Source organism: Lissotriton vulgaris, chromosome 11, assembly GCF_964263255.1.
Source record: "Lissotriton vulgaris chromosome 11, aLisVul1.2, whole genome shotgun sequence".
Taxonomy (NCBI): domain Eukaryota; kingdom Metazoa; phylum Chordata; class Amphibia; order Caudata; family Salamandridae; genus Lissotriton; species Lissotriton vulgaris.
Window position 1 is genome coordinate 385,098,494 of NC_141699.1, and position 144,179 is coordinate 385,242,672.

A 144,179-nucleotide genomic window follows, 5' to 3' on the forward strand; every position below is an offset into this window, starting at 1 on the left:
CCCTTCTTGGTGGACCCTGAGGAGAAATATTGCCTGTCAAATCAGCATGAACATAGTTTCCACCAGCCTTCCTGGAAGAGGTTGGTATCCTGTAACAGGTAAATATCGCATTTCAAACCTCTAAGCAGAGCCAGAACAGCTAGTGGGTTGGCCAGGCCTTTAAGGCCTTGAACATTGAGGCTAATCAACGACACCACCACGTGGAAATCTTCGAGGAAGCTTGTATTCCTTCTGCAGCTACCCGCATACTTCAACCCACACCCCTTCAAAGATTAAGGCTAAGGAAAAACCTCCTCTGACGAAGAAAATGGAATGAGGAAAGCGAGATGTGGAGAAGAAGAAATAGCAATATCAACACAATGAACTTCCCCCACTGGGGGGCTGTTGAAGAGTCATAATGAGATGGGTCCATGTCAAAGGCAAATGCAGTCACCAACGAATGTCTGGCAGGTTGGAGCTCCGCTGGACACAATGCTCCTTGCCCGGCAAGGGAGGCCTACATATCAGACAAACAGGAGCCCCTGGAGAGAAACACATCACATTTCTTGCCACTGAAGATGGTGGAGTAACCTCGAGTGTTGCTCTCTGCTGTCTGCTTCCGTAGGTTTGTCCACGATCTTCTTCACACATCTAGTTGAGCGATGGGAGCCAGCTTTCCCCTCTCTAAAGCTCGCACCGTGCGATCTAAACGTTCCTGCGCCGCCCAGCTTCGGGATCTCCAGCAGGTTGCGGGGCTCGTCCAGAGTACGGATCACTTGGACTTCACCTCAGCAGACGAATTGGAGGCGGAAAGGGTGACCCCATTTGTACATGAAGCTGCACAAAGTCTGTGATGGGTTTGAGGGATTTGTGTCTCTGAAGTGTACTTGGGGAAAGACCTTGAAACGGCCAAATCCGGAGGCCCTCAAATTCAATATCTTTCAAATCTCGTGCTGCCATCATTAGGGCCTTCTTCTGTCAGTAATAGTGGAGGCAAAGTGAGCATGTCTTGTGGCTAGCCCAGTCCGAAGCCAGTCTTCCCGTGTGATGAGTGCGGTCAAGGATGATATCCTGGCCCTGCAGCAATGGTGCGACGTGCTTGAAGAGGCGGACCACAAAGTCCTCTAGGTTACCTGTAACTGCTTGTTGAGGAACTCCCTTAATATGAAAATTGGGGCGCTGAGATCTGTTCTCCAAGTCTTCCAGCTGGATCTTTTGTAGAGGTCTTGGTGAATATATCCTTTACCAACATGTCCTTCATAGTGGTCCGATGGGTCGACATGGCCGCACACCGGTCAAAATTATAATCTCTCATGGCCGTTGGTCGCTAAAGCACTGGTCCCTTCCGCTGCTGCCTTACAGCGCAACCATGCACAGCACCTCCTCTTTAGAAACCGTGGTCTCACCTCAAGATTGATGGGAGATCTCTAAGGCCACACCCAGAGCCTGGGACAGCAAACAAGACTCTCAGGGACGGAATGGTTCTCTTCTCCCCAGACCGCAGAAGGCTGCTGTTGCAAGCCCTCGTCCCCTAGGAGGCACTACACCTGCAGCAGCCGTAGCTCATCACCCCAGCAATCATTCCGGTGTCACCGCCCCTAACACAGGGACCTCCACTGGCTCATCAACAGGCCCAGAGAACAACAGTGTCGATACGGGCTTCAGAAATTGGGGGGAGGGGAGCCCCTCCAGTCATCCAGTGATAGACCTGGCATTTGCTGGCAATCTCCACAACTGCCTCCGGACAACCCAGTCTGTGGTAGGGCCCACATGTAGCTTCACGGGGACTGGCCGGCCCGCTCACTCTGGACAGTATATATATATATATATATATATATATATATATATATATATATATATATATATATATATATATATATATATATATATATATATATATATATATATATAATGCACAGAAATCCAAGTATGACGCACGCTCAGGGATATGCCAAACCCAGTTTATTCTTGGTAAACTTTGTTTGGCATATCCCGGAGCGTGCCTTATACTTGGACTTCTGTGCATCAAAAAATCCCTTACGCTGGCTCCGCCGCCCCACGCACCACTTGCCATCGGCGCCAGGATTCCAGAAGGAGCAACCTTGGCGTAATAATATATATATCTTCACCGGAAGATCCACAGATTTTTCAGAGATTGTTTTATAAAAGCGCAGGCTCTCACACTTCTCCTTTATTTTGTCCCCAGGTGGGACAGGTCCCAGGGGGCTTTGAGGGCTGAATAAGGAGGGGGACACACTGGGAACCCTCCTAGGGCTTATGGTAGCCCCGTGGACTTTAACCTCCCCAGGGCAAAGTTGTTAAATTAATACGGGGGCGTACAGTCCGTCTGCATCCCCGGAGCCACCACCTCCCCCGGTAAAATTATACTAAAATAATATGGGGGTGCCCATGTTCCCTCCATTGCCCCAGGGACCACCACCTCCCCAGGACAGTTAAAAAATGTATGTGCATGGGCCCACTTGGCCTGCCCATGCCCCAGGGGCATTCACTGGTAGTCTGTATGAAGGAATTATGATAATGTGAAACCAATGCCTGCATCATAGCTCTACCTTTCACAAGCATCTGTCCTTCCAAGTATCTAATATCCATAAAGGGAACAAAACACGTAGTCTGTCCAATTGCTGATCTTCCAAACGTATAACAAATGAGAAAACCATAAAGTGAAGTGTTCTTGAGTTCAACCGGAATAAATAAAATGTAAAGCAGCAGACCTGCATCAAATATGCTACACCTGGTGTTTTTATACAACACCAGGCACTTTTCCTTATTCCCCAAAAAAACATTCGACCACATCTTTCACAGAAACATGATATGTGGCGACGCAGGGACAATAAACTCAAACATGGCCAATGTGCCGAATACGGATGTGAGCGGAAGAATGGAGTGGATGCGTCACACTCTCATCTTTCTCCACAGCGGTTCTTGTGAGCACCTTGTGGCATGTAGTGAGTCAAGTGTGTGGAAATCACCTGTGTGCATGTATATGCCTTCTAAAGCGCGAGCCTGGCTGCAAACCAATGGAGCACTGTAAAAGAGCAAGGGTTATAAAAGAACAAAGGGTTCAGCGTAGACGGGGCATACGAGAAAGGGATTGGATATGTACAGGGGAATGAGATACTTACATATTAGCATGGTAAGAAGGGACAGCAGAGCATTGCAGGTATCGAAGGATGGATTGTAAACATATACTGCCAACACAGTAAGGTAAAGCGTGATACCAAAACTGTATTAGCGTGGGAAAAAGGGATAACAAAGCAGTCCACGCATTGACAGAAAGGCTCGCAAAGTAAATGCATACATGAGGTTGTGCTGGTGTTTGACAGGGACATAGCAAGCCAATAAACATAGAAGGGAGAGGTACAGGGGTGTGATACTGCTTGACAGGGAAATAACAAGGCAATTAACAATTACTTTATTAACCTTCCTGCTTTCTCAAATTTCTTGAAAATGTTCCATTGTCCACTCTGTTTTAAAAATTTACTCGGTGGGAGATGCCCCCCGAAACCCCCGTGGGTTGTTCGGGCTCTCTCGCTATGGTCGCTCGCCGCAGGACAGTACAACATTATTTTGCGCCTCACCACTTTCAAATGTCACCACTGGATCTCACTCCCTAGACATCTGTGCACACCCATCTACAGGGGAGCTTACTGGATGGGCTACAGGAGTGGGAATGGTCTGGGACAGGCAGCTTACTCTTTGAGCTGTGCATGACCAGAAGAGGAGCACTGGGTGATTGATCTGGGTAACCTTCTGGAATCAAATGGGCAAGGGACTTGATGGAATTATTACAGGAGTAGAGGAGCATTACACTCTGGTGTTTGGATGGTCTGCTAACCTCACTGCAAAGTTCTTGAATTGAAGAGAATAACTTTGCGTGCTGAGTCCTATTGGATTGTGAAGCCTGACTCATCTTATTTGCTGTGTTAGGACGGTTATGTGATGGACTGGTGCTAAGTATTTTCTTTGTGGTGCATCAGGAAAGAAGCCACAATGAGAGCTGCAGCCGCCCTACCTGCAGAGCTGGTAGCACCGCTCCAGCCTGTAGTTGTTCAGAAGGTCCTCTTGGATGGCAAGGAGACCACTGCTTCCCCACCTCATCATGTGCTATGTGCTCTAACTGACCCTGCCCTACCCTAAAAGATTTGTGAGGAGGGGTGGGTAACCCAATATACCCTTGCGGGCTCGGGCAAACAATATGTATAGATAAAGGTACTAGCAAGGGTTTTATTTTTGTTGAATAATTACAGCGACAAAGATCTATATTATTAAGAAGTAGCAGGAGTTGAAAGCCTTGGCTACCACTTGGTGGTGTCTTCACATCAATCACTGGCGGGCATTTTATTATATAGACCCCGGGGCCCCGCCAGCAGGTTCCATGCGTCCATTATTGATGCTGTCTCACCCTTTGTTATGAAATACAAACACTGTATGGTGTTAGGCAATTTTAATATTCACATGAACAAACCGGATGACCAAGACTCTATCAGATTACAGGAGTCCCTGGAGATGTTAGAGTTGGCCCCTTACGTACATTACCCTACCCATGAAAAGGGACACATTCTAGATCAGATCTTCTCTACGACAAAAATGGAAACTGGCCAACCCCTTCCTTTTGTGTGGTCTGATCACTTCCTTCTTGATTTCATAATCAGGAAGGAATCAAATCATCCCAATTCTTCTGGGCAGTCCAGCATAAGTAGTTTCAGACCTTTCCATCATATTACACCTGACGCTTTGAGCTCTGTCATCAACTATCATCCGATTCCCTTTAGGGGAGATCTTGAGGTTGATGCTGCTGGTTTGGATAACTGGCTCAAGCTCCATGCAAAGGAGCTTGCTCGCCCTGCCTTGCGTTCTGCGAAGACTGTTCGGTCTTCTGTCCCATGGTTCACGACATCCCTCAAGAAAAGTTAGAGCACCTGTAAACACCTGGAGAGGATCTGGCAGAAGCATTTTGATCGTAATGATAAAATGACTTACAAACAGTCATGGAAGGCTCATTACAAACAAGTTTATGAGGAGAAAAAACTTTTCTTCTCCTCTAAAATTAAATCAGCAGCAAACAAAAAGAAGGACATTTTTTAAATAGGAAATTTTCTTCCCCTGTAGCGACAGTCAGAGGCATGGACATGCCGTATGGTCTCCTACTTCTATGATAAAATTTAAAATATTTAGGATACTTTTCCTACAGTGCCCTTTGTGCACAAAGACAGTACAGAGCGCGAGCCTCCTTCAATTCCAGAAAGAGAACTATCTATCACACAGTTTCCCCTTGTCTTCATGGTTAAATCTTTGGAAATCATGAAAGGCCGCAAATCAGGCTCCCCCTCCAACCTGTGCCCAGCCACTGTGCTGGCATCAGTAGCAGAGATTATTAATCTGGCGGTAAATCGGATTCTTAACCTCTCCATGCAGAAGGGGCTGTTCCTTGACAGGTGGATGAGGGCGAGAATCCTCCCCTTATAAAAAAAAGCCGGCATCGGATCCAGCGATAGCCTCAAATTACAGGCCAACATCTCTGCTTCCCTTTTTTTCCAAAGCCCTGGAAAAATGTGTGCATCTTGTTGAATCTAATCAAGTACTCCACCGGAGCCAGTCTGGGTTCAGGACAAATTTCAGCACAGAAAGGGTGCTCTTGGAAGTTTGGGAGGCCATAAAGGATGCTTTGAACAAGGGATCCTTGATTACTATTATTATTGATATTACTGGACTTATCTGTGGCCTTTGATACGTCCCCCATGACCGACTCCTGTTGAGACTCCAGGAGTGCGTTTTGGGGGAAAGGTATTCAACTTATTTGCTTCCTTGGATCGCCAGCAAATAGTCTGATCCCTGCCTTTTGCCGCCCCTATCTGCCCTCTGGAGGTGGGAGTTCCTCAGGGTTCAATTCTGAGCCCAACACTTTTTAATATATATATGGCCCACGGAGCAAAAATAGTATTGTATGCAGACAACATGCAGATGCTCTTTACCTGCGACAAAGACTCGGATTTTAAAGGAGATGTGATTTATTCCTGTTTATCAGAGGTGTTCTCCTGGTTCCAATAAAATCAACTTAAATGTAACTTTGAAAGATCGGAGATCATCTTTTTTGGCCTCCCCCCAGCAACGTGTGGTGAAACTGCTGGCCAGTGGACAAGTCCCCTCTCACAACCTCTGTGAAGACAGTTACAAATGTAATAATCTTTCCATGCAGACCCAGATTCAGGCAGTTGTTGGATCATGTTATGGCATGTTGAAAATGCTAAACCTGTTCTTGCCCCTTCTGCCTGTTACACACAGGAACATGGTGGTCCAGGCACTGATTGTCTTCAGGTTGGACTACGTTAATGTCCTGTACCTAGGGCTATAGGAATATCTATTGGCACAGCTGCAAGTGACTCAGAACGCAGCAGCCAGAGCAATACTGATGCTTGACCTGAGATCAATTATGTCTCCCAATCTAAAATCCCTACATTGGCTGCCAGTCTGCAAGAGGATTCGTTTAAAGCAAGGGTCCTGGCTTTTAAGGCGCTCCATGGCATAGGTGCCGTGTACATCAGGAAGAGAGTCCAGTTCTATTGCCCGCACGAACACTGAGGTCCTCAACGCTACAGTAGCACACACTCCTAAATATCACCGAGCACGGATGGAGGACGCTCCTTCCAGGTGCAGGTGGCTCAAGTCTGGAACACCCTGCCACTGGAACTGAGACAGATGTAGGACCTACTTGCTTTTAGGAAGTCATTGAAAACCTGGTTATTCCAGCAATAGTACTCGACCAGGTTCTGAGAGCACACGGCCAGTTCTGTCACAAGGTTCTCAGCACTGGGACACTATTGAGTAGCTGTGCACTTTATAAATACTTACTTAACATAACATAACTCCATTAAAAGACTACATTTTGTCTTGAGTTGCACTCTCCTCATGCATCCATCACCAGGGTGGAGTACCTTGAAAAAACTCCAGTGGAGGCCTTATTCTTCCTATGCCTCTATAGCGAGAGTTAATGTGCACTATCCTGCAATGGACAATAGGTGTCCCCTGATTAGAAGGGGATCATGAGTATATCTTGTCTACATGTGGTATGTAGGAAACCTAAGTCTGCTCCACCAGCGTAAACACCCTGCAATCCACTGATGAGAATGGCATTGTAAGGGACACCCCATATCACCTGCTAAAAATATCTAATAATAAATAATGTTTACAAAAGAATTGACCCACTTGGGTTGATAATAGAAAATGCACACTCAATTAGAATATATTTTTGTAAACAATATTTAAAACACAATATTTATGTCAGCCAATACTTTTATAAACAGTAATATGACATCCGGCCCGTCAATGTCTTCTGACAGCATTTTCTGTGGTGGGCCCAGCTGTTAAAACCATAAAAATCTTGGGTAGGTGCTGGGAGAAAATTCCCAGTGCAAGGTGGAAATGTCCTCATTTTCTATACAAAAACTCTCTCTTTGAGGATTGCATTATGAAAATTAAAAATGCCAGTGTGCTTGTTATTCCTATTTTTGACAAATGTGCCCCCATTATATGGGCAGCAGCACTTTCAGGAAAAATACTTGAAAAACTGCTGCAGAGGTCTAAATAGGGCGGCCAACTGCATTACCTCCATCTCCATAACGGCTTCATGCATGGCCTAATCCCCCTGAGTGTTGAAGTGGGAACTATGTAAATATTGACGGTGAGTGTGTACCTGTAAAGTCGTGGCGAGTTAATTTGCCCTGACTGAACGTGATGAGTGTGTGGCCTCTTAATATGACAAGTTTGTGTGCAGGATATCTTGTTGCTCCTCTGATACCCAGGTCTAAGCAAACACTCTTGGTGGTCATAGTCAAGAAAGTATGCTTCTTTAGCTATGGCACCAAAATTTGGAGAATTTTCACATAACAAACAATTTTTTAATCTGTCCTTAGTCTAGGAAGGTTATTGTGAGACCATATCGAAGGTTGAAAAAAATGCAACATTGCACAAGGAGATCTAAGCAGAGAATTCGGAATTCCACCATCTGTGATGCTATATTACACTTTGTCACAATAATAATTTATTGGGCCAATTACAATTTAGCCATTGTTCAGGGAATTAGGTAGTGACACGTGGTATGAATCAGAATGGTACTTTATTAGACAAAGGATGTTTCAGGATTAAACAATCAGTGTGGGTCCAGTCCATAAGAAGTCACAGATTTGCCAGGACCTAAGTAGGCCGAAACCTGTTAATGGTTGAATATGTTAACTTCTGGAGGGGACCTGGCCTGGCAGTACAGGTTGGACTTCTCCCACTGGAGCAGGTTTAAGACTAGTGTGTGGGCGTGGCTACGGCACAGCGCAAGATGACTGCCTAGGGAGTTTCTCCGCCGCGCCGGACCTTCTCACGGAGCCTCCGCTGCATTTCTTTGGAGCTCTGCCACATGGAAATATCCCCAAAATGAATGGGAACAAGTGCTGCTTTGGATGAGATCTTTGGCAAATTGTCCCGCCTCACGGTTTCTGTGTTATCGGCGCTGCTGCATATCCTCTCATAGCGCCTGCCATTTTGAAAAGCGCACGCTCCTTCTCTCACAGAGCTTTGCTTTTCCTCAGCCTTTCATAATCGCACATTTGAATGAGTGCCTACTGTTTTGTGGTGCAGCATAGTCTAATTTCGTCGCTGTAGAGGTGCAGCATTTAACTTTGACTAGAGTGATGCTTTCCCTCATGCAAAGGTGCCTGTCTGCTATTTACACCTCTCTCTGTGATACATTATCATGGAAAAGGTCTCAATTAAAGTCACACCACGCACTGACCTCATGAACTGTTGGCAATTAAATACTACCAGTGGTGTGCATGTATACCCACAAATGCTATCTCTGTGGAAATGTTGCAAGTTGTGCTTTTGACTAGGAATGCCCTCCAATAAATTTACACCTTAGCAGTTTCACCCTAATAATGCAGCGCTATCATTCCTGTACTATATATGCTCAGAAACAGGATATTATATAGTGTTCTCTGACGTCTTTGTTTCATTGAGCTGTTTGCTGTTTGCCACACCAGTTTTTCAACATAAAGGTTTCCTACTCTCATCACTAAGTGGAAGTACTTAATTTCTATGTGCAAATTGCACAAACCAACATTTGTTTTTGTACCTTCTAAGAGTGTTCAGGTGGCAGGTTCCTCATCCTCCCCAGGCTCAGGTTCTTCTACTCCTACCAACCAAATGGCTGGAGTCACACCTATTCGCTCTTCCTCAACGCAGCCCATATCGAACAAGACATCTCCTCCTACTACTTCGACTAAACGCTTGAAGCACGATCTTCCATCTCCAGACAAGTCGCCATCTCCTATTTCTATGGATTTAATTTTAGAAGAGATACTCGCTTTACGTCAGTGTGTAGAGGAAATTAACAACAGAATACAATTTCTTGAGGAAAAATGGTCAACTATGGACAATAGGGTGACATCTGTGGAACAACAGGTTTCGGAAATACAAACTAATTCCCAGCTTATCTCCTCTCTGGAAAAGCCGGTCCTTGCTCTTCAACAACACACTGAGGACAGGAATAGGAGGAATAACCTTTGTATTTACGGTTTACCGGAATCCTTGGAAGGTGACGATCCTGTTTCATTCTTTACCTCTTTCCTTCTGAAACTTCTGGACATGCCAGCTACTACTTCTCTCAGTATCCAAAGGGCACATAGACTTGGTCCACGTTCATCTGCTTCAGCGAAGCCACGAGATGTCATAAATTTCTTCTTAAAATTCACATATCTTCTCTCAGTCCTTTCTGCAGCTAGATCCAAATGGCAAGTTTCCTGGCTGGGTCAGAGAGTGTTCCTCTCTCAAGATGTTTCCAATTCTACGGCGTCAAGAAGAAAAGAGTTTCTGAACCTTCGTGCTCCTCTACGATCTCTTGGTGCTCGATATGGCTTGTTTCACCCATGTATTTTTAAAGTCACTCACCAAAATCGAACATGGACTTTTTAAGATCCTGGAGAACTTAAGAACTAAATTCACATTCAATGTAATAGTGGCATGGATACTTCCACTTCTCCTAATGGCTGATAGATTATTTATTGTATTAATCTTATTCTTCTTTCTTACTGCAATTCTGATGGTGTTCTACATTCAGGTTTAGTATCAACAAAGAGAGGTACGCAGTTCCCTTAGAGAGGTGTATTCAAAGAGTGAGACTAGAAGAGACCAGGTATCGACATAAGAAAGGAAAGTGAAAGGAGGATGGGGATCCTCCCTTTCGGGACTAAAACCCTCACACACCCAGCAAGCTAGGTGTCATGCTTCATCATATGGGTTTTGCTCTTCGTCAAACTGGCGGTGCAATGTCTGACGGGCACCCAGATGGGGCTCTTTATCGGAGATCTTTTGCCCCTGCCAGTTGGTGCATGTGGGTATGAGGGCCTAGTGGGAAGGGTGTAGATGTGTGAAAGTGATGGTGGTGATAGTTAAAAAAGGGTTAGGTAGTCCACAAAGTGTTTTAATGGCGTGGCTATCTACCTTAGTAAAAACAGTGTGGAGAGATGGACTTCCTGGTGTGAGGATACAGGGAAGTATACTCTACCAAGTGGTCGGTTAGTGGTTGGTCAACATGTTTCATGCAGTTGTTCTGGAGGATACAGCGCAATTCATCAGGACCTAAAAACTATATACACTATCTACACATTGTGGATGGTTGCGGAATTACCTACTCCACATGGAGTTCGAAGGTAGGCCGTAGGTCCTACCATATCTTAGTGGAACCTGGGGAAGAAAAAGCAAAGGTACGTATGAACGTGGAGAACTGGACCTGAAGACAAGTCCAAGATTAACAGTTCACTCAGAGATACACATCTAGAAAAAGGAGTGAGAAGTTCACCCTGTTGAAATACATAGTAGCTAGCTATGGAAAACGTCTAAAAACAAGGCACAGAGGGAACAACAATAGAGTAATCATGTAGTGGCATGTTAATGTCTTAAGAAAAAAAACGGGGGGAAAAATAAGCATGTATGTCCTCACCCTAATGTGTGCTGTGTGCGGCTTCAGCGGTCTCCTCCAGTAAAAAAAGACACTTCAAGTATTGTGTCCTGGTGGAGGAAGCGGTAGATAAGGATAGAAAATAATAATCAGGGTTAAAGGCAGCCAACCGAGGCATGCTTGGGAATGGTGGCAAGCCTACTTTAACTGGTCAGGGCGCCAGCTCCAATGGTAACAATACATAAGCTAATCCGCGCCAGTGTTAGCAAAGTTACGGTGCTTTTGAAATAACTGATTCCAGTGCTAGGCGGGAGCAAACAATTATCGGGGGGACAACAGAGGACGCGATTCAACACCCAGCAGCACTGCGGCGGCTGCAAAGTCATGGCGGTTGGTGTGTGGCCCGGGGCGAAGGGTTTCCACAGCCCCATTGTCAAACATGTCGTGGCATCAACCATGTCCCCCAGACAAGGGATTCACAAACCCAAAGGTCTAGCACATGAAATACAGTATCCAGGCGCACCCACATAAGTTACCCGTATGGTGGGGAGTATCAGATGGTACGCCGGGGCGGGGGTCTGCCAAGACAAAGAGAGTGTGCCAGAGGGACACCGAGGCGGCGTTTGCACTTACCTAGTCTCGCCGCATGTTGCAACAGTCAACCTACCCTTGAGGACTACTGGGTGAAGGAGCCGGAGGACTGTCAACGCATTGGTTGCCGTCTTAAATATTGTTACAGACCGAGACCGGGACCTCCACTTCCGCGTCTACGCAGGGACTGTGTGACTGCGCATGCACGGGCTAATGGGAGAGGTGGGCCGTCGGGTCAGGTGGGATGTGAATGTCAGTATGGTTACTAAAAGGGCACCATCTCAGAAGGTCTCGGAGGGTAATGAGAGGCACCAGAACATCATGGCTAGCGATATATTCAAGGTTGCTAGTGCCGTGGCCGGGCAGTGTTGGTGATTAAAAAATGGACATTATAAAGAAATCATATTATTGGCTTTACAAATCCTGATGTCAGTTTAAAAATGACTAGGACTTAAAGACAATTGCGAAGTATGGGAAGGGTCAAGATATATAGCACTATACCACAGATGTGTCCTCTCCGTGTGATGCACAAGGGGAAAGTAGGTACACCGTGAGTCTTGTTAATGTAGGATGGTTACTCGAACACAGTGTCATGGGCTAAGTGTAAATAGGTATGGGAAGGGTCGAAATCCATTAGCCTATCCTACAGCGGTATCCTCTCTGCATGATGCAGGAGTGGGGAGGTGGTGCACATTGCGTCCTGGTTGTTACAGTGTAGCCACTCGAACACAAAATCAAGGGTCAGGAGGAGAGTGATCAATGGAAGGAATATATTCAATTGGTTAGTGACACCCACGGGATATTATCATTCAGTCTTGTGACATCAGTTTCTAGACGATGTACCCAACTCTTTTCAATGTTGAAGAGGGCCTGTTGTGTTATGTGGGAATGGGATTCCAATATAGGTGAAACTTTCCGCAGAGTGTTGCATATCTTTGTAGTGACTATACAGCCTAGTGTGGGTTTTGGAGCACCTGATGTTACTCTTATGTTCAGTAATGCGTAGTTTTTCCTGCCTCATAGTCATGCCCACGTATTGTTTCTCACAGGGACATGTGAGTAGGTAAATGCATCTCTGTGTGTTACAATTTGAGTGTCTTTTAAGCTGCCAGGTGAAGGATTCAAGTAATTTGATTTCTTTGTGAACACTGGTTTGATTGCAGACTGCACAGCCCCCACATGTATAGTGCCCGGTGACTTTGGGGAGATCCCACAGAGTTCTCTGAGTGTTCTATTCTTTCTTTCTTTGTTTCGTAAGCACCAATTTGTCCTTCAGGTTTGCAGTACGTTTAAACGCGAACCTTGCACCTGGGAGGGAGAGACCACCGGAGTTGACTATGCTCCAGTGCTTCATGCTCGTTTGTTTGATCAGGAATGAGTTTTTTTGTAAATGTGGTGACACATGTCAGTGTATCAGTGGATTCCTTTGTCTTGGGTTCTAGCAATGCATCCCTACGGTTGTTCATGGGCATGGTCCTCTTATGGGAGTTGCGGATATGTTTGGTGGGGTAGCCTCAATCCTGAAATTTGCATTGTAGTTGTTGTGCCTCTCTTTTGTAATCTGTCAGGTCAGAGCAGTTCCTCCGAATCCTTAGGAACTGCCCGACAGGCTGGTTGTCTCTCAGGGATTTAGGGTGGTGGCTTCCATAGAGGAGGAGGCTATTCCTGTCGGTTGTCTTGGTGTGGAGGTTGGTACTAAGACCAGCCCCGTTCAGCCTTATCCTCAGGTCTAGGAAGGCAATCTCTGTATTGGACAGGGTGCTTGTAAACCTAAGGAAGGGGTTTCGTTCATTCAACCAAGTGCAGAAGGCATTACAGGTCTCAGTGTCTCCTTTCCAGAGAATCAGGATATCGTCTATATACCCAAGCCACATAATGAGGTTATCTTTGAAGGGGTTAGTGGGTTGGTAGACAACTGTCTCTTCAAAGTGTGCATGTATATACAAGCCAGGCTGGGAGCAAACGTACTACCCATAGAGGTACCCTGTATTTGATGGAAATGGTCAGTCTTATATTGAAAGAAAGTCTCTGAAAGTGCGATCTTTTGTCCCTGCCAGTTGGTGCAAGTGGGTATGAGGGCCTAGTGGGAAGGGTGTAGATGTGTGAAAGTGATGGTGGTGATAGTTAAAAAAGGTCAGACATTGCACCGCCAGTTTGACGAGGAGCAAAACCCATATGATGAAGCATGACACCTAGCTTGCTGGGTGTGTGAGGGTTTTAGTCCCGAAAGGGAGGATCCCCATCCCCATCCCCCTTTCACTTTCTTTTCTTATGTCAATACCTGGTCTCTTCTAGTCTCACTCTTTGAATACACCTCTCTGAGGGTACTGCGTACCTCTCTTTGTTGATACTTTCCTGGGAACGTACGGTGGACCCTTTAGAAAATAGCCCTACCTGTCCTTCATTTTGATAACACTACATTCAGGTTTACCTTTAGATAGCTTCTAATAAGTTTTAATATAGATTCTTTCATTGTTGATTCTTCGTTTACTGTTTATTCTTTTTTGTTATTGCAGTTTTCTCAAGATCTCACTATGTCTTCACATGGTTCGTTGGTTTGTTTGTACAGATCCTAATGTATATCCCTATTGGTATTTACCTTTTTATATCCTTAGGTAGATCTGTGGTATACCTCCCCTCAACCCATGTGGCTCTCTTCCTTTGTTTTCTGTCCTGGTGCGTTTTGGACTCCCACGTCACGGGCGGTCCGTCTTGTTGAGTGTCGCCATTGCCCCACTACTCTCTTGTTTGTCCCCCTCAGGTACGTTATTCTCAGTCATCCTTTTAGATATGTACTGCCTCTTCTTTTAATTTCTTCCTTTCTCTCTTCCCCTTCCTTCCTTTTCCCTTCTTCTTACTCCTTATTTTTTCTCGCTTTTCTTTTCCCTTTGTTCTTTCCTCCACTCTCACATTTGTACAAACTCCTTTCCTTTACTTTATCCTGACCCTTTTTTCGACGTTGTCTACTATATTCACCTCTTCTTTCTCCTTCTTTTGGCTGTATTTTGTATATAAATATTATTGTACTTTTTGCTTCTATTGCTTTTATGCTATTTGTAAATTCAAAGTTGTCTCCTGGAATGTAAAAGGTTTCATTAGTCCCATTAAATGGCAGAGAGTCCTCTCTCATCTAGCTTCCTATAACCCTGACATAGTTCTTTTGCGAGAGACCCACCTTAGGAAGCTGAATCCCTTAAATTAAAGAGGAGCTGGGTGGGTACGGTCTTATTTTCACCTTCTAACAAAAAAAAGAATGGAGTTGCCATTTTATGTCACAAGAAATTAAAATGTAAGGTTTTGTTGCAAGAAAATTATACTGATGGTAGATGGATACTCACTAAGTTACTAATTAATTCTTTACTTTTAACAGTTTTTAATGTCTATGGCCCTACACATCCTGATTGTTCTTTCTGGCCTTTAATCACAAAAAATGTTATTGAACATAAGGATGAATTATTTATTTTAGGTGGAGATTGTAACCAGATTGTTGATCCATTCCTTGATCGTAAATCCACAGTTCGCTTCATTCCTCACAAGACGCACAAACAATTTCTTGACACTATCTTGCAGTCACGTTTTATTGATTCTTGGTGACTCTCTCCTGCCTACTCCTGTTTCTCTTCTCCTCACACATCTTTTTCTTGTCTTGACTATATTTTTCTCTCTCAACCTCTATCTCAAAACTTATTGTCTTCTTCCATTGAACCTATAGTAATCTCGAACCATGCCCCTATTGTAACAGACCTTGATTTGCTTTTGCCACACCCCAAGTCCTCTTGTTGGCGCTTTAATAGCACCCTTCTCACTGATCCTAACTTCTCCTCCTCTTTTTGTTCCTTTACTAAGGACTTTTTCTTGTTTAATTGCGACCCTAGCATTCCTCCCCACATCCTCTGGGACTCCTTTAAAGCCACTGCAAGAGGATTCATGATTGATTTTGTCTCTAGGAAAAAGAAGCAATATCTTCAAAAGCGGAAAAAGTCACTGGCACATATAAAATTTTTGGAACATAAATTTTATACCTCATCAGATAAATCTATGTCACCAGATCTTTTACGAGCAAAATTGGAGTTTAACAAGTATAGTACTGATAACGCATCTTCGATACTTCTTCGTAGTAGTGCTCGTTACTATGGAGGGCGTAATAAGTCAGGAAAACTCTTAGCTAACTACTTTAAATCACGTGAAGAACGTACTCTTTTAGATTCTATTTACTCTTCTGATAACATCTCCTACATACAGATAAAGAAATACTTGATCAATTCCAATTGTTTTACCAAAATCTTTATATCCCAGAATCTCCTCCTTCTCCTTCTCTTAACCTCATAGATGCTATTAAACATCTCTCCCCAGTGCTGCGCTGTCCATTGGAACTAGTGCTGAATGGACGTCCAATGGTCGTGCGCAGCACTGGGGAGGTAGTGCTGCCGTCGGCCAATGCACCGAGGCAGCACTTAAGGGGTTAATCAGGCCTATTTTGATAAACGTCCTAAACCCTCTACTTCGCATCTCAATTTTCCAGACCTTGAACTTGACCTCTCATTACATGAACTTTCCGTGTCTCTGAAATCCCTCACTAAAGGTAAAACACCTGGCCCTGATGGTTTTCCAGTTGAATTTTTATTTGCATTTTTCTGATATCTTACTGCTCAAACTTTCAATGCTCTTTCGAGCATTTTACGTATCTGGTAAGGCGGAAGGTACTTTTCAGGATGCTACCATTTGTCTCATCCCAAAAGATGATCGGGCCCTCAATTATGTAAAAGTTACTGTCCAATTTCTTTAGTCAATGTGGACTATAAGTTATTTGCTAAACTACTTGTGTTGTGCTTAGACCCCTTTATGCCCCATCTCATTGGTAAGGAGCAATGTGGCTTTGTTAAAGGCAGACTTACTTCTGATAACTCTCGTCTTTTTCTCAAGGTCTTGAATAAAGCATCGCCTCTTTCAATTCCTTTATCTGCTATCACTATTGACGCAGAAAAATATTTTGACAGGGTTGATTGGTCTTTTTTGTTTGCTTCATTACGTTGGCACGGCTTTAGTTCCAAATTCATATCCCTTATCTCTCTGTTATACTCTGCGCCCAAGGCCTCGGTGCTTGTGAATGGTCAGGTCTCCTCGTCCTTTACTCTACAACGAGGTGTTCGTCAAGGTTGTCCCTTATCCCCACTTCTTTTTGTCCTGGCACTTGAACCATTTTTGTCCTCCATCCATAACAATTACTTATTTTGTGGCTTCCCTTATGGTAATAATCAATTGAAACTTTCGTCATATGCAGATGATATTCTCTTATTTATTTCTAACCCAGAAGTATCTGTTCCCCCTTTATTATCTGAATTCAACTAATTTTCACTGGTTTCAGGGTATAAGAACAATTCAGATAGGACTGAAATCCTCCCTCTAACTAAAACCTGTCTTCCTCACTGTTTCTCTTCTAGGTGCTTTGCATGGAGTAGTTCCAAAATTAAATATCTTGGTATTTGGTTCTCTAACTCTATTTCTTCCTCAATTAAGTTAAATATGTCCGCAGTTTCACCCGAACTGAAAAATCGTTCCCCACCTGGAATCCTCTTTTTCTTTCCTTGTGGGGTCGATTAGACTCCATTAAGATGATGATAGCCCCTATTCTAATATACATCTTTTCCATGTTACCCGTTCATATTCCTGCAATTTACTTTAAATGTATCGACTCATCCCTTTCAAAATATCTTTGGAAGAATAAAAAATCTAGAATTTCTCTTGCAGCTTTTCGTAAGTCCAAATCTAATGGTGGTGTTAACTTTCCGGATTTCCGTCTTAATCACAAATCCTTCTCATTAATCCAGGCCTCGAGATGACTTTCATCAGACCTTTCCCCTTTTACTCCTATTTGGCTTTTTATTGAACAAACATTATTATTACCCTTTGCCTTTGATGAAGTGGTGCGCTTCTCTGCCAAGGCTCCCTATACTTTACTTCCCTTATTCAAACATACTTTTTCTCTTTTAAAACCCCTGGTTTACCCTATTACCATCACATTTGAATCCTTTTTAAATACTCCCATTCAGTATAATTCACTTATTCTTTTAAAGAAAAGACCAATTTTTTGGAACGCTTGGAGACTAATGGGTGTCATGTGGGTTAACCAACTCTTTAATGGATTACTACCTTGCTCCTTTCCCCAATTTCAACACTCATTCCGCTGCCCCGATCCTTTTTACAGAAATGTACTACTCTCATGGCAATCAATCTTGACCGTTATTACTCTCTTCCCTCTTCCTCAACACTAGCGCCTCAATCTCGTCTTCTTTAAATTCTCACTACCCTCTCTAAAGCGTCTCTTATTTATAAATGTTTCTCCTCTCCTAATTCAGAACGCGCTAAAACTAAATTGAAACTTGCTTGTGAAGCGGACTTCAATTGCACTTGGTCTGTTGCTCTTTGGGATAAACTTTGGTCCAGATCCTTAAAGGCCTCTCGTTCTGCTTCTCTTACTCAATCTTTATTGTATCTATATCACAGACTTTATCTTTCTTCTCTCTCTTTGTCACGTTTCTTAAACTCTTCTGATTCTAAATGTTGGACTTGTGGTACTCCTAATGCTGAACTCCTTCATCTCTTCTTTTTCTGTCCTGTTGTCTCTAAATTCTGGGAAAACATTTGGTTATACCTTACTCGCATCTTTTCAATTCTGTTCCTTACTCTACAACTCTTCTCTTTTTGAGGAGTCTTTCTGAATCTTTAGACCTCCCTACACACTCACATGGTCTTTTTGATCTTATGCTTGCTCTCTTACAAACATCTCCGTACAAGGTCAGTGGAACACTTTATGTCATTTTCACAGACTTGATATTGCCTTTGCCTCCTCCTGCAAACCAATCTGTAACACTGATCTCTTCTGGTTGCCTTTCACTTTATACCTGGATCGACTGGTCCTTAAGAAATCTCCACATATCAACTCAGAACATTTTAAACCTCCTAGAAGGATTTCAACTCTCTCCTTCTTGTCATCTTTTACAAGTTTCTCATGTGAGCATTCTTGTATTGTTCATTTATACCATTTGTTTACTGCCGTAATTAGTCTTCTCCTTCTTTCCCCTTTTCCGCATCTTTAAATACCCATAAAATGCTTTTTTGTCTTTTTACTATTGATATTAGCACTGTTGATGGTCTATATGATGATTGAACTTATTTTCTATTTCTGCTGATATCTTCACATGTTAACAATTTCTTTAATAAAGCTTTTCAAACACAAAAAGACTACTGTGTGGCACGTTTCTCTCCATAGTGGCATAGTGGGTAAACAATGGTGAACTGGGATGCGGCCGGATCAATGGCCTGTTTCTACGATTAATTCAAACATCCCATCTATCACTTTGTTTGTGATTCAGTGGATGCCCTAAGTGCAACAGATATGATTAGACATGGGTTTCATGCGTACTGTGCCGAGGGATTCAAGCTACACACACCTTACTAATGAGTCCTAAGTAGGTTGAAACCAGTCTGCGGTTGCCTGTGTACCTGTGCTGAAAGGACATGGTCTGGCAGTTCGGGCTGTACCTCTCCTATTGGAGCAGGGTCAAGACTGATTTGCATATGACGACCTCTTTCTAGAGTGTCATTTTGTGTGAATAAATGAGGACTGGGTTGCGGCCATGTGTGACTTCCAAGACTGAGACAATTCAAGCATCCCATCCATCACTTTGTTGTTCTTTCAGGCACCTGTATTCATGCTGCAGTCACTTTGGCTCCATTTCAAAATGGTGTGCTTTCTTATTCCTAGTTTAACTTCCGGTAGGGTAGACCTGCCCGATTTTATGCACTGACAAGAGGCCAGTACCAAAGTGGTTGTAGTCGTTCCTGGACCATTGACTTACTGTGGCCGTCCTGTGGTGTATCTAGAGTTCATTCACCACTTCATATACAAACTACTTATCATTCTCAATCTTACTTTCTATCTAATTAATATAGCTCTCTTCCCTATGTATTCACCATGCTACATATTTCCAATGCACAAGTACACTACACACCACATAATTCTACCCCTCACAATTCCACAACTTACAATTCCAATTCAATCCACATCATTCCACCACAAACAACATACATCTACTCCACTAAATAAAAAACATAAGTAAAAAACAATATAATTTACAACGCAAATAGCTCTAACTTTCGCCAATTGCTGGACAGATTGCAATGCAAATTCTTGTTTATTATTTTCTCCAAGGCTGTGCCGCACCTGGATTAATTGACATCTTGTTCCTTTATTCAGGAAGATCTACATATCCTAAGTTGCCATTCTCCACCATTATCCACGGCCTGAGTTGATTGTACTCGGTCAGGTTCGGGGATTCTTTCACTTCCACAGCCGGAATTCAGAAATCGCCTCTAGTAGTTGTGGCATGTTCCACAGCTCCAAGCTGCCGGCCCTCTCACCCTTGTGGGTACATAGGTAGTAACCCGGATGCAGCACGGACTCAAACTTGCTCCAGTTCTTTTCGATACTGTGCCAGAAGATGATACGTTTTCCGGAATCGTCACCCACATAGCCAGGAGCTTCTGCATGCATCTGATGAGGAGGGTGGAGAGCAAGAGAGACTTAACTATGCAGAATTTGCATCCCATAGACATATATTTAGCAAGAAACAGTAGTCTATTAACCTTATTACCCAACCCCATTGTACTCGCGTACCCTTAACTCCCATCCCCACTATCCCTGTATGAAGGAGCATAATGTATATGAATGAGATATAGAGGAGCCATGTTGATGAATGCTCAAGAGTTTCTATCACTGGGCAGCTAAGTAGCTATAATGATAGTGAATTTAAATAGTGATGCCACGATTGTTTCTTTATGTGTGAAAATATAGTCATTGCTAGCTTTTAGGATATTATTGATCGGCTGTTGTTATGGTCACAAGGTCTTATTGAAGGTTTTGAGCTTCTTCTATGCCATTATTTGATGCGTACACTATGATGGCTTTAGGAGTTTTTGTTGTAGAATATGTAAATTTTCTATGATATGCATATTTATGTATATATTTTTAATGTTCTATATTGTGTAATGTGGTGCTGTGACAGTACCTTTACTTTTTTGAATTTCATGTTATCCTAGATTATGCAGCAGTCACTATTGACACCCCGGGTTAGCCTGACCTTCTCTTTAATTTCTCTTTAACTCTAGATTATTCAGAGAATGTTATGTTTTTTTAGACTCATACTTTTGAAGATCAGCATGAGAATGCAGACAACTACCTCGGCCAAATTGTGCCAGGACAGCTGTGCGTGGTTCTGGAAATCCTTCACCTTATATTTTGGACTATGAAGGGGGGCCTTGGAAAGCTAAACGCTGGACCTGAGTCCCCTTAGTGATTGCAGCTAGGGCACTGGGGCAGCTATCAGCAGTCTGAAGAAGGACTGGGGAGCTGAGAACTTCCTCCACATCAACTGTAACACAGAGAAAGTGACCTAGTTTATCAATTCACCTTATGGCCTATGATATGTACACATGCCAACCAGAAATGTTCAAATCCGATAAAGGAGAATACAAAAGTATAATACGCCACCACAGCCAGGGGCGTAACACAGGCCCCTGCAGCCCCTGCAGCCTGCGCGGTGGAGCTCTAGATTGAGTCCGGAGGGGGCCCCTTCACGTACCCGGCAGGGGGGCCCCTCAAGGTTCGTTACGCCACTAACCACAGCTCAATTATTAAAATGCCTGGACGCCATCTTGAAATGGGACATAATGAGCATGACCTCAAATGAATCACACTATAAAAGCTTCAACTCACTCCTGATCCAAGCTCCACGACCGTGAGATGATTCACCAGAGAATAACAATGGGGTTTCAAACTCAGATCACATCTTGCTGGGTTGAAAGATGACATTGCATGGATTGAGTAAACATCCTTCTGAAGTAGGTCCACTTTTATCCACTCCTTAAATGAGCTGATCTCGCTTTATATGTATAAATCTTCTTCACATGACTATAATGATGCAACATTTTCCACACATTGCTTAAAATTATGATTTTATGATCAGTGCATTCATATAGCATTTACATTTATCTGAAAAGACAAGAGGTTGACCTATTATTTCATTCTGGTTCTTCAAACAATATCTTTTTTTGAGAAAGATTCATCTGGATAATATTTTTGCTGAGTGTCTGATGCAGTTATCATTTTTAAACTGACATTCAACTATACATGCTATAACAGCTCTGTTTTATTCACCCTCAATGGTAGGCAAACCTTCTAGTGGTTTTTATAAGCATACTTCATGACACTTGCGAACAGGGTCAGACTCTATAAGGTACCTGCGTTCATGGTACCCACATAAGCTCTCATTAGCAGGTGAACTAATTTGTTGAATTGTAAAGGCGTACATTATGCCGTGGATGTGCAATGTCACAAGCCACCGTTGTTCACAACTCAGCAAATGAGCAGGCTAAACTTTTTAGATATTGTACACATGAGGTGATTAAGAGCAGCAAGCGAAGATTTATCGATGCTCTTGCCACAAATGCCCAGGAAGCAGCAAGCCATGGAAACTTAAAAGAACTCTACAACAAAATAAGGAAACTCTCCAGTAGATATAGCAGGCCAGAAAGACCTGTTCAAGGCAAAGCTTGGGAGACAATCATGGGTAACGGAGGCCAACAATGAAGGTAGGAGGAGCGCTTTGAAGGGCTGCCTAATCAGCTCATACTGTAGTCTCAGCCAGACATACAGCCAGCTGACAAGAACTTGCCAATCAATGCAGCTGACCCCCAAGGAAGAACTACTGAAAACCATCAAACATATGAAAAAGGGGTAGGCAGCAGGACCTAACAACATTCCTGCGTACATGTGAATGTGCCCCTGGGACCATGAATTTAGATACATCTTTCAAGACCTAGGCTTAAATTAATTACCTAGCACATGTACGCTATTATATAGATTCCAGCCTCTGGTGTCCTTAACAGGATCAATCCCCTTCCCCCAAACAAACATTCCTGCAGAGGCACTGACAGTAGAAATTGAAACATCAGCAGACATGCTCTACTCCATGTTTGGAAGGATCTGGGAGGAGGAAAAGGAGCTATCACGTCGGAAGGAGGGATATTCTGTCAAGATCCCCAAGAAAGGTGCCCTGAATAATTATGCAAACTACAGAGGGATAACCTTCTACTAATTTTCACAACAAAATATACCTGGGGGTCAAAAAAAGGGGAGTCAAACAGAGTGGATCACAACACCAATACTACACAAAAGACACCAGTGAGGACATCATCCATGTTAGTGAATACAGGCCAGGTAGAGGCTCAAGAGCATATGGAGAAATAGTTCCCATCAGAAGCCACACTGTACCGCCCTCTTTTTCATCATTTGGGTTCTCCTTACCCAGGAGACAGAACGGCCGGTCAGATGTTACCGTGACCGATAGATGTGATAAGGGGTGGTGTATTGAGTACAAAAATTGACGTGGCTACTGAAAAAGCAGTGTTAAGGTGGTAGGAGTGTTAAAGTGAGGGAAAGTAGAATAAAATTAGATGATCGGGTGGACAAACAACATTTATTAGTGTCTCCCAATCCCTAAAGTTTAAAAAGCAAGTGTAAGTGCGGGTTTTAAATAATCACCGTACTTAATAGTGGTCTGTATAAAAACACTGCTGCTTATAATGATGAAAAATTAAGAACAATATCACCTGAGCTTCAGGTACATACTCAACCGTATACCATACATGATGGTTGAGAGGCCAGTTGACTGCCAGGAGACACCGACGGACAGAGCGGTGCTCCTCATACCTGCGCTGTAGCCAGGTGGGGTGAAGCCTCTCAACCATCATATATGGTATACGGTTGAGTATGTACCTGAAGCTCAGGTGATATTGTTCTTAATTTTTCATCATTATAAGCAGCAGTGTTTTTATACAGACCACTATTAAGTACGGTGATTATTTAAAACCCGCACTCACACTTGCTTTTTAAACTTTAGGGATTGGGAGACACTAATAAATGTTGTTTGTCCACCCGATCATCTAATTTTATTCTACTTTCCCTCACTTTAACACTCCTACCACCTTAACACTGCTTTTTCAGTAGCCACGTCAATTTTTGTACTCAATACACCACCCCTTATCACATCTATCGGTCACGGTAACATCTGACCGGCCGTTCTGTCTCCTGGGTAAGGAGAACCCAAATGATGAAAAAGAGGGCGGTACAGTGTGGCTTCTGATGGGAACTATTTCTCCATATGCTCTTGAGCCTCTACCTGGCCTGCATTCACTAACATGAATGATGTCCTCACTGGTGTCTTTTGTGTAGTATTGGTGTTGTGATCCACTCTGTTTGACTCCCCTTTTTTTGACCCCCAGGTATATTTTGTTGTGAAAATATTGTATTTTGGGGCATGTACCTGGTTGGTCGGTAAACTCGCCCTTAGACCCTCCTCCCATTGTTTGTTGTGTGCATAACCTTCTACTAACCCAAGGCAAAGTGCTCAACAGAGTCATCCTGAACAGATTGAGAACCAAGACGAACTCAGTTACAACTTACAAGACCAGTAGGCTGGCTTCTGCAAAGATAGATCCTGTACTGACTAGATTGCAACACTGTGCATATTCATTGAGCAATCGGTGGAATGGAACTCCGCCCTCTATTCAACTTCATCGACTATGAGAAGGCATTCAAGAGGCTGGAAAGATAGACCCTTTTGAAACTCTTTTGGCATTATGGTATGCCAGATAAACCTGTATGACTCACTAGGAACTCTTACGTGGCAATGACTTGCAAGATAGTCCATGGAGGATAACTCACAGAAGCCTTACAAGTGAGGACCAGAGTCTGCCAGGGTTGTTTGCTCTTGCCTTTTCAAGAGCATTCATTCCCCATTGTGGTCAGCATCAAATTGCTCCTAGTTTCCGGTCTACCATGAGCACTGACTTTCATTTTCACTTTATGCTTCTTGACGCTATTCCTACTTAAAACTTAAAAAATCATATTTCTAGTTCCTTCATTGGATTTCTTCCATTTTGGTGTCATTTTGTTAATTCCATTTTACTCTATTTTTCTAATTTAGTTTGGGAATTTTATTTTTTGCATTTCGACTTTATAACCAAAAATGCTAATCCATTTTCTACATTAATGATCATGGTTTACCATCTTCTATCAACCAATGTGCCTGTTGTGATTACATTGTGGGATATGAAATTGAACTGTTTTTAACAATAGGGTTATCTCACAAAGTACATTTATCCTATATTGGTCAGATCATTCATTAATAAGTGAAGATTTTCTTAACAGTATTTTTTGCTGGTTAGAGTCCAGACATTAGACATGAGTTGTTCTACAGTTAAAACAGTTTAATGCGGAGGTGCATATGTTACCCCCCAGAAAAAGAAAAGGAAATAAACTTACTTGATCGCCGCCACCGCAGTCCTCTCCGTCCTGCTCTTCCTGATTCTGGGACAGGCCTCCAGACTGCACTGGGCCAATCATGACACTACAGGAAAGTAGCCTCCTGATTGGTCTGAGTGCTTCAACATTGTGATCCCAGGCAGGCTGGGAGCCTCTGCCTACTTTCTCCAGCCCCAGCAACGCAGCTGGGGCTGGAGAAGCTACACTACACATGAGGTGTTTGACCGTCCCAAAATGGCTGGCCAAACACCTTATGCGCAGTGCACTCCCACACACAGTCTTATCCACCCTCGACCCGCTCCCAAGACTCATCAGAGTTCTGGAGGCGGGTCCAGGGGGATTAAAAAAACGATAATAAAACGGGTTAGAAACCCTTTTTATAATTGTTTTATTTGCAGCTGGTGGTGATGGGCGGCCCTCCTCTGCCCTAATGGTGTGGTCGCCGCTGGTCGGTATTTCCTGAACTCAGTAAGACGGTGGAAAAACAATTTTGGCTCTAAGAGCTTCTATATTGGAGTGCATCCTGATTTTCTAACAAACATCTGCCATAAGGAGGAGACCCTATGATAAAGCATGCCACTTCGAAGGGTGAGAGCCTCACCCTCCTTAAAGAATAGGTGATTGTGTTCCGTGTACTTTTTAATTTATAGAACTTCTTCCAGTGCCATGTTTGTTATTGCAACAAGTGTGCTGGTCATCAGTTATCACCTTTTTTTGAGGGTGAAGAAGGAATGGGCACAGTGTGAGGACAATAGAGACCTTAAGCAACCCTGTCTAGGGCAAATTATTTCATTGATGCCAGCCATCTGCTGCGGAGTTTAGGAACCTTGAGCCCCCAAAAGCTTGCGTGAGGACTGAGAATGTTTCTTTTATTCTGTCTTGTCCAAGGGCACATAGGGTGCTCACCTCACCCCAAGAATATCCAGGGCATCTATCAGCTGCCCTTGAGCCCTGTTTACAGTTGTGAATAGGACACCAGAGCAGGCAGCTGTCATCTGCCGCAAACCTCCCTTCGCTCTTATTTTTTCAAGGAATGAAGGTGGCCACCTGAATACAATCACATGTAATGTTCTCAATCATTGCAATGTTTTGACAAATGGGTGTCGATCGCGCTCATTTTTAGATCGAGCCTGGGCAGCACATGCGCTGCCCTGCGAGGCATGCTGTATTCAGGTAGGGACTTGAAGCTCCGTCCCACTCTCCACACACATTTTTCATTGGCTTGTGTCAATGTCCACTGTAAACTGTGGCTGTTCATTTGTCAATAGGCTTAGTAGTCCCTCCTTACTACCATCTTATCTAATTTTGCAGTCATCCCATGGTGACAGTCCCTATTGTTGTTACTCTGTAGAGTTCAATTACAGCCTCCGAGCACTATTTTCTCAAACCGCTATGTCCTGCCTGCTGTTGCAGACAAGACACGGTCTCTCATAATGCTTTTTAAAATTTTTTACAGTACAAACACATTTGCAATGTAATAGGTCTCGCATTTCCAAGAGTTTAAGCTATCCCATCCATTAGTTCACCCTCTGTAAGGCTCAGCCAATGAGAGGAAGACATGGGGACCAGGAGGATTGGTAGATCTTCCATCAGAGCTCAAGGGCAGACTCTTTATCAGCATGAGTCATGGAAATCAGTTGTGGCAGAAGTTATGTGACACCCTCACTTTTGACACACACACAATACAACATATAGCACTGTACAAGCAAGTCGAGGGCACTATGGAAGGAACTCTGGATGCACAATGTATGTACTACTGTGTGGTGCACCTACAGTCAGACACAACGACAGGAGGGTAGCAGAGCAGACTGCTGAGCTCCTCTTCTTTCTCCCTCCGAGCTGGTGGAAATCTGCCCCATATGGCCCAGCCCTCCCTGGGGCCGATCAGTGCTGGATAACAACTGCAAGGAAATCCTATATTTTCTACTGAAAGAAGGGAATAACTGTAGGGGAAATAACAAAAAAAAACCTGAGCACTACCGACATATAAATGGGGTACAACTCAAATGAGGAGTTAATAGGCCAGATGTACAATGACATTTTGCAAACGCAAACCCTGCTATTTGCAAAATCACTGGGTTTGCGACTTGAAAAAGGCGTTTTTCTATTTACTCAACTAATTTTGCAGGTTGGAAAAGCCTTGCCGACACACAAAATGGGCTTTATGATTCATTCCGAATTGCAATTAGAGAGGGCGTGAATGGGGGCTCCGCCTATCTCCAAGTCACAATGGAATGTATCAATGTCTTTTGATTGCAACTGCAGTCAGAAATAATTGATGAGTTAGTGACCTCTCAAAGGAGGTGGTGTCTCCTTGTACCACCTTTCTCTTTGTGAATGCTGTTCATAGCCTTGGGGGAAGCAGGTAGTACTCAATGGAGCCCCGGTTTCTTTCAGGAACAAGAGCTGCCTTGAAGAATCCTGATGCATTTTCGCTCTTAGAATATTGTATCCCTGCTTCCAACCTCTATCGTTCCAACTGCTGGTTAACTGCTAAATTATATGATGTATATCACTCATTTGTTTTGTTTTGTTTGATATATGGGTGACCTTTACTTTACTGCAGGCTTAAGAGGAGGAGAGCCTTTAATTTTCCATACAGAATAATGCTTCTCTCCGCTCACGTTATGCACTAGAAATAGAACCCCCACCACTACCACTTACCTCCAAAGTCAACGAGGGTGGGGTCCCTGCCCCGCATGCCAGGTAGCTGTCTGTCCCTGACAAATTCAGAGCAACTCCAATCCTGTTCACCCTGCCCAGTAAGTTCTTCGGGCTGGAGGGTGATTCTAAGGCGGGGCGAAGTTCGTGTAGATCCTCTCCATCAGATGCGTACATGTGGATGTCCAGGGTATCTGTGAAAAAGGAGATCAACACAGAGTGTCACTACTCCACCTCTGTGGGGGCTGCAGGCTAGCATACAGGAACCCTCTTTTGGGGTGCGGATCTGGCAGATGGGAGCCAGGGAAAAACAAATGACCTGTGGGGTAATATGAGTGACGGTCTTTCAGACAAGCCTCTCATTGGGCAATTATACTGTGACGTTAAACTATGGGGAACACCATGCCTTGGGACCCCCTGGGTCTACTGAGAGACCATTTCCATCACCAGGGAGGTGAAATTCCCTATCCTCCTGAAGACTATCATCCCACGCCACCTCACGAGCTGTTATGGAAGGAAGAGGCATTCATTTCACTGCATTAGCATGTCTCAGACATTATTTCCCAGTACGTTTATCACATTTAAATGTTAAAATAATGTTTTGGGAAACATTGTGCTTTTCTCTCTTTTCCCCTTATCTGTGTGTGCTGCAAATACCCGACATCATGTCAGTCTTGGCCCATGGAGAGTAAGAATTTCTGGTCTACTCTTCTAGGCGCCTAACTATTAAGACAACGCTATTTATATTTGGAACGGTTTGCACTGCACATTTTAACCTGGTCTTATTTTCAGCACTTTGAAATCTGAGACGTTTTATCTGGTTTACATATCAGGGGGAATCGACCCAAACAATAATGAAAGTACCCACGTAGGAAATCAAGCGCAGAGCTTGTCTTTAAAAAAGAGATACGGATCTTAATCACAACATAACTTACTATGGTACATACAGAATAATTAAATATGCAGGGATGCCCTCGAGTCTCGGGGTTCTCTACAGAAAGACAACTTTGAAATATACCTAGAATGCATCCTTCTCAACACCCGCTCGGTCCACAGACACGCCATTGACCTTTGGAACCTACTAGACACCATCTCTCCTGACGTCGCCTTCCTAACGGAAACATGGATGAACGCCTCCTCCGCCCCAGACATCGCCATCGCTATCCCTGACGACTATAAGATCACACGCAAGGACCGCACGGACCATACAGGAGGCGGAATCGCTATCGTCCATAAGAAAACAATCCGCATCTCGACCAGCTCTGACGCCAACCTCGCTAACTCCGAACACCTTCACTTCCAGATCCACATCGACCCCAAGACCACTCTCAGAGGCACCCTCCTCTACAGACCACCAGGACCCCGCGCAAAATTCAGTGAAGACATCACGGACTTCATCACCCCACACGCGCTCCCCTCTAAAGACTACATCCTTCTGGGAGACCTCAACTTCCACCTTGAAAATAGCAAAGACCGCAACACCACCACCCTCTTGGACAACCTAGCCAACCTCGGACTTAAACAACTGGTCACTTCCCCCACCCACATCGCAGGCCACACACTCGACCCCATCTTCACCTCCAGCAACCATGTCTCCTTCAGCCACACTACGAATCTCCTCTGGACTGACCACACCTGCGTTCACTTCACCTACAACAAACCGAAACCCATCGCCCACCTCCAACCAACTCTACAAAGAAACTGGAACAAAATCACCACGGAGCAGATCTCCACATCGCTCCTTCAAACCTCCCCAGCCCTCTCTTCTAACGCCAACGAAGCCGCATCTAACCTCACCCTCTGGCTTTCCAACACCGCCAACACCCTAGCACCAATGAAAAAACGTCAACACAAACTTGGTATCAAGAAGGCCTCATGGTTCAACGATGACCTCAAGAAGTCCAAGAAACTGTGCCGCTCCCTTGAAAAGGCCTGGAAAAAAGACCCATCCACCAGCAACAAGGACGCCTTCAAAAGCGCCATCCGCACTCACCACCAACTGATCCGAAAAGCCAAGAAAACAGCATTCAAAGATCGACTTGACAACAACGCCCACAATAGCAAGGAACTTTTCAACATCGTCAAGGAATTTTCCAACCCCTCGGCCAACTCCAACGACATCTCCCCCTCTCAAACCCTCTGCGATTCCCTAGCCTCTTTCTTCCACAACAAGATTGCTGACATCCACAACAGCTTTGACAACCAACCCGGAAACCAACCCACCCTACCATCAGCCGACCATCTTCCCCCCGTTAACACCCTTAACGCCTGGAACCCCATCTCCACGGAGGACACCATCCGCCTGATGAATTCCATCCACTCCGGATCCCCCACAGACCCATGCCCTCACCACATCTTCAACAAAGCAGACTTCGTCATAGCTCCGCACCTCCGAGACGTCATCAACTGCTCCTTCAATTCCGCTACCTTCCCAGAAGATTGGAAACACGCTGAACTCACCGCCCTTCTGAAAAAACCAACAGCAGACCCCACCGAACTCAAAAACTACCGCCCCATCTCGCTTCTTCCATTCCCGGCCAAAGTCATCGAGAAAGCTGTCAACAACCAACTCGCCGCCTTCCTCGAAGCCAACAATTCACTCGACCCCTCACAATCTGGATTCCGAGCCAAACACAGCACTGAGACCGCCCTCATCGCAGCAACAGACGACATCCGTACTCTACTGGACAATGGAGACACAGTCGCCCTCATCCTCCTCGATCTTTCTGCAGCCTTCGACACAGTCTGCCACAGCACCCTTTTACATCGCCTCAGAAACATCGGAATCCAAGGAAAGGCACTGGAATGGATCACCTCGTTCCTCACCGGAAGAACCCAGAGAGTCCGCCTCCCACCATTCAATTCAGAGGCCTCTGAAATCACCTGCGGCGTACCACAAGGATCCTCACTCAGTCCCACCCTCTTCAACGTATACATGAGCCCCCTCGCGGCCATCGCCCGCCAACACAACCTCAACATCATCTCCTACGCGGACGACACTCAACTGATCCTATCTCTCACCAAAGACCCCAGCACCGCCAAAACTAACCTTCACGAAGGAATGAAAGAAGTCGCCGAATGGATGAAACAAAGCCGACTGAAACTGAACTCAGACAAAACAGAAGTCCTCATCTTAGGTAAATCCCCCTCTGCTTGGGACGACTCCTGGTGGCCGGAAGCCCTCGGAAATGCACCCATCCCGACAGACCACGCACGAAACCTTGGCGTCATCCTGGATTCCTCACTATCAATGAACAGACAAGTCAGCGCCGTATCCTCCTCCTGCTTCAACATTCTTCGCATGCTCAGAAAAACATTTCGCTGGATCCCCACCGAAACAAGGAAAACAGTCACCCACGCTCTGGTCACGAGCCGACTGGACTACGGAAACACCCTCTACGCAGGCACCACCGCCAAACTCCAGAAGAAACTACAACGAATCCAAAACGCCTCAGCCAGGCTCATATTAGACATCCCACGCAACGAACACATCTCTGGTCACCTTAAAGATCTCCACTGGCTACCCGTCAATAAGAGGATTACTTTCCGACTGCTCACCCACGCACACAAATCACTCTACGACATCGGACCAGACTGCCTCAACTCCCGACTGTCCTTCTACTCCCCCCCCGCCTACTTCGCTCCTCCAACCAAGCCTTCGCCACTGTACCCCACATCAACAAGACCACCATGGGAGGCAGATCCTTCTCTTACCTGGCTGCCAAAACATGGAACTCACTCCCCGCTTACCTTCGCCTCACCCAGAATCACCTAGCGTTCAGAAAGCAGCTTAAAACGTGGATATTTGACATATAATCCTCCTCCCCTTCCTAAGCGCCTTGAAACCCTCTGGGTATGTAGTGCGCTATATAATTTGTATGACTTGACTTGACTTGACAAGGGTGAGCTGTCACACCAGGGCTCCCTTGGGCAACCCTGCCTCCTAAAGCTGGCCAGCTGCCTCAGCAGCAACTTCACAAAGAGACCTCCAGCAGTTGGCTCTAGAGATCACGGTGGAAGGATTTCCTCCTTCGAACCAGGGCACTAGTGTGATCGCTGAAGTCAGCATTGGACATCTGCGTCTTTTTCAATGGCTTTCTCTACATCGGGCAGCCTTACTTTGCAGTTCACACTGGCAAGTTAGACACAACGGTCCAGATTTAGTAATGCTTAGCATAGGGTTTGCATTGGTTTTGTAAAACAAACCTGATGCAGTTGAAGTTCTGAAACAAACTTGGATTTACATTGGATAGTATCGGAAAGTAAGGCAAAGTTGCGCAATGCACAGATTCGAATTACTTAGCATCATTTGGGCGTTCCATGGGTGGTACATAGGCGTTTTCATGCAAATACAAATGGGATTAATGCAAATTCCTTTCTAAAATGCATTGTACACAGGGATTTGCACACTCAATTCAAGGTTATTACTCATCAAGGCAGGTGTAAAGAGGAGAAATATTTTAATTTCTCCTTTTTTTACCGTTGCATGTGTGCTGCACTATATAGTAAAAGAAAACGTTTTCCCTTCAGTCTAAATCTATATGAAGGCCAATAGCGCCTCCAAAGTAAGTCCACATGCAACATACCTTTCATACCATTCCAAGCATATTAAAGCACTTACAAAGAAAAATGTATGCAAAAGACTGTGTTTATCACTAATTAAAAACAAATATCATGACACAATATTTCATAATATTTTCTAAAACCATTACATAAAAACACATACGTAAAGGAAAATCATATCATCTGGCTACAACAGTCCTCCAGGAGAAAAGACATAGACAACAAACTATGTCTTGTAAGTGTTAATTTGGATCCTATTTAGACAATAGAGGGCATAGATCTTAGTTCCCTGTCACCAAAACACTGTTGAACCTTCCAAATGTAACAGAAAAGTAGAGCGTCAATGCATTTCAGTGGTATATTTTCAATAAAACCACCTTCATCAGGACAAACGTAATTTGTTTCTCCTTAAAACGGTTTTTGTCTCACCTAATATGAGATAAAGCCAAAACATTCTTTTTTAATCACTATCATTTTCGCAAAGTATTTTTGAACAGAGCTGAATACTAATTTAAATTCATGAAGCAATAAACAACAAAATGATTAATAAACACAATAGTCAATGACATAATCAATTCACAGTCCATACATCAAAACATTAAAAAGAACACCACTTAATAATCATAAAAAGATATTAAATACTATATTTATATACGTTCTATCACAACCATGTAGATATGTTCTTTGTAAGTGCTCCGCTATATAGCCTTAAAACCTATTTTTTATACTGGAAGAGACAACCTCTATTACAAAACCTATGCTTTGGTGAAAGCGACCATCCTTGGACCATGGCGCAAAGGTGTGTGCCTTGGTAAATGGCTGACAAAAGAGCGCCAGTGCACAGAGAGTGGGCACCAGCGCCCCATCCTAGAAGACATGGCGCTGTCCTGTTCTCCCTTTCTTGCAATGCAGCGTAGCAAGTTTAGTTGCTGTACTGCACTACGTTACGTTTTAGCAAATCTGGCACAACATCTCCTTAGTAGGAATTGACTCTGCCAGGCTGCCCCGGGCCACCGAAGGGGGCCACCTAAGAGGGCGGCCACCCTTAGTGCCACAGGATGGCCCAGACCCCTTCCAGCGGTCTAGGGTGGGGACCAGTAGTCCCCAGTGGCGTATTTCCGGTGAGGGAGGGGCTTGTTCCTCAGCTATATGGACTGGGGTCACGGGCCTGGCGCCCTCTTTGCCCCTGATCGGCCACACGAACAGGACCTCTCCCCCGGGACAGACGGTCGCTGCTGCCCGTTTTCATGTTTTAAGATAGGTGCGTGGGGTTTGTGGGTGGGGCGGAGTTACTGGGCGATCCAATGCTGGAAGGTATAGAAGGGTACCCTCTACAGGAGTACAGGAAAGGTGCGAGAGCCAATTATCCCCAGGGAGTTCCCCGGTCGGATCCTGGAGGAGTGACGGCGCCCCGTTACTCCTTCGGGCGGTTGTGGACCTGAGCAACCGAGGGTTGCCTGCAACGCTCCGCCCCTCTCTAGGGGGAGGGGCGTGAGTAAGGGGTGGACTGGAGGTCCGCCGGTGGGAGGGGCTAGTCCTTCCCCCAATTGACAACACCCCCGCGGTTAACACCACAGGGGGTTTATGTCTCATCAGGTGGGCAGGTTGCGAGAGGCAACCTGACCCTGGATCGCCCGTAAGATAACCCAACATGTTGGCATAATGTTTATGCAAATAAAACTGCAACAACTTTCTCCAACAAAGAAAATTGTGTGGTGTCTGTTATTTGGGAAGTTGTTGTAAGCGGTCTGGGGTATGGGCTGATGTTGGCACTATGGATTCGAGCGGGCAGACCATGGGAACCCGAGCACTTCACTGGTTTCCTCAGTACTCTCCCTTGTTTCCTCTGCCCCTCCTGGGCTGCTCCTCACACCAGGTAGGCAGACTCTTGCGGGACAAGCATATCTTGCCTAGCAGACTTTCAGATCATGCACCAGAGTAAGTGTTGTTAGCAGGGGCCTGTTGTCCCATGAGGCATATAGCGCTTCAATGTGTGGATGCCGAAAGATCAGGTCCTATCTGACTGACTGTAGGATACAGTGGAGGAATATTTTGAGGTTTATGTCCCATCACTGACATCACCCTCCACCCCGTGAGAGGCGCTCAAAACTGTGCTTAGAGGGAAACCCTTATCCTATGTTAGGGGGAAGGATAGGGACCAAGAGAAAGCGATGACAGGTTGTGAGGCTTGGATACTATCACTTGAACAAACTGCAGTTGGGGGGGTCACACAGACAGGAGACAGACATCTAGGGAATCTTAGACACGTACAAAAATCTATGGATAAGTCTAAAATGACCTGGAAAGTATCCAGATACATACGTTATGAGCAGGGAAATAAGACAGTTGAACTGTTCTACTGCCTGTCCCAAAAAGACCAAGCTGCTGTTATTTCAGCCACTCTAAACACGGATGGCCACGGGATCATAGACTAGCTAGAGATAGAAGAGGTCTTTGCAACCTATCACAGAGAGCTGATCCGGAAAACAGCCCCTACATTCACAGAGGGATTGGAACTCATAGCAAGTGATATATCGTCAAGGTGCTTACATGGAGGACCACAAGTAGCTCAATCAATCAATCAATCAATCAATCAATCATAGCATTTGTAAAGCGTACTACATACCCATCAGGGTCTTAAGGCGCTGGGGGGTGGGGGGGGGTATACTGCTACTGTTCAAAGATCCAGGTCTTGAGGAGTCTCCTGAAGGTTAGGAGGTCTTCAGTCTGCTGTATGCTGATGGGTAGGGTTTTCCACGTCTTAGTGGTGAGGTGGGAGAATGATCTGCCACCGGTGGTAACTCTTCGGATGCGGGGGACGGTGGCGAGGGTGCGGTCTGCGTAGCAGAGCTGGCCGGCGGGGTGTAGAGGCTGAGTCGGCTGTTGAGGTATGCAGGTCCGGTGTTGTGGAGTGCCTTCAGTGCGTGGGTGAGGAGCTTGAAGGTTATCCTCTTGTTGATGGGGGCCAAACAATTTTATTAGGGGAAGTCCAAAAGACTACAAAGGACACCTCCTGGGGTTAAATTCTGGGTCCAGATGGCCTGCCTGTAGAACTGATAAAAAAATGTTCATCTTTACTTTCCCCCACCTACTGAGCTTCTTTGAGGAAGCAGGACAGACCGCCTCACTTCCGGGGGACCTTCCTGGGCAACAATGGTCACCATCCTTAAGCCACATGGAGATAAGAAGAATGTGGGTGGCACAGACCTATTTCCTTGCTTACTATTGAGAATAACTATCTGGCAAAGATTCTAGCTATGAGACTGGGTCAGGTGATGCTCACGTTGGTATATAACAATAATAATAATAATAATAATAATAATAATAATAACCTTGAAATTGTAAAGCGCACAGCTACCTCCGAAGTGGTTTCCTGGCACTGGGGACCTGGGGAAGATTAAGCGAGCTATTGCCCAGAGTCACATGGTGCTGGACTGACCTGCTGCTGGCGCCGGGGATCGAACCGTGCTCCGGAGTCAGACACCCTGGCCACGGCTCCACACCCGAGGACTAAAACTATTTAATGCCTGAGCCCCCACACTGCCTGCACAGGATTCAGGTGGTATTTATCAGTTACCCCAAAAGCAAGGTACTGCAAACATGCTATTGGTAGACTACAAGAAGGCCTTCAATACTGGTCATTGGGCCTTCTTATTTCATATTCCTGAGAAAATTAACATTTGCCCCCACTTTTTGCCTTGTGGGTGCACTTTATGATGCTCCTTCTGTGCAGGAAAGGGTCAATGAGGCACTGTCCACCCTCTTCTCTATAGAGTCTGGTACCAGGCAGGGATGCCAGCTCTCTTTGCTCCTGTTTGCCTTGGCTATTGAGCCATTAGCAGAGTGGATCAGAAGAGATGCACAGGTAGAAAGGCCCTCCTGGCCGAGTGGACGTGAGAATAAGATATCCCTGTCTGTGGACGATGTTATTCTTTTATTACACAGCCCACAGTCCTCCCTCAAGCGCCTGGCCAGAATTGTTTTGGTACATAGGGAGGGGTCAAGACTAAAGGTAAACTGGAATAAATCAACATACATTCAATACATCCAGAAAATCAGGCAGAAACCAGAGCGTAACACACTAAGGATTAGTCCGAAAAGTTAGTACTCCGTTGCTCCTCTTCCCAATATTCTGCTGCCATGGGCACTACTTCAGCCTTGTGCAGATAAAGTTCATCAATCCGGTTCGAAGGGAGCACACTCCAAAGGTTAATAAAAAAAGAGTTTCAATGTCCAACAAGAATCCTGCTTTTTTGTCATCCAATTCTTAGAATAAATAAGGAAAATAGCCAAAAGAGCCAGAGTGTTTCGTTCCTTAAACATATATTGGAACTTCTTCAGGGCACAACATTATAATTGTTTTGTTCTAACATTCAACAGCCATTCCATATTTTGATTTCACAGTAGTTTTGTGAAGCTCCCGCAAGAAAGCAGGGCAGAGCAGACAAAATAAAGACCCTTCTGCACACACATAGAAAAAGACCTGATGGGGATTACTGGGGTGCTGGCTCCCCATGAAACACTGCATGCTGACGGAGGCGATCACCAAGTAAGCAGGTGCCCAAATATCTGTTAATGCACCAGCACAGAGCCAACCTATTTCTGTATATAGATTCTTCATCTTCTAGATCGCCTAGGTAATGGATGTTAACTTTGTGCTGAAAGATAGCCACTTCTGGCCCAGTCCAACTCCACAGTGATTAGGACCCCTGTAAGTGCTCTTTAACCGATTCTCAATATGCGGACTCACCCTGGTTCTTTGTCAACACAAATCCAGAACTCGTTGGCTTGGTCTTCACCCAATAAACTAACATATGCTGCTTACTGACAAACAGATCCCTAAGGGCAATCCCACCTGCTCCTTCCTGATGCTACAGAATTCCATTTTTAGCCTGTTTCTCTAGCCTGTGCCATAGCATAGCACACACCAGGCACTCTTTTAATCTTTACCCACATCCATTCATCCATACACTCACCTTGTAAAGGAAAACCTCTGCAATAGAATTCCACTTGATCATTTTGCATTCCAAGAGTCCACTTATATTTTCCAGTTAGGTCTTTTGAGACACCAAACATGCAGCTGGCACTGCTCCACCCCACCAACCTTTTAAATGAAACTTGCTACTCTTCGCTGACTTACCTTGCCAGCTGTTGTCTATGTTTACAGATGAAAACAAGTTTTCCCTTCATTTTCAATTACACTTTATGTTAATTTCTTAGGAAAAGTTTAAAGTTTTACCTTATTAGAAATGGTGTAAATTACAGCACAGCATATATTCCAGCCGGTGCTAAAATGAGCACTGGCATTGCAGAATTGGTCTGTGTCCAATAGTGGTCCTCAGATAGCAGAGTCACCCACTTGTATGACCCCAAAAGGTAAGGAATGAGAGCGTTGTAGCATTACCTAGCATTAGCTGCATCCCTAAAACTTCAAGTCCTCATTTTCATTCACCTGTGTACCACAGTTGTAGGCCCTCTCAAGGCAATGGAAAGAAGTGACTCCCGCTGAATTGTTTGTAGCACACCCTTTGATTTTTCACTCAGTAAACTTCACAATCCATAGCATTTTGGAGGAGTCCTATGTTCTGCTGACATGTTCTAGCACATCACTAGACTCTGCTATCCTGCAGATGCACCATAAGTGAGCACTGCCCCCTCATATAACGGTACAAAGAGTTTAGTGGTTAGTGGAAGCTGATTCTAGGTTCAGGTGTACCTCTAGCCCTGGAGGAGGGAAGACCTGCTTCACTCAGTCCATACTTGCCTCGGTGTGTGTACTATGTCTGTGTTTGTTTCTGCGTGTGTTGGACCTGCAATGGGCAAGCCCAGCAAAAAGGGGGTAGCTTGGCTCAAGTGTCAAGGCAAGTGTAGGCTATCGTGTTAAGCCGGCTCTGACCCAATAACATCTCCTTGTACAACCACTAAAAAGAAGGACACCACACCACTGTTGTAGAAAAATACGATTCCTTTATGTAAAAGTTCTCTGTTGTGAATAGGGATCAATTAGGGAAGCACATATACATTTCTTTTGGCCACAATCTGCTGGGTTTCGATTTTGGAATAAATACAAGAAATAAGCTCAGGAATAAATATCATCAATAAATAGAATAAATATCAGGAATAAATACCATCAATAAATAGAATAAATATCACTTTTGTTTAGCAGAATAAATACTGGTTCAGTTAAATAAACATTCACAGGTTCATTCTGGTATCGCTGCCACCAATTAAATACTTCAAGAACACTACATTTGCAAATACATTTCAGGTTGGAAAGATAACTCTTACAGTTTATGACGATTTCGCCAATAATGTACACAGGTTTCTCTGGGCACAAAAGGAGTGTTGGGACTCTTTAAGAACCACACGGGGGTTATGCGCGTGTATCTAAAAGGCAAGGAAAGACAGAGAACACTTCATTGACACTCGGCTGCCACCGGGTTGAGATCTCTGTTTGCCGGTGGGGGTCTAAGCGCGCCTAGGGGCTTTACCACTGCTAGCACTCAGGCGGCACCAGTTCAAAGTCTTTAGACTGACGAACGGGGCTGCCGAAGAGGTCACACAATCTTCGCGCTCAGTCAAATAGATGCCGGTTCACAGTTCCTTTACAACGCCGCTCCCCACCTGAAGAAACGGGCCCACCTCACATCGGCTGCAATCGGAAAGCGATTCAGTCGGGGTCAGCACTTCTCTCGCCAGCGACGGGTTCTCAGGGGCTCCACGGACCTCCCTCCGACTTCCTCAAACAGGGATGGTTCCCGCCCACAGCTACAGCCGCCGATTCACTGGGGAGGGGCAGAGACAGTAGTCCCACCCAACGAAGGCCGGCATTTCCCCGCCCCGGCGAACCACCTCAACTCAGTCTGCGCAGGAAGCACTCTTCGCCGGTGGGGCTCAGAAACGTCCGAGCTCCTCGCTGGAGGCGCCTGTCACAAAGGGGGCACAGTAGACGCTCGCGGTCGCGGCGAACTCGCTCTCGCCTCGCGACCCGAGTCTGTCGTAATTCACCACCGGGGGGGGTGTGGGGAGGCACACAAACACGGCCACAGTCTCTTGGGAACAACGAGGCACTCGCTGGGCAGGCGCTGTAGGCACGAGGTCACCGTACACACAGCTGACTGGAACGCCAGTCAGGATCCACGCCAGTGACCCTTTCTTGCTCTACTGCCCGCACTACCAGCCGCCTCAGGGGTCAACAGGGCAGGTGTCAATCTGGTGTCAAGTCTGGAATCTCCTTCTTCACCTAGATCTGGAACATCATTATCCTATCTAGTCTTCTGGTCATCTAAAATGGCCGCCAGGGACTGGACCGTATATAGCCAGTGCCCTGAGGTGCTGGCTCGTGCCAGTAGGTTCTAGAACCTTCTTTGGGCTAGGCCAATGACATGGCACTTCTGAGAGGTATTTGGGACCCTAACAGCCACCATACTGGGGTTCTAGAGCAGCCATTTTGTGTACCTGAGGGAAATAAAGAAATTCCTGTCAGGAATGTGCGCCAAGTAAAAGGGCGCCAAAACCTTGAAAGGTCAAGGTTCATGGAGGCTCCAAGGGGAGTCACTCACATGAGGAAAAGGGATGGCCACCATTTTGAGGCCACTCATACAGGTTGCCAATCCCAGTCTATAATGTCACAGGTTTCGCCAGGTGCCTTGTAAATAGGTGCCAAAAACCTTGTGAACAACCGGGCGTCAAGGAACATCTAGCCCTATGAAACAGCACATAAAAAGTCCTGGTAGACAAAGAGAAGCGACAAATTTTGGGAGGTACAGGGGAACAAAAGAAATCATAGTGGTGAGGGGACTCTAAGAAGCAGACGGGTCTAACAGTGTGTCTATGTGTAATGTTACACATGTGCTGGGTGGATGGGAGGCCATGTGTAGTGTAAATCGTTCCCTTCAAAGGGTATTGTGATTGTTGCACAACATGGTGGGGTCACTTCAGGTTGTCTCTGCACCCCAGAATCCTCATGATTTCCAGGTATAATGGGGAACTTCCATCCAAATCCTTTGAACCTCATGAAGTCTGCCCAGCAACATCACATGATCTGCCCTTGCCTGGTGTGTTTGGATGTATGACGTTACAACGCATGCTTTTACCACGCATGCCTTTACAACGCGGTTTTTACAACGCATGCCTTTACAACGCATAGTGCTTTTGGGCGCTGGATAGTGAATAGTTTAATTTACTATTCCAACTCCAGTCCCCGTGGATAGTAGGGAAGGTGTTGGATAGTACATTAAACCAATTCCCTATCCTAGAGCGCCCCCCAGCGCAATGCGTTGTAATGGTTTGCGTTGTAAAAGTTGCGTCGTAAAGGCACTGCGTGGTAAAATTTGCGTTGTAAAGGATGTTCCCCGGTGTGTTCTGCTGGGTGTCGCTTTGCAATCGTGGGATCTGCTCTTGAAAATGTAACTGAACTTGTGAATATCAGAAATGTTTTATCAGTTTGGCCTGCTTCTTCCCTTTAATAAAAAATGATCAAATGCAAGCATTCAAAGATGCGATCCGCCCAAGGTGGAAAAGGGTTTCAATTTTAAAGTAAGCTTGTTTATCGGTTTTCTTGGCTTCTCATCAGTGCCTCCAACTTAGTATTATAACTTGTCTAGAACTCAAGGAGAAACTCTGCCGAAGTAGCACAGAGGACATTTTTCAGGAACTGAGCCATCTATGGGCCAGATGTATCAAAGGGTTCTACGCATTCTGTGTCTATGGGAAAATGTGTTCATACATATGGGCCTATTCTTTTCTTCAAGACTAAGACAATACTTAGGACTATACTGGCGGATTGACCTATCCAAGTAGAAGAAGAGAATGCTGTATTGCCCAAAGTGTGGAGATGATGCTAGCCTCTGGCAAAAATGGCAAGAGCAAAGCCCACCAAACTGAATCATTCATGGAGATCACTTCATGGACATGAGAAGACGACGAGGCTCGAGGATCTTGCAGATATTTTGATTCAACCAAAGACACTGCATTTACTGCAAGAGGATCGCAGATGTTCCCGGACTTTGAGTGTGATTTGTATTGTGTGATGTTATGGTTTATTTAAATCGAATAATGCTTATTTGACTGACAGTGTGTGATGCGTCTCCATGTGCCCCGACCTTTGTAGAAGTTGGTGTCATCCTATATCCGGTCCCAGACGGACACTGATTTTCCCACTTCACCCTGGATATTAGAATAGCATCATGTTGACTGAAGTTGATCACCTTTATTCTGTTACCAATGGTTCCTGCACTACAGCCCTTTTGGTTTTAAAGATTTCGGGGTTCACGTGTGTGAATAGATCCTAACATTAAACGTCAGTATCCAATCTCCGACTATGAAAGGGCAGGTCCAATGGTGTTGGCACCAACCAAAAATCTCAACCAATGCTCGCCATCTTTTTTATCTAAGCCCATGCAGGTTGGTGCTTCCTAGACAACTGCTTTGTTGGCTACTTTCAGTTCCAGCACTACCAAAGTATATGTTGATGTGACTGGCTTTGTAACAGGATCTCTGATTAGTCTCATGAACTGAGTTGGTACATCTGAAGCCCTCAAATGGACCCCCAGCGATAGAGATAATTGGGCACTTCAAGAACATTGACCTTGTGGCTCTTTGAAAACATCTCTGTTACAAACCAATAGCAAAGTCCAAGATGGTTGGGGGTCCCAGGTCACCTGGAGCAGGTGTTTAGGCATTTCTGGTAGATTCTGGGATGAAACCATCTTAATCGTAGGGGCGAACTGAGGGCCTTTGAGAAAGTGGGGTGAAGGGCGGGCTGACCAATTAAAACAACAGGGATGCTTTGTATAGTTTTTACATGCCCTTTTAGCCCACTGAATTTCCACTTTAAACAAATTATAGAATACCAGAGACCCCGAAAGTGTGTGAGGCTTTCAAATATTCTAACATAGGCAACCGAAATCTACGGTATTTGTAATGCTGCACCTGACTGTGAGACCACTCAGTTTCTATATGGAGGGTAACAATCACAACTTGGGTCCAGAACACCAAAGGATCTTCTAGTTTTCGATTTGTAGCTACTCTTATTTCCTGTGATTTAATGAAAGACCTATTCCTTGTAAAAAACGTTACTTTTAAAGGACGCCAAATAGTTGTGGCCCACCAACAAGATTACCGACCACGGATAGTGAACTCCAACCCTGAAGATTCAGGACCCAGATAAAATGTCCCATAGTGCAGCTATGCTGTTGATGTCACCAGGGTGTTAGCACTTACAGAGCTGGATTACCAAATAGGCAAAGTAGGGACCAGCCTATGGGCCCCACTAATTTTAGGTGCCCGCCAGCATCGCAATTGTACAAACTCATTTTTGAAAATAGAGTGCAATCAATGTTCCCAAATGTTATGAGCAGGGGCTGCTCCTCCACTAAGATGGAGGAGCATCGACCCATAGCTCTCAGAGGGAACACAACCTTCACAACTTGGTCCATAGACCATGATACCTTTACAATTCGGTCTTTACAACAACCGTGTTGTTAGAACGCAATGCCATTACTACGCAAGTCATTGCATCGACTTGCAGTAGATGGTGCTCTAACATAAGGAATAGTTTAATTTACTATTCCAACACCGTTGTTAGAAATGGGGTCTCTAGTTGGCAGTGGCTGGCCACAGTCCAAGTAGGGACCCTTCTTCCTAAGTCAGAGTAAGGGGGCTACACCCTGTGATAACCCCTGCTCAATCCTGTGGTAACGTAGCACAAGCAGCTAGGCTTATCTCAGAGGCTGTGTGTAAAGCATTGATGATCATATACAGTAACACAGTGAAGAACACTACAAAGGGACACCACACAAATAGTTATAAAAAATAAGTATCTTTATATATAGACTTAACACAAGACCAATAATGGTAAAAAGCCACAATACTGAACAAGCATTTGCAATGCAATAGGTCTCGCATTTACGCGAGTTTGTGCTATTGACATTGCAAATAACAATGCCTTTTATTTTTGTTTTGTTTTTAAAACAAATAAAAGGCATTGTCATTTACAATTGCGTAAATGCAAGACCTATTGCATTGCAAATGCTTGTTTTTTTTGGTAGGAACGAGGAGATTAAGTGATTTGCCCAGAATAAAAGGATGTGGACGCGACCCAAGGCTTGAACCTTGGTTTCCAGCACCAAAGTCGGCAGCTCTAGCCGTCAGACCACATGCTCTCCCCTGCTTTCTTCTTTTGACTCACTCCCGACATCGTCTTTGCTCTGTGGAAGTTTTTGCAGAGGTAAATATGAAAAAAGGGACAAAAATCATGTCATGCTGGCGCAAAGTCGCTATTGTTGGACAATATTTTAAAAGCTTGCCCAAGTTACACCCGATTTGCAGAGATAAACAGATGCACGCTTTAGAAAGTATTATCATAAAGGAAATGTAACTAAACAAATAATGCTTCTGTTGATTTGCACATGCAAAGCAATCCCGAGCATACAAAACATTTGCCAACTTTGCAAGGTGCAGAACAGAGCATAAGGGCTGACTCCGAGAGGGCACCATGGCAACATGGGTATGTGAATTTACCTGCAGATAAAGCGCCATTGAAAACCACAACCCTTGGCGCCGGAGCCAATAACATGCGGGCTAAACCCGAGTCCAGCAGAGACATTCTTAAGGCCATAGCAGAGGGGATGCAGAGAAGCATTTCAATGGATCGCCCAAGCTCACTCGAACCACTGGGTTTGTTTTACCTGCGTCTGTGTACTGGCCTCTAGCAGCCCGCGGCACCCTTGTCTTCCTGCTGGAGGGACCTGCTTCAGCGCTTCCAACTTGATCAGGAGCATTTTCTCTAGCTCCATAACCAGGCTTTCGTTGACAACCGACACGCTCTTCAAACAAGAAACAGTGGTAAACTCACACTTATGTGGCTTCCTCACAGCAAGAAGTGGACACCCGGTGCGAGAGAGGAAGGTGGTCGGGCAGAGCAGCGGTGCAAGACAAGGACTGAAGCATTGTTGCCAGCCATTATGAATCCGAAAGCACGCATGCAGCCCTGAAAACAAAACAAGCTGTCGCCATTGTACAAAGGCAGCCACCTGTTTATATTTGCATTGTGCTTTCACTTTACAATAGCTGTCGCCCCAACCCGCAAGTGCTGTGTGGGGCGGCAGCTATTGTAAAGTGAAAGCGCAATGCAAATATAAACACGCAGCCGACCTTGCCAAAATAGGGCCACCGACTAATGAAGTAGAATAACGCCACAAGTAAAAGATCCAGTCCTGATTGGCTGTCACAAAAGGAGACAGGGCAGTAACAAGGAGGGTCTAACAAGCCTCATTATCAAGCGGAAGGCAGCATTTACCATGGACGATGACGCCAGCCAATGAAAAATATGGGCGGGGCTTCAACACCACTTCTTAAACATACCCTACTACAATATGCCTCGCAAAGCACATGCGCTGTATCGCTTGGCGAGACCTAAAAGTGACACGCACAGCAGGCATCCCTAAAGCAGGCTCAGATGTCAGGTAACCAGGTAAATAAAGGGAAGTGCTACGCTCACCTGGAGACTTCAGTCACTAATACCTGGTACCGTACTTGATCTGTCCAGAGTCAATTCCCAACATTACAGATATCAACAGATTATGACTTTAAATGAAATAAATGTAAATTAACATTTAAAAAGGTGTTTTGTGCCAAATGGAAACACTGAGAAATGCAAGTCTAAGAATGTCACCATTCAAGACGTTACATAGGAAAGGAAGACTGTTGTAACATTAAAGGCGAGATAGATGGAAGTGTGCGTAAAAGATTAAATGTTGGATGCCTCTGAAGGCTCGAGCCTGGTTCGAGTCAGATGTCCAGCTCGGGCTCAACCAGACCCACGGGCCAAAAATAATCCAAGCTGATAGGTTCTACCTACTCTGCACCCCTTCGTGCACAGTCAGTTTATTCTCCAAAGCCTCCGGTGTGCACCACAAGAGGGGCTGGCCAGGGTCGCTAATTATTGACATTTCCACAATCAAAATGCAAAAGTACACAACAGCCTGTCTGCGATGAGTGGCGTGACAGTGCATGAGAGGGGTGGAAGGAGAGAGGGAGTGGTGTCCGAGGAGAGACAGTGAAAGAAAGAGAGAGAGGATGGAAGAGAAAGCCTGGTAAAGGGAGGAACAGCGGAGGGACTTATCATAAAGAGACAGAGGAGGGAGGAGACAAAAAGGGAAGAGGGTCACATGGATTAACGGATAGGCAGACTAAAAGCGGATGAGGAAAACGAGGCAGACGGAGAATGAGGTAAAGTGAGAGTGGTCACATGACAATTTGTTTGCCAGCTGGACCGTGTTTAGGCTCCTGGCTCGGACCGCTCCATGAATACTCTGGCTAAATGTAGGGTGGGACCTTAAGATAAGTAGCAGAGATTCGACCAATGGGGGTAGAATGATCGCGAAACTAAAGAAGACACTGATAAATATTCGGCTTCACATTATTATTGTTTTGCAGCAATCGGAGATAAGCGGTTTCCACGCGCAACATTAAAATACATAGATAAGAGTCAGGTTGCCAAGGAAACCACAGAAACGAAGTAGGCAACACGTAAAACATTTAAACGTATAAATCAGCCTGGACAGCTCGCTAACCATCCCGGAAAATCAGTGAAACTAACTGAAGCATTCGCGAGATCACCTCAGACAGTCAAGTTTTAATTCCGATAACATACAGTTGAAACTTGAAAAACAATCAACTGGCCTTAAGAATTTGCGGAATATATAGAGCGGGGAGAGTGACTATATGCAGAAAGCGAAAAAGGACTGCCTCGTCGGCTAGAGCGCTCTAAAGAAATAATGTCTGGGCGAGTCAGGGAGATCATTCAGGCCTCACTTCGCGCTGCAAGCTTCTGGCACTCTGTGATGAGCCCGGTAATGAAGTGTCTTTTTTCCCGCCCTGGCCGACAACGCTATCTCCGATGGCTGGCCCGTTCCTAATGAGGCCGTTGGAGATGCACTATACTGCCTCCATGTTGGAAGGGGGCCGCGCGAAAAGACGCAAATGAAAGGGGCACAATGTGTGGATAGACAAGATAACAAGTAATTTGCCCGCAATCCCAAGTTACCGGTGCACGCTTTCAGGAAGCAGAGTTGCTGGCGGGGGCGAAACCAGGAAGTCAGGCATCCTTGCCCGTGACATGGGCGCGGCCGGAAGAGGCCGGTGTTGCGCGTTGATGCTGGCTCCCATCATGGAGGGAGAGCGCCGAGGTAGCGTGAAGATCCACAGAAGTGTGGAGAAAAGGAGCTCAGCGAGGCGACTCGAGCACGGTGAGTGGAGGGGGGATATGTGTGTGTGTGTGTGCGCGCGCGCGTGCGTGTGTGTGCGTGTGAGCCCCGTGAGGAGTGGTGGTGGTGGTGGTGGTGGGGGAGGGGGGTGCGTGTGTGTGTGTGTGTGCGCGTGCCTGCCTGCCTGCCTGCCTGCCTGTGTGTATGCCTGAGGGGGGAGGGGGGTGAGTGTGTGCGTGTGGGAATGTCTGAGCGCATGCGTGACTGTGTGTGATTGAGTCTGTGTATGCGCATGCGTGTGTGGTGCCGTGCGCGCCACCGAGGAGGAATCTGAGACTGCGACGCTCGTGCTTGAGCTCCGTCTCAGATTCCTTCTAACACGCCAGCAACAGTTGTCTTCGCAGACAAAGCAGGCTCCGCCTGCTTTTTAGGTCTGCTCGCCCTAAAAAGGGGGGAACTCTTGAATAGCTGGACAAAGAGTTCAAAGTGTTCAAAATAGGGGTGCAGTTCAAAGCAGTGGTCTCTGCGACCATTTTACTTACAAAGTACCTGGATTTCGTAGTGCGGGAATGAGATTTTGATACCCTTTTTGATCACTTAGATACTTATCTCATTCATCTATTTGGATCGATTATTTTCTGTCATTGAGTAAAAGACAAACCCCGCATAGGTTAAATTAACCCCATAAACTGACGCAACTCTGAAGAACCACTTACGACTGATGAAGTTTTAAAAGTTTAATATAAAATCAAAATTAAGTGCATATACAATCCTCTCAGGATAAGATTCAACAAGTATACAGGAACTAAAAGGAACATAAATTCCCTAAAGAACCTCAATCTACAAAAGAATACAATCAAAGTCAATTCCAAAATCAGCAGATTAAAAAGCATAGACACAAAGTGGTTCCGTTGCGTCATCTATAAAAAGAATAAACAAGTTAATTCTGTCCCTACTCTGTACTAGGTGACATCCCTACTTCGCAAGTTCCTTACCTAAAAAAGGTGTCAGCAGTTTGACTTCCAAAGAAGTTCAAACTCTCTTAGCCTCTAATGGTAACTTATGTCGAGAAGCAGTACCCTCTCTGCCTACCCATCCGCTCTCTAAGGGTCCTCGGCCTACTGCTCTCTTGCGCTCTGTTCTCTCTGCGCTCGCTCCTAACTTGCTCTCAGGCCATCTGCTCTTAACTTCTCCCCAGTGTGCTGTCCCTAAATACACAATCACAGTATGGGTGGAACGCCCCTTTACGCCCACCACGTACTCCTTCACATGAGGTCATTTCTGGCTCTTTCCATAGCTTCATCTCTTCGCGTCGTCCGTTAAGTTGACCTTGCTTCGTAGGCACCATCTTCATCTTCTTGCTGGTGACTTCATTGACATTCCAATTGACACTTTCGGAGCAAAGTCTATCACCTCAACAGACCTTTATTCTTTACGACTATATTCTTAACCTCATTTGGTCCTGTGAACGGTCATTTCTAAACAAGACCCAAATTCCAAGCGTCTCTTATCTCACTTAGGCCATAAACTTCGTCCAACATTGTCACCTTAAATCTAGCAAGACCTTTGACTCTTGTCTCGCACATTCAGATCAAGGCTATCCACAATCCCTGTGAGCCCACTAAATTACATACAGCGGACTACACTCCTGCGAACTCTTGGTCAGTTAGGTTAAAATCACACATGACCAAACCCTTCTAACATTCCTACAAGCTCTTCTACACAGTATAACCTTTAACACACATTTATATATAATCGAATTTAGTAAAGCAATGATTATACGCGAATGCATTCTACATAGAATACAACATTTATTCTCGTGCTTACATCGTTATACATCTCTGCACATTTCTTCTCTTTACATTTTCGCCTTCTTTCTCCGTTTAATAATTACACACGTATATTCAGTTTTGCACGTTCTACTGTTCGTAAGCATTTCTATACATTTCTATATTAGCCCACTATGTATACGGGCTTCTCTAATTCTAATACACTATAGAATAGATACAGATACATTTCCTATTACATTGGTTACATCGGCTAATTTTACACTATAAGTGTTAACTTCCTGTTATAGTTTCTACGTTTATACGATATGCTTGTGAATATGGTACATACATATTTTTTATTCAAATTGCGCTCTCTCAGTCCCCCCCTTTGATGACCTCTAGGAGTCATCACTAAATGCAATTTGAATAACACCTTACACAGAACTAGTTACAAGATTCCCTCTTTTTATTGTTTCGAGAGCTCTTAAACTTTTGTACTGTTGGACTTGTAAAGCAGCTAATCTCCTTTCTTGCTCTCTCATGGACCTTTGTAACCGGTTCGACCTATACCATTTATACAGTTTCACTAATCCTAACAATGTGATTATGCAAATCAATATTATCAATACAGGTTTTAATATATACCACACAACGCTTTTACCAAGGTTGGCAAACCAACTTCCAACCTTTCCTACTCCATGACCTACTTTCTCCCAAACATTTACTTTTGTTAAATCTTCGATTTCTTTATGTATCTGTGTAATGTTTTGTATGACTTTCTCAAGTGGTTTTGAATTGTCTGGAATGTAAGTACAGCATTCCTGGACCTTCAAAGCCTTGCAGACTCCGCCCTCTTTTGCTAGCAATACATCTAAAGCAAGACGGTTCTGAAGAACCATTGCTCTAATCGACTGCATCTCTCCTTCTACTAGCATCAATGACCTTGCAGTACTTGCAGATAATCTATCTACAACTGTAGCTAGTCTCCTGATCTTAACATCGTTAAGTATTAAACCTAACATAGGAAACATCGCTCCAAAAATGTCTCCAACTACTTCAGCATCTCCTATTTCCCTTTTCGTTCTTGTCGAAGCCTTTCCTTCTATGATCGCTAAATCCTTTGCATGATATATTTTGGGGAAGACAATTGCCAAGTAACACGAACCATACCAATTGTCAGGCAGTTTTACATAGGCATTTCTTCCACATACAAAATATACATAAGGAATCGCTTGCATCCCTTTCATAAAATCTTTCGTATAGTACTCTAACCTAAAAGCATGTTCGCAATTTACTTCACCTACAAATACACTCTCATAATACGTCTTGCTTCGAGTTAAACATAACTTTCCTTTCTGCGTTCTATCCAAAGCTATTGGACCATTGCTACCCTTCTTCTTGTGTGCTTTTTCTTCTTCGGTCCAATCAGTTTTCCACTGTCCTGACATTTTTAGAATCTTCTGCCTTCTGTATCGGTCACCTACTTGTCCTATGAACTTTTTCTCAACTTCTGACACCTTGCAAGTCAGATTATTTCGGCGTGCATATGAAGTATCTAGTGTATCCCAAGGAAGAAAGAACTTTGTCAACCTGTCTTCCTTTTTGTAATAGTCCCACTTATTCATTTGTTTATAATTCGGGACTTCAGGCAGTACCGAATCATAATTTGAAAAGTAGTACTCGAACCCTTCTCTACCATAAAATATACTGAGCAATAAACTACATGTTATCCCATAAGTCAGTGGGAGATGATGATATCTGATGCCTTCGTCTACGGAAGCCGGCAATTGCATACATACATAACATTCCTTGGCCTCCATGGCATCGATATACTCATACAATAGCTTGGCATATGCATTTGACCTAAAATTTCCCTGTGACTCGTCTACGTGTAACCTACGAGCTTCATTTGCCAGTAACGTCTTTTCACGGATGACATTGCTCTCCTCCTTCTTCCCAACAAGAGCAGGTTTCAAAGTCGTTACAGGCTTTACATCTGTTGTCTCTTTTTCACTTGCATGTCCTACCATGTATGATGTGGTAACTACTGTAATAATAAGAAAAATTACTACCGCTATTAGTGTACCTATTATGCATTTGGCTTTTCGGTTTGGGTTGCCATTCTCCATGTTATCAAAAACAGCGTAGCTCTTTCCTTTACGAAGAAAAGTTTTCTTCTTTTCAAGTCTTTGTTTGCCTTGTTTGCTTTCTCAGTCTGTAAAGTGCTCTTAATCAACAAAAGTCTCTTTTCACAACAATGTCTTTTTATCTTCAGCAATAGACAACCCTAACCCTTCTCCGTCCTCTAAATGTAATCCCTAATTTTATTCTTCTTTCCACTCGGCGCTAGGTTATCTTCTTCTTTATAGCTTAAACACAAAAGTCTTTATGCATCTACAATGATTCTTGTACCTGCAGCTTTAATAACATGTTCCAATAATTCCAAACGAATGACTTTTTCTTCTTGTTCTGGTATTTGATGACCAAAAGTCGGAAACTCTAATCGATTTAGTACTAGATCCTTGATCCGACTCAGGTAAGGGGGTATGGGAAGTGTGAAAGTCAGTAACCCCTCAGTCTCGAGTCCAGGCGTCAACATCCATATCTCCACTGCCACAAATGGATCGAGATTGATCACTTTCACTTCTTTCACTCTCCCAGATTTCTGTCCCCAAGACATCTGCTAGATAAGTCCACTCTGGGGTGGCGTATCTTCTGCAGGGCACACGTACCCTTCTTGATCTTCTCGGACTCTCAGAGCCTGAATCTGTAGTTTCTTCTTCTTGATCCGACTCTCCAGAGATCGGGACAAGGGTTCTTTCTTGATTTGATTTTAAGCTTGGCCTTCTCCTTCTCTCCGGCCAACTAGCTTCGTCACTCCTTGTCCTCCTGCTCCTTGTCCTTGGACTTGTCTCTTGATCGCTTACAGCTTGTTCGTTATCTGACTCGAACTCCCAGGTACTCTCTTCTTCTGAGACGACTTCGGTCTCTCTGGTGTCCTGACCGTCGTCAGCCTGCTCCGACACAGGCTCAGCCTCTTTGATCACCTCTACAGCTTGGCTTTCCCTCTCTGTGGCTTCTCCGCTTTCCGCTGGATTCTCATCCGAGAGAGGAGCTGTTTCTTCCAGAGGTGCTGGCACTCTTCGGGTGTGTGAGGCGTGTATCCAGTTGGGCAAGCCTCCACACTTTACTGCAGTGTTCGTAACTAGTATGACTTGGAACGGTCCTCGCCAGCGCACGTCTAGACAGTTCTTCCTGACGTGCTTCTTCACCAGGACCCAGTCCCCCGGACACAAGTCATGGCACAAGTCTTGTGCTGATGGAACCTCTGCAGCCTGGACCTGGAGGGACACAGAATGAATGGCATCAGATAGTCCCTTGCAGTAGTCCAAGATCAAATCGTCTGTGATGTTCAACAACGCTGCAGTCGGAACCGATGGCAATCTCATAGCTCTTCCCATTAGCACCTTGTGTGGAGAGAGACCTGTTCTTCTATCTGGTGTGCTACGTATGCTCATAAGAACCAATGGAAGTGCATCAGGCCAACTCAGAGATGTCGATGAACAAACTTTGGCAAGTCTGGATTTAATTGTGCTGTTGATTTGCTCTACGATCCCTGAAGCTTCTGGTCGATAACTGCAATGGAGCTTCTGGTCAATACTCAAGGCTGAACATAGCATCTTCACTATTTCGCTGTTGAAATGAGTTCCTCTGTCCGATTCCAAAGAGGATGGCACCCCGAACCTCGGTATCAACTCTCTAAGCAACAATTTTGCTACTGTAAGTGTATCGCACCTACGTGTCGGGTAAGCTTCAACCCATCTAGAAAATATACAGACAATCACTAAGACATATCTGAGTCGATTGCACTTGGGCATTTCAATAAAATCCAGCTGCATTCTATTGAAAGGCCCCCCAGACCTCCCTATGTGACTCAAGGTAACTGGTGTTCTCTTTCCTACGTTTAGTTGCTGACAGATCGCACAACGCTGACATACTGCTTCTGCCGCTACTCTAAACTTCGGATTAAACCACGTTTGTCTGAATACTCTCACCATAGCATCTCTACCTATGTGTGCTGATCCATGCAATTTCCTTGCCATTGGACTAACAAGTTCGTTTGGTAAAACTGCTCTCCCATCTGCAGAAATCCAAAAATTCATTTCACTTTTTGTACATCCAGCTGTTTCCCAGCTCTTTTTCTCATCATCTGGTGCATTTTCCTGAACACACTTTAACTCGTCCCACGTATCTACAGTGTCTAACAACATAGTCAATTCAGTTCTTTCCTGTATTCCCCCCACTTCTACATTGGTGTGAGAATAACCTTGTTCTGCACAGTAACGTGCTACTTCATCGGCATACCTGTTGCCTTGCGACACAAAGTCGGTATTCTTCGTGTGCGCGGCGCATTTGACAACCGCTATGGCTGTCGGACCTTGTAATGCCTCTAACAATAATCTCACGAATTCTCCATTCCTAATAGGAGAACCCGAGGAGGTCATGTAACCTCTTTGAGACCATAACTGCCCATAGTCGTGAACTACCCCGAAACCATACTGGCTATCGGTGTATATGGTGACTCGAATTTTGTTACCTGCTAAACAGGCACGGGTCAAAGCAATAATTTCAGCTACCTGAGCGGAATGTACTCCTTCCAGGCAAGCGGCTTCCACAACTCAGGTAATTGTACAAACTGCATAAGCTGCTCTCAGCTGACCAATATCGTCTCTTACGCATGAACCATCAACAAAGAATATTTCATCGGGGTCAGTCAATGGCTCGTCTACGATATCTGGTCTCGGTTTGGTGCATAGTTCAGTCACATCAAGGCAGTCATGATCTGTACAGATTTCATCATCAATATCATTTGGAAGTGGCATCAAAGTAGCAGGATTCAAGACAGAGCATCTCTTTAGGGTCACATTCTCAGCAGCCAATATGACTTGCTCGTAGCGTGTGAGCCTACTATTCGTCAAATGCTGAGTCTTAGTCCTGGTCATTAACAATTCCACAGAATGCGGTACGTACACCACTAACTGATGTCCCATTACCACACTTTCACATCTTTCAATGCTGACACCCGTTGCAGCTACGGATTTGAGACATCCGGGCAACGCTGCGGCTACTGGGTCTAATGTAGCCGAAAAGTAAGCAACTGGCCTACGCGCATTGCCGTGTATCTGGGCCAAAACTGCTAAAGCGCAACCTTCTCTTTCGCAGCAGTAAAGCAAGAATGGTTTTTCGTAATCAGGCATTCCCAAAGCCGGGGCACGACACAAGTCCTCCCTCAGCTGCAAAAATGCCATCAAACAATCTTTGTCCCATGGTACCGGATCACTTACTCCTTTGTGCGTCAGTTGTAGTAAAGGTTTTGCCTTCAGTGAAAAGTTGGCTATCCACTGCCGACAATAACCGACCATGCCTAGAAACATCCTAACTTCTCTTTGTGTTTTAGGCGCGCTCATTTTCATGATCGCCTCTATTCTGTCTGGAGACACCTTCCGTTTTCCCTTTTCAATCCTGTGGCCCAAGTATTGCACTTCAGTGAGACAGTACTGCAATTTACTTGGAGACACCTTGTGTCCGTTCTCGGCCAAGTGATTTAATAAGGTAATGGTGTCTACCTTGCAAGCTTCCTCAGTTTCTGACGCCACTAGGAGGTCATCTATGTACTGGACTAGAACCGAGTTCTTGGGCAGTACTAGACTTTCAAGATTTTTCTTCAGCAGCTGGTTAAAAATCGATGGGCTTTCTGTATACCCCTGGGGAATACAACACCATGTTAAAACACGATTTTCCAGCTTAAAAGCGAAAAGATACTGTCTCTCCTCATCTAAAGGAATCGAAAAGAAAGCCTGGCATAAGTCTATCACTGTGAACCATTCAGCTTGGAACGGTATCTGAAACAATATCACTGATGGATTCGGTACCACTGGACAACATGAAACAACGATATTATTAATCTTTCGTAGATCCTGCACTATTCTGTATTTTCCACTAGGCTTCTGCAAACCCATAATCGGGGAGTTACATGGACTTCCCACGATCTCTTTCAGTATTCCCTGTTTAATCATGGATTCGATCACAGGCTTTATTCCTGCAATTGTCTCCGGTGTCAACTTATATTGTGGTGTTCTTGGATACTCAGCATTGGGTTTTACCATGATCTTTACCGGTTCTACCCCTTTAATCAGTCCTATTTCTTCTCCAGTGAAATCCCACACCTCAGCTGACACTGTCTCCTTCAAGTCCTGTGGAAGCTCCTCCACCGTTAGGGTAGGATATAGTTCCACACATTCCTGCGAGTTTACAACCTTAAAATCGGCATCCTCATCGTTCGTCTGCACTTCTACTCCTTCAGGTGTGCAATGTATGGTGCAATTCAGTTTACACAACAGATCTCTTCCTAACAGACACACAGGGCTAGAATCACAGATCACAAACTGATGTTCATCACTGTAATTTCCTATCTTCACTGACACTGGCTCAGTTAGAGGATTCGTCATTCTCCTGTTTGCGACTCCTACCACCTGAATCGTCTCTCCCGACATTGGCAAACCTGGGACTACCGCCGATCTCAAAGTGGATCGAGTGGCCCCCGTGTCTACCAAAAAGGTCGTAGGACATCCAGCCACCTCAGCTTCTACGTATGGTCCTCTCTGGTCTACTTCCAGGGCTGCTCCTAGAGTACAGTCTTCTTCCCTATTCACTCGTTGCCCTGTAAGAGGATCAACGTAGTAGCATTCTTCTCCCCCTACGAACAGTGGCAGTTGTCTATAGGTTTTTCCTCCATTTGCAATGCGAGGCGGTTGAGGGAACGGTGCTCGAGGAGTCTGAGTCCCCCCTTTGATAAACTTTCCCTTCGGGACTGCTGTTCCCTTTACCATGCTGGTTTGAACCTCATCCTCCTCCTGTTCTAATTCCCCCGTCTCGACATTATAGGGATACTCGCGTCTCCAATGTCCCACCTCGTTACACTGATGGCACCTCGTTGTCTTTTTCAGTGTTGCGATATCTACCCTCGGTCTCGGTCTTTCTTCCTCATCTCTGCTCTGATTATTCTGTTTCTTTACTGGTGTTCCTGTTCCCTGTTGCCGCTGTCCACCCTTTCCAGCTGATTGCATCTGCACCAACATCAGCTTTTCCTTAAGTTTCTTTGCTTTTGAGTCTATTTCATCGCTACAGTACCTCGCATACCTCAGAATCTCATCTAAAGGTTTGTTCTGCCAACAAATCAAATGCTGTTGAATCATTAGGCTTATGTCTGGCCTCAATCCTAGGACAAACTTCGACACAAACTGTCCTATGTCTTTGGGGTCCATTACATCCAACCCACTGTACTGTTTGAATGCTTTCAGCAATCTCTCATAGAACTCGTGAACGGTCTCTTTAGGCTCCTGAGTTGTTCGATCTATCTTAACCCAGTCTATGTCTTGCACTGGTACTTTCTCTTTTAACCATGCAATTACTCTCTCGTACTTTTCCATTACTCTCTCTGATGGACCGTTTGTCCGAGCATCCCTCGGGGGTTCACAAGCGGGCCATTCGACACTAAGTTTGCATGCCGTCCACAAATCACCGGGTACTACGATATCAAACAGAGTGTTCAAATCGATCCACAGTACCTTAGAGATCTTCACAAACCTCTCTACCTGCTTGTACCACTCGACGGGATTCTCTCTGAGTTTTAGAAAGGAATTGGTAAATGCCGCTAAATCTCCCCTACTCCAGGGTACATGCACGTAGTTTCCATTCGCGATTTCTCGTAAAGGAAAAGCTTCCATGCGCATTAGCTCTCCATCTTGGGACCTCGCAAGTGTACTCCTTCTGACGGATCCCCTCTTAGACCATCTTTCCTCCCATTTATCCAAATCCCTCCATACTCTGATACTCAAGATCAGTTCCTTTATGTGTACTTTCAGCCCAATCGTCCTGCGATCATCCAGATCTTGATCCGTGCAATTTAGCCTATGGTTACCCTGTAACGCTTTAGTTCGTGACATGTCTATCATATACCTGTCTGCTAACTCAGATAATTTTTCATGAACAGACCTCGCTTTCCGAGTAACGTCTTTAGACATAAACAGTATTTCATCATGATCATACAGCTCTATCCTTTCCATTGGCAATGTGCCGTCTATTATTTCATCCAAGTCTGATTTTAAACTCCTTACATCGAGCCGTTTTGCCTTTATCTCAGCTTTCAGTACCTCTGTCCTAGGTGGTTCGCTTACATCCCTCTCACCCCCACTATGAGCCCTACGTCTCGGTGCAGGTGAGTTATGAGGAGTTCTTCTTGCTTCTCTTTGTTCCCACCTCTCTAGATCCCAAGCTCTCCCATCCTCCCTTGGGGTATGGTGGAACAAAGTTCTATCCCCCATTACTGCGTTCTGTCTTTTCGGCTTGATCTCTCTAGATGTGAGATAAGATCCTCCGTTCTGTTCTACATCACTGCAACTCCCTTGCTGTCTGGTGTCACTTAATAAATGGAAAGGTCCTTCACAGTCCTCCATGTTCCTGCGATCCCGTCCGTGATCACTGGATGTATGGCGAGACCTTTCGCGACTCTCTATATTCTCGTGACTCCAATGTCGCACGTTTTCTCTCGGGGCATGGTGAGTGCACCTGAAACTATCTCGGTACTCCCGCGTCTTTCGTTCTCCCTCACTAAGGATGACGCGAGGTACTCCCCCACACCCTGCACTCCTGTCGTCGCACATTTGTCTAGTGCCGCTAGTGGTATGGCAAGTATCTCCCTTGCTTCCTTGACTCCCTCTCTCCCACTCTGGGCTGCTTTCGCCAGCTCCGCAGTGAGAGAGGATCCTGTTATCCTGATCTCTCCATTCTGCTTCTGTTTCTAACTTTTTATTCTGAGTCTCTTTGGCAGCATCCCATTCTTTCAAATACTCACTTAATTCCCTAAAGGATTTCGGTTTCGGTCCCCTCAGATCCATTTGTCCTCTCTCCCTCTGTTCTATCCAGGGACCCGTTGCTGAATCTAATGGGGTACTCCGACTCCTTGGTCCTAGCAACTGCCTTTGGGAATTGATCGTATTATTCCTACTCTCCATCTCTGCCCTTTCCCTGTCCCATCGTGCCTGTTCCTCCTGCTGGACTCCCTCTGGGTTGTAGATTGACACTATAGGACCTATGGTAACAGGTACTTGTAGAGCATCTGGCAATTGATACGACCTTACATGCTGTGTTTCTGGCACCTTCTGGACCACGAATCTTCCTACTACTCTCTGTACGGGACTAGATTGAGGTACTTCCTCACCTTTCTTGGGATCCCACTCTGATACTGGGAGCGGTTTATATTCCCCCCATCTAGCTCCGTCCCCTTGCTGTAGTTCGGGACTTTCGGCTTCTCTGTTGTACGGAGGTGGTCTATCTAATAGTAGCCTCTCTATCAGATCCTCATCCGGCTCGCTATCCTCATCTTCTTCTAGAGGTTTCTTTTCTCCCGTAACCTCAAGCATTGGGTACAATTTGTCTGCTTCTATCTTCTGCACCCTCCACTTTTTAGCTTCATCGTCCCATTTAGCATCCTGCACTGCTTTTACCGATCGTCTCACTCTTTCTTGACGCCTATTCGAGCTCTTTTCGTGTGCCGTTCTAAACCATGCACTAAGGGCTTCGAACTGTGTTGGCCTCGGTAGAGGTCTCTTTGCAAGCATTACCGCTTTCAGTTGGTTCAATACTTCTAGCTTGAACGTCCCGTATCTCGGGAACGTCAGTTCCTTATTCCCTTCTGTTAGCTTGTTCCACTCGGAGATCCATAGTATCGAGTGTAAGCCTACATTTACTGCCATATGGTAAGCTGGTGTGCCTTCTGGTGGAGCTTCTTCTCCTGCATACAAGTTTCCTCTATCTCTCTTAAAGATTGCCCTTAAACGTTTAAAACACTTCATTTTCGATAATCTACGATTTTCCTTATTCTCTTCCTTGTTTACGTCCTGATGACAAACAACCAATCCCTACGCAGCTCTCGCTAACCAGCCTATCCCAGCGCGGTTCTACGCTGACCGACCAATCTCAGCGCGGCTCTACGCTGACGTCACTCGTCCCCTCTGCAGCAGTTCCCCTCCTTTCTCAACTTGTCTCACGATCTTGCATGCGTTTTCATTCATACGCCGAAAAATGACTACTTCCGTCCAAGCGATCACTTTTCTCTGACTGTACGGCCACAGTCTAACTGTAATTGTCACCTCAACTGACGAGACGTCTTTCCTCTCACGGTCAGACGCTCGCCTTAACTGATAGGTTACTTACACACAGTAAACGTCCGACCAGCGTCCGTTACTCATACACTCACTCTATCACTCCCCCTATCATCGGTCCTTCGGGCGATCAATGGTACCTCATGACCCCCTTTCAATGGTAGACAATTACTCTGGGTGTTCGATACACCCGAACCACTTAAGCTCTCCTTGAACTTAAGATTTTATCCGGTTGCGCGCGCTCACAACCTTCCCTCAATCACACTACAGGCATTCAACTCCGCTTGACATTACAACACAGGTACAACACAAAACACCGCAATCTGGCAACGCATGACCCTTATACTCACTCTCGACCGACTCTGCTGCTTTTCTCTCGACGCACCGTCAGCACCTTCTTCGGCAGGGATTCTTCTTCTGGTCGCCGATGACTAGGGACCTTGGGGTAATCTAGACCTGACCTAGGTTGTCTTCCTCAAGAAGAAAACCATCCTCTGCTACCAACTGCGGGGAATGAGATTTTGATACCCTTTTTGATCACTTAGATACTTATCTCATTCATCTATTTGGATCGATTATTTTCTGTCATTGAGTAAAAGACAAACCCCGCATAGGTTAAATTAACCCCATAAACTGACGCAACTCTGAAGAACCACTTACGACTGATGAAGTTTTAAAAGTTTAATATAAAATCAAAATTAAGTGCATATACAATCCTCTCAGGATAAGATTCAACAAGTATACAGGAACTAAAAGGAACATAAATTCCCTAAAGAACCTCAATCTACAAAAGAATACAATCAAAGTCAATTCCAAAATCAGCAGATTAAAAAGCATAGACACAAAGTGGTTCCGTTGCGTCATCTATAAAAAGAATAAACAAGTTAATTCTGTCCCTACTCTGTACTAGGTGACATCCCTACTTCGCAAGTTCCTTACCAAAAAAAGGTGTCAGCAGTTTGACTTCCAAAGAAGTTCAAACTCTCTTAGCCTCTAATGGTAACTTATGTCGAGAAGCAGTACCCTCTCTGCCTACCCATCCGCTCTCTAAGGGTCCTCGGCCTACTGCTCTCTTGCGCTCTGTTCTCTCTGCGCTCGCTCCTAACTTGCTCTCAGGCCATCTGCTCTTAACTTCTCCCCAGTGTGCTGTCCCTAAATACACAATCACAGTATGGGTGGAACGCCCCTTTACGCCCACCACGTACTCCTTCACATGAGGTCATTTCTGGCTCTTTCCATAGCTTCATCTCTTCGCGTCGTCCGTTAAGTTGACCTTGCTTCGTAGGCACCATCTTCGTCTTCTTGCTGGTGACTTCATTGACATTCCAATTGACACTTTCGGAGCAAAGTCTATCACCTCAACAGACCTTTATTCTTTACGACTATATTCTTAACCTCAGTTGGTCCTGTGAACGGTCATTTCTAAACAAGACCCAAATTCCAAGCGTCTCTTATCTCACTTAGGCCATAAACTTCGTCCAACATTGTCACCTTAAATCTAGCAAGACCTTTGACTCTTGTCTCGCACATTCAGATCAAGGCTATCCACAATCCCTGTGAGCCCACTAAATTACATACAGCGGACTACACTCCTGCGAACTCTTGGTCAGTTAGGTTAAAATCACACATGACCAAACCCTTCTAACATTCCTACAAGCTCTTCTACACAGTATAACCTTTAACACACATTTATATATAATCGAATTTAGTAAAGCAATGATTATACGCGAATGCATTCTACATAGAATACAACATTTATTCTCGTGCTTACATCGTTATACATCTCTGCACATTTCTTCTCTTTACATTTTCGCCTTCTTTCTCCGTTTAATAATTACACACGTATATTCAGTTTTGCACGTTCTACTGTTCGTAAGCATTTCTATACATTTCTATATTAGCCCACTATGTATACGGGCTTCTCTAATTCTAATACACTATAGAATAGATACAGATACATTTCCTATTACATTGGTTACATCGGCTAATTTTACACTATAAGTGTTAACTTCATGTTATAGTTTCTACGTTTATACGATATGCTTGTGAATATGGTACATGCATATTTTTTATTCAAATTGCGCTCTCTCAGTTGCAAAACCAGCAAAATGTCGCAAAGGAGCTGTAGCAATGATTTTCCTCATGCAAGGCCGGTGATGCGTTGAATCCTGGCCGCAAGGGAGGATGATGCACCGGTCTGCAAGTGTGTGTGGGACAAAGCGACAAACTTCTTCACGCTAGGCCAGCGATGCGTCGAATCCCTGCCGCAAGGGGGGATGATGCACTGATCCTGTTGCGTGTGCGATGAAAGAAAATGTCAGCACGCGAGGGAGCGACAATCCGGGTGGGATGCAAGGAAGATGCCGGACGCACGGCGCCCGCTCTGCGATGTCGTGATGTGATGATCTCGATGCGATGATCTGGGATTAGCGAGCCTTCGAAAAGCCTGCAAACATTCTATGCGATGATCTCCGGGGATAGCGAGCCTTCGAAAAGCCCGCAAACGTGCGGTGCGATGACTTTAGGGTTGCAAGCGCTCGGCGGCAGCAGAGTGTGGATTTTTCTTATGCTCTTCAGGTGCGGCGGCTCGCAAACTGCGTTAGCGACGATTTTCAGCTCTCTCTTCTCTGTAGTAGAACTAGAGGCCCTGGAACTCACTGGGGCCTCGCCTGCAGATAGAAATCTTTGCTGGGAGGAATCAGGAGGCAGGTGGGGGAGTCAGGTGTGCCTGTGACCCCAGCAGGAGGCTAGCTCTCTTCTAGCCCTTGGTTGATTTCTTAGCAAAATGAAAAACTCTCAAAAGTCCTTTCCCCTCTTCTTCCAAGTCCAAGGGGAAATACTGAAGGTCAATCCAAGAAACAGCACACAAGCACAAGGACAGTCCTCTCCTGCAGATTCCCTCAGTAACACAGACAGAGGTTCCTCTTGACATCCAGGAGCAACACAAAAATCAGGGGTTTGGGCACAGATATTTATACCCCAAATGTCTTTGTTCTCAAAAGTCTCTAGTCACTGAACCCAGCCAGAACCAGTTCTGCTCAGGCCTGGAGCACTTTGTTCACCAGGCTGCATCCTTTCTTTCAGAAAGTGGGGGTCTGCCATCAGACGCACAGTAGGAGGTGGAGCCAGCATTCACCCTGCCAGGCACAGCCCTATTCAGGTCAAGGAGCTACCCCTCCCCAGTACTCAATGCAGATTTCTCTATGCAACCCAGGTCTGACTCAGCCTGCCTTGCCCCTCTAAACCCAGACAGTCAATACACATAACAGCAGAGCACACTGGAAGACTTAGGCAAGAAAATACCTACTTTCTAAAAGTAGTATTTTCAAACACAGAATATTAAAACCAACTTTGCTAAAAGATGTATTTTATTATTCTGAGCTCAGGCATACCAAACTCGAATTTTTACCATGTTCCCTGAGTCAGATAGGGCTATAAGTTGTAATAGCCAGTCTGTCCATTCTAGCCTATGGAGAACAGATTGCCTTCCAACTGTGAAAAACAAAATGAAGGGTAATTCACTACCAGGACATGCTACACGTATCAAGCGATGTCCTGCCTTACACACACAATGCACCTACCCTAGGGGATGACTGACATGATGCTAAGGGAAGGTTCAGGGGCTGGGAAGTGTGGGCACCTCACAGCCAAGATGGCAGTCCTAGACTGCACACAGACACTGCAGTGGCAGGTCTGAGGTACACTTTACAAGCTGCTTCTGTGGGTGGTGCAAACCAGCGCTGCAGGCCCACCAGCAGCATTTGGGTTACCAGCCCTTGCCACACACAGGCCCTACTACTAGGGAGTAACAGGTTACCCAAATATGCCAATTATGGATATACCAATTCACAGTCATATTTACACAGGGAGCATTTGTGCCGTGGCACTGAATGGCCGTGGCACAGAGCCCAGAGCATCTAATACCAGCAAAAACAGAGGAGATAACAGCGAAAAATGGAAGGGAGACCCACGCCAATGGTGCCAGATCTAACAACCGTCCTTACTGTTGCAGAGGCTGGAGTTGGAATAGTAAATTAAACTATTCTGAATGTTAGAGCGCCATCTACTGCAAGACGATGTAATGACTTGCATTGTAATGGCATCGCGTTCTAACAACGCTGTCGTTGTAACAACTGCGTCGTTAAGGAACGCGATGATATGGGATGCGTTGTAGCATGCTATATTCCTCTCAGAGTAGTAGAAAAGGCAAAATAAAATGATAATAACCAGGTTATTATCATTTTATTTCTGTGCGGCTGGGTTAGGGCGGGGCGGAGCAGGTGGCTCAGGGAGGAAGAGTAGACTGTGCACACTAAAGGGCTCATTTACAAGCTCCTTACACTGCCAGTATGTCACTTTTTCCCATATTAAAAGTGACGCACCGGCGGCTCAAGGGGCTTGTGAATAAAACCCTAAGTGTGCAGGACTGCTTGGCCGGCCGGCCGTCTCGGGACGGCCAAACAGTCCTGCGTACTTTCCATGTTCCCCACCCAGGCTGCATTACAGCTTGGGTAGGGAATATGCACACGCTCCCTCTCCCAGTCTGAGCGCCGAACTACGGCGCTCAGACCAATCGCAATGCTGCATTGAAGCGTTGTGATTGGCTCAGGGGAGCTTGTGTGCTTCCGGACTCTTCAGCAATGAGGGAGAAGAGACAGAGGCGGCCGTGGCGTAAAGAGGTAAGAGTTTTCTTTTTTTCTCAATATTTTGTCCCCCTCTCGCTGCTTTTTCCCGCCCATGTTCCCGGCCAGCCACCACTGGTTATGATAGCATTAAGACTGTATAGGTGGGGGGCTTGGCTACGCGGTGGACCAAGATGACAGCTTGATAGAGTACCTCCGTAGCCCACCGATCCCAATCCATATATCCACCACACTAATCCGTGCTACAGGTGCAGATCTACACACCCTAAGGCGAGCGGTGCCCAACGCTGTCGCTGCGGACGAAAACGGACACCGGAGGGCCGATTTTTCTGATCTTTCATCCTGCGGCCTTCTGGGTCTGAAGGCCGGGGTCTGGAGTTGCAGAGCCTGCCGCATAGTGTGCTGATGGTGCCGGCGTGCCCCCTAGCCCACCCCCGTACCTCCATCTAATCACTGAGTGTCTTGCATCCTTGCTGCCTACCTTGGACCCTGCAGGGACGGGGATGGACTCTGGCTGCCGGATTGTGCCACTGTGAGGACTGCGTGCATTGCGGGGCAGAGACTTGCTGTGGAGCGGCAAAATCGGTTGTGACCGCGAAAGTGCTGGAGCGGCCCGCTTCCCTCCTACTGTGAGTACTGGCGCTGTGCCTCACTGGCGTTGCGGCGGGGACGCCGACTGCAACGGGAGAGGGCTAGGGGTTCTGGGCTGGACGAGAGGAACGCCCGGTGAGGGGTCTGGCCACGAATCATGGCCCCTGATCCGGCAGCTCGTGAGCCCTCGCCCCCCCCCCCCTTCCTCCCAGAAGATAATCCTGGCTTACGGGGGCAGCGGACTTACATGGTCGCCCACATGTGGTTAAGCGGCCCTGGTGCTCTCCCATTTTCATCATCCATATAGCCTCACCTTGGCTGCCTTTGGCTGATTTACTCCCGGGGGTTGGGGGAGCCACCACAGTGTACAAGAGGGAGGAAATTGTGAAGACAGGTACCAAAGGAGTGCAAGACTGGAACCCTAGCAACCGTGCCCGATACATCGAGGGCCCGCTCTGAAGTACCTGTTCGCCACTGCCTTGTGTCAACATCGGTATAGCGTATCCCAAGCACGCTTGCCAGTCTGTGCCTCCCCCGCCTTGTGATCTCATTCACCCTCGCCATGTCCAAAGCAAAGGTCGCAAAGGCTTCCCAACAGAGCAGAACGATATGCTTGCCCCAGGGCCGAACTCCCTGACAGGAAGGGACCTGGTGACAAACAAACTGGTAGTACGGAGCCGGAATCCCCGGAACCCTCAATGAAAAACCTAATGGCAGCAATAACTGGGGTTCGCATGTCTATTGATACCCTTTCAATTGAGGTGACACTGATCAGGGCGGACCTTGCCAAAAATCGTGAAAAGGTTAAACAGCTGGAACTCACCACCGACAGCCTGCTGGAAGATACCTCACAACTACAAACGGAAGTTAAAGAGCTCCAAGAGTTCCAACGCTTTGCTGGAGACAAGCTGGATGATTATGAGAGGCGCCTGCGACGCAATAACAATAACATCCGCGTTCTTGGTGTGCCAGAGATCGCAGAGGGACCTGCCGCCGACCTATTCATAGAAAATCTGATTACCACGAAACTGCAACCTAAGGGACTGTCCACCCTGTTCATGATTGAACAGGCTCACAGGGTACCGGGGGGCCGCCCGAAGCCAGGTGCCCCACCTCGTCCAATCCTGGCCAGACTGCTTAGTTATAGAGACAGGGACACCATCCTCCAGGCGGCCACGGTTGCTTCAACGATCCAGCTAGACAACTCCGAAATTTCCTTTTTTCCAGATTTCACTTGCGCAGTACAAAAACGCTGACGCTCCTTCTTGGATGTCAAGAGATGACTGCGCGAAAAGGGGCTCAAGTATGCTATGCTCTTCCCTACCCGTTTGCGTGTGGAGATAAATGGCAAAACCAGGTTCTTCGATTTGCCAGAGGTCGCGTCTGACTGGCTGGACACCCTGAAGACATCATCTGAATGAGGCTGCTGGGCTCTTAAATGGAAGTACCCTATGACCAATGTGTCTCTGGCGGTTCCAGCCCCCACTTTCATATTTTGTCACTTCCATGCTCGCAGACCTCTGACTTTGATAACTTTGAACTGAGCACCCGCCCTTATTGGTGGCCTATGTTACTCCTACTGTATTATTCTGTTAACATGCACCTAAATCCATGATGATGAGTGGAGAGGACAAATAGGGCAGTAGGGCCTTCCCCCCCATGTTCTTCTTTAAGTCACACAGTTGGGCGACAGGCACTCTGCATTTTTATATATGGGCAGTTCTGAGCCCAGAGTGCAGGGAAGCAGTGTGGGGGGAGGGGTTTCTGTTTGTTGTATTATGTTTATCTCGATGGTACAGCTTTTGCTCACAATGTAAGCTGTTACATGTTACATGTTACATACGATCCTATGGGGATGCAGCATAACAAGGAACTCAAAGTCCTAAGCTGGAATGTCAATGGGCTGGGGGACAGAATCAAAAGATCAGTAGTACTACAATATGTTAAGAGGTTTTCGCCAGGCATTGTGCTCCTCTAAGAAACCCACCTTATAGGCAATGTATGTAAGGCAATGCATAGATATGGATATCACATGGTAGCACATGCTGGGTTCGCCTCTGGCTCAAGAGGAGTGGGCATATAGAGGAAATAATTCCCCTTATCTGTCACGTCCACACATCTAGATGACCAGGGGAGATATGCGGGAATCAGAGGCACTTGGGAGGGCGTCACCTTTACTCTCCTCTCCATATACGCACCACCAGGACTACAAGCCGCAACCTTTGGGGACCTTAGCACCCTATTGTTGACGTTACCAGAGGGACACCTGGGGTTGGGCGGCGACTTTAATTCAGTCCTATCAGGCTCGCTCGACAGGCAACCTCCTAGCACACTACCCAAAGCCGCTCACTCCTTTCCCAGATTTTTAGAGGCGATGGGTTTAGTGGAGAAGTGTGGCTCACTGGTTAGAGGAGGCAGACCTGGAAGCAGAAGTCAGCCTGGGACCAGGGTTCAATTCCCGGCTCGGCGGGGTCTTGAGTCCTAAAATGTCCATGGACTCAACAATTCTCGCTCCGGTGCCTACTCGATTCATGGGTTCACACTCTGGGACTCTGGGCAATAGCTTGCTTAATCTCCTCAACGGCCCCTCGCGGCGGGATGCCTGGCTTTCACCTTGCGGATACCCTGCCGGGGTTATCTCACAGGGGAATACCAGGACGGGTTCCCTAAGCAAGCGCTTAGAAACCGCTTGGTGATTTGCGCTATATAAATTCCTGTACATTTACATTTACATTTACATTTACTGTTGGAGAACCTACAATCCAGACAAGCTACAGCACACTTTCTACTCAGGGGCTCATAACAGCGTTTCACGCCTTGACTACATAATTGTCCCTGCCATGCAGATCTCCACCATTCACGAGATACGACACTTGACCAGAGGAATATCAGATCACTCCCCTCTATGGGTCCACATTGTTCTTGATCACACACAAGTAGGACGTGTTGCACCTATCAATCCTTGGTACCTCAAAAACCCCAAAATTCGTAAAGACCTCAATAAATCAATAGACAACTATTTCCTGGAAAATGAGGGCACAGTGGAATCTCCTCAGACGTTGTGGGAGGCCTTCAAAACCACGGTTCGGGGCCAGGCCCTTTCCTTAATAGCGGGAACTAAAAAAGACAGGCTTAAAGACATTTCAGAGACCGAGCACAAGATCTATAGCCTTGAGCAAGAAATACACATGGACGCCACCGCGGAAGCCGTTCACTTACTTCGTCTGTATCAAGACGAATATCGGTCTTTAGCCACAGACCGGGCAAAACTAATGGGGTAAGATAGACTGGGACGTATTTACGACTGGGGAGATAAGGCCGGGAAACTAATCGCCTGGCTAGACAAGAGAGACCATTCTAGCAGGCTCGTCCTGGAACTTAGAAACGATGACGGTTCCCTCATTACAGACCCTCAGTCCATAGCCAACCACTTCGCCACCCACTTCCACTCCATCTACAGCTCGGTGACACCCTACACAGAGTCAGACTCCTTGGCTTTCTTCAGCGATATCTCACTCCCAACTCTTTCTAAAATCGACCGTACTTTCATGGATAGCGCCCTCACAACAGACGAAATTGCACTCGCAATCCGATCACTCCAACCGGGCAAGGCCCTTGGCCCAAACGGAATTCCAATCGAGCTTTACAAGCTCCGGCCCAACAAATTGGCCCCTCATCTGAAACTTATGTATGAATCTAGTCTTGATAAAGGCACATTGCCCCCTGACCAGAGACTCGCCACTATAGTTGTTATCCATATAGACGGAAACCAAAAACAGACTGCTCCTCCTACCGCCCTATATCCCTTCTCAACGCAGAACCCAACATTTTAGCCAAGATTCTCGCTAACAGATTGATTAAAGCAATTGGGGAATAGGTGCACTCTGACGAATCAGGCTTTATGCCGCTAAGGGACACGGGCCTGAATTTGCGCAGACTGCACGGTGTGCTGGGCAGTGCCACAACCATAAGGGAGTATGCGGTCATAGCCTCTTTGGATGCCACTATGGCATTTGACACAATTGAGTGGCCTTATCTCTTCGCAGTGCTTGGGAAAATGGGATTCGGTCCGGTCTTCTGTCAGTGGGTGCGCCTACTGCATAGCAGACCTATGGCTCAAATCGTTGTTAATAACAGGAAGTCTGACACATTCGAGCCTAGCCGGGGTACCCGTCAGGGATGCCCCCTCTACCCGTTGCTATTCGCCCTGGCCCTTGAACCCCTTGCTGCATGGATCCGAAAGTAGGTCAAGATCCGAGGGATGTGATGGTCGGCGGACTGAGAAGACCGTATCTCCTTGTACGACATTCTTCTTTATCTGACATCCCCCAAAAGATCCCTCATTGCCGTATTCGATTTCCTTGCTGCCTTCGGCAGGTATTCCGGATTCCGCGCGAACTGGCAGAAATCCCTCTATGTTCTTCACGGGGTTCCTCCTCTGCTACCCCATAACTGCCATATATCCATTGTCTCTGGCGGCTTTAAATACCTGTGTATATACATCTCTCTAGACCCGCTGGTCAGACATGACCGTAACCTTGCCCCCCCCGCAATGACTTGGAAGCGACATTGCACATTGGAAGACACTCCCACTCTCTCTTTTGGGTAAGGTGGCACTTTTTTAAATGATGTACCTCCCTCGGTTTTTCTATGCCCTCCAAAACTCCGCTGATCCTGGCCCTAATGCATATTTCAAAGAAATCGAAGGACTCCATAGAGACCTTCTGTGGGCAAGGCGACCGCGCATAGCCATGAAAAAACGTACACTCAGCTGGTATGACGGCGGTATTGGATTGCCAGACATCAGGAAGTATTACTGGGCAGCACACCTCACAGCTATCAACCATTGCACCTACTGTCGCCCAGACGATACCCGTTTTAATATGGATCCTCCCAAAAGATCTTTTCTAGTGCATTATACTCCAAGCCAGGTAGGTTCCCACTTACCGGCCCTACGCGGCCCACAGTTAAAATTTGGCATGCTGCAACCAAATCTCTTGGCTGGAATGACAGGTTGACTCTTGCCACTCCGTTGTGGGACTCTCAAAAACTGTGAGACTTGCGACAAACCAAGGGTTTCGACAAATGGGACCTAATTGGTATCTCCCACATCAAAGACCTTTGGAATGCCGAGGGCGTGAAATCATTTGCCATACTGCAGAATCAATACTCCCTCTCGAATTCGGAGTGCTTCGGCTACCTCCAAGTCCGACACGCACTAACCACAACACTGCCCCGTGGTACAATCCCTCTGGAAAGCTCTCCTTTAGAAGACAGACTCTTAGATGGACATCTGCCCGAGAAAGCCATCTCCCTTACCTATCGTAAACTAATAAACAATATGGATGACCCCCTACTGGCACTCCGTGAGAAATGGACTAATGACGGAATCGAACTGGATGATGAGGACTGGCAGACGACAGTCTCATCTCCCAGGACGGTGCTATTCCGGCGCGACTCCGCCTAGTGCAATTACAAATCACAGAGGTACCTTTATGCACATCCTCTGTCAATGTGATCCAATCCAAGAATACTGGCGTGCAATCCATGTGGTCATGAGCGAAACATTGGGTGTCGAAATCAAACCGCTAGCATCCCAGTGCCTCCTCAATATCTGGGAGCCTACCGATCTCAACACATATGCAACACAATAGGTTACTCTCGCTTGCATGCTCGCCAAGAGAAAAATAGCTCAACTCTGGGGGGGCCGCACATGCGCCTACTGTAACTGACTGGGAAAAAGAACTTGATTGCAGTATGTTGCAGGAAAAAATAGTATATGTCGCTAGGGGGTGCCCCCGGAAATGGTCTAAAATATGGGCCCATTGGAATGCTTAACAAGGAAATATTTGTTCCCCCTCTCAAGAACTAGACAGCAAAGATTCTCCCTCCCCGTGATTTCCACCAAACTCGTTTACTGTGATTATACACTATTTCCTTTGTATCTTGCTGTACCCTGTCTACTAATCATTGTGACTATGTACCATCATGTTGAGATTGTTTAATAAAAAGATTTATAAAAATAAAAAAAACGAATTTATAGGTGTATCATGAACATCAGCACTACGGATGAACAAACCTTTTTGAAGGTAAAGCTACTGAAAAATTGTCATCGATCTTCAATGACACAAGAACGACTAAACTCACTTGTCATTATGCCCACTGAATACAACGCCTTGCAAAAGGTAGACTTTCAAGAAATCCTGAAAGATTTCACATCAAACAAATTGAGGAAAATGAATATTTAAAGTTTTGTAAAAAAAAAATTTGTTTAACAACATTAATAATTGTTGATATTTAGTTTTGTGCAATAAAATTGGTTTATTAAAATTAATTGTTAATGTTTAGTTTTGTGCAATAAAATTGGTTTATAAAAATTGTTGGTTGGTAAAATTAAAAGCATGGGGGCATATTATCTAGGAAGTGGCGGTGAGCGGCGTTAGCATCCTTGGCTTAACGCCCCTCATTGGCACTTCGGAAGCGCCAAGCTGCACCATATGTCTGCTGCTTCATGCAGGACACATGCAAGTTACAAAATGGCATTTAAAACAAGCATTTGCAATGCAATAGGGCTCGCATTAGTAAAGTTTGAGGGATTATTATTGTAAATGACAAAGTTGTTTTATTTTTTTATTTTAACTTGTGGAAAATTTTAACTTTGGCATTTACAATGCTAATAGTGTTAATTAGTGGAAATGTGACACTTATAGCTTTTGTAATGCAAAATGTGTTGTCTTTACATGACTTTGATGTATTAATATTACAATTAATTTTTTTCCCCCCAATATTTAATAGTTAAAGTCATGAATTTGTAATATATAATGGCAATAGCGTAAACTTTATCAATTTTTTTTGATGATTAAGTTTATTGTTTTTGAGATGAAAATACAAGAACAGAAGTGAAAGATTAAAATTTTGAATTTTTTATTAAAATTATGAAAATTGAGAGAACATATTTTAATATGTTGATGAATTGTTGCACATATTGCATGGGTGAGTGGCGTTGCGTGGGTGATTTGCGTTAACTGGCTGGGCGTTGCGTGGGTGAGTGGACTTGCGTGGGTGTGATTTGCGCTGCGTAGGTGAGAATTGGGCTGCATGGGTGAGAGTTGCGCTGTATGAGTTGCATTGCGTGAGTGGCATTTTGTGAATGAGTGGCGTTGCGTGGCTGAGTGGCGTTGCGTGGGTGAGTGGCGCTGCATGGGTGAGAGTGAAGCTGCATGGGTGAGTAGCACTTCATGGGTGAGTGTGGCGCTGCGTGGGTGAGTAGAGCTGCGTGGGTGAGATTGGCGTTGCATGGATGAGTGGCGTTGCGTGGGTGGACTTGCGTGGGTGTGAATTGCACTGCGTAGGTGAGAATTAGGCTGCGTGGGTGAGAGTTGCGCTGTATGAGTTGAGTTGCGTGAGTGAGTGGTGTTTTGTGAATGAGTGGCGTTGCGTGGGTGAGTGGCGTTGTGTGTGTGAGTGGCGTTGCATGGGTGAGTGGGGTTGCAAATTTGCATGTGTGTGTGATTGATAAAGAGTACACTGATATGCTGGGGTGCAGCTGGAGGAAGTACACAGACATGCTTGTGGTTAAGAGTGGCACTGCGTGGCTGAGTGGTGTTGCGTGGGTGAGTGGCGTTGCGTGGGTGAGAGTGAAGTTGCATGGGTAAGTAGCGCTTCATGGGTGAGTGTGGCACTGCGTGGGTGAGTAGAGCTGCGTGGGTGAGTTTGACGTTGCGTGGCTGAGTGGCGTTGCGTGGGTGATGGGACTTACGTGGGTGTGATTTGCGCTGCGTAGGTGAGAATTGTGCTGCGTGGCTGAGAGTTGTGCTGTATGAGTTGCATTGCGTGAGTGAGTGGCGTTTTGTGAATGAGTGGCGTTGCGTGGCTGAGTGGCGTTGCGTGGGTGAGTGGGGTTGCAAATTTGCATGTGTGTGTGATTGTTAAAGAGTACACAGATATGCTGGGGTCCAGCTGGAGGGAGTACACAGACATGCTTGTGGTTAAGAGTAGCACTGCGTGGCTGAGTGGCGCTGCATGGGTGAGTAGAGCTGCACGGGTGAGATTGGCGTTGCGTGGCAGAGTGGCGTTGCGTGGCTGAGTGGCGTTGCGTGGGTGAGTGGACTTGTGTGGGTGTGATTTGCGCTGTGTAGGTGAGAATTGTGCTGCGTGGGTGAGAGTTGCGCTGTATGAGTTGGGTTGTGTGAGTGAGTGGCGTTTTGTGAATGAGTGGCGTTGCGTGGCTGAGTGGGGTTGCGTGGGTGAGAGTGAAGCTGCATGGGTGAGTAGCGCTTCATGGGTGAGTGTGGCGCTGCGTGGGTGAGTAGAGCTGTGTGGGTGAGATTGGCGTTGCATGGCTGAGTGGCGTTTGTTCATATTAGCCGTTTTTGAACAAGAAATACTTTATTTAGGTTCTTGAAGCAAATGGAGGACAAAGAACTAACTGTGACTCTCGAGGGGCATTTTATTAGTGCGCACTGTGGTTACAGCAGAGCCGGGAAGCGAGGCAGGGCCTGCGGCCCTGAATAAGTGACGGGAGTCCAGTAGCATGTGGTTACAGCAGAGCCGGGAAGCGAGGCAATAAAAGGGTGCACAGATTAAGCGAGGCAGGGCCTGCGGCCCTGAATAAGTGACGGGAGTCCAGTAGCATGTGGTTACAGCAGAGCCGGGAAGCGAGGCAGGGCCTGCGGCCCTGAATAAGTGACGGCGGGAGGCGGGGCAGCGGAAGCCTTTGATCGTAGCTTCAATTGTGGATGTGGCAGCGAAGGCTTTGATGTGCCAAATGCTGCTGGCAGGGGGAAGGATCGTGCAAGCTCGTCCACGAGGAGCTTGTCACGTGATTCTATTTCTCGTGAACTGTTGGGAATCCGGCTTGAAGAGAGCCAATCAGCTGCCTGAATAGAGCCTTTGGGGAAAGAAGCGTGGGTGAGTGGACTTGCGTGGGTGTGATTTGCGCTGCGCAGGTGAGAATTGTGCTGCGTGGGTGAGAGTTGCGCTGTATGAGTTGGGTTGTGTGACTGAGTGGCGTTTTGTGAATGAGTGGTGTTGCGTGGCTGAGTGGGGTTGCGTGGTTAAGGGTGAAGCTGCATGGGTGAGTAGCGCTTCATGGGTGAGTGTGGCACTGCGTGGGTGAGTAGAGCTGCGTGGGTGAGATTGGCGTTGCATGGCTGAGTGGCGTTTGTTCATATTAGCTGTTTTTGAACAAGAAATACTTTATTTAGGTGCTTGAAGCAAATGGAGGACAAAGAACTAACTGTGACTCTCGAGGTGCATTTCATTAGTGCGCACTGTGGTTACAGCAGAGCCGGGAAGTGAGGCAGGGCCTGCGGCCCTGAATAAGTGACAGGAGTCCAGTAGCATGTGGTTACAGCAGAGCCGGGAAGCGAGGCAATAAAAGGGTGCACAGATTAAGCGAGGCAGGGCCTGCGGCCCTGAATAAGTGACGGGAGTCCAGTAGCATGTGGTTACAGCAGAGCCAGGAAGCGAGCCAGGGCCTGTGGGACTGAATAAGTGACGGCGGGGGGCGGGGCAGCGGAAGCCTTTGATCGTAGCTTCAATTGTGGATGTGGCAGCGAAGCCTTTGATGTGTCAAATGCTGCTGGCAGGGGGAAGGATCGTGCAACTCGTCCACGAGGAGCTTGTCACATGATTCTTTTTCTCGTGAACTGTTGGGAATCCGGCTTGAAGAGAGCCAATCAGCTGCCTGAATAGAGCCTTTGGGGAAAGAAGCAGATCAGCGACATAAGGGCTCACCCCTGTTTTCTATTTCTGCGAAATAGAAAAGGGGCGAGCCCTAAAAAAGGTTTGTTTATGTACAGGAAGGGATACCTTCCTGTACATGTACAAACCTAAGCAATTTGCTTTTTTCATTTGTGCTGCACAAGTCAGCACACACGGAAAAAGCAAAAAAAATTCGCCAATTTAAGACCAGGATTTTCCTGGTCTTAAGTTCCGAGCTGCCACCTATTATCGCCTCTATTGTTAATAGGTGGCAGCGTCGAAGTGAATGGGTGTTGTGATGGAACGCCCACTGCATGTCACTTTCACGGTAATTTTAGTGTGAAAGGGGGCCTATTGTGAAGGCAGCATTAAGCCACTTAACTTGGCTTTTAACCACGTTATGTAGCTTAACGCTGCCTTGGTACTAGGGCGCTGACCCAATCGCCACCATAACGTCACAAAAAGTGACATATGCCCCCTATTAGGAGACAATTTGTGAGGAGGTCAAGAAATTTTGACTGCTTATTGACTTCCACAGGGTTTAATTCGGCCCTGAGCATTACTTTGATTGCTAGCTGGTCTCACAAGGGGCGTTTTCATTTTTGCTCCGTACTGCAATTGGAGGATTTGGGGTAGGGACCTGACAGTCTTCTTACCTTTGTTAGGGTTCAGTGGCTTACCTATAATCGTAGAATCTCCCACTTGGAGCTGTTTGCCCATTTTGTCGGTCACTTTGGCTTTGTATTTCGTATAATGTTGGAATGTCACTGTAGCTCCTTCACGGTTAGATGACTCCTCGTCATTGTCTTCTGTATTTCTCACGCGTTCTGCAAAAATGCGGAAGAGAACACACTGCTGTGAGTGAGGATAGGTTGCACAAACAATAAGCTACCATGGAGGTCCTTTCATTGTTTAGTGAGGGAATAATGGCGTGGAACTGGGCAAACGGAGGTGCAGAGGGACCCAGAGTCAAACCGAGCTTCAGCAACAAAGCCAGAGCTGGGCGAGGACACAAAGGGAAGAGACAGGTGACTGCAGTGGACGGTCGGAAGGGAATGAGTGGTCACAGATCACATGGAGAGTCTGTGCAGGAGTAGTGGTTTAAGCCTTCAGGCCAATTATTTCAAGACTGTCCCAGAAGTGCAAGGTTCTTACTTCCACAATTGTGTTACACATTACACATAGCCCGACCATTTGCAGTCAGTCCTTTGTTTGCTCTTCAAAAAGCCCAGGAAGAAAAAGATATTCATTTTCTCTAAATGCAGGTGGTGGAGAGTTGTAAGTTTTCAAGAAACCGACGACTTCTGCTAGATATACAAGGGTAACATGGACCCTAACCCAAACAGGGAAAATTGACTGTGGCACACCCGGTGGAGTTGCAAACAAGCACTGGCAAAACTAACAGGCCTCTGCAATGCGAGAGTGATTGGCTTTCTCAATGCCTTTTGACCATGTTGTATAGCAGCCCTGCTGCGGTTCAGCATGTCTAAAAGTCATGGGAAAAAGCACTATGACGCGGCCAGTGTTCCTGCATCATAGCGCTCTATTGTAGTTGCAGGCGGGGCAGGATAGGCAACACATATGGGGGGACAAGCAACACAACAGGGTCGGGAGGAGGGCGATTGGGAGAAGGTAGAAAAGGATTGTGACATGCCCAGCGTGTCTGCATCATAATAGCACTTTTTTTTTTATGGTGGTTTGGACAATGGGAGTGAGGGGCAGCACACGGAAAACTGGTGGGAGGGAAGAACCCAACATGACACGGGGGCATCAGACGGATAGGGGCTAGGCCAAACCAGCAGCGGCTCCTCTGCTATGGCAGAGGAGCAGTGCACCCTCCTTCCAGCAGTGTAAACAAAAAGAAAAAGAAAACAATACAAAACTGTGGTTTACTATCATTTTATTTTGTTTCCCAGAGTCTTGGGAGCTGGGCCAGGGTAATAACAGGCCTCCACGAGAAGTGGTGTGCACTGTTTTCTCTGTACATGAGAGCTTGGTCAGCTGTCTCAGGCCTGCCAAACAGTCATGTACACTGAAGCTCTCTCCAACCCAGCTGTGTTGCCGGTTTGGAGACAACAAGCACAAACTTCCAGTCTGCCTAGGAGCACATATTATCAGCGCTCAGGCCAATCCTGAAGCTGCTCTCATGAATAAGAGCAACTTCAGGATTGACCGCAGGGGAGTCTGAGAGCCTGTGCCTGAAGTGGAGCCACGGGAGATGCAGATGACCGGCGATGAGGAGGCTGCAGGTAAGTTCTTCTTTACTTTAAAACCTTTTTTCATTGTCGTGTCACCCACCTGCCCTGCTACTCTCCTCTGACATTGGCCGCTACTGGTGGGTGCGGGGAGATGGTAGAAAAGAAACCGACAGGTGCAGGTTGATGGGAGGGTAAAGAATCAGCACAGGTGGGGGGCGAGTGGAAGGCAGAAGAAGCAACACGCATGGGCGAGCGGGTGGGAGGAAAAAGGAGCAACATTGATGGGGATATGGGAGACGGCTTCAAATCACAAGCACTCATATGGAGTTATGAACCCAAAAAAAGATGAGGACATGACACATGCATGCTAGGAGAAATGGGAACGATGCAAATGAGAGCTACACTGAAGCTAAGTAAGCTATGGAGGAGCTATAAGCCCACTGTGCGTAAAGAAAATGTCTCCAAGAGACAGTGCATGCGGTGTATGACGAGAGACCTAATGATGGAGCATGAATGCTACCCAGAAAAATATGCAGCTTCCATGGAAAAAGTTTCACTAATGTGGTTTTTCTTGGCGGGGGAGTGATCCGGTGAGGTGTGAGTCTAGAACTTTGGGTTGTGTTCTGGGAATACCTTTGGAGTTTTAATAGGATGAGGAATGTGCTCTTGCCATGGGTGGACCGTGGGCATTGGGTGGACCATAAGCATTGGATGGTTGGCTTCTATAAGGGCACTGATGAGCTGTAAAGAAGGGAATGGAATGCTTTCCAGAGGACTTCACAGTGTCTAAGAAGTGTTAGAGAAAGTATTTCTATCCATCATTTTTGGGGCACTCACCAAAGGCTTGGTGCTACCTGCCACCATGAGAAGAGATAGTGGGGACCAGGAGGATCAGGGGAGAGGAGCAGAGGGGCAAATTATGGACAATAAGTGAAAACTAAAACAACCCCAAAAAAACATGACGAGGCTCTTCTTTACATCCTATCTTCAAAAAAGGAGATAACACAGACCCAAACAATTATAGATTAATTGCCCTTTTAGATGTTGAAGGAAAAGCCTATGCCAGCACCTTATTGAATGAATTAAATAGTTGGATCAAAGAGAATGAAATCCTCCCCTCCTACCAGACCAGATACCGCAAAGGCTGCTCCACAATTGACAACATCGTGGCCATGTCATATTTGAATCAGCACGCTAACTACAAAAATAATAAACCAATCTTTGCATGCTTCGTTGACTACTCAGCGGCCTTTGACGGAGTGCCTCGACACAAGCTTTAGAATAAGTTGCGCAACTGGCATATTCCAGTAGGTCTTCTTAGCGCCATCATTTCATTGTACAGTAACACCTGGATCAAAGTGAAGCTAGCAGATAATACCACAACGAAGAAGTGTCAGACAAACTGTGGCCTAAAACAGGGATGCGTTCTTGCCCCCACGCTGTTTAATTTATATACGGCTGACCGGGGGAAGAAGCTTCAAAATGCTAGTCTTGTAACTCCGAAAATTGGAACCAACAAACTGCAAATATTACAGTATGCAGATGACTTGGTGGTAATGGACCACACAAAAATCGGGCTACAAAGGGACCTAGATGAGATGCCCTCAATAACTACAATGAAAGAAATGAACTTATAATAAATGCTCAAAAAACGAAAGTAGTTATTTTTGGACACTACCCAAATAAGGCTCTTTTGAAATGGTATGTGGGCAAAGAAATCATCGTCACAGCAAAATCCTATAATTACCTAGGTTGCTGGCTAAGTGAAACCGGTAAAGCAACAATACATCTACAGAAAATAAAGGCGAAAGCACATTAAACAACTTATGCCTTATGCAAACTAAATGAGATCATGCAAAGCCCAACAACTGTTCCGATTAGGAAAGTAATACAAGCAAAAATCAGGGCAATTGCTGGTTACGCACAGCAAGCATTCCCGGGTAAAATGGAATTAATGTTAGACAAAGCACAATGACAGGCCTACAAACGCATTTTCAAACTGCCCAAACACACACGCAACAGCTTAGTTCGTCTAGAATTTGGTCTGAAGCAACAAAGTAAAGAATGCCTGGGAACGCATGCGAAATACTACTACCAAGTCCTAACAGATCCAGCTGGAACCCCAAAGAGCATGCTGAAGCCAATTTATGGGGATTCAATTAACCCGTGGCATCGTTACACAGAGGAAGCAGTGGAAACACTGGGATTAGCAACGGAAAATTGGGATCAGGGAACGGTAAACTACCTGGCCATCAAAAATTCGATCAATAAACAATGTTATCAACTGTCGCACCAAAATTGATCTAGCAGAGCATGCAACAGGAAGAGGCTCACCTTGGCTGAAAAAATCATTTGCCGGGAGTAAAATCCAGCCATATCTGAAGCAAGCTCTGGGAAGGAAAGCACTAAAAAACATTGTATGGGCCAGACTGGTGCCCCTCCCCATTAAGGAATTAAATCCCGGGTGGAGATCCCTTGAACATAGAATCAGATGCAGAATATGTGATTATCAATTTGAATCCCTGCTACACTTGATTTGTTGTTGTCCTGGTATGTCGCAGCCCCGTAGGATCCTTTTAAAACAAATATGGGTCCGCAACGGGGTACGGACAGTGAAAGAAGCAACTCCGGTTCTCTTTTCCTGTGCTACACAGGACTTGGCCAGATACGGGAGATACATGTCCGAGCTGCGTTTAAGGCTTATGGAATAAGAGGGGCCAGGGATTATAAAAGGCAACTAGGCCCGTTAAACCAGTATTTTCCAGCATGGCCAAACCGACAACGAATTGACAATCATTCCCAGACTTTTTAAATGTATATAATATATCTTCTTACTCAGTATTTACATGGTTGCAAGTAAACCCAATGTCCTTTTATTTTATAAGAATGTATTTTTTTAAAACAATTGTTTCAATTTGTTTTTGAAATCACATGAAGTTATATTGCAGATGGTTTTAAGTAATTGTGCAATACAAAATAAAATAAATACAAAATACAAAAAAAACACAAAAAAACATAATTTTCACTTGCAGCAGAATTTCACTGTACTTATTGCAATAACTGTGGCAAAGTTGTTGCCTCTGAAAAGGGCTCATTTCTGTCAACTATGGATCTTGTTGGCTCCAAGTCGACCTGCAGTCATGCAGGAGCAGTGGAACACAAGCATCGGAAAAGACAACAGGTCTCACTTTAAAGACTATTGCCTCTGTCATTGCCTTTTGTTCCAGCTGTACAGCATGGGCATTGTCAACTTTGGGAGTGATTTGTAGCCATGACTAAAAATAATAATAGAAACGAACTATGATGCATCCAGCGCTAATGCACTTTTAATTTTGGAGTGGAGTGGCATTGTGTGTAGTGGAGTAGAGTGACTGTGTGGCATGGAGTGGAGTGGAAATGTGTGGAATTATGTGGCATGATGTGGAAATATGTGGTGTGGATACGAATTATGTGTACAGTGTGGAATTGTGTGGCATGGAATTGTGCGAGATGGAATTGTGTAGTGTGAAATGGAGTGGAATTATGTGGAGTAGAATTATGTGGCATGGAGTTGAATTATGTGGTGTGGAATTTTGTTACATGGATTGAAATTGTGTGGCATGGTATTGTGAGATTGTGTTGCATGGAGTGCAATTCTGTGGGGTTGAATTATGTGGTGTGGGGTGGAATTATGTTAGGAAGGCTGGAATTGTGTAGTGTGGTGTGGAATTGTGATAAATTGAGTGGAGTGGAATTATGTGGCAGGCAGTGGAGTGGAAATATGTGGTGCGGAGTGGAATTATTTGGCGCACAGTGGATTGGAAATATGTGGAGTGGGATTATGTGGCTTGGAGTGGAATTGTGCGATGACTTGAATTATGTGGTGTGGTGTGGACTTGTGTAGTGTTGAGTAAAGTGAAATTATCTGTCGTGGAGTGGAATTCTGTGGGATGGAGTGGGATTATGTGGCAGAGCAAAATTACGTACAGCAAAATGAAATTATGTGGAGTGGATTTTGTGTAGTGGATTTGAATATTAGGACATTGGATTATGTGCCGTGGAGTGTAATTATGTGGCAAGGTGTCAAATTATTTTGCATTGAATTGTATGGAGTGGAAATGTGTGGTTTAGAGTAGAATTGTGTGATGTGGAGTACAATTATTAGGAGTGGAATTATGAGACATGGATTTTAATTGTGTGACGCGGTATGGAATAAGTGGTGTGGTATGGAATTATGTGGTATGGTGTGGAATTATGTGACATGGAGTTGAATCAGTTGGTGTGGAATTGTGTGGCGCGGGGCATGAAATTGTGTCGCAGGATATGGAATTGTGTGTTGAGGAATTTTGCTAAGTTAAAAGGAATAGAATAATGTTGAGTGAAATTATGTGGCATGGAGTGGAATTATGTGGCATGGAATTATGTGGCATGGCATGGAATTATGTGATGTGGCACAGAGTGGAAATATGTGGTGTGTAATTGTGTGGTATGGGCTTGTGTGGTTTTTATTGGAGTGGAACTATGTTGCGTGGAATAATGCAGCATGGAATTATGTGGTGGGGAATAGTGTGATATGGAATTGTGTGGCATTGATTGGAGTGGAATTATGTGTCATAGAGTGGAATTATGTGATGTGGAGTGAATTGGAAATATATGAAGTGGAATTATGTGGCAAGAAATTGTGTGCTGTGGCATGGAATAATGTGGCGTGGAATTATGTTGCAGTGAGTTGGCTTGTGTGGAGTGCAGTGGAGTGTTGATATGTGGCATGGAGTGGAATTATGTGGTGTTGACTGGATTAGAAATATGTGGAGTTGAATTGTGTGGTGTGGAGTTAAATTATGTGGTGTGGAATGGTATGGCACAGAATTAAATTATATGTCATGGAATAGTGTTGCGTGGCATGGAATAGTGTGCGTACAGTGCAATTGTGTGACATGGAGTGCAATTGTGTAATGTAGAGGGGAGTAGAATTGTGGTGCATGGATTGAATGGCATTGAGTGGAGTGGGATTATGTGGCATGGAGCAGATTAGATATATTTAAAGTTGAAATATGTGGTGCAGATTGGAATTATGTGGCATGAAATGTTGGTGTGTTGCATGGAATTTTGGTGTGTTGCTTGGGATTGTGAGACGTTGATTTTTGTCAGGTGGAGTGCAATTGTGTGATATGGAGTGCAATTTTGTAATGTGGAGACACATTGTGTGCTGTGGAATGCCATTTTATGGAGTGGTATTATGACGTATGGAGTGGAATTATGTGATTTGGTGTGAAATATTGGGCCAGATGTAGGTAGCCCTTTACCGATCGGAATCGGCCGAAAATACCGATTTTCGTCCGTTTCCGATCGGTAAAGGGCTATTGAGATGTAGGGGCACATTTTCGGTAATTTTACCGAATTGGTATCATTACCGAATCGGTAAATTTACCGATTCGGTAATATGTACCGAATCGGTAAAATAATTACCGATTCGGTAATATTTACCGATTCGGTAAAATTACCGAAAATGCAATGTAGGTAGGCAATGTACCTTCTGCACATGGCTTACAGAATCGGTATTTTACCATGGAATACAAATCCATGGTAAAATACCGATTCCGGTGTGCATGCACATGTGTGCATGCACACCTATGTCATGTGACAGGCAGACCTGCCCTTAGGGCAGGTATGCCTGCCACATGGCACCTGTGCCTGTTTTGGGGGTGCCAGAGGGTGTCAAAGTGACACCCCCTGCACCCTTGTGAATTCTTTAATTACCGATTCGGTAAATACCGAATCGGTAATGCCTAATCATTCCTATGGGCTTCAAAGCCCATAGGAATGAATGGGCATTACCGATTCGGTATTTACCGAATCGGTAAATACCGAATTCATCCGATTCGGTATTCCAGCACATCAGGAATACCTACATATCGGACCCATAGATTTACCGAATTTAAATTACCGAATCGGTAAAATTCGGTAATTTAAATTCGGTAAATCTTTTCTACCTACATCTAGCCCATTGTGTTGCGTGACGTGGAACTATATGGCATGGATTAGAATTATGTGGCATGGAATTGAGTGGCATGATGTGGAACTGTGTGGCATGGAGTAGAATAGTGTTGCATTGAGTGGAGTGAAATTATGTGGCATAGACCCGAGTGGAATTATGTGAAGTGGAATTAGGTGGCATGGGGTGGAGAGGAATTACGTGGCATGCAGTGTAATTAAGAGGCATGGATTGGAATTATTGTTTGGTTTGGCTTGGTTGCTCAACGGAGCCTCCAATTTAGAATAAATACTGTTTGAAATGAGCAAATAGTTATAGCTTTTCTAGAACTCAAGGAGAAGCTCTGCCGAAGCAGTTCAGGGGACATTTTCCAGGAACAGAGCTATCTATATCCTTGTTTCCTTCAGGTCTAAGAGAATGCTGAGGACTATATCTTCTGATTGAGCTATCCAAGTAGAAGAGGAGAATGCTTTAATGCCCAAAGTGTGGAGATGATGCTAGCCTTTGGCATAGATGATAAGATCAAAGCCCACCAAACTGAATCATTCCTGGAGATCATTTCATTGACATGAGAAGACGACAAGGCTCGAGGATCTTTCAGATAGTTTGATTCATCCAAAGACATATCATTTACTGCAAGAGGTTTGCAGACGTTGCAAGACTTTGAGTGTGATTTCCATGGTGTGATTTTATGGTTTATTTAAATCAGATAAAGCTTATTTCACTGACTGACAGAGTGTGATGCGCCTCCATGTGCCCCGACCTTTGTGGAAGTTGGTTACATCCTATATCTGGTCCAAGACGGACACAGATTTTCCCCCTTCATCCTCTATATTAGAATAGAATTATGTTGACTGAGGCTGATGGCCTTGATTCTGTAACCAATCGTTCCTGCACTACAGCCCTTTTGGTTTTAAAGATCTCATGGTTCATATGTGCGAATAGATCCTAACATTAAACGTCAGTATCAGTATCCAAGCTCCGGCTATGAAAGGGCAGGTCCAATGGTGTTGCCACCAACCAAAAATCTCAACCAATGCTCGCCATTTCTTAGATCTAATCCCATGCAGTTTGGTATTTCCTAGACATCTGCTTTGTGTGCTAATTCCAGTTCCAGCACTACCAAAGTATATTTTGAGGACACTGGCTTTGTAACCTGTTAGGGTCTCCAATTAGTCTTCCATTAACTGCCTTGGTACCTCTAAAAGCCCTCAAATGGACCCCCAGCGATAGAGATAATTGGGCACTTCAAGAAGCTTGACCATGTGGCACTTTGGAAAAAGCTACCGTACATACCAGTAGCAAAATCCAAGTTGGTTGAGAGTCCCAGGTCACCTGGAGCAAGTGTTTAGGCATTTTTGGTACATTCTGGAATGAAACCATCTTAATCGTAGGGGCGAACTGAGGGCCTTTAAGAAAGTGGGGTAAAGGACGGTCCAACCAATTAAAACAACAGGGATGCTTTGTATCATTCTGTCATGCTCTTTTAGCCCACTGACTTAGCACTGTAAACAAAGCAATTTGTAGTGACCCCAAAAGTGTTTGAGGCTTTCCAACATTCCACAAAATCGTACTAACCTCAGAGAATAACATAGGCAACCAGAATCTACGGTATTTGTAATGCTGCTCCTTGCTGTGAGACCACTCAGTTTATATATCGGGGGGGGTCACTAACGCATCTTGGGACCAGAACACCAAAGGATCTTCTAGTTTTCTATTTGTAGCTGCTCTTATTTCCTGTGTATAAATGAAAGACCTATTCCTTTGAAAAAACGTTACTCTTAAAAGATGCCGAATAGTTGTGGCCCATCAACAATATTACCCACCACGGATAGTGCACACCAACCCTGATGATCCAGGACCCAGAGAATATGTCCCATAGTGCAGCTATGCTGTTAATGTCAGCATTGTGTTAGCACTCACAGAACCGGATTACCAAATAGTCAAAGTAGGGCCGGCCTAGGGGCCCCACTCCTTTTAGGGGCCCCACCAGCATCACAATCGTACAAACTCATTTTTGAAAATATGGTGCAATCAAAGTTCCCAAAAGTTATGACAGCGCTAAGAATTTTTAGGTGTCTCATGATCACGAACGCTACTGGGGGACTTCCAATATATCCTGAAAGATTTCACCACAAACAAATTGAGGAAAATGAAAATTTAAAGCGTTGTTGGTTTATTAAAAAATTGTAAAAATGTTTTTTGTTAATTAGCATTAATAATTGTTAATGTTTAGTTTTGTGTAATAACATTGGTGTATTACAATTGTTGGTTGGTAAAATTTTAAACATATAAGAGAGAATTTGCCAGGGGCCTCCGTAGGGTTTAATCCGGCATTGAGCACCTACTTTGGTTTGTAGCTGGTCTCACAAGGGGCGTTTTCATCTGTACAGCAATTTGAGGATTTGGAGTATGGACCTGACAGTTTTCTTACCTTTATTAGGATTCAGCAGATTACCTATAAACGTAGAGTCTTCCATGCAGGGCGGGTTGCTCATGTTGTCGGTCACTTTGGCTTTATATTTCATATAATGTTGGAATGTCAGTGTAGCTCCTTCACGGTTAGATGACTCCTCGTCCTTGTCTTCTGAATTTCCCACGTGCTCTACAAAAGAGAGAACACGTTGCTGTGAGTGAGGATAGGTTGCACAAACAATAAGCTATCATGGAAAAACGAGACCAGACGTACGGCGTTAATTTGACCAAGAAAAAGAACATATCTAGTTCTAATAGTCGAGACCAGGACGCGACCAGCAGTCTGTCGACAGAGGGAAACCACGGGGAAGGAGGTGCCTTGATTAATACGAGGGGCCCTTAAATGAAACAAGTGACCTACTCTAATCAGAGCATATAAAACATTCAGCATTCGAAAAAGAAAAAAGAAACAAAAGAAAAGAGCTACTCATTCTTTCGCGTTTAATGCAAAACGATTCAACTTCAAATCTGAAGAGTACCTTGATTTGTCTACTGCAGTGTATGGTTAAAAGTGAAGATTAACCAATACAAAGACTGGAAGAATTAGAATCCTTACATAAGAGATAGAATACCGGTCTAATGAACCAGATGACCCCAAGCAAATCTATTTTGTCCTGATGAAGGTGTGACCACATCTTCGGGCTTAAACACCGAAACGCGTCGACACACTTTTTCCGTAATAGAATTCAAATAAAACCCAAGAGACTCTAGATATATTGTATTCTGAAATACTAGAAGTCCGAATTAATTTGTATAAAGGCTATTGAATCTGATAATCTGTAGCAACAATAGATGCTCTATTTACAGAAGGGGGTTTTGTTTGTTTATATACTTGTAATTGATTGTATGACTGTTTCTGATGATTTATAAGAATGTATTTTCTCTTTTTCTAATATGTTGTACAAATGTAATTTTATCATGTTTTTTAAAAAAATCTTCTTTTTACCATCAACTGTTTTTATACTTAATGCTTTCAGTAGAATCCGATTGATTCCATACTGAAATTTTAAATACATGCTATAATAAAAAGACTGTAAACGTTATAATCTAGTTCGTGACCAGTGATTTGAGCAATAGATTGAGTATATGCGGTGAGTGAGTGAGATAGAATTACTGTAAGTTGGGTGTCAGTATTCCGTGATACAAATATTTCCAGGGATAGCCCTTTGACTTTATAGTGTTTAAAGTACCCTGTTCCCTCGAACCAGTGGGGTCTTCTCTCATACCTTTACTTTACTGCCGGCTATCATATCCTGATTTCAATGAGGTACTCATCACCCAAGTGATCCACTGTGCAGCGGTGATTGGAGTGCCTGCCAAGTGGGAGGAGGAGCGAGCCGCGATTCACAGTTCCACAGTTCCGCAGTCCGTCGAAGCAGAGGGAGAGGTAAGGAGAGCAGTTTGTGGCTGAAGTGGTATCCAGCACAAGCCGCACAGGAGCCGCACAGGAGCCGTGACCAGTGCCGGAGCCGGGAAAACACACAGGGGCGCAGGAATGGCAGAGATAGATAGAGGTGAGCGGACGTCGCTCCACCGCCGCTGCAGCCGACTAGCTTGCAGTTGGTCACGGTCGACTGCCTGTTGCTGGCAGCTGGTTGTTGGTTGTTCTGCCGTGGTCTTGCCTGCCTTGGATACTTGGAAAACTTGGAAATCTGCAACCCTGGTTGGCCTCGCTCGGCTTGGGTGCTTCTGGACGGCCTCAACAGTACCGGGAGCAGTACTGTGAGCTCCAGGGCCAGGAGCGCTGCAGACGGAGCTCATTTCAAGAGACGGGGGAAGCCTTGAGCTCCTAAACCTCTGGGTTTGATCCAGTTGCCGCGTTTTCGGATCCTGAGCTTGTGCACGCAAGGAGGCAGGCAAGGAGAATGTAGCGATTACCCATAGCTGGAGAGGTAGTATAAGGAAATACCGCTGCAGCACTACATCTCCCAGAAAACCCTGGGGCCTGGCGAAACGGTCCACGCCCTCTGGGAGTGTATAAAAACACTCTTTTCCCATCACCGGGTGCTTTTCAATCCTTCCGGTTTTACGATCGTGTTTGGAGCTAGCTTTCCTTGAGTTGCGAGTGTTGGGTGTGCGCGAACGCTTTCCTTCCCGCTGAGGACGCGAGTGTTGGGTGTGCGCGGACGCTTTCCTTCCCGCTGAGGACGCCGAGTGTTGGGTGAGCGCGGACGCTTTCCTTCCCGCTGAAGACGCCGAGACACTTTGTTCATTTCCCGTAAGTAGAATCCAGACACATGACATTTAGTACGGCCGTGCTATCATAGTGTAGTTTTCTACTTTTCCTTCGGATCAATCCTGAGGATAGTTGAACTATTTAGACACTGAGCAAATCTTCCCACCGGTAGTGAATCTAACTAATCGGTGCTATTCACTTAGACTTACTTCTCTCCTTGGATCGAGCTGTGAGTTAACAGCCCACCTTCCGCTTGAACTTGAGTCATCACCTTTCCCAGACTTCAGGCTGTTTCAAGCGGTGGTTATCAGTAAGTGAATACTAGATTATATATATACATATGCAACAACTGTGGCATCTTCCCCCTTGTAGTGCTAAACAAGTGTTCTTGTGTTTCCAGAAATTGTTGTGCCTTGAAGTCATCCGAAGTCTTAGACCAGACCTAGAGGGGTGTCTTCACAACAACCTTCCCCGATCAACTATCCTTCCCCTTACCTGGAGGACTACCTGTCTCCGGTGTGTATGTCACACGGGGAGGGTCAGTGCTATCGGGTATAGGGAAGACTATCATCTCGCCGTGGACCCCGCTGGCTAGACACCTCAGGTTAGTGGCTTGTGTGTTCTTCACTTGGATTACTTGTCCGCTGCTAACCTTGACAGATTGACAAGCCCAAAGAAGAACACTAGCCTGGACCATGGATACGAGTGCGACTTTGGCCTCGTTGCTTGAAGGTTTTAGCTTACTGCAGCAGGAAGTGCATGCTTCCCGAGTTGAGAACCAAGAGCTCAGAAAAGATATGAACACCATGCATAGAGAAGTCGCTGGCATGTCACGAAAGAATCCCGGGGCAGGGTCTTATATTAGAGAAGCCACGCTTCCCCCTCCAGCACAAACCATATCACAGCCTACAACCCCTATGGCAGCTGGGGGTGGGTTCGTTTCTCCTACAGCCATACCTTCGTCCTCCGCGGACCACTCTCCGACGGTGCACGTAATTCAGAACACTGGTATTCCTTTGGCTCCCCCTGAGAGGTTATACGGAGATCCCAAGAAATTCGAAACATTCCTAAACCTGTGCCGCCTCCACTTTTTGTGTAAACCTTCTGTGTTTCAGGATGACGCGGCCAAAACAGCATTCATGATGTTGTACATGGGTGGAAATGCTGCAAGCTGGACAATCCCTCTAATGGAAAAGAACGATCCCGTTCTGCACCAGTTCCCCGATTTCTGTTCTGCCTTAAGAAAACTGTTTGATCGAAAGACCCGCATGTTATCATTGGATAAGGAGCTCCTGACACTGCGACAGGAGTCACAGGATTTATTGTCGTACATCACATCATTTAACCGGCTCCTAGCCGAAACTGATCGGCCACAAGAAAAAAGGACCTTGCTGTTCTATCAAGGCCTAAGGAGTGAATTGAAGGACGTCTTGTCCCAGGTAGTCCAACTGCCATCGACTTGTGAGGAACTCATCGACCTAACGGTACAATTAGATCATAGGCTGTTGGAGAGAAGAGGAGATCGGAGCAGGGGTGATGGACGTGGATGGTATCCTAAACTCAAACTACCGCAGGAAGACAGTGCCAAAAGTACTGATGGTACTGAGCCCATGCAGATCGGGGGTATTCGAGGTCCTCTGACTTCTGAGGAACTAGAGCGATGGCGGAAAATGAAACTATGCCTGTATTGTGGCAAAGGGGGACACTTCATCAGAGAGTGTCGGGCAAGAGCCCCACAATCTGAGAGGAATCCAGCGCCACGAAAATCGGCTGTTCTGGGAACGAGAGAGACGTCGGAAAACTAGAACGTCCTAACCAGGTTGAGATCTCTGAGATGGACCTGCGACCAACAATGATCTCCTCATTACTTGCCAATACCATGATGCCTGCTGTTGCTCATATGAACCTGCCAGTGTCCCTGTGGACAACGAGGGATAACGTCGCGCAGATGGATGCGCTGTTAGATTCAGGAGCCACAGGTAATTACATGGACATTGACTATGCAAACTCCCTTGGGATATCGTGGAAGAAGAAGGAGGAACCAGAACATGTGAAGGCTGTGGATGGGTCCACCTTGTCATCTGGGCCTGTGATAAAAAACACAATCCCTTAGCGAATGCAGCATGGAGAACACACCGAATATATCCAGTTCGATTTAATTGCTGCTCCTCAGTTTCGCCTGATATTAGGAATGCCATGGCTAACGCTACACGATCCTGTGGTGAGTTGGTCCGCTCGCACAGTCGCATTAACCTCCTCCTATTGTATGGAACATTGTCACGACCCTTTTTCTTTGACAGCTGGAGAGGAAGAGTGTCCTAGCATTTGCCACCTGGCTGTGGCATGTGCAGAGAAACACCTATGCAGTACTTCCAGTCTACCAGAGATTTACAATGATTTTCGTTCCCTGTTCGACAAACAGAAGGCTACCGGTTTACCCCCACATAGGGTCTACGATTGCTGCATCGAACTCCTCCCTGGTGCGGCTATTCCATGTAGTTGTGTGTATGCCCTGACAGAACATGAAAATGCATATCTACAGAACTACATTGAGGAGAATCTAGCTACTGGATTCATCAGCCATTCCACATCGCCTGCTTCTTCGCCCCTGTTTTTCATCCCGAAGAAGGACTGTGCAGAGTTGAGACCCTGCATCGACTACAGGGCCTTGAATAACATCACGGTGAAGAATAGATACCCCCTTCCATTGATTCCAGTCATGATGGACCAGATAAAAGGCGCTCGTTACTTCACCAAGTTGGATCTAAGAGGGGCCCATCATCTTGTCCGAGTAATGAAGGGCGACGAGTGGAAGACCGCGTTCAGAACGAAGTTCGGCTTTTTCGAGTACAACGTCATGCCCTTTGGATTATGCAACGCCCCTGCGGCATTCCAATTTTTTATGGACGAAGTGCTCAGGGGCCTTCTGGATACCATATGTATGGTGTACATAGACGACATCCTTGTGTATTCAAGTACTCTCCAAGAACACGAACAGCATGTCAAGGAGGTTCTAAGTCGTCTGCAACAACACCAGCTCTTCGCCAAACTAGAAAAGTGCCTCTTCCACGCAACAGAAGTCTCCTTCCTGGGGTACGTGATTAACGCCAATGGCTTTCAGATGGAAAGTGGGAAGGTCGAGGCCATCACGAATTGGAAAACCCCACAAGACGAGAAATCGGTGCAGAGTTTCCTCGGCTTTGCGAATTATTATAGACGTTTTATCAAAGACTTCTCTAAAATCATCCACCCCATTTCCAATCTGTTAAGGAAAAACGTTCCCTTCAAGTGGAATGAGGAAGCGGAACAGTCCTTCCGTATCCTCAAAGACAGATTCACCCAGGCCCCCATATTGCGGCATCCTGATGCCCAACTTCCGTTCATTTTGGAAACCGATGCATCCCAGTATGCCTTGGGGGGGGGTGCTCTCGCAACGCCATCCTAAAACAGGACAAATCCACCCGGTGGCATTCTACTCAAAGAAACTCAGTCCTAGTGAAATCAATTATTCTATCACCGACAAAGAGCTGCTTGCCATCAAGAGGGGTTGTGAGGAATGGCGACATTACCTGCTAGGAGCACGACATACCATCGAAATCTTCACTGACCATCGGAACTTGTTATTCTTGAAAACAGCAAAGGCTCTCACTCCTCGGCAATTGAGATGGACTCTCTTTTTCTCAGATTACGATTTTGTCATCAAGTATCGTCCCGGCCCTCAAAATGGAAAAGCCGATGCCCTCTCCAGGAATCAAGACATTCAAGAGACCCAGTCAGAAGTCCCCGTGGAACCATCATACATCCTGCCTGAAAAGTCCTTTCCCGAAAACACCATTGCTTTGCTCACCTCCACAGATTTTATCGAGGATATAAGAGTGGCTTTAACGGATGTCCAAACATGGCTTCAAGAAGAACCCCAATGGCGGTCACAAACAGATGAACTCCTGTAAAACCGCCAGGCCTTGTATGTGCCGGACCCTGGGTTGCAAATGCAGGTGCTCAATTGGGCACATGATTCTGTGTTAGGTGGACATTGGGGGGTGTACAAAACTATCGCTACCATAGAGCGATCATTCTGGTGGCCTACCTTACGAAATGATGTCAAGAAATACGTAAGGAACTATTCAGTGTGCACCCAAGGTAAAGCCAAACACACCAGACCTACGGGTCTGCTACATCCCATTCCTGTACCCCCTAAACCTTGGCATACGGTTTCAATGGACTTCATCGTGGAAATGCCATTATGTCAAGGAAAAACGACTGTACTGGTGATTGTGGATCACGTGACCAAAATGGGTCATTTTGTACCTTTGGAGGGTCTACCCACATCCGCGGAACTGGCCATGGTTATTTTGCAGCATCTCATCAGAGCACATGGCATTCCGAGAGTCTTCATTACCGACAGAGGGGCTCAATTCACATCCTGTTTTTGGAAAGCCCTTTGTGAATCTTTAGCTATTGATGTCAGGCTCTCTACAAGTTACCACCCGCAGACAGATGGCAAAACGGAAAGGCTCAACCAGACTATCGAGCAATATCTGCGTTGCTTCACTTTGCAAAACTCGACGGATTGGGTCACCCTCTTATGGCTAGCGGAATTCACGTATAATAACTCTGACCACTCCACTCTGGGTTGTTCCCCTTTCTTTTGCCTTCTTGGGTATCATCCGAACATTCTTCCATTCGATTGGCCAGTATCAACCAACCTGCCCAGTATACAAGAACATCATACGCATCTTCATGCTGTACGGATAGATGCGAAGCGCCACTTGGCGGACGCTCAGGCCTCGCAGAAACGCTACGCCGACAAGAAACGCACTCCTGAGCCGGTCTACCAAGTGGGGGACAAGGTATGGCTTTCCACTAAAAACATTCATCTCCGGGGTATTAACAAAATAAAACCCATATACATAGGTCCCTATAGTGTTGAGGAGGTCATCAACCCTGTGGCACTGAAATTGTCTATTCCCCAGAACTGGAGGATCCACCCCGTTTTTCACGTCTCCCTACTCCTGCCTTGTCCCATGGACACTAGATTACCCGTTCATCCTTCCCCGGTGTTGGTGGAGGGGTTGGAGGAATATGAGGTAGAAGAGTTGTTGGATTCACGGATCCATCGGGGCAGAGTGCAGTATTTGGTTGGTTGGAAAGGACTTGGGGTTGAGAAGAGAACATGGGAACCAGAGCAGAATCTCCACTGCCCCGAATTGGTAGCTCAGTTTCATCTACAGAATCCAGGGAAGCCGGGTCGACCGCCGGGTCGGCGATCCTCGAGAGGGGGTTCTGTAGCGATTACCCATAGCTGGAGATGTAGTATAAGGAAATACCGCTGCAGCACTACATCTCCCAGAAAACCCTGGGGCCTGGCGAAACGGTCCACGCCCTCTGAGAGTGTATAAAAACACTCTTTTCCCATCATCGGGTGCTTGTCAATCCTTCCGGTTTTACGATCGTGTTTGGAGCTAGCTTTCCTTGAGTTGCGAGTGTTGGGTGTGCGCGGACGCTTTCCTTCCCGCTGAGGACGCGAGTGTTGGGTGTGCGCGGACGCTTTCCTTCCCGCTGAGTACCACGAGTGTTGGGTGAGCGCGGACGCTTTCCTTCCCGCTGAGGACGCTGAGACACTTTGTTCATTTCCCGTAAGTAGAATCCAGACACATGACATTTAGCACGGCCGTGCTATCATAGTGTAGTTTTCTACTTTTCCTTCGGATCAATCCTGAGGATAGTTGAACTATTTAGACACTGAGCAAATCTTCCCACCGGTAGTGAATCTAACTACTCGGTGCTATTCACTTAGACTTACTTCTCTCCTTGGATCGAGCTGTGAGTTAACAGCCCACCTTCCGCTTGAACTTGAGTCATCACCTTTCCCAGACTTCAGGCTGTTTCAAGCAGTGGTTATCAGTAAGTGAATACTTGATTATATATATATACATATGCAACAACTGTGGCATCTTCCCCCTTGTAGTGCTAAACAAGTGTTCTTGTGTTTCCAGAAATTGTTGTGCCTTGAAGTCATCCGAAGTCTTAGACCAGACCTAGAGGGGTGTCTTCACAACAACCTTCCCCGATCAACTATCCTTCCCCTTACCTGGAGGACTACCTGTCTCCGGTGTGTATGTCACATGGGGAGGGTCAGTGCTATCGGGTATAGGGAAGACTATCATCTCGCCGTGGTCCCCGCTGGCTAGACACCTCAGGTTAGTGGCTTGTGTGTTCTTCACTTGGATTACTTGTCCGCTGCTAACCTTGACAGAGAACACCGATCTGCTGCCCCCTGCTCTTAGCCTGACGGTTAACGCCTGCTGCATGCCGGTCTTTGATTCTCGCCCCGACCTCTATACTGTCACCATCATGCCTGGGGAGACCAAGTGTAGAGCACTACCAAGTCTCAGCGAGTCTCAGCGAGTCTCACCCCACCCCGCTCCTGTCAAACCGGCACTGGCTCCGCGCGCACTGCAAGGAGCTGCAAAGGGGGCTGAGTCGCTTGCACGTTTGCCAGCACTGCAGACTACGCAGCGTGGAGCTGAGAACAGGGCAGAGGCAGGGGCAGGGGCAACAAGCGGAGCCTGTGGGGCCTGTGACGAGGAGGAGGTAAGGACGGACGCAGGCAGGCCCAAAGGGCCAAGGCTCAATCTGGCCAGCGTTGCAGTGCTAGCCTGCCCTGCCCATCTCCTTTCCACCACCCGGGCTTACTGGTGCTATTGGCCTGCTGCTATCGGCCTGCCGCAGACTGCCTAAACACCTAACCACCCAATTAAAGACTGGAGCAAGGTGGGTGCAGCAGGGGTGTGGCGCAGAGTGGCTTCCGATTTGCCTCAATTTTGCTCCACCGTCCCCTCTTTGCCCCTCCCAACCAACCAACCATTGCCCTATTTAGCCCCACTTTGGTGTGTCAAAGCTGCTGCAACTAGAAAATAGCAGAAACAGTGGCTTCTGCGAGTGGGTGCAACAGGTCCAACGGTATTAACTGCACCCCAACTCTATTCAGTGAGTGCGTCTTATAGACCCCTCGCAAACCCTCTATACAGGGGGGAGGGCAGAAGGTGGGTCTTCCAATCCAGTACCTTCTCAAGCCCATCATACAATAGTGCACTAGCGTACCCATGCTCTCTCAACAGCAGTCAGTCAACAGTCTTTCCCCATAGAAGAACTCGGAGAAGAGCTTGAGTATATCAGCAGTAGCATTACAGCCAGCAACTTGTGCCATCCATATATTTTCTCTTCCAACTTTCTCCATCTCCAACTACTTTGCCTCCCACTTTGAGGAAAAGAACCAAGGTCCAATTGATCGAATCGGCTGAATCAACTGAACTAAACATCGTGATTAGGAGTTAGGAGACATGAGATCTGGCAGAGTAAGAAAAGCTCCAACAAAACCCAAACCAAGACCGCAATCCAAGCCAATCAAACGGAAGAGCGAAGGCACAAGATGTTTTAGGGGCAGCAGCCCACAGGATCTTGACCACGTAAGCCACAAGACAAAAGATGAAAAACTTAAAGTTACTCAAAACAGCGAAAAATACGAAGATATACAAAGTTGTTTAATGGAAGATAAGGTAACCGGATTCCTGAACAACTCGCACTCCATCACTACTCATAACAACAGCGACCTTTTGTCCCAGGATGACAGAATTACAGCACAATCAAGGGATAAAGAAACCACAACGAGCGCAAGACTGGTGGACCAGGACTTAACTGGGCCAGAAGGAGAACGAGCACTGAAAAGGAAAAATCCCTGTATATTCCAACCAAAAATTTACACAAAGTTATCCTTCCTAAAAGACCCTGGAACAGCAATATTTTCTAAAAGCGCTAGTATAGAAGGACTGCAATCCCCTCTTATACCTCTCTTCCCACTTGCTACAAACAGCCTAAATCACAAACTATGCTAACTGGCAGCGAAGGATACCGTAGCACAAATCCACTCTAAAGGAACATCTCAAATGAGTCCACAACTGAACATCAAAGACTATCTGGGATCCAAACAAGCAACCAAAGACACAGACACAGAGTTATCTCGTGGAACCAAGGTTGACAACTCCGAACAACAGGGACTATTGTAACCCCCACAAAACCTCCAAAAGGATATTACTAATGACTACTCTAACCCATCACAACACAACACAGTGGAAAGTACAAACATTGACCAAATCAGCATCCCCAATCTTCAACAAATTAGGGTAACAACGGTGGCGTCATCGGTGCCAGCACTAAATTCTAATCAGCAAGAATGCTCAGGACAAGGACGAGATCCTCTGAATGCTCAACTTTCCAGCTACTAAGGACAAGGACCAGAACCTCTGAACACTCAACTTTCCAGTTTCTTCGCCGACAACCTTCTAGGCCAAGGTGCCAGCTTCTCTCCCCAAAAAACAATGGTTGATAAGGGACCAGACCCAATGCTCCATCTACATCCATTATCTACTCCAGACAAGTCGGACGCCCGAAAGCAGATGAAACAGATACAGCAAACAATTAATCCTCTCCTATTGAATTTATCACCTACATTATCAATCACCAGTTCAGTTGACAACCTATCTTGTAAAATCAACGGAACAGCTCAATCAGTGCAAGGGCAGCTCCCACCAATCAATGACCAGTCTGCCTCCGACTGCGACATGACCTTTCTAGCTTCCCAAGAGTGGGAAGACCTAGTTGCCTCATAGACCCACGGTCCCAGTGATCGCCCCAATGACCTGCAAACTGGAGGAAGTAATTTGGGGTACAACAACAAAATTATAATATGGAAATCACTATTAAGCTCCATGCAATATTCAACTGCGGCCCTGCAATATCAATCCCATAAAATGGACCTCCAGCTCACTGTTTTGCAGAAGCTTGCCGACTTTACTTCGGGGATCAATAAAAAGCTAGGCGAGCTGAATGGTCTAATAAAGAGAGGGCAGGCTGTGGCCGCAAAAACACAGCTTGTGCAACAAGAATGCCTATGCGCCCCGATCGTGGACAAGCTACAAACACTACCAACAACACTGGCTAACCTGTTGTCGACTCTAAAACCAATAACCGCATCGCAGCAAACAGGCAACAATTGCATCCCGAGGGAAGACGTGGCACAATTGACCACACAACCAACAGTGATAACATCACTAAACAGCGACACTCTAAAGGAATGCAACAGTTCCCTCCAAGGATCAAAACCAACACCCTCCGGAAACAAAGCCCTATCGAAAAGACCAGGGCAAAAGCAAAATAGGAAGGGCAGGAACAAGAAACCAACAGTCCAGGCCGAGCCCTCAACATACCGCTCTCCGACAGGTTTATCTACAACAGAATTGCTATACGACGAAACATCTAGTACAGACGAGCTAGTTATGGCAACAGCACGAAGATCTTAATCGCAAACACCAAAAACATAAAGTAGCAGCAAAAAACACCTAGCAGCCTAGCTAGCCCTAGTAACAAACAAGCGGACAAGACCGAACAGAAAGATTCTGCAACCAACTGCATTCGCCCAGGAGAAGAAACAAACAAGCGCAAACACAGGGATTTAGTCGCCAACCACCCCACCAGAAAGAATGGCACTAATCAATGGATCAGATCAAACAAGTAAACTGCCTGTCTCAGCCGACAGGGTGGTCATAAATAAGTGCCACCAATCATTAAGTCATAACCACGAGGAAAAGGTGACAGCGCATGCAGAAGACTGGAATTTACCTGACCATAGGGAAAATTCCCACAACTGTGACAACACTGAAAGATTCACAGTAAATCATTTCGATCAAGGGCTCCTTCTTAATATCGTAAACATCAACACAAGCAGACCATCCCAAAGCCAAGACCCTCTTGCTTATAGACTAATCACTAGCAATAACACACAACCACAAGACCAGGCCATAACTAAGGCTGAAGGGACAGACACAATAATATTTTACCCTCAATATAAAACCAGAGGCCGTGTGAACACACTGAATAGAGGGAATATTCTACTGCTATTACATTCCACCACAACCTTAGCAACCATCGAAACCACTGACTTATTGTCAGTTGAATTTCTGTCAACAAACAACCGTCAGTGCACTGAAGCAACTAGAACAAAATGGCGAACAGCCGAGGTTGCAGGTAGAATCCTTCGGGAAAGAGACAACTTTTTAAACTGGGGGATAGGCCTGGAATCAATCCCAAAACCGCTATACCCAACTCCCTTTCTTAAAACAGAAGTAAATAACTCACGCCAGATGACTTACTCAGTCTTGAAAGGAGCAAGAAGCAGAGAACCAGGCGCAAAAAAACGAGGCAAATTTGACAATCGCACTGCAATTGACCCACGGCCCCCCAGACTCGCTGTCCCCTTCAACGCTTAACAATTGGACTGGGATACATCGGCAAACAACACTGGCATGTCCAAAACAACCAGATTGCACTTACCCTCTTAACATAGGAAGCAACCCATGGATAAATACAGATCCAATGTTAAAGAGTTATATGGAACTAATGAACAAAATTAGTCTGTAAAGGTTGCATTGAATATCACTGTGATTGTAGTATGGTCACAACATCCTTTACCCAGTCCTCACCTTTATCCAACCACACCCATCCCACCTAACTGTCTCTTTTTCTTTTCACTTTGAGCGCGTTGAAATGTTTACTATGTAGATAATATATGTGAATTGAACCCACAAGAAAGTTTTTATACCAACTCTATTGAGACTTACGTCCTCCAGGTTTTGCTTGACCCAATGAAGTAATTGGTCTCTTGCATGTTGTATTACTTGTGGTACTTATTTGAATATTACTAAGCACACTGATTACTAAAATGTTTGCATACATTTTTTTTGTACTGCACAGAAGGAATCTCAAAATAATTCATTAACGTTAAGGTTTCTATGATGAATTCTTTGTTATAATCAATAGACCCTGACCACTGCATACATACTTATCTTAACTGACCCAGGTCAGGGAGTTCTTAGGGTATACCCCATTGTAAACTCACTATGTCCAAAACAACAGCTGCCAGATACAGCAATGCTTTCACAAATAGAACGCCCTGGAATTGCGGTATGTGCATGGAACATCAATGGCCTAGCCTCCAAAAAGCAAGGCCAAGAGTTCATAAAATACCTTACCTCCTTTGACATAATTCTGCTACAGGAGACTTGGGAAGATAAGCCATTTGACCTGCAAGGCTACACCACTTACTCGCTCCCAGCGACAAAGGCATCCGCCTTTGGTCGCCGCTCGGGGGGCTTACAACTTCTTGCCTCAATACCCAAAATAGAGCTACTTCCTGTTACCAAACATTTGACACCACCTAGCGGAATCCAAGCCACAAAGGTAACATTCAAGCTTAATCAGTCCAAACAGGATATTATAGTAATAAACGCTTATGTGCCCCCAAAACAAAATCAAAGGCAGCTAAGGAGCTGCAACTGGAGTTGCAGAGAGTTATGGAAGAAGAATCAACAGACCTCATAATTTTGGCTGGCGACTTCAACTTGCACCTCTTAGGGTATACTAAGGAAGAAGATTCAACGCAGGAACCCTCAAGTGCATGGGGAATACCAACACAAGGCCAAATTCATTCCATCAAGCCATCTAGGGTTGCAAAGAACTTACTAAGGGGCCTAGAATTCTTAAATAAGAGAGCTTTGAACGGACAGTTTAAGGACGACAGCCCACCAGCAGCCACATACCACTCATCTACAATATCATCACACATAGACTTCACCTTCACAACTCTGACTTTGTTTAACAAAATTGCCACTTTCAAGATCGGCAGCAACGTATTTAGTGACCACCTCCCACAAGAACTGAGTCTTCAATAAGCCCAAGCCAAGCTCCTGAAATCCGCAAATCCATCTTGCTGGAGGAAACAACTAACTTAAAAAGAATAAGATGCAACTCCACCAATATAGATGAAATAGCAGCCTGTGCCAAAGCTTTATATAACCAATGTCAAGTCAATTCAATACAACCAACGGAAAGCTGGGAAATATTTCTCAAAACTTTAGGTGACAAATACTCACATAATAATGGCTTGAAACAACGGAAAGCGGCAGCTGCAACTATTGACTCACAAAATAGTCCTATCACTAAAAAACTAAAGCAAACTATAAATAGCACTCTAAATCAACAGCGTAAATCTCCAAACAATCTGAGACTGCAACAAACACTCCGTGAGCTAAAAGCCTCACTAAAACGTAAGAGATGGGAGAAAAAAATAACAAAGGATAACGATCTTTGGGCGAAACTTATACATGATCCAAACCTGAAAAACAGTGACAGATTTTGGCAAACAGTAAACAAATTGCAGCATCCCAATCATCATGGGATCAACTCCAATATCACTGAAGTCACCTGGACAGACTATTTACTTAAACACTTCAACAATCATGAACCAGAAACAGCAGTCGCATTGGCTTCATCGACTTACGTGGACACAATAAATTTAATTGGGGTAGGAAGTAATTCCAACAGTCTAAATGTTGTGGGCATCGAACCACATAATCCGCCGCAGCTAGAGGCAGCTCCCCCCTCAAGTCACGATCGCCCATCCTGTACAGAAGACATTCAAAAAGGAACTCTAGTCAAAGCAATAAGCAAACAAATATCTAGAGGCAGACGGGCAGGAGCACCGGGCCCAAATGGCATACCTCCGTGGTTATACAAACAGGACTCTGATTTCTGGAGCAATGCACTAGTCACAGTAATAGGACAGGCATTAAGAAGTACAGCAACCCCAGAGTCATGGAGAGGCTCAATCATCAGTCCTATATTCAAGCAAGGAGCAAAATCTGATCCAAACAATTACCGCTGATAGCCTTGATAGACACCGAGGCAAAATACTATGCAGGGATTATACTCAAAGTCTTGGTTGCTTGGTCCACAAGAAATAACATAATACCAATAACACAAACAGGTTTCCGGCAAGGGCAAGGAACCATAACCAACATTATGGCCTTAACCATGCTCATGGACGCAGCAAAGCAAGGTAAATATCCCCTATACCTATGCTTCATAGACTACTCAGCAGCCTTCGACCATGTCGACCGATTCAGGCTCTGGCAAAAGCTGAAGGATTGGGGGATACCTCCACTACTCCTAGATCAACTCATACAGCTGCATACCAACACATGAATAAGAATTAAACTAGGCACTGAAAAGCACACCTCAAACAAAATCATGACCACAAAGGGGTTAAAGCAAGGATGCGTTCTTGCTCCACTGCTTTTTCGACTCTTTCAGGCCGACCTGCCGGCAGAACTGGATGCTTGCTCCTCACATGCCCCAAATCTAGGTGGCATGACACTGATAAATCTACTCTATGCTGACGACCTAGTGCTAATCAGTAGAACCCCAATAGGTCTCCAGCACCTTCTAGATGCCACCCAAAATTTTTCACACCGGAACGCCTTAAAAATAAATTTCAAAAAATCTAAAGTTATGGCCGTAAACCACCGCAAGAAGTCAAATCCTCGCTGGCACCTGGACGGCAAATGTCTGGATCAGGTAACAACCTACAGATACTTGGGAGTGCTTTTAGACAAAAATACTTCTTTTAAACCACAGCTAGAATCCTTAAAAAGGAAGGGAGTAATGACTTGCTTGCCATTAAAACCCCTGAAGAAACTGCTTCCGAACTTAACACTCGACCCCTTTTTAAAAGTCCTGCGAGCGAAACTTCAACCAATAGTCACCTATGGGAGCACATCCACGACAGGAAGAGACGCTGCTATCCTCGATTGCACAATTGCAACCTCCTATTGTGCGATTTTCCAACTCCCCAAATTTGTTTCACCTGCCCACATAAGACTGGAATTCGGTCTTCAAAAACAGGAAGTAGAAAGGCAGGACGCCTTTTTAAAGAGCTGGCACAAAATCAGAGCTGCCGACACAGGGTCCCTGAACTATCAGCTCTGGCAAGAGCTGACCCGTACCGGAGAGCTGTCAGCTAATGACTACCTTCAGAAATCCTTGCAGGCTCTTTGTCTGACAGAAGCCTGGAACACCCCAATGGCCCACTTGGTTTTCAAAAGACTAGTCGCAAAAACTACAAGACTCATATCGGTAATAGAGGATAAGGAAGCGGTATCCAAGCGTGCTCATGGTTGGGTCGTGCTTAACAATTATGTAGCTCTTAATCCCCAGCCCTACCTCAAGCTTGTGATCAAAGGAAAATTCCTAAGGCTTCGGTTGGGAGTCGGACCGATCAGTCCGCTTTTGCCACCGTGGGAAGGTAGAGGGAGCGATCAGATCTGCCGTCTGTGTGCGAAAGACACTGAGTCTCTGATCCATATCATATGCATATGCAAGAAACTAGAGGACATTCGGAAGGTACTTTTAAAACCAATATTTAACCAGTATGGAGTGAGGTCCTGCAGGCAGGCAGTGATGCTGTGCTTTAACCCTACCTTAGTGCAGCTAAACTGCCGCCTTACAAAATTCTCCGATCTAACAGCACTGAGATTGAAAAAACCTGCTGTCAACAGTTAAGACCCTTTACAGAGATTTAAAGATGTAGAACTGGACCACACCACTGGTCAACCAATAAAGTTTCCATAATTGACCTTACACAGGCCTTCATGTCTGTGCCAGCAGTGCTAATACAGTTGTAAACAATATTTACGTCTTTTAAACACAATACCAAAGCATTTTTAACCTTGTATTCTATCTTAAATTGTTTTAATGCAATATTTTCTTTTAAATGTACTTTTAATGTTCTGAATGCAACGGTTTTAATTAATCATGCATAATAAATTTACCTACTTACTAAATCCTTTAGGGGTGTCTGGAATCAGTCTGGACACCAATCCCTTATTATATGTTGTCTAAATGTGCAGATCCTATGTATGATTAGGAACTACATGACATGGCACCCTCAACGTTGGTTTGGTTCTTATTCAATATTCACATCTGAGTAGTTCAGTCCTGCTGTCTCAGAGACCTCCTACTCACATTTACCCAAAGACGTCTGGAGTGGGAAGGGAAAAATCTACTGCAGTTGAGTAGGTATATTCTATGTATTAGCTGTGGGTTTGTTCAAGCTTGAAGGATTATAGTTCCTTATATTTTGCAAAAACCCTATCTCTTTTTCGTAAAAAAATCCTCTCATAATGTCTCAGACTGGAGACGCTGGTATGAGTGGTACTAGTGCAGAGGAAGCTGAGGAGGCATTGTTCTATGTAGATGATATTTATCTGACGGACGAGGAATTGTTGGATCACTTGCACAGGGTGAACAACATAATCTTGGGCTATAAATTTAACTTTAAAAAATAAAAATGTGCCCACCTCAATGTCCTATTTTTTGGGATATGTGTTATCAAGTGAAGGGAAACGGCTGGCAGCTAAATTGTTTGAAAAATGTGCGCTACTCCAACCTCCAAAGACTCCGAAAGGATTACAATCCATTTTAGGATTTCCTCTATTTTGGCAGAACATATATTGCTCTGTTCCGTACAAGCTGACATGATAGCTTCCAAATATTTATACACACGTCTAAATACGATGAATTAGGTGATCCATGTAGTTGCGAGTCAATCAGGGTACACTTATCTAACCTTCAATGAAGGCAAAACAGTACTCATTGCATACAAATCACAATTGTGCACAAATGCTGAGATATGCTTTGCATCTACAGAAAAGATACTGACAGCAGTACAGACTGCTGTAGTGAGATAAAGAGCACTACCTCAGGGGAAACGCATAATTGTTGTGACTCCAGTACCAATCTTAGAGGCAGTTACCAAAGCAAGTGTACCAAACGCAAAAGCACTGCATCCACAATGGATACAGTGGGCTAATTCTCTCACTGCAACAAATGTAAACTACAAATTTGATTCTACATTAAAAACACAAGCATTTCTACAGTACGAACAAGAATACTATCTCCCAAATGAAATAATGCCTCTATATAAGTATAAATATATCATTTACATTGACGGATCTGCCCAGCCTGCTGAAGGAAGGAAATAGCAATATAGCGCAGCATGTACCATTATGAAGGGACGTATGCGAAACAGCAAGTTCCGTCCTAGTAATACATAGACGCAGTCTCAAGGAGATTACATGGCGCAGCTAGCAGAACTAAAAGCCCTGATACTGGCACTAAAAAATACAGATCGGGAACTCTCCACACTCATTGTGTGCGATTTGTTTTATTGTGTCCAATCATGCAACAAAAATCTAAACTATTGGGGACCAGAATGGGTTTAGAGATTCCAAAGCTTGCATAATAAAGCACAAATTGCTTTGGGAACAAGTGGCAGAGCTTAAAAAAGGCGTGCCACTGTTTCATGTAATTCACACATTGTGGTGTGGTGTGGCTCACTGGGTGGTGTGGTGTGGCTCACTGGTTAGAGGCGGCAGACCCGGAAGCAGGAGTTGGCCCGGGACCAGGGTTCAATTCCAGACGCAGCAGGGTCGTGGACCAGGGTCAGCGGACTTGATAATTCTCGCTTCAGTGCCTACTCTAACCAGGGGTCCCACTCGGCAACTCTGGGCATTAGCTTGCCTAATCTCCACAATGGCCCCATCAACGCCGGGGATGCCTGGCTCCACCTTGGGGACTCCCAGTAGGGACCATCCCACAGGGAAAGCCAGGTCGGGTTCCCCAGCGGATAACGCACCAGGATACTCCGGTAGTAATTGTGCGCGTTATGACAGTCTTATAAATACACCAGAGTGCCTAAAATCTTTTGAAGTACCCCCTTACGAAGTCCTGTCTAAATTGTGCAATAAAATCAAATCAGGATCTCCTCGAGACCTGGCGCCTCCTAAAATTCTAGCTGAAGCCTTCCCCGCATTAGAACCTCACTTCAGGCATCTACTCCAGATCTCCTTTTCCACAGCTTGCTTGCCGGCGGAATGGAAACAGGCAGTAGTGTTACCAATCAAAAAAAAGCCGAACATTAGTCAAGACATAATGGAAAACCTTCGCCCAATATCCTTGCTACCTTACCTTGCAAAGCTTGCCGAGAAAATTGCTAACATTCAACTCATGGAACACCTAGAAGCCCATAATGTCTTTCATAATTCCCAGTCGGGTTTCAGATCTAATTTCTCCACTGAGACAGCTCTCCTGAGGGCCACTGAAACCTTACGAGAAGGAGCAGACAAGGGCAAGACCATGGCCCTCATCATGCTAGATCTCAGTGCCGCGTTTGACACTGTAGCACATTCCATCTTGCTACAGTGTCTAAACAGAGCCGGAGTTACTAATAAGGCACTGGGATGGCTGAAAGCCTTTCTGATCAACAGGAGCTTTCAAGTCCAAAGAGGGACTTTCCTCTCAGACAGCGTGTTGCTTGAACAGGGGGTACCTCAGGGCTCGGCCCTGAGTCCCACCCTGTTCAATCTTTACATGGCCCCCCTGGCAGAGGTGGTGCAATCGTTCGGCGTAGAGCTTGTCTCTTACGCCGACGATACGCAACTTCTTATATCTCTGACTCAAGCCCCTTCCATGGAGGCTGATAACTTCAATGCTTGCATGAGTAAGCTTGCCACTTGGATGACAGAGCACTGTCTAAAACTAAACGGAACTAAAACGGAGGTCCTTATAATTGGAGGCAATGAGGCCAAATGGACAAAAGAATGGTGGCCCAGCTGCTTGGGTCCTTTGCCCCCTCCTAACCGGGAAGCGAAGAATCTAGGCGTCTGGGTTGACAACAAGTTGTCTTTTGATAGCCATATAAAGAAAACTGTAGGCAAATGCTTTGGAGTGATGAAAACGCTCAATCGCACCCTTGACCTGCTGCCTCTCAACTCCAGACGTACCATGACGCAGGCACTAATAACTTCCCGTATTGATTACGGGAATGTCCTGCTCCTGGGTACATCGGCGAAAAACATCAAGAAACTACAGGTTCTAAAAAACTCTGCAGCGCGCCTAGTGTTAAGGCTTCCCCGTAGAGCCCCCTCGCGACCCTCTCTGGCATCTCTTCATTGGCTACCTATTAGTAAGAGGATTGTTTTTAAAGCTCTGCTATGGTGCCATAGGATAATCCACCACAGAGCACCGGCCTATATGTCGGATCTGGCATCCTTGTACGAACCTAACAGATCCCTCAGATCTAAAGGAATAGATCTGCTCAGAACCGCCCGTCCCAAAAAAGTTAGAATGGGAGGCAGATCATTCCGCACTTTAGCGGCCAGGCACTGGAACCTCCTGCCCATGGACACTAGGCTAGAGACCAATGAGGCCTCTTTTAGAAAGAAGTTGAAAACTTGCCTCTTTACTCTGTGATGGGACCCTCTCTCTCCTTATAATATGCTCTCTCCACAGCGCGGGGACACGCCGGGAGGCGTCACCAGGCGCTTTACAAACTCCTTTAAACTTAAACTTAAACTTAAAACAGCATATAACAAAACAGCATATAACATAACACATTAAATAATCCGCGTGTTGGCCTTCACGTTGAAGGGAATGCACTGGCTGATCAAGCCACCAAGGACACAGTTCCAACTGCTGCTGTTGCTGCAATCACTCATTCTAGTATGAGAACAGGCAGACAGATAATGATAGATGTGAATGCTTCGCGCAACAACAGCTCAGCCTTGCCAAAAGAGTTTCCACTCAAGTACTCCTACAAGTTAGATGTGCAAAATATTTTGTATGCTCAAATTCCAGGAGTGGTGGATAGAGTAATACCAAACATGGATCGCAGATTAGGTTTAATTCTAGCTGCACATTAGGGTCAGGGTTCAGCACATGCAGATATCGGTGCAACTATTTCATTACTAATGCGCCATTACTAGTGGCCAGGTCTTATTAAACAGACCATGGGTTATGTCCTTAAGTGCAACATTTGTTAGCAGATGAAGGGTTCCACCATACAACGTCCACCGCAAACACCATTACTGATATCAGACAGACCTCTCACATGTGTCTATTTGGACCACTGTGGCCCCCTACAATCTGACGGGGCTTACAGGTACAGCCTGGTGGCAGTGGATTAATGCTCTAGATTTCTGTGCATTTGGCCTCAGCACTCGGCTGACGCCCGAAATGTTATAAAGGATTTGCTAGACTTCATAGGGACATACGCAATTGGCACATTACACTCTGACCATGGCCCTGCGTTTAGCTCACAGGCTTACAAAGAAGCTATGGGAAGTTTGGGTGTTACATTGCGGTACTCCTCTCCATATCATCTCAAGGGAAATTCGATTGTGGAGAGGAAAAACTGTCCCTAACAGCAAGGGTTTTAGGCTCGGGTAGCAGTTGGGTCAATCACCTATAACGGGTCCACAGGGTACTGAACAACATGTCAAGAAGTTCTCTGGGGGGCTGTACTCCATTCGAAGTCCTATTCAGGATTAGAATGTGGGTTCCTGCCCTCGACTTTGGCAGCACAGAGGAGGATGAAAAACCATTTAGCATCAATGATTGTTTGGCTGTTTTACAGGAACTCAATGAATTCTGAGCTTTACAAAGCAACGTCCAAGTAAAACACAGCACCACTGGGGAAGTAAAAGCTGTACCAGCAAGGATCCCGAAGATTGGCGACGTGGACAGAGAAAAGATTATAGACTAAAAAGAATTTGGGCCAGTCCTGGCTGTCGAAGGAACAAAAACAGTACTTCTTCCGCCTCTTGACAACAAGAAAGAAAAATAGATTTGTCCCAATTGATCTGATCAAACCACACTGTGTAGCCGATACTGAATAGTAGGCCGTGTGGGCTCCTGGGTAGCCGTCGATCTCCTCTCACTACCATACAGGAAGTTCAGACAAAAAGATTAATAAAGTTTGAAGAATCTACTCTACGAAGTGAAAGAGTTACCAACAATGGAATGGAACTTGTGCTAATTGACATTGAACGACTTCCATCTACAAATGACACACCGATCTCAATTCGACCTGACACCGACATCTATGTGAACATATCTCAGATGGATATATCTGCCAGTTCTACAAAGCCGTTCAAAAGGGGGTGGTGATGGACGGAGCATCTGAATCAATCAAACACTCACACCCAGTCAAAAGATCTGGGTTTAATCCATCACCGTTCTTTAGCCCACTCTGCCACCCCAGTTCAGACATGGCTATATGCAAATCAGTCTGACCCTGTGCCTCATGGGAACAGTCCAGCCCGAACTGCCAAGCCATGTCTTCCCTGGACCGGAAACAAGCTTCAAAGGACCGGTTTCTGGCATTCCAGCCATCTTCAGCCCGGCTTGCTTGAATCCAGTGGCAAAGTGAGCAAGGGACTCACGTCTGAGCATACCCTGCCACACTTATGGCCGCCAAAAGTGGTACAAAAGGGGGTGGTGTTGGACGGAGCATCTGAATCAATCAAACACTTACACCCAGTCAAAAGATCTGGGTTTAATCCATCACCGTTCTTTAGCCCACTTTGCCACCTCAATTCAGACATGGCTATATGCAAATCAGTCTGACCCTGTGCCTCATGGGAACAGTCCAGCCCGAACTGCCAAGCCATGTCTTCCCTGGACCGGAAACAAGTTTCCGAGGACCGGTTTCTGGTATTCCAGCCGTCTTCAGCCAGGCTTGCTTGAATCCAGTGGCAAAGTGAGCAAGGGACGTGAGTGGCAGAGTGGGCTAAAGAACGGTGATGGATTAAACCCAGATCTTTTGACTGGGTGTGAGTGTTTGATTGATTCAGATGCTCCGTCCATCACCACTCCCTTTTGTACCAGTTCTACAAAGCCTGCTGAGCTACCAAAGATAGATCGAACCGTGTCTGGCTACTTCATCGATTTTGCTACTTTTTATTTGGATCTAAGTGAACTCAAGTTACCGCCACCGCCTGTTTTCCAAACAACAAATTCATGATTTCTACCTTTGGCTGAAAAATACTTACCTTGTTTCTCCCTGGCTACAGCTCTGGATTGCTATGGGTCTACTATTCCTAATCCTCTGGATAGGCGTAGTGACTGTCTTTTTCCTGCTCCTGAGTGGACATTACCTCCCAGAACGCTCTGCAGTACATATGAACTTGGTCCCGAAAAAGTATGCATCATCACACTGTAAACAGAGAGACCTGTTAGTGAATATCACAGCAGTTCCAGTTCCTGAAGGAATAGTTTGGGACAGGGTTTCCTATGATGTATATGGCCCAACTAAACTTTTTAAAAATACTGCACTTATTTAAAATTGCTTTAAGTGATATCATCACCTCCAGTACTTTATCTGACAATTGGGACTTTGAAACTGTAAAAACTATGCTGTCAGATTTAGAACAACCTGCTGCCTTTCCAGCGATGAACTATATGATGATGCATCTAATTTTTACACCATGTTTTGTTACCAATACTATGGTCATAAATTTCTTGCACAAAGAGAGTATCCCATGTAAAGTTTTCTCTTACCATCAATGGGAACATTGCCCAACACAGCCAAAAGGTAGTTTGGGTACCTTTGCACAAATGTTTGCTCATTTTTCTGGGTTTAAAACATCAGACCCACCACTTGCTATTATAAGGTTGCACCTACAACTGTAAGGGAAAATATGCTCACTAACACGAAACAAATATACTCTGCTTCCTTTATTTCCCAATTGTCTTTACAGGGTTTCGACATTTGGAGGAATACTATAGACACAAAATCTGTTTGAAGGACTAAAGATTGGCAGGTTGAGGGAACTGAGGCCCTATATAGAGCATGCCTCATACCACATCAGATAATATTCCTGAACGACACAGTGCAACAAACTTCCTGTCTTGGATTAGCCACAATCAAGTACTTGAACACACCACAGATTTCCTCACTTACACACTTTGAAGGATGGCAAAACTATACACAACATAGTGAGGAAACATTAGATGACATTATACATGACGGCTTGTATAATTCATCTTACCCCAATTGGAAGGGATAGTTGGTTTGGCCTATCAACACAAATAGGTTTCATTCAAGATTAAGGGGTACCACCAAAGGGTTTAGTGCCCATAGGCCTGATCAGCGCTATGTACAAACTGAACATAAGGGGTGGTGACACCTTACAGTGATGGAAAGTTATGCCTTGTGTGGCTAAAAACCTCAACATTGTCCCAGGTGAAACAACACATTTCCTTACTCTTGGATGACATGGATCTTACGGATTTTTTGTTAGGTCCCCAGAAGCCACGTCAGAAATGCTTCTTTTATGCTATTTACAATGAGGTTTGGAAAATCTCTCAACAGGAAACTGATGAGAGACTACATTAAATTGATAGGTTTCACCTAAAAAAGGCTTTGGCTGTGGTACAACCCATTATCAACCAGGATTTATTCAATGGGCAACATTATTTCTCCTGTAATAGATATAATGGAACAGGATTTGTCTATATTACAACATGGACAATCTCAATCGCAATCCATTCTATTGATAAGCTGGACGCTACACTCATTGTGTAATGGTCGGGTGCCCTGGCGGTATATCAACAGTAGGACTCTGTTTTCTGCATATAACCTAACAGAAAGACAGATGACAATGACACGAAGAGATGCAGGGTATCAAATGCTGCAAATTGAAAATTTGACCAATTACCTTTTACTGTGGCTGAGTCACCGTCCACAGAATGGTTAATCCATGGCCACATTACACTACCGATCACAATATTCCAATTTCAATAGTGTCTACGATCTCACCAGGTAGGCAGGTATGAAGCATTGGGACAGGGATATATACATGAGTCTTGGGATTTGCTGTACAGATTTAGATGCAGAAATGGGGACACTGAAGTCTTTCTCAGCGTTTCAGACTGTGAAGCTGCTTTGAGTGGGTCCCTAGTTTGCAAGGATATTTTGCTTCACGGAGCTTGTAATGCTTCAGTTGCAAACCTATGATGAGACTTGAAAGGAGGCCCTACTGCCGTGAGTCATCCGGTATTCAAACTGCTCTCGATCGAATGCTATTTGATGTTGAATGACCATGGTTGTTGTGGGATGGTGCCAGGCATCGCATATCTGGTCGAGGTAAGTTCCAGGGTTACTTGTTGTATGCAAGTATTGTTTCCACCGATCCACACAGTTAAGGAGCCAATGCTATGGCCTTCATTGGATTTTTCCTTTATACGGTTTGATTCTCTGAGCCTCTTTAAGAGCATAGGTTCTGGACTAATGAGCACCTTTCAGACAATCTTTGGAGTTATTCCAGCATCTATACACTCCATATTGGGAAGCGTTTTTTTGGAGGACTTCAGCTGGTCCTACTACTTATAGTGGGTATCCTGGTTTTCATTTTCCTGCTACGCAATGGATGGCCCAGTTCCACCAGAGGTGGAAAAAGCACTCCTTGTGCGACATTGCCGTGAACGCATAGTACTCCATCTGGACGCACCTCTGCTTCGGGAGCTAAGCGAGCAGTGGTTCCCATCGGTCAGATAAGGCTGGGTTGACTGCATTGTGCCTGTACTCCACTGCCTATTCTGCAGATATAAATGTGTGTTGGACATATGCCTAACACTTCCATTGGTTGTGCCACCAGACGTTGATCTACTACTGGACCACTTAAAGGCTCATGGGTTACAGTGTCCTCAGCGTATTACCATGTTGATGACGGCATTCCTAGAGTCTCCACGAGATGCTTCAGCTCCTGTCAGAACGGACACCAGCTCTACATCAAGCACACAGGTACTGAGTGTTTCCTCGGCGGCTGCTGTGGGAACTGAAGATGATCATCTTTGCTCCATTGACCTGATACAAGAGGTGTTATAGGGTCAGTTGTCTGCGAATGTGAGCGACAGTGATGTTGCGTATCCTAATGGTATTTTGTGGGCATAAAAGAACCACATCATCACTGGGGAACTAGAGAAGCTTCCACGCTGACCATAGATGCTGAGGTCCCGGCCTACAGAAGCTCCAGCACGCAGTGGTCTGACATCCCTTGCGGGGTGTCTAACTCGAGGCCAAGACTGAGTCCTTCATTCTCTCCCATCAGGTAATGGAGTTGGCTCTTTCCTAGGGGATTCTTGGCGTCACACCCACAAACATGCTAGGTACACTTAGGTGCACTTAGATAGGGTTTGCATCGCAGGAGTACACTTGATTATTGCCATGTATCGATATGCCTTCATATATTTACTGTTTTAGCGCCATGTTAGAATTCTACCTTTAGTTCACTCTGTCGGTGCTTGTAATCTTATATATATGTTTCTGTCTAATGGCTGTTGCAGCAAACATGTTTTATACTAGAATGGCGCTGGTTCAATGAATGCTTATTGAAAATGTCCCCATCGTTTATTCTGTATATCTCTCTGAGACTAAGTGAGCAAGATTGATAAAGCGAAAAGTAATGCACTGTTTCCATGATCACTGAGGATCAAGGGTTGTCATGTTCGATATTTTCCAGAAACTATTTGCTCCTGGGAAAAGTTAGGGGGCTTATGGTGACATTGGGAGCTAGCTGGTCTAAAGGCTAACATATCCTTTGGAGATTTCTGGAATCAGTCTGGACACCAATCCCTTAGTTTATGTTGTCTAAACGTGCAGATCCTATGTATTATTAGGAACTACAAGACAGTGTAATGTTGAGATGAATTGTGTGCTATGGAATGCCATTTGTGGAGTGGAATTATGAGGTATGGAGTGGAATTCTGTGACGTGTGTGGAATATTCTGTTTTGTGATGTGGAACTATATGGCATGGATTAGAATTATGTGTCATGGAATTGAGTGGCATGGTGTGGAGCTGTGTGTAAATCATAAGAAAGTGAGTTTATTATACCTGGTTGTGTGGAACTTTTGTGCTCTGTGTGCTAAATCACATGGTTTTGAACCCAACCCCCTTGCCAATATTAAGATGCAATATCCACACAAGTATGGGTAACAAGTAGATTTCTTTAACATAAGTCCAGGTAATGCTCCTTGAGCAAATTTAAAACTCTTGTCTGAGAGTTGGAAGTAGTTACCAATGGAGGAGTCCTATGCCTAGGGGCATGTTGTGTGTGGGGCAAACCACAGCGCAAGAAGGCTGCTTTGAAGAGCTCAAAGAATGAGTTGTCTGCTGTCCATATCTTCAGGGGTTTGCATCTTATGATAATTATTTAAACAATACGTTTCTATTATTTTCATAATAATTAGTTCAGGTCCTCTTTGTACCTTTTGGCATTTTTGGTGGAATCTGGTGCAAGGTCACAGTCAATCTATATATTTTTTATCATAGTATTATCAAGACAGACTGCAAGAACTCTTCAATAGAATGCCCTTTGTGTAGTGTGCAGTAGAGGATGCAATAGATATTGTAGGTGGGTTCAAAAGTCACACAGTGCTTTTGCATTCTTAGGCACCTGGCAAGCTAAACACTGAGAAAAGGCTCTGTGATCAGGTCCTTTAGCCCTGTTCAAATGAGGCTTGGATTCATTGTGTCAGACTGAATTCCTGTTTCTGTGCATCTAGAATTCTGGAGTTTGCTTCAGAATCTTTTATACCATATACTTGAAATGTGATATTAGAGGATAAAAGAAGTACACTAAAAGAATTGGTCCAAAACTTCCACTTGTCACTCCTTGCTCTGCTCATGATATCCTTACTTTGGGAAAGCTATGGCGGAATACACCCACCCATTACAACAGAATCCCCAAGGACGAAAGCGGATTCTGCTGCGGTCTGCCCCACACCTGGGAACAAGTGGGGAATTCAATCAGCATTTATTTTTACTTATTATAATATTGGAATATTGGGAGCTCCGTTGAAAACAATAAAGTGGCCTGGGGCTTAATTGGTCGGTATTGCACTCCACCGATCAGGACCAACAAATCGCACAACCGTCAAGGAGGAACACCTCGACATGATTCACCGGCGACAGCAATCGGTGAGAGGACCTGTGAAGGTGAGCCCTCAGTCATCTTGTGGGAACTGCGGGATGGACCATCCTGCCAGTGGAAGATGCTTCGCGAAGGGCAAGACGTGTTCCAACTGCGGAAAACAGAACCATTTCGCGAAGGTGTGCCGGAGTGGCCACAATCGTCGACCGTCCAACGCTGGCGTGAAAGGCCCTACACGAGGGGTGCATCAGTTGACGCTTGAAGACCCCGGTCCTTGCAGCGACCCTTCCCGCACGGCGTTCTGCCTGGATGATGAAGATGATGAGGTGTACTTTGTATCCTTTGTTGGCAGGGATGGTGCCCGAAGACGGCCACCACCGATGTGCGATGTGCAGATCGCAGGATCCCAGGTACCCGCTCTGATAGATACTGGGGCATCAGTGAATGTTATGGACAGCATCCAATATGACCGTCTCATCCCTCGGCCGTCTCTTTCTCCCTCAAACGCAAAAATCTACACATACGACAGTGACGAACCATTACCTCTTAGAGGTGTAATTGATGTATTGGTGTCCAGCAACGGGCATGAAGTGAAGACGAAGTTCCACGTCACCGGTGGGAAACATGGCACGCTGCTCAGCTGCCATACAGCTGAAGACCTTCAACTGGTGTTCTTCGCTAACCAGGTGCACGGGCTACATGCCGACATGATGCTTAAAGATTTTCCCACCCTTTTTCAGGGTCTGGGTCGGCTCAAGGGCAAGTTGTTCAAATTACACATTGACCGGACAGTAAGACCAACGGCGCTGAGGCATAGAAGAGTACCATTCCACCTGCAGCCACAGGTGGAAGAGGAACTACGGAAACTTGAGGAACTCGGCGTCATCGAGAAGGTCTCTGGACCGACACCGTGGGTGTCACCCCTCGTGGTCGCCCCAAAACCAAAACAGCCCGGTGCCATTCGTTTATGTGTGAACATGCGTCTCCCAAATAAGGCCGTCAAGAGAGAGAGACATCTTACCCCTACGATGGACGACATCGTTGCGGACTTAAACGGAGCCCGGTGGTTCTCTAAGTTGGACCTCAATGCAGGGTACCACCAATTGGAACTTCACCCAGACAGCCGCAATATAACAGCCTTCTCAACGCACGTCGGCCTACGGCGTTACAAACGGCTGAGTTTTGGTGTCTCCTCGGCTGCTGAGGTATTCCAGAACGCAATCAAAGAAACTCTTTCTGGGCTTGCCGACGTCATCAACTTAAGCGATGATATCCTTGTTTTTTCTAACACACTTGAGGAACACCATGCGCACCATAGAGGCACCCTCCAGTGCCTAGCGGATCACGGCCTTCGCCTACACCGAGCCAAATGCTCCTTTTACCAGGAGTCGGTGGATTTCTTTGGATATGTGTTTTCTCGAGATGGTCTGCGCATCGACCCGAAGAAAGCAGAGGCCATGCGATCGGCGCCTCGGCCCACGTCGGCAACAGAAGTTAGAAGTTTCCGGGGGATGGCTACGTATTGCGGTCGTTTTATCCCCAACCTGGCCTCCCTCGCTGAACCACTGCGCGCTCTAACCAAAACTGGACAACCGTGGATATGGTCAGCAAAAGAGGACGGTGCGTTCTCAGCAATAAAGGATGCTCTGATTGATGATAAAGTCATGGCCTACTTTCGCCCACATCGCCGCACGGAAGTGGTAGTGGATGCAAGTCCAGTCGGACTCGGCGCAGTGCTCATGCAAGAGACGGAGGCCCACGTATGGGTTCCCACGGCCTATGCCAGTCGTGCCCTCACGGTGACTGAGATGCGCTACGCACAGATTGAGCGTGAAGCCTTAGCCATAAAATGGGCCTGCCACCATTTCCACCTGTACCTGTATGGCCACGAGTTCAAGGTCGTCACGGACCACAAACCATTGGTGCCTCTGTTTGCGGGAACAAACAGGCTCGCCCCCCCCCCCCCCCCCCGCCCCCCCGAGGATAGAACGGTGGGCTGTCCAATTGCAAACGTATCGCTTTGAAGTCATTTTCCGACCAGGAGCAGACAACCCTGCAGACTTTCTGTCTCGGCACCCAAAGGTCACGTCCTCCGTGACGGATCACGAGGACACAGAAGAGGTGGAAGCATTCGTGAAAATGTTGACGCAGGAAGCTTGCCCAGAGGCTCTCACGCTTGAAGATATAGGAAAAGCAACTGAGGAGGATGAATGCCTCCGCCGAGCCAAGGCAACGCTGGCAGATCGCAGCTGGAAGCACATCCTGGATGGAGCAAGCGCACTCACGGCTGAAGAAAAGGTTTTTTGACAACAGATCTGGCAGGCTCAGAGCGAACTTAGCGAATGGCCCCACGGAATAGTCCTGCGTGGCACCGCCATTGTGATTCCCACAAGCCTGCGAAAAGAAGTGGTGCGACTCGCGCATCAGGGCCACCAGGGGGTGTCGAAGACAAAAGCGCGGCTGCGCAGCAAAGTGTGGTTCCCCGGAATGGACGCGGCAGTTGAAGAAGAGGTGCGTAACTGCCACTCGTGCAACATCACAGGTCGAGACCCTGCTCCACACCCGGTCATCACAGAGGAGCCATGCACAGAACCATGGACAAAGCTAAGCATTGATTTTGGAACCTTCCCGGATGGGAGACACACTGTGGTGATAATAGACTCGCACTCACGTTTCCCTGTGGTCGAAGTAGTGCCATCTACTGCGTTTGTCCATGTCAAGGCAGTGCTAGACCGAACATTTGCCATGATGGACCTACCTACAGAGATAAAGTCAGACAACGGCCCACCTTTTCAAGGGAAGGAGTTCCAGACGTATCTGGCAGCACGGGAGGAGGCACTGTGATACAGCGGAATCAGAGGTACAACCTCCGGCCCAATCCAACTCCCAGCCAACGACTGAAAGACTTCGCCTGGACATTGGGTCCTGGGCAAACACCCTTTTAAGATGGACTAAAGATCTATGAGTTTGGAGGGATGTACTGACGGAGCCACCCGGCCCCGTCTGCACACGCACGCATGCACACACGTACATACGCAGGCACGCATTCCTACACCCTGACGGAGGGCTCGCCGGACGGGTATAAATAAATGGGCGCGAGACCGCTTGTGGTCTTCGGCCCGTATCTGTTAGTCAGTTTCTGTGTGGAGTCTTTCACAGTGTGGAGATAGGCCCCACTCTGTGGCGTAGGCGCTCCCCTTCCCTGCTTGGCGGCACTATAGGTATAAGCCTTCTGCTCATACATTCCAATGTTTGTATTTCTGTTTCTCTCTTTTTAATTTAGAACAAACTGTCATCTGTGGGTGAAATGTTCTAATAGTCATAAAGTCTTTCTGCATGAAGCTTAAGCAGTTGTTAAAGGTCCTCTCCCCTGTCACAGGACCTCTCCTGTGACTCGGGCCTATAACTCAGTTAAGGGTCTTTAATAACCAGTATAGCCCTCGGAAGTGGGCTTTAAGGCCATATTAATATGGAGTTACCAGAAATTCTATAAATTGCTTTCATGGTTTCCCTCAAAACAAACAATATTTCCTGCCAACCTTCACCTGATTCTGGAACTGAAACAAGTTTAACTTGGGGCAGGTACTGGGTAAACCAAAAAAGAGGCCAGTGTAAATGATAAACACTGCTTATTGAACATGTTTACAACCACTGATATCTTCTTATTCCGATATGCATTTTTATGTGGTAACTACATTTTATCACTTCCCTCCTTTTCTTGCAATGTATATCCAGGGCCACTGAAATTATGCAATATTGTGGCTGTAGTGTTTTCAGCATAATGATAGATTTGCCATATTTGCTGCACAACCCATCTTCTAAGGCATAATCTGCAGATGTTAACAACAGAAATGTTCTACCTCAAACAGACACAACGTGACGCGAAACTCAGTGACACATGTTGCCAGTGCAGTGAAAGGCCCTTACTTCCCAAAGGCTGACTGGTTGAGTTTCTGTTGTTTATTGCTGCATTCGGGTTTTAAACTGGTACTAATGACATGAAACCTTTGGTCACAAAGTGTTAACCTGAGTAAAAAAATGACAAAATAGAGAAATAATGCTATCGCAAAATGTGCTGCATTACTCAGCATAAGTAGGCTTTGCTTTCCCCATAATTCAGTCAACCCTATCACTTAACTTGGTCCTCCCTTGCAACATAATTCCAATGGTCCTAACTACAGCCCTCTTGCTTTTCCTGTGCCAAAGTCTACCAGACAGCCAGATTTATTGTGTTAATACTAGAGCTGTAAACCCGGATATCTCTCGCTTTCAGTCATCCGACATTCCCCCAAATCGTTGTGCTCAATGAAAACCTGACACCTTTCTTAAATGAATGAGGTACTAAAATATATTTCGTGGTAACGCACCATGAAGCGATCGCCTGGAGGTGCGAAAGAGGCAATGGAGCAGGAGTAAAACTTACCTCTCTTCCATTGCTCCTGAGCTGAGACCCGCACAACATGGGCAGACCAGAGACATGGCTGGGACGTGCACCTTCCGCCTCGGTACCTATGCTCCTGTATAGATGCTCCACACCTCTGCCACAAATGTTTTGGAGTTGTAATGATCTCATAAAAAATTATATAGAAATCCCAAAGTCACAAATACACTCACCCTGCCTTGCTTGGAATGGGAGATACGAGGTGACGTTCAAGGTACAAGTAGCAGCCTCCGTAGTGCTCACCTCTGATGCCTCTGGAACCGAACACTGAGTGCGTCACTTCCCTCTCTCTCATTATAAGAAGCTGAGCCTCTCACCCAAGAGATGGAATCTTTCCAAGTGCGGATTTCCGAGAAGGTTTGGGAGGTGCCACTAAACTGACAGGTAAACAAGGCGAGTATATGTAGGAGTTTTGATTGAATATCTGGGTGGGGCTTCTTTGCTTACAAGTCTTGAGCAATTCGTCTTAGGGTGACCAACTGCCATGGGTGAAAATTCAGGACGGTGAATGTAAAAATTCAGAACAAATGGTCAAAATTCAGGACAAACATTCAGGACAGGAGATCAAAATTTAGGACAACACTTCGGGAAAAAAGGTTCGTTTTACAGACACATCAGGGGAGGTCGTGCAATAGTATATAAGTAATCACATCTATATGCAAACATATTCATCCATTTGCATAACTATTAATCATGTATCCTTCCATCCATCATTTCACTCAGCCATCCCTCTATCCACACTTTCACTCATCCATTCATCCACCTTTTCACCCCATCCATCCACTCATCCATCCAGCCATTTACCCTTTCACCCTTTCACATATCCAGCCATCATTTCACTTACTCATCCATCCCCCCAGTCACTCATCCATTCACCTTTTCAGTCATCTATCCATCCACCCTTTCTCTCTCCATTGACCCTTTCACCTAGCCATCCTTCCTTCCAACCATCCACCAATCCTTCTACTCTTCCACTCATAAGTCCATCCATTGACCCTATCTCTCATCCATCCACTCACTCATCCATCCACCCATTCACTCGCCCTTCATCCACCCTTTCACCCATCCATCCATTCTTTCGCTCATTATCCATCCATTCACCCTTTCACTAATCCATCCAGTCATCCACCCATTCATTCACTTACTTATTCGCTTTTCATATTAGTTATGAGCTGAGCCTTTGTCCGCTGAGTTGCAGACAGAAAAGGCCCATCAAGAATTTCACCCTTGCTGTAGTTCCCAAAGCAAGGGGTGGGGTGGGGGTAGGGTTCACCATGCCCCTGCACATAGGCAGTCTGAAAAAGTGGAAGTCGGGAGTCATGGATGATGCACAGTGCCATGCCATGAGGTGACTGTGACATGGTGTTGTTTCCTGGGCGTTAAGCAGGATGAGAAAAGGGGGGGGAGTCTCTCTATAGGGTGTGTTTGATGTAATTAAGGGCATGGCTTAAAACACCTAAGCTACAAATGTGTGCTTAGCGTAGAGTGCCACTCGACTGGTATTTTGGCTCTCCTGTGATTGCATCCAGATATTTAATACAACAAGTAATGTTACACCTACAACAAGCCAGACCTGTTGGCTTTGTTAATGGTTGTTAGTTGCATACAGTTAAAATGCAGCAAACATGGCTTCCTTTAATATTATTTTGAAAATGCACTTCTCTAAAATGATGAGACTGAAAGAACTCTAGCCCCTTCTTTTGATCTTGTTTGACCAGCTTCTTGTATGAACTGGATTCTCACACAGCAGCATTGGCGTTTTTACATATTCCTTCCATCTGACAGAATGCGCTGCCCTAGACCAAGGCTGAGAGAGGCCCACCGCATGCAGGAACACTCCAAACTGGCCCATTGTCATTCTGTATGTGGCAATCAGCCACAGACAGAATGACAATGGGCGGGTGGGGCTGCTATTGTGCTCAGAGGAGTGCGAGGCGGCCCCATTAGGGTGCTGAGGCTTCTGGCAGGTGAACAGTGATGTTTCCCAATGCCCAAAATTACGTAGGTGTCCGTAAAAGAGATCCTCATGAACAATGGATGGGAGAACCAAATTACGGAAGGTCCGTGAAATTTACGGACGGTTGGTCACCCTAATACTTTGACAGGTTTTCTAGAACGTAATGGCGTCACCGAAATGTGACGTTTTCCTTCCAGTGTTGATGCGGCCCTTCCACACCCTTATCCTTTCGGAGAGGCATCCCGTGCAAGGGGTGAACAGCAAGGATTGTGTATATACATGCCAGGGCACAAGTCCTAGAAAAAGAAGTGAGGTGACTAACCTAGTTAATCAGTATGCAAGTGGCATTGCAGCTCGTAGCATCGCAGCACATGACATCACAGCGCATGACATCACAGGAACTGGCATCACAAGAAGTGACATCAGATATTAAGCTCTTACATATGTTTAGCAGGTGTATCATGAGTACATTTGAGCACATTTCGAGTATACTTGCAAACCCTCCTGATTTAGGCATAAGATTCATAGGGGAACATCCTTTACGACACAACTATTACCCCGCACTACCATTACAACGCGGGGATTACAACGAAAGTCGTTACACGTTCGTTGTAATCCCCACTGGAGGGCGCTGTTGGATAGGGAATAGTTTAATTTTCTATCCAACACCTTCCCTACTATCCACAGGGACTGGAGTTGGAATAGAAAATTAAACTATTCCACTATCCAGCGCCCCCCAACGCTAGTCGTTGTAACGACTTGCGTTGTAATCCCCTCGTTGTAATGGCATGCAGGGTAAAAGCATGCGTTGTACTGACATACAACCAGATTCATACTTTTGGACGCTACACATAAAACAATGTTACCTTTTGTCAGCATTAAGCTTTCTCTAGCCACAGTGCTTTAAAAGAAATAGTGGTATTTAAATTATTTCAACGCCTCCTTAGGGGTAGTAACCGCTATATAAATGCAATTTATTTTGTGTAAATACTGGAAAAGATCAACACATCTGATGTTCTTACAGTGAATACATATCTCCTAAACAGGGCCTGAACAAAGTGAAAAGCTGCCTCTTTAAAGCATGTGTAACTGCTAACAAGGTGTGAGCCTTTGTTTCCCCTCTGCTGCATTTGCATCAGGTGTGAGGCTCCTGGCTACTGCAAGCCAGGAGACTCCAACAAAAGGAGGCCTGATGAGCCCTGGAATTCGGCCTTTGTTATGGGCCCAGCAGGAGTCAGAAATAAGAGAGCCCTGTCCTGTCCCTGCCTGCACGTTGTTGTAGCTTGAAAGCAGATAACAATGTGCAGGCGCTGCTGAAAGTCTCCTGGTGTTTGGAAATTACACCGGGACGAATTCAGCAGCTTTTTTAGTGCAGCCCAACTTCTTGGCAGAGTGGACTGCGTCCACCCTGTGAAAAAGTGGGAGGATGCCGTCCACCCTCGTGTAACCCCAACTCGTGCCCTGAAAAATGCAGAGTTAACCCCACCTCAAACTTGATTGCTAAGTATTTCTGCCCGAGACCTGCCTTGATTTTTAGGTTTCGTCTGCGTGGGCTGCACTGCGCACATGCGCAGTCTCGCTGGCGAGATTTTACGTTTTTAGTTAGCTTTCAGTAACTGGCTTTAAGCCCCGCCCCTCCTTCCCATTGGCCGGCATCACCTTGTATGCTAAACTGTTTCCAGCCATTGGGAAAGAGCTTTTCATGACATCGACTTTTCTCGTTTACAGACGGCCCACTTGGACGGGCTTTTCTGACTTCCTTCCGCCGTGAAAGGTTTCTTATCTTTATGAGGCTTCATAAAAACAAGAAAGCTTTCACGACGGACGAAAGTGAAAGCAGACTTGCACGTAGTTTCACTTCATTCTGTTCTGCATTCCGATGGAGATCTGGAAGCCGTGCACGAAGCTAGCATTACCTCCCAGCATCAATGGGTCAGAAAGGCGATATTACTTTTAAAATGCGAAAACATGGCGTGACTTGGCCCTGACGAGGGTAGAAATAACCACTCTTGGTGGCGGGTGCTCGCGAGCCAGGCTCCTAACTGCTGGCGAGCCTTCCAGAGGGCGCTGCTCGTGAGAAAATGCCAAGTGGCAGCTGAATGGGGGCAGTGGGAAGGCTCAGCCGACCGGAAGAATTTCACTGTATTACACATTCATTGCCCTTCCACTAAACTGCCATCAGCGCAGCTACATGTCTTCCTCATGGGGGGCGGAGGGGGGAGAGAATAGCATTGCATCTTGACTTTCCAGTTTACTCTTCTGTGGGCTTGAGTTATGTTTGTTTTTCTCAGGCAGCGAGCTCTCGTGCCCAGCCTGCACGGACGCATTGTGAAGGTCAGTGCCCTTCCCGAGCCTCTTTGGGGGTACAGTCTTCTGTCCTGAAGGGTGTGGGCGTGGGCACGGGAGCTCACTAACTTTGTGCTCCAACACCTGTGTGGGGATGGGTTCTAGAGGCGGCAGCTTCTGGCCGCAGTGCCGGTAGGAATCAGGACTCACTGACAGGGAGAGCCGGGGCTGAGAGCGGTGGCACGGCAAGAAATCACACCAGCGTAGGAGGAAACAAAAGGCGGATGGCAAAGCTCTGCGTACGGGGCACCAAAGATGCTTTCTCGACCCTGTAAGTGTGGCCTTCAAGCAAGGGCCCTGGTCAGCAGCAAGCCCGAGGCATTGCTCAGCAGTTTTAAGGTGCGGGTCCTACAGTTGGAGTGTGCCCATTTTTAACGTTTATATATATGTGCCATGTCTATTTCCCAGTCACTTGCTGCGCTGCCTCTTACAGTTGAACATACCTTCCTTGGAATGTTCAAGACTTTCTGAGCTGTTCAGTGCCAGGGTTAAAGGGAACCCAGAAACAGGGACCCTAATGCAGACAAGGGAAAGGTTCCCTCCCAGAGCCCCGTGTGATAAGCAGACAGCCATGAGTAGTGCTGTAGGCCCTCGCACCCAGGGCCCCAGCTGCAATGCACGTGCTGCACTACTGCTAGCTAGGCCTCTGGGTGCTCAGAGGAGCTCTCTGCCACGAGTACTTAGGCACCAGGGGAATTCGCATGAGTGGGTACAAGCGGGTGTATTTCCAAATCAAATCACATCGGGAAAGGGACACACCGTAGCTATTAGCCATTAATTGTGCAATTGTGATTCTTTGGGACTGTTGTTTTTATTAGCTACGTTCGAACCGTGAAGAAGCGTGACTGCCCTGTGGTATTATCGTACTCCCCAAATGCTGAAGCCAAGCCAAAGAAGGATATATATATATATATGAAAGCTCCAACTGTACTTGGTGGACTACATATCCCAGAACACCCAAGCCTATCAGGAGGCATTTAAAGACAGCCTATCAGAAGGCAGCTAATGTTTTTGCACGGATTAAAGATGTGGTCTCAACGCAACACCGTGTACTGTGTGGAATGTAGCCTGTGAAGAAGAATTGAATTTCGAAACGCGTCGGCAGTCTGAGACGTGGTTGTGGGTGTATGGATGTACACCGTGGTTGGAGTGCTTCCCGAACCTGTGGGTAACTCGGAGCTTTCATGTACACGCGGCAACCCAGCCGTAAGGGGAAGCACCACCGCATGAAGGCAGGACAGCAGCGGGTCAGCGAGCAGGAAAACTTACCCTGGTCTTTTGGAGCCACGGCACCTATGGAGTACCACGCACGCCTCGGGGCCCATCAGAGGGTCTTTTAAAGACATTTCCACATGCAACTGTACTTGGTGGACTACATATCCCAGAACACCCAAGCCTATCAGGAGGCATTTAAAGACAGCCTATCAGAATGCAGCTAATGTTTTTGCACGGATTAAAGATGTGGTCTCAACGCAACACCGTGTACTGTGTGAAATGTAGCCTGTGAAGAAGAATTGAATTTCGAAACGCGTCGGCAGTCTGAGACGTGGTTGTGGGTGTATGGATGTACACCGTGGTTGGAGTGCTTCCCGAACCTGTGGGTAACTCGGAGCTTTTATATATATATATATATATATATATATATATATATATATATATATATATATATATATATATATATATATATATATATATATTACGCTCCAACTCCTCCTCACTTAAGAAGAAGACGACAGCACTCGGGGGTTACTTTTCGAAAAAGTGCACGTTTATTTATTTCTCGCAGGCACCCTCCACAAACGCGTTTCGGCGTGCTGCCTTCGTCAGTGTGGTAACAACGTTATGCATTCTTAGGTGGATTATATAAGGCATTTTCACTTTCTGGTTACAATCATGGAAATCGATAGAGGACAACCCCACTATGGTGACTGTAGGCGCCATCTTTGAATATCAATGTATGCAACCTAAAGGTGTCTTACAGGTTGTACAATAGAGCCCATAGATGGGCAAATCCATACAGGACGTGGGTATACACAGAAATTATACTGTTTAAAGCATAAACAGAATAAAATAAAGCCGTGGATCGGCTAAGGTCCTCTATCTAGTATGCCAAATAACAATCCACCAATATTCTGCAGGCACATGGCATCTTATGTTACTGAAAAAAATCTCAAAAATCGCTATACTGTGCAACTCCATAACTCAAAATATACTCATACACATTGTTATGTAGATGCGTTCATACAAGTCATGGGACACAACAATGTTCAAATCCTATGCATAGATGGGATCTAGACACAGGAACAAGTCCTAATAGATATGGTCAAGGTCCATTCAACATAATAAGGGCCCTGATTTCCTGAGCGTACAGACAGTGCGAATATGTTAAGGTCAATTATGTATTCTCACAAGGCAATTGAATCTTACAATGTAAAGACAAACAAACAGACAAGTGCGTCAGCATGCGTCATATTCAACATCTCATTCCAGCTACAATGAAGACCCTGTATGTATTCTGTGATCACCTAGAATGCCTACTCCAATGTTCCTCAGACGTTACTTGCTAACAGGTGGATTTTCTGTACTGTATGTGGCCTACACACAATATACGTGGTTCTATTTTCCCAGATGGAACGCCATCTCTTCCCCCGCATTCAGACCCCTAGGGTGCTTCGTGTAGAGGTCTATATTGAACCTGGATTCCAGTCTGCGGAGTCGTCTCAAGCGATCTCCACCCCTCGCATTCACGGGTATGGTATCTAGACCGTAGTACTGTAGTAATTTGCGGTCACGTCCATGCACCTCCACGAAGTGACGGGCCACTGGATAACTGGGGTCGGCTTTGTCGATGGCTCTCAAGTGCTCCATGACCCTCAGTTTCAGTTCTTTAATCGTGCTGCCTATGTAGCGCAAGCCACACGGGCAGTGCAGACAATAAACTGCATATTGTGTACTGCAGGTGATAAATTTTCTTATAGGCATGCTCCTTCCTGTGTCTGGTATGGTATATGAGAGAACCCTTTTACTATTCGCACAGGCTTTACATCTCCCACAGGGGAAAAACCCTTTTTGATCTCTCAAGGTATTTACCCTTGGAAGGGGTTTTTCCAGATGGCTTGTAACGAGCATGTCACCCACAGACCTTGCTTTACTGAATGTCACCAGTGGATTGGGGGGAAGGTCGTCCTTCAATACAGTATCTGTTTGCAAGATATGCCAGTTCTTTTTAAGCATTCTTTTTAGGTCATTGGCCCCAGTGGAGTAGGGGGTGATCATTCTGAATTTATTGACATTGGTGTTTTTGTTTACATCACGGCCTGATCCATCCGGTCTGGCGGTGAGCAAACTCGCTCTCGATGTTTTGTTAACCCTTCTCAACGTATCCTGTAATAGGTCTTCACCATATCCCCTTATCTTGAAACGGGATATGCATTCAGAGGCAGCCGCCTCAAAATCCGAATCCCTGGAACAATTCCTACGGAGTCTCAAGAGCTCTCCGTAGGGAATGCTGTTGATCAATTGTGGTGGATGGCTGCTGCTGGCAAAGAGTGTTGAATTGCCAGCAGTCTCTTTTCTGAACAAGCAGGTGTGTAACTGCCCATCTTCAACAAATACCCTCAGGTCTAAGTACTCCGCTGCCACCGGACTAATAGAACCCGAAAAGTGTAAGTTGAGGCTGTTGTTATTGAGCAGTTTGATGTATTCAGTGGCTGTCTCAGTATTACCATTCCAAACGATGAAGAGATCATCGATGTATCGATGCCAACACACCACAGTACCCACCTCCTGCCCAACCCTACAGCTCCTGGGTACCTGCTCCTCCCACCAGCCCACGAAAAGGTTCGCGTAGCTGGGAGCGAAGCAAGTACCCATCGCCGTCCCTGACTTCTGTAAATACAGTTGTTCTTCAAACAGGAAAACATTGTGGGTTAAGCAGAATTCAACAAATTCCAGTATCATCAGGTTATGTCTTGCAAATCGCGCCTGGTGCTGTTCTAGAGTATGTCTTATCGCTTGTAAGCCCTGTTGGTGTTCAATTATAGTGTACAAGCTGGTGATGTCCAGCACTACCAGCAAGTAACCTGGATTCCACTGTAGGTCTCCTATTTTCATGAGGAAATCCTTATATACATATATATATATATACACACACACACACAGACATAGACACACACACGCAAATACCCATGTATAAATATGTGTGTGTGTGTGTGCGTATAGATACCGATAGTAAAATACAATGGTACACTGCATGCGGTCTATGATATATAGTTTACATCTATCTATCTATTTCTCGAGATTGTTTTAGGCTAAATGTACTATTCCACATTCTTGTTAGGAAAAAACATTTTTTTTAATGGAAAACAACATTAAAAAGGCATTGATACAAATTAACATAGGTAGACTCGAACAGATGCAATTTAGACGGTTTAGTCATGAGACACACAGATGTAGGCACATAAAGCGGGCGAGTTAAAGCTCTCTGTGTATCTCTCTAAAATGATAGTTAGACAACCTTTACAAACAATCAAACAAAATTGCACAACACGAATGCCAGTTTTAATGTGTTTGATGTGCGCCTTGTGCATTTGGTCCCAGATAAAATCTACTCTGCATTTTTTATAATTCTGTTGTCCACAGCTGATAGAGCGCGCAGGTCACCTGATCCATAACCATACTCACCTGGGCCCATAAACATATGTATAGTTTACCCAGGTAACGCTTGCTCTAATCAGTGGGTTTTATTTTACTTTAGGACTTTTACCTATACACCTTGACTTACTAATCCTTGTCATGGGTACCTAAAGTCCTAAGGGATCAAGGGAGTTAGAATAATGAGGTAGTATGCATTTAAAAACATAATCACAGACTCGGAAAGGATTTTCACTCTTTATCTATGTAAATTCTTAAATGTCACACTCCATACACATGCAATTAAAGCCTTTTCAATTAAGAAGATGATGATTAAAGCAAAGATATGTAAAGAAGCTACTATAGGCATTGAAATATAGGAAGGGGAGAGAAAGGGAAAACGTACAATAACATACCCACATGAATTTATATTTACCTAGAATGGTGTGAAGACCAACCCTGGCCACGGGCTGGGACAAAAGGACAGGACTTCTCGATAGTTCGGGTGTAAAAGATCAGGACAGGTTCAGATCAGGACAGGTGAAGGCCAAATTGAAAAGGCTGCAGGTCGGATCGGGTACCCTCAGCTAAAGTGCAACGCCAGCGTCACACCCCTCTCTGCGGCTAACAGTTGGACCCCGATTAGGTTATCAAATCTTCTCCCTCAGAACCCTGATTGAGTTGTCTATCTCCTTACTAACCCCGATTGGGATATCAAATCTTCTGACAGAGTGCTCCACCAGCACCTTTGCTCCCAAATCTTCTGACAGAGTGCTCCGCCAGCACCTCTGCTCTCGATCCCTATTGAGTGCTTTGGGTCAGTGACAGGTGAGCTATAGGACAAGTCGGACAATCTAGCTAGCTAAGCCTACCTTAGTTATACCATTTTCCAGGGCAGTGTACCACCCCCCAATGTTGCGAGTTCATGTATTCCCACACTTTGATTGGTCAAAAGATGAGGAGAGGTCATCACACCATACCAGAATGTTCATTTAAATATTGAAACTAGCATTCCCGCCCATAACTTTATTTTCCCATGCACTTTTTATTCCACCCAACAATGGATGTTGCAAAAGATATACACTTTATAAACATTTTATATTCATCTCTTCCTCCGAAGAGCTCAATGGGTCATCTTCCCAGGCGCATCGCAGTCAAGACTGTCATTGGCACAGATTCAATGTCATGACTCGAGGATTTTTGGACACTTGTGCGCAGACTCAAGTCTTTCAATATGGAGTACAGCAAAATTACATCAGTCCCAAATACAAGATAATAGCAAAGTAGAAAAGAAACAGTTTTAGGACAAAGAATACATGAATGTTTTGTATACCACTTATCTCTACTCTATTCCCATTACTTTATTTTAACTATAGCATTAGAATTAAGCGAAACAAACAATGTTTAACAAAAGCAGAAGTGCTAGCTTTAGCATGTGAAAACATAGAGCAGCCATCTTTAGTTCTAGTGCGCGGAAGCAAGAATTCCCAGCAAAGCAGAAAGGACGTCATGTCACGTGAGTGTGACAGACGCATGCGCAGTACAGTTCCCGCATTGCGACAGCCATTTTAGTTCATTCTAGTTACGGTTAGTAAAAGCACATAGGAAATCTTCCCCTAGATACCAGAAATGTTGTGTGGTGCATTGTTAATAAGACAAAACATGTTAGTTAATACATTATGAGTTATTTCGAGAGGGCTGAATCCGAACAAGTCGCTTTATGTGCGCAACCTTGCACCATCAACCCCCTCTTTGATTATATTTTATATCATCACCAATTAATGAAACAGTTGCCAACTTTCAACACTTTCCCAACTCAATTTCTTCAAACTTCATGTTTGGTCTCTTTTCATTATTCATTTGAAGAATTTTCTCTTTCTTGAACAAATTTCCATTAAATTCTTTAAGTTCCATTTCTTCAAAGTTTATTTTCTTTCCTTTCATATTTATTTATTTATTTTCAACATTTATAAAGCGCACTGTTACCATACGGTGTCCTGGCGCTGGTTGACCACTCCAAAGACTAGCCGCAAAGCTTATTTCCTAAATAACCATGTTTTCAAGACCTTCCGAAAGGACATCAAGTCTGATATCTGTATGAGGTCTGCTGGCAAGCCGTTCCAAGCCTTTGCTGCTCCCAAGGAGAAGCTTCTGCCTCCCCATCGGGCTTTCTTAATTCTTGGGATCACTATCAGCCCCTGGTCGGTTGATCTCAGTGATCCTGCAGGTTTGTACCACTGAAAGTACTGGGTCATACACTGCAGACCCAGCCCTTTAAGTGCCTTGAAGACTAAGCACAATGCCTTGAATGCAATCCTCTTGCACACAGGCAGCCAGTGTAATTTCACCAGCTCATGGGCGACCGAGGCAAATTTGGGAATGCCCGTGATCAGGTGAGCTGCTGCGTTTTGCAGAATTTGTAATTTATTTAGAAGCCCCTGTTGAGCATTGAGCAACAGGCCGTTACAGTAATCCAGCCTAGACAGGATCAATCCAGACACTACTGTTTTTCTATGCTCATCTGGAAGAAAGGGCAGGATCTTGCGTAGAGTCTTAAGAACAAAAAATGTGGCTGAGGACAGCGCATTTACTTGAGGCCTAAAGTACAGTTTATCGTCCATCAGAACCCCAAGGTTCTTGACCTTGGCAACAGGTGAAGGAGGGGTGCCCAGTTCTTCCGGCCACCATCTTGGGGACCAGAAATTCTCTCTAGCCCCGAAGAGGAGAACCTCGGTCTTGGCCGAGTTCAGTTTTAGGCAATTCCCTGCCATCCAATCACTGACTGCAAGCATCAGTCTTTGAACCTGCTGGCCGCGCCTTCCTCTCCTCCCGGTAGCAGCAACACCACAATCTGTGTGTCGTCTGCATATGATGTTAAGTTAAAACCAAAGGCTCTGATCACAGGTGCTATGGTAGAAACATAAATATTAAAAAGCGTTGGACTCAGTGATGAGCCCTGGGGCACCCCGCTACGGGAGTATGAACGGACTGGATTCTTGGTCATCCAAGGTCACCACCTGACTCCTGTTGGAGAGAAAGGCTTTCAAGATCTTAAGTGCTTAAGTGCTTTGCTAATATCATGTGGTGGACCGTATCAAAGGCCGAAGACAGGTCCAAAAGGATCAGTGCAGCTTTTCCTCCGGCGTCCATCACTTTCTTAATGTCTTCCGCAGATTTAATTAGAGCCGATTTCGTGCTGTACCCCGCCCTGAATCCATGTTGAGATGGGTCCAGAGCTTGCACAGCGCCAAGAAACGAGCTTAACTGAGAATTCATTATTCCCTCTATAATCTTGGCCGATAACGGCAGTCTGGGGATGGGTCGATAACTGTTCAAATCGTCAATATCCAGATTTGGTTTTTTTAAAAGGGGGAGGATTGATGCTTGTTTCCAGCGGGATGGGAATTCCCCGCTTTCCAGCATATTATTAAATAATGGTGTGAGCACAGAGGCTATCGGTGCTACAGCTAGCTTTGCTATGGTAGAAGGACAGGAATCATGAGGGGAACCTGATTTTAGCCTCAGCAGCCGCTTCCTTACCTCCTCCTCATTTACCGGGGAGAAGCGCAAGAGCCTGCTTTCCTGGGAATTGGTCTCTACCAGTTCAGGATTATCCTCTAAGGGGTTACTCTTAGTTTGACCATTGAGTTGAAAATGGTCTCCACTTTATTTTGGAAAAATTTCGCCAGATCTTCACATAGTTCCTGACTAGGGGGCAGAGCAGCTGGTTTTGGGGCCTGCAGGGTAAGAACAGTTTGGTAGAGTTCTTTTGGGGAGTTTCTTGCCTCCCTAATACGATTAGAGAAAAAACGCAACATATTCACTGCATATTTCTTTTTGTTTCTGCTGCATTTACACCAAATTATCATTACTAAAATCAATAGGGCTACTCCCGATATTGGCATCAGTATTCTACCTACAATACTTTTTCCGCTGTTAGAAAACCAACTACTTACAGAGGAGAGACCATTAACCAGTCTCTTCCATGGACTATCAACCTCCAGTGGTTTTAATTCTTCTCTCAAGTGAGCAAAATTTCTTGCATACTTTTTATTTTCCACACTTTCGTCTGGAATGTAAGTGCAACAATGTTGCATTTTCAGCATTCTACAGACTCCGCCTTCTTTTGCTATTAATATATCAAGAGCAAGTCGATTTTGTAAAACCATTGATCTTACCTCAACTAGTTCGGTATTGATCATTAGAAATCCACTAGCAGTGTCAGTGGATAAGCAATCTACCACTGTTGACAATTTGCAGATTCTTTGAGTATTCAGAACCACTCCCACTGAAGGTATCAATGCACTAAATATATCACCTACAATTTCAGCAAAACTAGCTCTTTTACTACATGTTATCCATTCTTTCCTCCATTGATTCCAGTGATTTTCTTTACATGATATACTTTTGGGAATACTATTCAAAAATAGCAACTCCCATACCAATGATCAGGAAATTTGAAATATGCCTTGTTTCCACAAATATAATAGATTCCAGGAAACACAGGTTCAGATCCATCTTTGAATCCCCAACCCCCAATTACTTTGACATTATGATCACATTCACTGGAACCAATGAACATATTAATATAGTAGTCTGTTTTCTCTCTATGGAGACAATTTTCCTTTCTTTTCAAAATCCAGCAACATAGCATCTTGAGTCTTGCCATTTACGGTAAACTCTTTACTTTCAGCCCATGTAGGAATCTTTCGTTTCTGTTCAGTGGCTTTACAAAGCAAATCCTGTCTCCTTTTCTCTACTAAGTTTAGAAATATTTTCTCTTTTTCTAGCATCTTACATGTTAAATTATCTTCGTGTGCTTCAGCAATATCTATTGAACCTAGTGTTAGAAAATAATCACTCATAAAATGTGTAGAGTCTCTAATACTAGTGATGCGATTTAGACTTCTACGTAAAGGAACTTCAGGGAAAACTACATCAAAGTTTGAATAATATTATTGCAACCTTCCAGTTCTATAGAATAAGCTAGACAAAATGCTACATGAAATACCATATGTCAGAGGTAAACGGTGATACGTGACCCCTTCAGCTACTGATGTGGGTAACTTCATAGAGACGTAGCAATCACTAATCTCCATTGCCTCTACATAATGCACTAATTGGTTAGCGAAAACATTTAAATCTGTTCGATTCTTTGCTCTACTATAGTGTAATTCTAGTTCTCCTGGTGCTTCTAAATCTACTTGATTCAGTTTAATGCTAACTGGTTTCTCATGTGTATCTATTTTCCTAAGTGCATCTACTTGATGAGGTACACTAGTGTCATTTTGCATATTTTTACTCATTAAGTAAGGTATAGCTAATGTCAGTCCAAACCATACTATAACTACTATTACTATACTACATGTGCATATTCTACAGCATGTTTTTAAACAGTTTCTTTTCGGTCTTCCGATAACATTATAATCAGCCATTTCTGACTTAGGAGAATTAACCCCTCTTTGTAACTTTTCCACAGACTTTAATCCGTGAATTTTCTCTCAAATTAGTCTCACTTCTTAGTCAGTCTGATCAACAATTAGTTCGCCATCACTTTCATCCCCTACTTCTAAGTTTTCGAAATGTTCAAGGATGACATAGGTCCATTCAGGGCCTCTGAACTTATTATTTAGTCTTTTCAAACGTTGACTTCTTCTTCTTGGTCTTTCTGTAGGCAGTTAACCTTGACTTGATATTTCATTTACTTGCTCTGGTTCTTCATTTATTGTTTTAAGGCGAAATTTCAATCTTTTAACACACCCAGGCCCTCAGATGCTCTTTTATTTTCATTCAGTTGTGGCAAAATTTGTTCAGTATTATCTTCTGATTTCCTCTCTATCTGACTTTGTCGAGGACTTATTTTTATTTCTTCTGCCTGGATACTAATCTGACCTTGTTCAGGAGTTTTCAGAATTTTACTTTGACTTTGACCTGGTTTGCATTCTTTTTCTTCCTGAACACGATTCTCTAAACCTATCTGGTCCTGCTCAGGTCTTTTGATCTTTTGTTTTTCTTCTTCCTGAGCCTTTGCCCTAATACCTATCTGTCCCTCCTCAGACTCTGGAGCTTTGACAGGTGTGTTGAATGTCTGAGTATATTGATCTTTCCTTATCTGGTCCTCCTCAGAATTACTATTGGCTTTGATTTCTGTAATCTGAGTGCATTCTTCTATTCCTATCTCATCCTCACTATCACTCTGACTATCTAGATACATTTGACTTCTGGTTCTCATAATTTCTGCAGGTATGTTGACTACTGGAATCCATTCATCCTGACTGATGCTCGGTTGTTCCTCATCAGCTACTTCAGGATAGATGTCTTGAGACCCCTCAGCTGCACAACCTTCAGCTTCTATTTCATCAGGTTCAGTCACTCTTTTTGTGTGACTGGCATGAATCCATATTTGGAATTCCTTTGCACTTCACAGCTGTATTGGTAACCAATATCACTTGATGTGGCTTTCCCCACCTTGGTGCAAGGCAAGATTTTCGACTATGTTCTTTTATCACTACCCAGTCACCTGGATTCAGGTCATGTGCTGGAGTCGATTGGCGACAGTGTCTTCCTCAACCTGGTGAGAGATAGAACACACTTGGTCAGCCAGTTCTTTGCAGTACTCTAGTACTAAATCATCAGTTATATTTATCAGCTTGTGTCCTGGTACCCATGCCTGCCTCATTGCTCTACCCATGAGTATCTCATGGGGGCTCAAGCCTGTGTTCTTGTCTGGAATACTTATGAGTCCCATCAGAACAAGAGATAAAGCATCAGGCCATTCCAATAGAGTAGATTCATACATCTTTCCCAATCTTGACTTGATCGTGCCATTCAGTTGTTCTACCATTCCAGAAACCTCTGGGCGGTATGCATAGTTCAGCTTTTGCTCAATTTTGAATGCTTCACAGATTAGACCAATTATTTCATTATTAAAATGAGATACTCGGTCTGATTCAATCGTTACTGGAAAACCAAAATGAGGTATGAGTTCTCTGAGTAGGAGTTTGGCTACAGTAATGCTATCATTCCTATGAGTAGGATAGGCTTTCACCCATTTTGAAAACAGGCAGACAATGACAAGGACATACTTTAGTCCTCGGCAAGGAGGTAAGTGTATGAAATCAATTTGCAGTCTTATAAATGGGCCTTCTGCTTTCCCAATTTTCCCAGGACAAACTACAGTTTGCAAAGACCCTCTGCTATGTTCTTCGCATTGAACCAAGTTTGCCTGAGCAATCTGATCATTGGGTCTCACCCTAAGTGGGAATCTCCGTGGTACATCCTAGCCATCAAGGTAAACAATGACACCATCTCCAGCCCTTCGCTGACAGCCTATCTTTTCCCATTCTTCCTTTTCTTTCTGTTCTGCTTCATTCTGTAAGTCTCTCACTTCCTCCCACGTTCTCACACCTTCAAGCAACATAAGTTGGCAGCTGTTTCCACATGTATCAATTTTCCTGTTTATTGCCATATTATGTGTGGCACATTGTTGGGATAGTTGGTCAGCATATCTGTTACCAGCTGTCACTCTGTCATTTCCGTATTGGTGAGCAGCACACTTGACCACAGCCACTTCTTTTGGTAATTGAATTGCTTCTAGCAAATCTTTTACATAATGTCAATTTTTAATAGGAGTACCTGAAGAAGTCAGAAACTCCCTTTGCATCCGAAGTTGGCCAAAGTCATGCACAACCCCGTAAACATACTGGCTATCAGTGTATATGGTTACTTTCCAATTTTTCTCAAATTTGCAAGCTCTTTTCAATGCAATTAATTCAGCTACTTGTGCAGACTTGACTCCAGGTAAATAGGATGCTTCAACTGGACCCCCCAATGTACACACAGCATAAGCAGCACTCAATCCTCCTTCCTCATGTCGCATGCATGAGCCATCTACAAATAGCTCATTTTCGTAATTTATCAATGGCTCTTCTCTTATGTCTGGGCGTTGGTTAGTACTGTATTCTGTAAGGTCGATACAATTATGTTCGACTCCTTCCTTTACTTCTGCAAAATATGAATCAGGTAATAGTGTTGCTGGGTTCAGAACAGTACACCTAGCGATAGTCACATTTTCTGCACCTAATATGATTCGCTCATACTTAGTCAGTCGACTAAGAGTCAAATACTGAGTTTTAGTTCTTGTTAACAAAATCACAATGGCATGTTGAACATACACAGTTACTGGATGTCCCATGATAATGGACTCGCTTTGCTCAAGACTCATGCAAGTTGCAGCTACTGCTTTCAGAAATCCTGGCAATGCAGATGCCACTGGATCCAGTGTGGAAGAAAAATATGCGTTTAAACAAAATAGAATCCACTCAAAAGGTGGTAGTGATCCCTAAAGGGTATTTTTTAACCTTCACTTTTTCACCTCACCACTCACGCTTCCTCTCACACACACAAACACATAGTTCACTATCAGTGCGCCTACGTATCCGTGGGTCGCAGCACACCGCATCCCGTCGAGGGATGCGAAGGCCCCGATGATGAAGCATGACACCAAGGGGCCTGTTGGTGTGTGAGGGGTATTTAAACAACACTGTGTGCTCCCTATCACTTTAGGGATCACTACCACCTTTTGGGTGGATTCTATTTTGTTTAAACGAATTGCCAGGGGAGACTAGACTGAATCCACTTCTTCCTCTCCCTCCTTTTGTTGTATCGAAGAAAAATATGCCACAGGACGTCTCATTAGACCGTGAGTTTGGGTCAGAACTGAAAGTGCACAATTGTCTTGTGCATCACAGAATAGTGCAAATTCTTTTGAATAATCAGGCATCCCTAGTGCTGGAGCTGAACAGAGACATTCTCGTGATTTTAAGAAAGCAGACATGCTTTCATCATCCCATTCTACTGGGTCCTTTGCTCTCTTCTTTGTCATTTGTATCAATGGTTTTGCTAGAACTGCAAATCCCACAATCCACTGCCTGCAGTAACCTACAACTCCAAGAAATATTCTGATTTCTTTCTGAGTTTGAGGTTGATGTGTCCTCCTTCACCCACATGATTCAGTAAAGCGTTGGTATCAACAACATAGTAATTTTGAGTTTTAGACGCCACCAATAGGTCGTCTATATACTTCACTAGGGCTGATTGTCCAAGCAGCACCAGAGATTCAAGGCATTTCTTCAATATCTGATTAAAAATCGATGGTCTTTCTGTGTACCGCTGAGGGACACAGTTCCAAACGTAAACATGGTCGTCGAATTTGACCGAGAATAAAAATATGCTATCTAGATGTAATGGAATGGAGAAAAATGCATTACATAAAGCAATTACTGTGAACCATCCGGCTCCCCATGGTATCTGATACAGAATTACTGCGGGATTTGGCACAACTGGACAGCATGGGACAACAATTTTATTAATTTTTCGGAGGTCTTGTACAACCCTGTACTTCCCGCTTGGTTTCTTTAGGCCAATTATAGGTGAATAACATGGACTACTCATTATTTCCTGCAAAATGCCTGTTTCAACCAAACGCTCTATTTCTGCTACAACACCTGCTTTTATCTCTGGGCTCATTTTATTCTGTCGAATATTTGGGTAAACTGCACATTCTTTCTCGGTCACTTTTATTGGATCAACATTTGCCATTAATCCTACATCTTTTCCTGTAAAATCCCACGCATCAGGATTTACCATATGCTGTAATTCACTTGGTAGATCTATAGTCATCTTTTTATTTACAGTTTCCTGTTTTGCTAACATTAATTTATAAATTCCATCTTCATCTGGGGTCTGAATGTTAACACCACTTGGGGTGCAAAAGATAGTGCAATTAATTTTTTACAGCAAATCTCTACCTAACAGATTCACTGGACTAGAATCATATACAACAAACCTATGCATTTCGTTAAAATTGCCTATTCTGACTTCCATTGGTTCTGTAACAGGGGTACTAATTTGTTTATTAGAAACGCCCACTACGTGGATCGCTTCTCCCGAGAGGGGTAGGTTTGGAACCTCTGCTGTTCTCACAGTAGAACGGGTAGCGCCAGTGTCCAATAAAAAGGTAACATCATTTCCCTCAACTTTTCCCTCAATATATGAACCTGACTGATCTACCCGCAAGGATGCACCAAGTGTGCACTCCTCGTCCTCCCCTCTCAGGCACCTTCAGTAACTATCTTCGTCATAGAACGTGTCACTCAAAAGTAATTGTGAAGTCACTGCGTCTCTCCTACCACTTCCCTCCCAATGTGTGGTATCCACATTATATTTAGCTTGGCTCCCAGAATTTGGCATAGGTGCAAGTGGTAACTAGTTTTGTATTACCTGTTGCTGTTGTTTCCTTGACACCCCAATATCAAAATAATTCTACAAAGAGCTGCAGTTTAACTGGTGGTTACTAGATGTCCCTCACGAGTCAAATGCAAATGCTTGATGAAAGGGTTTCAATGGTTTTGCATTTGACTTGTGAGGGACATCAAGTAACGACTAGTGGAATTGCAGGTTGATGTAAGAATAATTTCAATGCTTTTCATTTGACTTGTGAGGGACATCTAGTAATGACTAGGTGAACTGCAGCTCTTTGTAGAATTATTTTGATATTGGATACTATAATATTCACTGCCCACTGCTAATCTCGTCCCATAATGCTTTGCAGAGCCTTTGGTTGGGATTGTTTTTTTGCCAATAACTGTGCTTGGGGTGGTCCTAAGAGGATGGGACCACCACTGAAGTTCTACAAAATGTGCTTTTTGTTTATGCTCTTTGTGGTCAAGGCATCTGCTTGGCCCTTCCCGTAGGTTAGGGGGGGGGGGCAATATCATCAGCTCTCTGATTGCCTAATGTATTTATTGTAAAAGTTCACTTTTGTGAATTGGTTATCTGCTTTTAAGCATGTAAAATAACATTTTCAAAGCATCTGAGGATGTTGTTGATTTAGTTGCTACACAATTTGCGTATTAGCACAAACTTTGCATGCTCCGTACAGGACCAATAGGTCTCCTAGTGTTAATACAGGATATAACCATTCCACTAACATGGACTGTCTCCATTGTTTCATTTGTTTATCTCTTGTCTCTCGTGGGAATCTAGGGTAGAATTTACTCAAGTTTCTGTAGCTTGTGGATCTTTCTCGCTCAAAAGCCTCAGTTTGCCATTCCTCTAGTGCCTCATACTGCGTTAATCTAGGTCTGGGATCTAATTCATTCATACGGGTTCTCAAATTATACAAAATTCTGCCATTAAAAGTACAATTTTCTGGAAATGCTTTAGTGTACTCCAGCCAGTTTTATAACCACACACAGGTGTGATAGCCCCTTTCAATCATCAGGTATGATGTGGGTGTATTTGGTTGTGGAATACTAATTCCCTCTCTTGTCTTAACAAATTTGTCTTTTTTAAAGAAAGTCTTCACCTTTTTGAAAAACGACATTCTTCTCTTCCCTCCGTACATGATATAAGGTCTTCCTCTAATTTGTTCTTCTTTTGCAAACCCTAAATATTTTCTAAAAGGGCAATTTCCTATAAATGCTGGATCTAAATACCACATATGACTTGAATCAAAATTTTAGTTTGCGCTGACACTTAATTCTTTACTTAAATACTTTCAATACCAACGCGTTTCTTATTTTCAATGACCAATCAACAATTAGAATTCAAATAGATTCTACCAATAGTTGTGTGGATTTTCCCGTGAGACGAGTTCTCACGCTCCTGCACTCACCCCTCCTTTACACTATTACTTCATCTATACACCCGCTGTCTCAAACAATACCAGCGCGGCTCTAGATGACGTCAGTGCAGCACCGCGACTGACTCCCCTGTTTGCAAGGTAATACGAGAACCTATTTTCTTTTCACTTTAAAATGCAATTTCATTAATTAACAACGTAAAAACATTTGCCACTGTGCCTGAGTGACTAATTCAAAGGAAAGATTTTCTTTTACTGAAAGTAAATCCCTTCCGTTTACCCTTCACTCACTGCGAGTAGATCCCTTCCGCCTACCCTTCACACAGGCATTAGAGAACCTGTTACTCCCACGGGCTTACCCTTTCTAGGTGATATAAGGCCAAAGTTTCACCAGCAAACTCCTTTGCTATCATTTATTCACACATTTATACAGAAAAAATCCCTAAACAGTGCTTCAGGTTTTACCTAACCATGCACTTACTTCCACAGGCAAGTGACCTCACTGCAGAGTGGCTTCCATGTACCACCTGCTATTGTGCCAGCGAGGATTCCAGACAAAACATAAAACAGATACAAACAGGTTTGGTTAATACATAAAATTCAATTAAAAAAATCAATAATTAAAATTCTACTAACTACCTATCTTAACTAAACCCTAACCACTACTCTGCTACCAAATGAAATACTGATAGAGCGCGCAGGTCACCTGATCAATTACCATACTCACCTAGGCCCATAAACATATGCATACTTTAACCAGGTAACCCTTGCTCTAATCAGTGGGTTTTATTTTACTTTAGGACTTTTACCTATACACCTTGACTTACTAATCCTTGTCATCTGTACCTAAAGTCCTAAGGGATCAAGGGAGTTAGAATAATGAGGTAGTATGCATTTCATAAAATAATCACAGACTCTGGAAATATTTAAACTCTTTATCTATGTAAATTCTTAAATGTCACAGTCCATACACAGCAATTAAAGCATTTTCAATTAAAAAGATGATGATTAAAGCAAAGATATGTAAAGAAGTTACGAAACTTATTTTAGGCATTGAAATATAGGAAGGGGAGAGAAAGGGAAAACGTACAATAACATACCCACATGAATTTATATTTACCTAGAATGGTGTGAAGACCAACCCATGCCACGGGCTGGTACAAAAGGACAGGACTTCTCGATAGTTCAGGTGTAAAAGATCAGGACAGGTTCAGATCAGGACAGGTGAAGGCCAAATTGAAAAGGCTGCAGGTCGGATCGGGTACCCTCAGCTAAAGTGCAACGCCAGCGTCACACCCCTCTCTGCGGCTAACAGTCGGACCGCGATTGGGTTATCGAATCTTCTCCCTCAGAACCGCGATTGGGTTATCGATCTCCTTACTAACCCCGATTGCGTTATCGAATCTTCTGACAGAGTGCTCCGCCAGCACCTCTGCTCCTGAATCTTCTGACAGAGTGTCCGCCAGCACCTCTGCTCTCGATCCCTATTGAGTGCGTTGGGTCAGTGACAGGTCAGCTATTCGGACAAGTCGGACAATCTAGCTAGCTAAGCCTACCTTAGTTATACCATTTTCCAGGGCAGTGTACCACCCCCCAATGTTGCGAGTTCCTGTATTCCCACAATTTGATTGGTTAAAAGACTAGGAGAGGTCATCACACCATATCAGAATGAAGTCATTTCATTCAAATATTGAAATTAGCATTCCCGCCCATAACTTTATTTTCCCATGCACTTTTTATTCCACCCAACAATGAATGTTGTAAAAGATATACAATTTATAAACATTTTATATTCTTCTCTTCCTCTGAAGAGTTCAATGGGTCATCTTCCCAGGCGCATCGCAGTCAAGACTGTCATTGGCACAGATTCAATGCCATGACTCGAGGATTTTTGGACTCTTGTGCGCAGACTCAAGTCTTTCAAAATGGAGTGCAGCAAGATTACATCAGGCCCAAATACGAGATAATAGCAAAGTAGAAAAGAAACAGTTTTAGGACAAAGAATAAATGAATGTTCTGTATACCACTTATCTCTACTCTATTCCCATTACTTTATTATAACTATAGAATTAGAATTAAGCGAAACAAACAATGTTTAATAAAAGCAGCAGTGCTAGCGTTAGCATGTGAAAACATAGAGCAGCCATCTTTAGTTCTAGTGGCAGAAGCAAGAATTCCCACCAAAGCAGAAAGGACGTCATGTCACGTGAGTGTGGCAGACGCATGCGCAGTACAGTTCCCGCGTTGTGACGGCCATTTTAGTTCAATCGAGTTACGGTTAGTAAAAGCACTAGGAAAGCTTCCCCTAGATACTAGAAATGTCGTGTGGTGCATTGTTAATAAGACAAAACATGTTAGTTAGTACATTATGAGTTATTTCGAGAGGGTTGTATCCGAGCAAGTCGCTTTACGTGCGCAAACTTGCTCCAACACTTCTATCATCAGTTGTTGACTGGCTGAATGTGATGACATTATCCAGAGGATCATTTTACGTCATGTCACCCCTTAAACACTTAACAATTGCCATTACAATTACATATTTAAATATTATCCATATATTTTTTTTCTCGATTCAAGGAGACATGTGATAACAAATTTGTACTATGAGGCTTATTTGTTATATCCATGTAGGAACACTCACACATAGGCATATAGAGACACACACACGTAAGTGTGTGTGCGCGTGCTCGTGTGTGGTCAGAATTCCAATTTTTTTTTTAAGCATTACAAAATAAATGGCAAGCAAACATGCCATCCATGTTATATTTTTGTACTTTATATGTTGATTATTAAATGATAGTTAGACAACCTTTACAAACAATCAAACAAAATTGCACAACACGAATGCCAGTTTTAATGTGTTTGATGTGCGCCGTGTGCATTTGGTGCCAAATAAAATCTATTCTGCATTTCTTTTTATTCTGTTGTCCACAGCTATCATCAGTTGTTGACTGGCTGAATGTGATGACATTATCCAGAGGATCATTTTACGTCATGTCACCCCTTAAATACTTCACAATTACCATTTTTAAATATTAAATATATCTTTTTTCTCGATTTAAGGAGACATGTGATAACAAATTTGTACTATGAGGCTTATTTGTTATATACATGCAGGAACACACACACGCACATAGAGACATACACACGTAAGTGTGTGTGCGCACGCTCGTGTGTGGTCAGAATTCCGATATTCTTTTTTTAAAGCATTACAAAATAAATGGCAAGCAAACGTGCCATCCATGTTATATTTTTGTATTTTATATGTTCATTATTAATTGCTTGACACCATCCATGCAGGCTGCCTTTCCTCGAAATGCGCAGGCACCTACTATCTTCCATGTTTTAAGTATAACATGTCCATGTTTGTGCGTGTGCATCAGACAGAATAAAATGCACCAGTAGGTGGTGCACGGCGCATTGATTGTGCTTGTGAGTAAAGAGAGGGTATGGTCCCTGAAGGGGAAAGAAGCGTTCTTTTCATGCTAACCCTTCTCCTTCTCTTTTAGGCTGTTGATGGCATTTTACGCCTTCTGCCTCTCACTAATATTGTATGTTAACTCTAAGACCACGAAAGCCATTGGAATGACTCGAATTTCTTAAGATACTTCTTACGAATATCTAGGGACTTCTTAAGATTTTTTTATTTTCAATCACGTTTAAGACAAAATAAATTAAAAAGAAGCACTTTTTCTTTACTCAAAAGATTGTGTCTGGAAGGTAGCGTTTGCTAATCAAAGTTCAAACTAGGGTTTTTAGTCTGACCTGGTCACATTCCTGCTGGCCTAGCACTGCCCGGGTGACGCCAGGCATTTCTCACTGAGTCCATCCTGACCTTCCACTGGCAGGTGAACGTGCGCGCGCAGAAGTGTGGCACGTTTGCCTCAAGATGCGCATATGAGAGAGGAATGCAAGATTGGGGGGAGGGGTGAATCTGAAATTTCCCAATCAAAAAACAGTATGCTGAAGGATGGAGGGGCGACCAAGGTTTGGAATACACTGTTCCCACGCGGGCAGGTTTAATAGTAGTTTTCATTAGGTGGGCCCCTGTCTATGTTTCTAATTAAAAAAAAAAAACATAATAACAAGTTAAAGCCTTTCAAACGAGGAGGATAACAAGCATTAAAAATACAATAGGTCTCGCCTTTCATTAAGTTAAAGCCATTTGCTTTGCTATACAATACCATTAGCAAAGGAAATGGCTTTAACTTAATCAAAGGCGAGACCTATTGCATTTTTAATGCTTGTTTGTGGAGAGTTGATAAGTCACTGCATCTTCCTCTGACCTACCAGCCTTTTAAAAGCAAGCCTTTAACATGGCTGACTCTTAACCGGCCCTATTGGCTTTTGGCTATTGGCTTTTCAGGGAATCACTGGCCGACATGTGGCTAACTTTGCCCCAGCTTTATTTGCCCTTCAGACGTACTTGGCCTTCTTAAAATCTACCCTTTCTTTCTGGGGAACCCAGTGCTGATGTACCAGTCAGTGGCCAGCAGGTTTTATATCCCCTTCCATCTGTACCAGTAGCAGTGAATGAAGAGGTGGCATTCAGAGCGGTACAGTAACTGGACTTCACATGTGTTCCCAATTAACCATGGCACGAGGTACCTGCCCTATATCACAGAAAAGTATCAGAGGGTCAAGAGTTCAACAGGCAACTATTCAGGACAGAGAGGGTGAGAGTGAAATGCTACCTCTAGCCAAATGACTGAAAAGATAGTGAAAGGGCCAGGTCAAGTTAGTGTCTGGTCTCTGGCACCCATCAGTCACCACTCGGAACCGCCCTTCATCATTTGGGGCTCCGAGGACCAACACTGTACATGATCTAGTTCTCTAACAGAAAGAGATTGGCCTTTCTGTTAGTCAATGTATGTTGGTTTAAGAGTGTAGGTGATGTGACCAATGGGGTAAAAAACCGTGCAGTGCAAGGGAAAACCAAGGAAAAGAGTGAATAAAATTGGTTTAGGGAGCAGAAAAATATTTTAATAGGGTTAAACTCCCAGCACCAATGTTAAAAATAGCCAAGACAGGGAAACTTTATACACTGTCTAGTGGTGGAACGTGGTCGACATGTTTCAGCAAATAGGGCCAATAGCCTTGCTTTCTTCAGGACCTATGTATTTCGCTACTGCAAACAGAAACCCCCCCCAAAAAAGTGATAGAAGTGTCACAAATAAGGAGAAAAAGAGTAATGGAACTACATCACTATGTAAATGTCACCTGGATATCCTAGGTGTGCTTGTTCCAAGTCTTCTCACACAGTCTGCAGTGGACTGAAAAATAAAAGCATGGCGTAAGCATATCACTCACCATCCGTCCGGAGAATGCCTTCTGTTATACCTGTTGTAGTTACCAACTTAGGCGAGATCCATATCTAAAGACTATGGATAACCACACTGTTTATACTAGCGTAATAACGTTTTTAGAAATTGAAACCTTACAAGTTTCTCACACTACTTCTTACCTGGTTTTTGAGAAGTAGAAACCTCACCCCACCTGGCTGCGGCTTAGGATATTGGTGAAGCACCGCTCTGTAAGGGTGAATAAATCCAGGTAACTGAATTAATCGCCGCAAAAGTGCTGAGCACAGGTCTTTTTTGACTGGATGAGTATAATGTAAAATTAAATGTAACATGGCAAGAGGGGCTGTTTTCAGAATGTTCTAACTACCCCAAATCAGGAGTTCATAACCATAAACCTGCTGTCAAAATGGACCAGCTGTTATCATTCCAATGTGAAGATTAGTATCACAGCACCTATGTAATGCCCCCGTAGTCTCACAAAACCTAGACGAACGCTCTAGAGTCTTTCAGATGCAATCATATTTATAAATGATAGCGGTAAACTAGCAATGTAGTTAAGAGTGTTCAAACCCCTCCATATCAATGGTTCATAGTCATACTTTAGCTGTTTTCAGAGTAGACCAGCTGGCTCTGATGTAAAGAGCGCATATAGGTATCTAGGCACCTAAGTAAAACTAACGTACTCTTACTATGCCTGGATAAACACTGTCAAATGCTCTCGTATTTCAATTTAACTGATGGCGGTAAACTATCAGTGCAGGAGCGCATATTTGTATCTCAACATCTAAGCATTGCTCCCATGGTTCTACAAAGCCTGGTTTTACAAAGCCTCGATGAGCGCTCGAGAATATAACAAATGCACTTGTGTTGAAACTCAAATAGTCGCGGTAAACTGCCACTACAGGAGAGACTAACCAAAGCGCTCTACAAAGCCTGGTTTTGCAAAGCCTCGATGAGCGCTCGAGAATATATCAAATGCAATCGTGTTGAAACTCAAATAGTCGCGGTGAAATGACACTGCAGGAGAGACTAACCAACGCGCTCTACGAGAAAGCGGGTATTGAAAACGGCGGGCCTCAGGCGATAAGGACACTCACCTAACCGTCGGTACTCCAGCGCGGCGTCTGTGCCGTCTGGGGAGGTACCGGCGGGTTGTTGTCCCTCTGTTTTATTAACATCCTACCCATTGGGCACCGAAGTCACGTGACGCGCTGAACGTGCGCCACACCCATAGAGTGTGTAAGCGTGGTTTTAATTGGTTAAGCCAACAGCGGGATTAACCAATGGCGCGCTACCTTGATGTTATTGGTGTTGTTAATAAATAAACATTGGCAAAAAGTGCCGATTTCGGCATTTGGCAAAGAGGGAATGTTGTAAATATTACAATGCTCTAAGGTTTCATTTTGCAAGTAGATCTCCAATGGTAAAAGGAAATGAGCTGAATCTGTCTGTTGAGCATGGTTTTTTGTGAAGGAGTTCATAATCACAAATATCTAGGTCAGACAAATATTATAATGATTTCAGAAGGATGACCGGGGTATGTCATCATTTAACCCTGTACGGTCGGTGCCCAGCTTTAAAACCCATTTCTGTTCTTTCTTGTGAAGGAATTCACTCACATTAGTGACATGAGAGGGAATAAATGGTTTTTCTAAAACTGTCCATGTGAATGATGTAGGTGAGTGATTTAGAGTGATGAAGTGGGTGGTGAGTTTGGTGGCCTGCATTCTACAGTTGATGGTACTTCTGTGTTCAGACAGCCTCACCTTGATCTTACGGGTGGTCATCCCCACATATCTAAGCCCACAGGGACAGGTGATTAGATACATGAGTTTGTCACTGTTACAGTTAGTGAACCTCACCTGTTTCCAAGGCTTAGACGTCCTGATGTCAATTTCTGTAGTTTTAGTTGTTTGAGCGCATGATTGACATGTGCCACATGGATGGTGGCCGGACACTGGTGGTAAATCCCAAAGAGTACCTATTGCTCTGGGGGTCTCATCGCGCGGTCTGGTGTGTACCATTCTGTCTCGCAGATTGGGTCCTCTCTTGAAGGAGAACAGTGGCTGTTGGATGGAGTGGGA

The 144,179-nt window shown here is 45.0% G+C and overlaps 1 protein-coding gene across 1 annotated transcript; it reads right to left on the reverse strand.

Moving 5' to 3' along the window:
• Positions 1–19,700: 19,700 nt before the first annotated feature.
• On the reverse strand, positions 19,701–116,497 carry LOC147679830 (uncharacterized). The gene is made up of 5 exons (XM_086944757.1): positions 116,387–116,497; positions 83,889–84,059; positions 73,963–74,109; positions 27,582–27,772; positions 19,701–20,087 (listed from the first exon to the last, which is right to left on the reverse strand). Exons 2-5 carry the CDS (start codon positions 83,980–83,982, stop codon positions 19,875–19,877), a joined length of 645 nt encoding a protein of 214 aa, XP_086800883.1. The 5' UTR covers positions 83,983–84,059; positions 116,387–116,497; the 3' UTR covers positions 19,701–19,874.
• Positions 116,498–144,179: the final 27,682 nt, after the last annotated feature.

Coding starts and splice junctions, on each gene's coding strand:
- LOC147679830 (XM_086944757.1), bottom strand. CDS start 83,982: ATGAAATATAAAGCCAAAGTGACCGACAACATGAGCAACCCGCCCTGC. Junction 74,110..83,888: donor TCTGCTGAATCCTAATAAAG/GTAAGAAAACTG, acceptor GCATTTTTGCAG/AACGCGTGAGAAATACAGAA. Junction 27,773..73,962: donor GGGAGATTCTACGATTATAG/GTAAGCCACTGA, acceptor CCTTTTTCACAG/ATACCCTGGACATCCACATG.